At 50.8% G+C, this 137,788-nt stretch overlaps 8 protein-coding genes and 1 long non-coding RNA gene across 24 annotated transcripts in view; 3 read left to right on the top strand and 6 right to left on the bottom strand.

The window, feature by feature from the left end:
- Positions 1 to 13,773, bottom strand: part of ADGRG5 (adhesion G protein-coupled receptor G5) — a 27,244-nt gene extending 13,471 nt beyond the window's left edge. For 4 of the 6 annotated variants that reach the window (XM_042231699.1, XM_042231698.1, XM_042231697.1 and 1 more), the window contains exons 1-2: positions 13,731 to 13,773; positions 11,729 to 11,817 (exon numbers count right to left, since the gene is read on the bottom strand). The gene's annotated coding sequence lies outside the window, so the exon portion shown is untranslated. The remainder of the gene's footprint in view (positions 1 to 11,728; positions 11,818 to 13,730) is intronic. The other 2 variants (XM_060397976.1, XM_042231700.1) reach the window with 1 other exon arrangement.
- A 5,602-nt stretch (positions 13,774 to 19,375) lies between these two features.
- Positions 19,376 to 41,652, top strand: CCDC102A (coiled-coil domain containing 102A). Of its 4 annotated transcripts, none has more exons than XM_042231694.1 (9): positions 19,376 to 19,539; positions 27,414 to 28,177; positions 30,766 to 30,989; positions 32,695 to 32,803; positions 35,153 to 35,269; positions 35,572 to 35,781; positions 37,373 to 37,543; positions 38,531 to 38,634; positions 41,028 to 41,652. In XM_042231694.1, exons 2-9 carry the CDS (start codon positions 27,575 to 27,577, stop codon positions 41,155 to 41,157), a joined length of 1,668 nt encoding a protein of 555 aa, XP_042087628.1. In that variant the 5' UTR covers positions 19,376 to 19,539; positions 27,414 to 27,574; the 3' UTR covers positions 41,158 to 41,652. The 4 variants fall into 4 exon arrangements, with proteins under 4 accessions (XP_042087628.1, XP_027833674.1, XP_042087629.1 ...); XM_027977873.2 differs by lacking the exon at positions 19,376 to 19,539 and adding an exon at positions 19,978 to 20,038; XM_042231695.2 differs by lacking the exon at positions 19,376 to 19,539 and adding an exon at positions 19,978 to 23,236.
- A 20,106-nt stretch (positions 41,653 to 61,758) lies between these two features.
- DOK4 (docking protein 4) lies at positions 61,759 to 74,363 on the top strand. 7 transcript variants are annotated; one of them, XM_060397974.1, is made up of 11 exons: positions 61,759 to 61,935; positions 65,467 to 66,273; positions 66,316 to 66,959; positions 67,486 to 67,738; positions 71,088 to 71,195; positions 71,353 to 71,467; positions 71,721 to 71,840; positions 71,929 to 72,118; positions 72,784 to 72,922; positions 73,083 to 73,206; positions 73,324 to 74,363. In XM_060397974.1, exons 4-11 carry the CDS (start codon positions 67,673 to 67,675, stop codon positions 73,440 to 73,442), a joined length of 981 nt encoding a protein of 326 aa, XP_060253957.1. In that variant the 5' UTR covers positions 61,759 to 61,935; positions 65,467 to 66,273; positions 66,316 to 66,959; positions 67,486 to 67,672; the 3' UTR covers positions 73,443 to 74,363. The 7 variants fall into 7 exon arrangements, with proteins under 7 accessions (XP_060253957.1, XP_042087626.1, XP_042087624.1 ...); XM_042231692.1 differs by lacking the exon at positions 66,316 to 66,959 and having other exon boundaries at positions 65,467 to 65,616; positions 67,489 to 67,738; positions 73,083 to 74,363; XM_042231690.1 differs by lacking the exon at positions 66,316 to 66,959 and having other exon boundaries at positions 65,467 to 65,616; positions 73,083 to 74,363.
- LOC114117882 (uncharacterized) lies at positions 67,457 to 69,545 on the bottom strand. The gene is made up of 2 exons (XR_006056107.2): positions 69,412 to 69,545; positions 67,457 to 69,214 (listed from the first exon to the last, which is right to left on the bottom strand). It is a non-coding gene; the product is annotated as an uncharacterized LOC114117882 (long non-coding RNA).
- Positions 74,364 to 74,714: 351 nt separating the features above from the next.
- On the bottom strand, positions 74,715 to 83,037 carry POLR2C (RNA polymerase II subunit C). Its single transcript, XM_004015026.4, has 9 exons — positions 82,914 to 83,037; positions 82,701 to 82,750; positions 80,217 to 80,285; positions 80,021 to 80,073; positions 77,282 to 77,410; positions 76,862 to 76,913; positions 76,563 to 76,731; positions 76,332 to 76,406; positions 74,715 to 75,741 (listed from the first exon to the last, which is right to left on the bottom strand). The coding sequence occupies exons 1-9, from the start codon at positions 82,997 to 82,999 to the stop codon at positions 75,597 to 75,599; spliced, it is 828 nt and encodes a 275-aa protein (XP_004015075.1). The 5' UTR covers positions 83,000 to 83,037; the 3' UTR covers positions 74,715 to 75,596.
- Positions 83,038 to 84,959: 1,922 nt separating this feature from the next.
- COQ9 (coenzyme Q9) lies at positions 84,960 to 97,433 on the bottom strand. Its single transcript, XM_004015024.4, has 9 exons — positions 97,349 to 97,433; positions 94,941 to 95,106; positions 93,656 to 93,791; positions 90,015 to 90,157; positions 89,671 to 89,755; positions 88,160 to 88,264; positions 86,329 to 86,484; positions 85,939 to 85,992; positions 84,960 to 85,618 (listed from the first exon to the last, which is right to left on the bottom strand). Exons 1-9 carry the CDS (start codon positions 97,422 to 97,424, stop codon positions 85,583 to 85,585), a joined length of 957 nt encoding a protein of 318 aa, XP_004015073.2. The 5' UTR covers positions 97,425 to 97,433; the 3' UTR covers positions 84,960 to 85,582.
- Positions 97,434 to 97,525: 92 nt separating this feature from the next.
- On the top strand, positions 97,526 to 110,242 carry CIAPIN1 (cytokine induced apoptosis inhibitor 1). 2 transcript variants are annotated; one of them, XM_004015023.6, is made up of 9 exons: positions 97,526 to 97,580; positions 101,586 to 101,760; positions 102,421 to 102,573; positions 104,009 to 104,085; positions 105,546 to 105,708; positions 107,136 to 107,209; positions 108,334 to 108,449; positions 108,945 to 109,026; positions 109,538 to 110,242. In XM_004015023.6, the coding sequence occupies exons 2-9, from the start codon at positions 101,604 to 101,606 to the stop codon at positions 109,646 to 109,648; spliced, it is 933 nt and encodes a 310-aa protein (XP_004015072.3). In that variant the 5' UTR covers positions 97,526 to 97,580; positions 101,586 to 101,603; the 3' UTR covers positions 109,649 to 110,242. The 2 variants fall into 2 exon arrangements, with proteins under 2 accessions (XP_004015072.3, XP_012045214.3); XM_012189824.5 differs by having other exon boundaries at positions 104,006 to 104,085.
- Positions 110,243 to 117,827: 7,585 nt separating this feature from the next.
- LOC101120186 (C-C motif chemokine 17) lies at positions 117,828 to 122,296 on the bottom strand. Its single transcript, XM_027977550.2, has 3 exons — positions 122,165 to 122,296; positions 118,687 to 118,804; positions 117,828 to 118,082 (listed from the first exon to the last, which is right to left on the bottom strand). The coding sequence occupies exons 1-3, from the start codon at positions 122,232 to 122,234 to the stop codon at positions 117,962 to 117,964; spliced, it is 309 nt and encodes a 102-aa protein (XP_027833351.1). The 5' UTR covers positions 122,235 to 122,296; the 3' UTR covers positions 117,828 to 117,961.
- A 5,254-nt stretch (positions 122,297 to 127,550) lies between these two features.
- On the bottom strand, positions 127,551 to 130,433 carry LOC114117787 (C-C motif chemokine 17-like). The gene is made up of 3 exons (XM_027977549.2): positions 130,302 to 130,433; positions 128,410 to 128,527; positions 127,551 to 127,805 (listed from the first exon to the last, which is right to left on the bottom strand). Exons 1-3 carry the CDS (start codon positions 130,369 to 130,371, stop codon positions 127,685 to 127,687), a joined length of 309 nt encoding a protein of 102 aa, XP_027833350.1. The 5' UTR covers positions 130,372 to 130,433; the 3' UTR covers positions 127,551 to 127,684.
- Positions 130,434 to 137,788: the final 7,355 nt, after the last annotated feature.

Here is a 137,788-nt window from a genome sequence, read left to right as displayed (position 1 = left end):
AAATTTAAAAAATAAAAAACTAAAAAAAATAAAAATAAAAAAAATAAAATGAATGGGCCAATTTCTGCTTAAACATAGCAAATTTATGTCTGCCCCTGAAGCTCCACTAAAATGAGACTGAATGGGACATCCCTGGCGGTCCAGTGGTTGAGGCTCTGTGCTTCCAATGCAGGGGACATGAGTTCAATCCCTGGTTGGGAACTAAGATCCCACATGTTGTATAGTGAGGCCAAATATTTGTTTTAATTAAGAAAAAAAAGAAAACAAATTTCTAAAAACTAAAAAAAAAAAATGAGAGAGAATGAATAAAACAGACACAAAGCCACGAAACACAGGACAATGGGAAAGAAGACAGCAGCAGATGAGAGATCTCACTAAGACTTTGGCAGTCACGAAGCAGGTGGCTGTCTGGTTTTAAAAGAACAAAAGCAGGCCATGAAATGTTGAACCCAAGTGCTTGCGTCAGGGAGGAGTACAGGCGGTGTGGGATCAGTGAGGGACAGGGAGAAGGCAGCGAAGTCAGCTACGGGGGAACTTAGGAACTAGAGGCTTTGGAATCTCTGAAGGTGGGATGGAGGGTGAGGTTAAATGGGGTGGGAGGGGGTGTGGGGTGGGGGTTGTTGGTTGTGAATCTTTAAAATGACCAGCTGGGTCTCCATATCTCCTCTGTCACCTGGAACATCCTCACCACCTTCCCCTCCCCAACCCTGTCCCAACTCAAAGTACGTTCCCTGGAGACAATGCACCAGAGAGAATCGGAAGGGTCCCATTCTGTGGAGTGCCATCCTGGTACGGGAAAATGAAGCCATACGCCCTCTCCACCGCCTCCTCCAATCAGCCTCCGGAAGACTGCAGCAGCCAAGTAATGATGCTCCAAGGCAGGAGAACATTCTTCTCTGAAGAACCAGTCATGCCAAGAAAATTATCCTCTAGTTACTGACATTTTGGTGCTCCTTAATATAACAGCCTAGACCAAACTTAAGGTGAAGCTTCACCAGTCACCAAGCCCTACCAGGAAATTAAGTTCTTAGTGCTCAACCAAGGATCCCTCAGTTCAGTTAAGTTCAATTCAGTCACTCAGTCATGTCGGACTGTTTGTGACCCCATGAATTGCAGCACACCAGGCTTCCCCGTCCATCACCAACTTCCAGAGTTTGCTCAAATTCATGTCCATCAAGTCGGTGATGCCATCCAGCCATCTCATCCTATGTCGTCCCCTTCTCCTCCTGCCCCCAATCCCTCCCAGCACCAAAGTCTTTTCCAATGAGTCAACTCTTTGCACGAGGTGGCCAAAGTACTGGAGTTTCAGCTTTAGCATCATTCCTTCCAATGAACACCCAGGACTGATCTCCTTTAGGATGAATTGGTTGGATCTCCTTGCAGCCCAAGGGATTCTCAAGAGTCTTCTCCAGCACCACAGTTCAAAAGCATCAATTCTTCGGCGCTCAGCTTTCTTCACAGTCCAACTCTCACATCCATACATGACCACTGGAAAAACCATAGCCTTGACTGTATGGACCTCTGCTGGCAAAGTAATGTCTCTGCTTTTGAATATGCTATCTAGGTTGGTCATAACTTTCCTTCCAAGGAGTAAGCGTCTTTTAATTTCATGGCTGCAGTCACCATCTGCAGTGATTTTGGAGACCAAAAAAATAAAGTCAGCCACGGTTTCCACTGTTTCCGCATCTATTTGCCATGAAGTGATGGGACCAGATGCCATGATTTTAAGCCAACTTTTTCACTCTCCTCTTTCACTTTCAACAATAGGTTTTTTAGTTCCTCTTCACTTTCTGCCATAAGAGTGGTGTCATCTGCATGTCTGAGGTTATTGATATTTCTCCAGGATTTTTAAACATACACCTTTCTCAGGAAGCTGCTGGAGGATGTGTTCCACAAAATGAGAGAGTAAATCATGAAAGAACACATAGGGTACAGGAAAACCTGCCAGAAGAGACGTGAAGCTACTCCCCAGAAAATGCATGATGAGAAGGCCCAGGCTGATGGCTGGACAGCAGGCCTAGGGCGCATGCCATCCAGATGGAAGCAGAAGACAGAAAGTTTCCAGGAGGGAGGTCTCAATGGGTAAAAGAAAGAGGCAAATATACAGATTGTCTGACAGGTCTGAAGACATAGGAAAATTATTTTGAGAAATATCTTACAGAAAGCTTGCAAATGAAAAGTAAAAAAGAAGCAATTAACTTCAGGAAAATCAAGTTGTACAGGAGAGAAAACGTAATCTTGCTACACAAATGGACATAAAGTATAAGATGTTTATAGCATTATAAAATCTGTTTTTTATTTGGCTGTGTCACTCTGCATGCCAGATCTTAGTTCCTTGACCAGGGATTGAACCCCAGGCCCTAGCAGGGAAAGGGCAAAGTCTTAAGCCCTGAACTGCCAGGGAATTCACTATATTTTTTAAATTGTATAAAAACCACATAAAAATGATTTTGACTTCCATTTATGATGTAGAGAGCCACAAGAGAACATCACTCCCATCTTGACCATGGAAAAAGCCAAATGATGTACAAAACTGGTTTTTTGAGTCTGTTCGAGAACTGAAGTCACAAAATAATCAGATAAACTGGTTTCCAATGGTTGATAAGCCCTTCAAGGATGAGGTGTTTCACCTCAGTGGTTGCCAAAAAAAGCAGATGAGAACAACTGATACCGTAATGGATTCTTTTTTTAACTTTTTATTTTATATTGGAGTATCGCCAATTAACAGTGTTGTGATAGATTCAGGTGGACAGCAAAGGGACTCAGCTATACATAGACATGTATCCATTCTCCCCTAAACTTCTCTTCCATCCAGGCTGCCACATAACACTGAGCAGAGTTCCCTGTGCTATATCTGCTGAGCTAAGTCACTTCAGTTGTGTTCGGCTCTGTGCGACCCCATAGACAGCAGCCCACTAGGCTCCCCCGTCCCTGGGATTCTCCAGGCAAGAATGCTGGAGTGGGTTGCCGTTTCCTTCTCCAATGCATGAAAGTGAAAAGTGAAAGTGAGGTCGCTCAGTCGTGTCTGACTCTTAGCGACCCCATGGACTGCAGCCTACCAGGCTCCTCTGTCCATGGGATTTTCCAGGCAAGAATATTGGAGTGGGGTGCCATTGCCTTCTCCCCTGTGCTATATGGTAGGTCCATACTGGTTATCCATTTTATTTTTTCAATCATTCAGAAACATTGTTTAATAATATTCTTATCAAAATAAAGCTTACAGAAAAGTTCACAAATCATGCATCTTGGTGAATTATCACTTGGGTTTCCTGGTGGCTCAGGCAGTAAAGGATCTGTCTGCAATGCAGGAAACCTAGGCTCGATCTTTGGGTCAGGAAGATCCCCTGGAAAAGGGAATGGCAACCCACTCCAGTATTCTCGCCTAGAAAACTCCATGGACAGAGGAGCCTGGTGGGCTACAGTCCATGGGGCCGCAAAGAGTTGGACACGACTGAGCAGTTAACACACTTTATCCATTTCAAGTATAGCAGTGTGTACGTGTCCATCTCAAACTCCCTAACTAGCCCTTCTCCCTTTCCTTCCCCTCTGGTAACCACAAGTTCATTCCCTAACCTGTGAGTCTCTTTCTGGTTTTCAAGTAAGTTCATTTGTATAATTTCTTTTTAGATTCTGAATATGAGGGGTGGCATATGATCTTAGTGAATTCTTAAAGGCTGAGTATGCATGAGAATGCCAGTTTAAAACCACTGAGAGCCCCAGACACAAGGGGAGTCTATATCCGCTTGACCATTTCTTCCCACAGTCCTCTGCTGGTGCTCGTGAGAATGACTGGGGGTGGGGCAGGGACCTGAGAGAGCCCCTGTGGTGACATGGGCGTGCTGAGGTTTGAGGGTGAAGCCTATACGAGCCCCAGGCCATGCGTGAGTATGTGATGGTGACTGGCTGCTGCGACAGACAGACATCTGTGCCCTGGCCTTGCCGTGATGAGACCCTCATCCATAGGTCCTGACTTGTTATAAGGAGAAGGTCTGCTGCCTCACAGAGAAGTGAAAAAACCCAACAAGAGTTTTCTCTGGCAGTCCAGTGGTTAAGACTCCACACTTCCAATGCAGGGGCACAAATGTGACCCCTGGTCAGGAAACTAAGATTCCACATGCAGCACAGTGCAGCCAAATAAAAACCACCTACCCCAGACCCTGCACAGACACTAAGCAAAAACTGCCACTGGTACGGAGTAGCCAAACCCACTAGTGCCCAGGACTCTGCACTGTTATAAAACAAGGGGCTGCTCCTGCTATGAGAAAGGCAGGACCTTCATTCACACCTAGGACGCCTCCACCAATACATGGCAGGGTTTGGGCTCCATGAGGGTGAAGGAGAAGAAGTCAGCCAGCACTGAAGAAGAGGCAGAAGTAGCCAGTCACTGAATGAGAAACAGGAAAGCTAAGAAAGCCCCAGTCGTGGGGCTCAGGCACAAGGCTATCTAAGACTGAAACTTAGAGCAAGAGAACCAGAAATCTACTGCTTCCATCAAAAATTTTGCACCAAGTAATAAGCAACAGCTGTCTACCACTGGCAAAGGGGCCAGAACACAAAGAAAGATTCCCTCTGTGTTGCATGCATGCAAGGATGAAAGTGGAGTAGGATTACCGAGAAAATCCATGTGGGACTCAAGGGCTCACACTAAGCACAGAGTAATGGAGAAATATGATGCTTATGCTGCAGAGAGGTACCTGCAGCAACAAAACTGTAACCCAGATCGACCTCAGACTGCACTGACTCAGTGAATGCCTCTACTTAAGCCATGACACAGGAAAGACGCCCACTTCTAGGCATAATTACCATTTTCCTCACTACTGTGCTTTCACACAATGCCTTGGTATTCAGTCAAAGCTTATAAATCAAGAAGAAAGAAACTACTCATTGTCAAAAGATAAAAGAGACAAGAGAAGCAGAGCCAGAGATGACCAAAATGTTAAAACTATTAGATAGCGACTTAAAGATACATGAGTATGGAAAAGCAGGGGGTGGAAAGGTATGCTCCTAAGGACAGATGGGAAATTTCAGGAGAGCAATGGAAACTATTAAGGAGAGTCAGGTAGAAATGAAATACTCAATATCATTGATAAAGAATTTCTTCAATTGTGAAGTGAAAAAAAGTAAAAGTGTTAGCTGCTCAGTTGTGTCCAACTCTTTGAGACCTCATGGACTGTAGCCTGCCAGGCTCTTCTGTCCATGGAATTCTCCAGGCAAGAATTCTTGAGTGGATTGCCATTCCCTTTTGCAGGGGATCTTCCCGACCCAGGGGTGGAACCCAGGTCTCCTGCATTGCAGGAAGATTCTTTGCCATCTGAGCCATTGAAGGCCTATTAATCAGCAAACCAGATACAGCAAAGTAATCAGTGAATTTGAAGATAGAACAATATAAATAATCTGAACTGAAACACAAAGAGTAAGAAGAGCCAAAATAAAACTCAAAACAGTAGGACAAGAGCAGATGGTCTAATAAACATGTAATTTGAGTCCCAAAAGGAAGAGAAAGAACATAGAAGAAATATTTGAAGAGATAATGGCTGAAATTTTTTCCAAAATTAGTGAAAGACAACATACTACAGACTAAAGAAACTCTACAAAACTCAGAATAAATATAAAGAAACCATACCTAGACACATCATAGTCAAACTGATGCAAAACCAAAGATTAAAAAAATCTTGAAGGCAGAGAGAAAATGAAACAATAGATACAGAAGATAAGAAATAAGAACAACAAGAGAGTTCTCAAGAAACTATACAAACCAGGAGATAACACAACTACATATTTCAAGAAAAACGTGTCAGCCTAGAATTTGATGTCCAGTGGAAATATGTTTCAAAAATGAAAACCAAATAAGAACTATTTCAGATGACCAATGGCTTAAAAAATTCATTTCCAGCAGCTGTGCTGGGCTTAGTTGCTCAGTCATGTCTGACTCTTTGCAACCCCATGGACTGTAGCCCACCAGCCTCCTCTGTCCATGGGGATTCTCCAGGCAAGAGTACTGGACTGGAATGCCATACCCTCCTCCAGGAGATCTTCCCAACCCAGGGATTAAATTCAGGTCTCCTGCATTGCCGGTGGATTCTTTACCATCTGAGCCACCAGGGAAGCTTAAGAATACTGGAGTTGGTAGCCTCTCCCTTCTCCAGGGGACCTTCCCAACCCAGAAACTGAACCAGGGTCTCCTGCATTGCAGGCAGATTCTTAACCAGGTGAGCTATCAAAAAGCCCCATTTCCAGCAGACCTGCACTAAAAGAGATATTAAAGGAAATTCTTTTGGCAGAAGAAAATTTATACCAAATGAAAACATGGACCTACACAGAGAAATAGAGTGTTGAAACTGACAAAAATATGTCAAATACAGAATGAATTTTCTCAATTTTAACATCTGTCTAATGTAAAAATGGCGACACTATATTGTGAGGGCTCATAATACATGCCGAAATTTTAATGCACCACAAAAAAATAGCACTATGGGCAGAAACAACACCAAAAAATCACCTATATAAGGAAAAAGTGGATAGCTTGAATTTCATCAAAAATTAAAACTTCTAATCTTTGAAGATCATTGCTTAGAGAGTGAGAATAAAAATCATAGACTGAGAAGAAATATTTGAAAACACAAACTTGAAAAAAAAGTGCATCTGGACTATACTGAGAATTCATAAAACTAAACAAGAAGACAAATAACCCAATAAAAAATGGCCAAAGATTTAAACAGTCCCTCAGCCGAAGAAGATACACAGATGGCAAACAAGCACATGAAAAGATATTCAGTATCACTAGTCATTGCTGCTGTTGCTGCTAAGTTGCTTCAGTCGTGCCCAACTCTGTGCGACCCCATAGACGGCAGCCCACCAGGCTCCCCCATCCCTGGGATTCTCCAGGCAAGAACACTGGAATGGGTTGCCATTTCCTTCTCCAATGCATGAAAGTGAAAATCAAAAGTGAAGTCTCTCAGTCGTGTCTGACTCTTTGCGACCCCGTGGACTGCAGCCTACCAGGCTCCTCCATCCATGGGATTTTCCAGGCAAGAGTACCGGAGTGGGGTGCCATTGCCTTCTCCACGGAAAGGGAAATAAAACCATAAAGAGAAGTCACTACACACCTTCTGGTGTAGCTAAAATCAAAACGACCGGTAATATCTTGTGTTACCGAGAATATACAACAGCTGAATTCTTATGCATTGATGGAAGGAATGTAGAATGGGACAGCTACTTTGAAAAGGGGCTTTCCTGGTGGCTCAGCAGTAAAGAATCTGCCTGCAATGTAGGAGTCTCAGGAGACATGGGTTCAGTCCCTGGTTTGGAAAGATCCCCTGGAGGAGGGCATGGCAACCCACTCCAGTATTCTTGCTAGAAAATCCTATGGACAGAGGAGCTTGGTGGGCTACAGTCCATGGGGTCACAAAGGGTTGCACATGACTGAAGCAACTTAGCATGCACGCAGGCAGGCAGTTTGAAAAATCTGAAAACAATACCAACTTCTATCAAGAGAATTCCCTGGTGGTCCAGTGGTTAGGACTTGGTGCTTTCACTGTCAAGGGCATGGGTTCAATCCTGGTTGGGAAACTAAGATCCTACAAGCTGCACAGCACAGCCAAAAAAAATTGCATCCAATGGTGAAAGATAAACAAACTGTGGTATATCCATGCTGTGGAATATTATTCAACAATAGAAAAGAGTGAGCTGCTGACATAGGCAACAAATGGCTGAGTCTCAAAATCATTATGATAAGTGAAAGAAGCCAGACAAAAAGGATTATGTATTTTATGATTCCACTTATATGATCTTCCAGAAAAGTAAAAACTTCCTGTTAGAGAACACATCCATAGTTTCCATGGGGTGGGAAAAAGGTAACTGACTATAAAAGAAGCCAAAGCAACTTTTCAGGGGGATGTGCTCCACTCAATGGCTCAGTCGTGTCCAACTCTTTGTGACCCCATGGACTAAAACTCACCAGGCTCTTCTGTCTCTGGAATTCTCTAGGCAAGAATACTGGAGTGGGCAGCCATTCCCTTCTCCAGAGGATATTCCCGACGCAGGGATTGAACCCGAGTCTCCTGCGTCTCCTGCCTTGGCAAGCAGGTTCTTCACCACTGAGCTACCTGGAGAGTGGGGATGGAAATACTCTATATCTGGATTGGGATAGACATGTATGTAGGACTCTATGTATTTGTCAAAACTCATCAAACTACTCTCCAAAAGTGTGAGTTTAGAAAACTAGTAGGTGAAGCATCCATAAACCAAATTTTTGAGAGTCAAGCCAAAAATATAGTGAGAATATAGGGGAGAGGAAGTAGAAAGGTGTGGAGAGGATAAGAAAGCTAACCTTCCTCCTTCACGGAGGGAGAAAGTCACCAGAAAGGCCCCACAGAGTTCCAGGAAGGGAGAACCACAGAACTCAAACACAGAACTTCTAGACCTGTTTGATGGTAACGGCAGAGAGAAGTAGTGAAGAGCATGACCTTTAATTTTGTTTTCTTTCTTTTTTTAAATCTTTTGGCCGTACCACTTGGCCTGTGGGATCCTAGTTCCCCAGGGCTCAAACTTGTGCACCCTGATGGAAGTGCAGTCTCAACCACTGGACCACCAGGGACATCCCCATGACCTTTAATTTTTCCACCATTGGATTTGCAAATACCGTATTACCCAGTGAGAGACAAGCACGCCCCACTCCCCATGAGAGTGTCAAGAGTTCAGCCTTTTCAAGAGAATCATTTGACAACACATACTTTTCATTCTGAATAGCCTCTGATCCAGGAAACTCATTTTTGTGAATTTATCCCATGTAAATAAGAGGGCAAGCCAGGTAAAATACATAGAAAAGTATTTATGATACCATTGTTAATCATAAAAAAGCAAAAACTATGTAAATGTTATTCCTCAATAGAGGAAACGTTACAAAAATTACAATCCAGTGCCACTCTGGAAAAGTTTGGTAATATCTTATAAAACTAAACATGTACCATATGACCCAGCGATCACACTTTTGGGCATTTAACCCAGAGAAATCAAAACTCATGTTCGCACCAAAACTTGCATAGGAGGGCTTATTTGCCATAGCCTCAAACTGGAAGCAACCCCAATGTGCCTTCAATGAGTGAATGGTTAAAAAAGCTCAGGTACATTTGTACCATGAACAACAACTCAGCAATTGGAAAAATATATTGACACACAACTTGGATGGGTCTCTAAGGAATCATGCTGGGGTGCGGGGGGCAGGGGCGGGAAGCCAGTCTAAAAATGCTGCATATTCTATAATTTGATTTATTTGACATCCTTGAAATAAAAAAATTACAGAGATGGAGAACAGATCAGTAGTTGCCAGTGGTTTAGGGACTGGCGATGTTTCTGTAAAGAGGGAGCACTAAGAAGCCTTGTGGTGATGGGAAGTTTTGTATCTTCATTGTTATACAAGAATCTACACTTCATAAAATTGCATAGAATTAAACACACACACACACACACACGTCAGTGTATAAAAACTGATGAAATCTGAATAAAGGTTGTGAATTGTACCAAAATCTATTTCCTGCCTCTGGTGTTGTACCTTAGGTATGAACAATGTTACCATTGAAGCAGATTGGGTGAAATGCACACAAAAATTTGTGTGCACATTTTTTGCAACTTCTTGCTAATTTATCATTTTTTCAAAATTAAAAGTTAAATATAGTACAATGGATTGCCATTTCATACTAAGAATTGTGATGTAAACAGCCACATAGACGAGGAGCACAGAATATCATTGAGTGGGATGCCATGCCTGCTGCTCAGCTGTATTCGACTCATTTGCAATCCCATGGACTGTAGCCCACCAGGCTCCTCTGTTCATGGAATTCCCCAGGCAAGAATACTGGAGAGGGTTGCCATTTCCCTCTCCTGGGGATCTTCCCAACCCAAGGATTGAACCCTCAACTCCTGTGTCTCCTGCACTGGCAGGCGGATTCTTTACCACTGTGCCACCTGGAGAGCCCATCGAATGGAAAGGGCAAGTTAAAAATAGCTCGTGTAACATAATCACTGTGGTATTTGAACTTCTTCACTGAGGTATTTGAACTGTGGTGTTGGAGAAGACTCTTGAGAGTCCCTTGGACAGCAAGGAGATCCAACCAGTCCATCCTAAAGGAAATCAGTCCTGAATATTCATTGGAAGGACTGATGCTGATGCTGAAACTCCAATACCTCCAGATGTTGTTAACACCTGCCTTACTTGCTGCATGTGCAACTTCATTATCCGCCCATTTTTGTATAGGGTTAGACTCTTCCTTATCAACCTCTAGAAACTCTTTATATAATAGGGAAACTAGCTCTTTGTCTATTATATGAGTTGCAAATATCTTTCCTCATTCATCATTTGCCTTTTGACATTATATATGGTCTCTGTTTTTTTTTTTTTTGCCAGGTATCTTTCTTTATTTAATATAAAAATTTTCTATAATAAAAATTACCAGTGTTTTCTCCTTGGGCTTCTGGATTTTGAGTTTTAGGTAGAAAGACCTTCCTCATTCCAACATCATAAAGGAATTTGCCTAAGATTCTTCTAATACTTTTAAGGTTTCATTTTTTTATACTGGAATCCCCAGTCCATTTGTGTTGATCCTAGAGTATGCAATATAGATTCAAATTTTTTCCTGGTGGTTACCCATTTGTCTTAACACTATTTTTTTTTGCTGCATCACGTGGCTTGACTTGTATGATCTTAATTCCCCAACCTATGCCCCTGCAGTGGAAGCACAGAGTCCTAACCACTGGACCCCTGGGGAATTCCCTTAATGCTATATATTAATATGTATGTTTATTTTTGTTTTAAAAGAGAATAAAGACTATGGAGTCAGAGCGTTGGGTTCTTATTTGTTTGGCTATTAGGTTAATATTTGAGTTTTAGGTAAAAAGACCTTCCCCATTCCAATATTATAAAGGAATTCTCCTAAGTTCCTGCTAATACTAATACTTTTAATGTTTCATTTTTTAATTTTCTTTTGGGCAATTCACTTACCCTCGCAGAACCTCAGAGATGGAAAGAAATGATTTAGGGGGACAAAGGAAATCACTGAATAAGATCATCTGGAATATTTCTGGTGAGAAAACTGAGAACCCAAGAATGCAGAAAAGATTCCCTTGGAGTACAGATGGGGAAACAGGCTCAGCCAGTGATGTGGACTTGACCTCCAGGGTCTGGACCCTAAGACTGGGTCCCCAGGCCCTTGGTCATGCTGCTGCCAGACAAACAGAGGGAAGAGGAGTTTAAGGAAATTAAGGCCAAAGCAGAAGCAATCCCTCCCCCAAGCACCCAAACAGCAGCTGTGGTTTCCATCCCCTTTCCCAGGAGCAAACCACAATCTTCACTTCTGCTTGCGACCTCCAACATTCCCCTCCCCATCCTTTCAGAGAGACCACCACTCACCATTACCCCACACCCTCAGCCATCTCATTCTCATTCAGCCATCTCAAATAGCACAATTCACCATTTGAGGCCTTATAGGAAATAAGAGGGGGCTTCCCACATGGCGCCAGAGGTAAAGAACCCACCTGCCAAAGCAGGAGACTCAGGTTCGATCCCTGGGAGGGGAAGATACCCTAGAGGAAGGCATGGCAACCCACTCCAGTATCCTTGCCTGGAGAACCCCATGGACAGAGGAGCCTGCTGGGCTACAGTCTATAAGTTTGAACAGAGTTAAACACGACTGAAGCGACTTAGCACACAGCACAGGAAATAGGACTCCCTTACCTGAGTCCCAGGAAGGTTCCGCTTGACAGTGGCAAAACTGAATACCACACAAGCATTTGCCTGGTGTTCTTCTGCGGCCAGTGGGCAAGCTGAAACACAAACCCAGACTCCAAGTCAAGTGCTCTCCCCTGAGATATGATGCAGCTTCTAAAAACTGGCTGGGGGGCTGAGTTGCTACCAGGAAGAACAAAACCCTAATCAGGTCAACAGAACATGAGGGGACAAGTGGTGCCAGAACAGAGCCTTTGGGAGATGTAAATTCTATAACCAGTTCCGGTATTCAGCGCCTGAGCTGTGAGGTTAGGCAAGGAACTTGACCTTTCTGTGCTGCACGTTTTCTCAACTGTAAAATGAGGCCAAGGTCATCTATTTCCTAGGGCACGCGTGCTAAGTTGCTTCAGTCGTGTCTGACTCTTTGAGACCCTGTGGACTGTAGCCTACCAGGTTTCTCTGTCCATGGGATTCTCCAGGCAAGAATATTGGATTGCCTATGCCCTCCTCCAGGGGATCTTCCCGACCCAGGGGTTGAATCCACATCTCTTATGTCTCTTGCATTGGGAGGCAAGTTCTTTACTTCTGGCACCACCTGAGAAGCACGTTTCCCAGGGAGAGAGACTCAAACGACCATATCCATGATCCACACTCCTGGGAATCTGAGGCTCTGACCCAGATTCCCAGCCAGAAATACACTTAGCAAGAGAACCCCTGCCTTCCTCTCCCTCTCCTGAGCTGGCTGTGTACCCCAAAGCCCACCCTCTCCCCAACAGTACCAGAGCCCACTGAGCCAGTGTGCTCCTGGGTAGGGCCCCACGTGCTCCTCCCAACAGCTGCTCCTGCCAACCACAGACTGGAATTCCCACCTCCGCATCCCCCACGGCCTGGGTGAAAGTGAACCTGTGGTCTCTGCAGGGAAGTCCTGACAGCTGCTATTATTTCCCAACAGGAGGTCCCACAAGGGCCCAACAGGGGGGTCTATGACCCAATCAGATCCAGAGCCTTTGCCTGAGACACACTGTCCCCAGGCTCCAGTCCAGGTCACTCAGAGGAACTGCGCCTGCTCTGATCTGCCCAACATCAACTCTGTGCCAGCCCCTCACCCCTGTCACCTGAGATGCAGTCTACTGGACTAGCCCCATTTTACAGATGAGAAAACTGAGGTCGAGAAAAGCAAAGTTCAATGACTTGCCCTAGGCCACAAAGCGGGTAAGGGGAGGAAAGGTTTGAACCCAGAGCCTAACTACTCCTTAATTGAATCATCTATTTTTCAAAAACATAGATCTCAACAACAGATACTCATTTATAACACAGGGAACTATATTCAAAATCCTATGATAAACCATCTTGGGAACTTCCCTGATGTCTGCTGGTTAAGAATCTGCCTGCCAATGTAGGGGACACAGGTTTGATTCCTGGCCCAGGAGGATCCCGCATGCCTGGGGGTCAACTAAGCTGGTGTACCGCAACTATTGAGGCTCATGCGTCCCAGAGCCCATGCTCTCCAACAAGGGAAGCCACCGCAATGAGAAACTCGCGTACCACAACCAGAGTAGCCCCTGCTCACTTCAACTAGAGAAAGCCCACGCGCAGCCAAAAACGAACTGATTAATTAACTTTAAAAAACCATAATGGAAAAGAATACTTGAAAAATAATGCATATATAGCTGTAACAGAATCACTTTGCTGTATAACAAAAGTTAACATGACATTGTAAATCAAATATACTTCAAGTTAAAAAAAAAAAAAGAAATATGTCCCCACCACCACTGGAAAACAAAAGAAAGCCAAAAACATAGATGGCTACAGTCCTGAGATTAGGAGTTGCCATCAGAGGCCCAGGAACCGGTGAAGGGAAGGCAGGTGAGCCCCACCTTGCTGCTCCGGCGATGTCACCAGCCCAACAACCACCCAGGGAGGGGTGCGCCCAGTGCCCGCTGGGGACCCAAGGGTCAGGACAGAGTCTAGGAAGAGCGGGTCATGGAGAGACACAGACAGAGGGGCTGACCTGTGTGGCTGCTGCCGTCTCGATGCAACGCCCGCGGCCTTCTGCAGGAAGAAGGGGAAGTCGGGAACCTTTGCACTGCGGGCAGGCGGCCTCTGCTCGTTCACCCGACTCCAGCACAGCACATGCTCCCTGCACTTCTTCTTTCACTAGAAGAGGCCCGTTTGTTTCATCCGAGCTGACAGCCACGCCCAGCTCACCCTTTGATAGCAAACCCCCCCCCCAGAACCTGCAGCACTTCCCGGAGGCAGTGGCACATTTGCAGAGATACTGGGTGTCAGTGGAGAGAGAGGGAGGAGGCGAATGTCAGGGCCACCCGTCAGGGTTCAAGACCCACTCAGCTCTGTACCCTTGGGCCATAGATGAGGGCTCTCTGGGTCTCAGTTTCCCCAGGAGTAGGAAAAGGAGAATGATCCCTGCCTGAGCCAAGGATCGATGAGGCGGATGATGGTAAAGACCTCAGGCAGGCACAGGGTCACACTGCCTGGGTTCCAACCCTGGGCCCACCATTTCCTGGCTGAGTAACTTGGCGCAAGTGATGGAAACTCTCTGAGCATCAGTTTCCCCTCTGCACAATGGAGACAGCGACAGTACCACTTCATGGGGTCATGTGGGGCTTATCAAGGGTAGTGCTGCAGAGTCCCTGGAAGTGTTCGTGAAGCCCTCTGGTTTCATAGAGGAGGGGTGCCTGGGGCCTGGGGGTGTGGGGGGAGGACAAAGGCCTGACCCAGAATTACCCAGTCCAGAGCCCTCTGGAGAAAGGCCTCACTGAGAGTACAGATCAGAAGATGTGGCCAGCTGCTCCTTGAGCCAGGGGTCTGGACAAGCCTATCTGACATCTGCCGCTTCCTCCGCAGAACCCTGAGCAACAGGAAGGAGTGTCAGTGTGTGTCGGAGAGAAGACAGGGTGCTCTCTCTTGCCATGGGCCCAGCCGGACTCCCTGGGAAAATTCTGACTCAGAAACAAGCTTTTCTACCCCCAGGGATGAGACAGGGATGCAGCAACAGAGAGAAACAGGCAGGTCCCAACACGGTCTCCCTCCTCCCTGCCCCCACGCTGGGGCCCCTGCGGCCTCCACCAAGCACAGCTCATAGGGAGTTCAGGTGGCCTTGGTGAGAGGAAGGAAGGGAGCTGCTCCTTGCAGGACAGGGAGACTTCAAGGAGGCGCAGGCCATCATGCAGGCTCCCACCCCAGCTGCAGTGCAGTGACTTTGCAGGGACACCTGTATGCTTGACCCCTTGCCCGCATTCCTGCTGGGTGACTCGGACAAATTCTCACCCTCCTCTGCACTTTGGTTTTCTGTGCCCATAACCCAGCCCTTGACCTCTAGGCTCTTCCTTCCTTTCTGAGTTCTCCTGGCCACCTCTAGGGTTGCATCACCAGCAGCTGCTCTCAGGGCCTAGGAGGAAGCTCTGTTCACCCCAAAAGCCCATTTTTCATTTTGAATCTGGGCCTGCCTCACTACGCCCTGCCTTTTGGGGGTGCTGGTTACATAGCCCTGCACTCCAGATTCTGGAACTCACTGCCAAGACACAACCCCAGCTCAAGGAGCCAGCAGTGGCTCCCATTACCTTTGTTGTCTAGCCCCATCCAGTCACTACTTCCACCCAGTTCAGGATGTGTTTGCCATTGTTGTTTAATCGCTCAGTCGTGTCTGACTCTTTTCAACCCCATGGACTACATCACACCAGGTTTCCCCGTCCTTGCCATCTCCCGGAGTTTGCTCGAACCCATGTCCAATGAGTCGGTGATGACATCCAACCATCTCATCCTCTGCTGCCGGCTTCTCCTGCTCTCAATCTTTCCCAGCATCAGGGTCTTTTCCAGTGAGTTGGCTCCTCGTATCAGGTGGCCAAAGTATTGGAGCTTCAGCTTATTCATCCCAGTCTCCCTGCTCTTATCCTGCTATGACACACACATACCTGGGCACACCAGCTCCTCTCCTTCCATTAGGGCCCATCTCAAGTCTTGCCTACTCTAGGAAGCCTTCCCTGCTTCCGGTTCCCCTATGGAACATTCCAGATGCTTCTACTTTGGGAAGCATGCCTGGCCCTTGTTCAGTCTCCCAGGCAGGGAGGAAGTCAAGCCACCTCTCACTCCCCACCCTGAGAGAGCCATCCCCAGCCCTAGTGATGCCTCTCACTATGGGGGCTGCTCCCCCTGGTGATCTGCAGGAGGGCAGTAAATGGCACCCCTGACAGGACATTAGATAAATTGAGTCACACCAGGAAAAAGTAATTTACTGTTCAGTCTCTCTCAATCCCAGTGACATCCAGGAGAAGTGTCTATTCAGAACTAAACTCTCTCTAACCCCTTTCTACCACCGCCTTCGGCCCTTTTGATTTTCATTCTTCAAACTTATATTGGACATAGAAAACAGGATATCTGATTTTCAGTGATTCTTTTATTGTGGCAAAAATATACATGAAGTTTACCATATTAGCCATTTTTAAGAGTACAGTTCAGTGGCATTCAGTACCTTTATAATTACCATCACCACCCTCAAAGCTTTTCCGTCTCTGGAAACTGAAACTTTGCACCCATTAAACACTAATTCCCCGTTCCCCACCCCCTACAGCCCCGAGTAACCACTGGTCTACTCTGTCTCTGTTTGACTACTCCGGGAACCTCCTCTCAGTGGAATCATACGATATGTTTCCTTTTGTGTGTAGCTTGTTAACTTAACATGATGTCTTTATGGTCAAGCTATGCTGTTAAACATATGTCAGAATTTCCTTTAGCCTCCTCTCAAGGCTGAATAATATTCTTTTGAATGTATAGACCACATTGTTTATCCATTCATCCACCAACAGACACTTAGGTTGCTTCTGTCTTTTGGGTATTGTGAATATGCTGCTACAAACGCGGGTGTACAAGTTGTATTCCTTTCTTAACACAGTGAGGGTTTCTAGCTTGATTGAGGATGTTGCTTATTTACATGACATTTATTTTTATGACTTTCTTCTATTTACAGCAACTGATAACATTTCCTATTTAGCCTAAAATATACATCTGTTCTAAAACAAAGAAAAAAAGTGAAATGGTTTAAGGCAAAATGCCAAGTAAATAATAGCACAAGAGTTATGTGTTGATGGCAAAAAGTGGTGGCAGAGACACAGGACAGAGAAGTGCTGATGTGTGGGAAATACTAACACAAGCCTCAATGGAAAACCCTAAATTGGGGAAAGAAACCCTTAGCGGGGGCACTGGGAAACTAAACCAGATTAGTGCTGCATCCAGTAGGCTGCCAGGAGGTGCGGTTTTAGCAACAGGAATGAAATGGTAAAGTTGCAAGTCAGATCTGGGCTTTAAGACCTCCCAGCGTGTGACTGGAGCCTGTCACTTGGCTTCTAATCCCCACTTTTCTCACGATGAGATGATGGTAACACCACCAGCTCATAGGATGGCTATGTGTGCACGCTCGCTCAGTCAGTCCTGTCCTACTCTTTGCAACCCCATGGACTGTAGCCTACCAGGCTCCCTTGCCCTGGAATTTTCCAGGCAAGAATACTGGAGTGGGTTGTCCCTTCCCACTCTAGGCAATCTTCCCCACCCAGGGATCGAACCCACATCTCTTGCCTCCCCTGCTTTGGCAGGTGGATTCTTACCACTAGCACCACCTGGGAAGCCCTGGCTATAACACTGAGCTAATTCATGTGAACTCCCAAGCCTATGGTCAGGACACAGCTTGGTTCTATGAGTGGGTAGCTCTCCCTCCCTCAACCCCTGCAACAGACATGCCTGGGACAATATTTTTGGTTCTTCTCTTTGAGACAGATAGCTCTATCATGATGATTTTATAATAGGAGTTTAGGGGACTTAGCTGGTGGTCCAGTGGTTAAGACTCCGGGCTCCCAAATGCAGGGGGCATGGCTTCAATCCCCTGTCGGTGTACCAAGATCCCCTATACCACATGATGTGGCCAATAATAATAATAAAATAAGCTGTAAAATAACAATTGGAGGTTAGGTTCACCATCAACTCAGCCTCCTCCGTCTTCTTAATGCATATCCCCACCTTTAGAAACTCTAGGAAAGAACTCTGGGATCTTGGTCCACCACTGTCCTTACTGGTTGTGAAACTCTGGGTAAGTCTCAGCCAAGAGCCTCAGTGAGCATTTCCCCAAGTTTAAAATCGGGGTGTTCCAGCTGTCTGAGTACTCAATATCTGAATCTCACAGGTCCAAAGTACACAGTAAGCAAAAGTCAGCCACTACAATATTCACAGGTCAGTTCCCTCTCAAACCCCACCTAGTGCCAGCAAAATCTGTCCCGAGTTGATTGTCAGATGCTATCAACATTCAACCATGCCAAGACAAAGTACATGGTTACGAGTGAAACTACAAATCCTGCAAAAAAGCGTGGGATTTCATGAAGTGGGTGTTAAGTGATGCTGTGGAAAAGGAGCAGCCACTGACCACAGAGGAAGAGAGCTTCTGTAAAAGAACGGACCAAGAACTTGCAGAGAGAACTGTTTGACTGTCACAGGATTGAGTGAACCCAGGTGTGAAACTCTCAAATATGTTTGCAAAAATGATCCTCTTGCTGCAAAGAGCCAATTCTTCATTGATGCTACTGCATGCATGATAGTAACCATAATCTAAATACAGGTTCTTTACCATCTTTACCATCTGAGCCACCAGGGAAGCCCCCAAATACAGGCATACCTCGGAGATATTTCCAGTTCAGTTCGAAGCCACCACAGTAAATCAAAGCTCACAATGTATTGAGTTACATGAATTTTTTTGGTTTCCCAGTGCAGGTAAAGGTTATGTTTACACTATATTAGTATAGTAAGTGTGCCAACAGCATATGTCTTTTAAGAAGTACATAAACCTTAATTTAAAAATCTTTATTGCTAAAAAGGGCCTTCCCAGGTAGTGCTAGAGGTAAAGAACCTGCCTGTCAGTGCAGGAGACAGAAGAGATGGGGTTTGATCCCTGGGTGGGGAAGATCCCCTGGAAGAGGGCATGGCAACCCACTTCAGTATCCTTGCCTGGAGAATCCCATGGACAGAGGAGTCTGGCAGGCTACAGTCCATTGGGTTCCAAAGAGTGACTGAAGTGACTTAACACGCATGCACATTGCTAAAATAATGTTATCACTTGCACCTTCAGCAACTGGTAATCTTTTTGCCAGTGAAATATTTTTAGGGTTATCAGAATGTGACACTGAGACACAAAGTGAGCAAATGCTGTCGGTGCCAACAGACTCGCTTTCCACATGAGAGCTGTACAAACCTTCAATTTGTACAAAACAAAAACAGAAACACAGCATCTTTCGAAGGGCAATAAACAGACATATGCCTCTATTGTTAATTATCAATTCAAACTAATTTATCTTCTTTATTTTTAGTTTCTTCCACGTAAAGACTCAATACAGCAAGGTTCCCTCCACCACAACTCTGAACTTCTGGTCCTCCTTTAACACGAATTCACCTCATCGGCCTTCCAGGGGACAGGATGTGGTAAGAAGGACTGTACGGCGACCGCTTCCCCCTCTCTCGAAGTAACCACAGACACTCACTCTCAAGGGAGGAAGCCCCAAAGTGACAGGGCGCACGCAAGTACCCCTCAAGGTAACTGCGTGGGACCGCCCCACCCCTCCCCTAGCCAGTCGAGGCCGGCTCTGCGCAGGAAGCACCCTGGCACATCTGAGAAAACCTCCACCCGGCTCCACCACGCTTCTCAACATGCGCGAGGATACTGTGGTCCATCCTTCTGCTGCACAAAGGGGAAACTGAGGCCCGATGGGGTGCAGGGACTTGCTGCTCCGCATCCACTCGGTGGCAGAGCTAGCACTGGGAAGAATGTAGGTAACAAAAGTATATAAGCTTGGTATACAAGCTGCACGTGCAGAGCCCGGGACAGACGGTGCCCACTTCGGCTGCTGGGCGCCTAGTACGTCATTGCCGCTCAGGGAAACATGAGGCAGGAAAGCCGACCCCACGGGGCCCCCAGACCCGGCCTTCCTTCCCCCTTCTCTAGGCCCAACGCCGCGGTGGGGCCTCCGTCGGGGTCCGGCCCGTTCGGTGGCGATCCCACCAACTCAGCCCGCGCCCCTCTCCCCAAAGTTAGGCACGGGTCCCCCACCCAACCAACTCTTCGGGCCAGGGTCAGAGTGGGGCCGCATCCCGCCCGGGCCCCGCCGCCCCCGCCCCGCCGATTCCTCTCTCCCCTCCCCCCGGGAGGGAGGAGGAGACTCCGCGGCCCTCCCTCGGCCCTCCCGGCGGCGGCCGCAGCAAGCCCCGTGCCCGCTCCGCCCAGCCGCGGCGGATCGGACGTCCGGAGCCCGCTGGTCGCCGGCCGAGGTGAGCGGGGGCGGTAGTGCAGGGGGCCGAAAGCCACGGCGTCCCGGGGAACTCCCTCCAGGCCAGGAACCTTCAGCGGGAGGGAAGGGGTTAAGTTGCGGGGCGTGCTGGAAGAGGAGCAGCGGGAGCTCCCGCGTCCGCAGCAACCCCCAAACTCCGAGCAGAACTTCCTAGCCCCCTCCGCAGGCTCCCCTACCTCCGGAGCCCCAGCCTCAGGAGTGGAAGGGGCTTCAGGAGTTGGGGGAGGGGGGAGAGCAGGGCCGCCCTTGAAAAGCAGCGGGCTGGGGCCAGACCCCAGGGGGGCGGCGGCGGCGGCGGGTGGGGGCGGAATTTGGACCTCTCCCGGGGGACCCAACGTGGTCACCATGGCGAATGCGGGACGGACGGGCGGCGCGGGCCAATCGGAGCACGGCGCCCCTGGTGGCTGCCAATGGGGGGCCGCGCGGCGGGGTGGGCGGGACCGCGTCTTGCTGGGCCGGGAGACCCTCCTCCCTCATCCCGCCGCGGCTGTGCTGGGGAGGGGGAGAGGAAGTGAGGATTTAGGCGACTAGTGGTCATGGGAGGGCAGAAAGGGAATTTCTGGAAGGAGTTGGGACAGGTGGAGCGACGGCTTAGTGTCAGGAGAAGGGAGTGGGCCTCCGTTGTCCCACTATTAACGATTGTGAGAACTGGTGATGTCCTGCAAGCCTCCTTCCCCACCGTGGCTTCAGTTTCTCTGTCTTAAGTGTGGGTTATGTAGGGCTGTTGGGGAGGTAGGATAACTTCGTGTCGGCACAGATTCTGCCCACTGGTTGGACAAAGCTTTTAGGTATCTTGTTAGTGCCTCTCTCCATCTTACAAGTAAGAAAACAGCATCAGTGAGGGCGTGGCCTTGCAGGTATCAAACAGCGTCACAGAGGTACAGATGGGGCTCCTGAGAAGTCCACTGTACTAGAGTGTATAGTTCAAGGAGTTGCTCAGAGCCCCGGGGCTGGGGTCCACCCCATGAAAACCTCCCATCCTCTCCCAGCTTTGCTTGGCCTGATGACTGAGGACCCCATGGTGTAGGTGGTCCCAGGGGCACCTTGCCCCTCAGGTAATCAGGATCCAGAAGGGGAGGCATCCAATCCTAGCAATCCAGCGCCCCCCCCCCTCACCCCCCGCCAAAACACACCCAATTTTGCTGCTGGTCCTTGATGGGGACCAATAGCTGTACCTCTGGATCTCAGGTGGCCCATTTGTAAAAAAACGAGTTATGGTTAGTGGTCCAGGATATCTTTGGCTTCTCTGAGATGGAGGTACCTGGGAACGGATTAGGGGTGCCTACCCCCCAGGGCTCAGGTTCAGCCTACAGGCTCAGCTTGCCTCCCTCTCCTCTCCTGGAGGTCCAGTGACGGGAACACGGGTGACAGGTCAGAGGGACAAGTGCCCAGTTTGTGGGCAGACCAGCCTTGGGCCCTGCACTTATCCAATCAGGCTGTCCTCTGTGGTTTCCTGCTGGGCTCTGCTCCCTGCCCACAGCCAGGCCTGTGGCCACAGGCCAGCCCCACAGCCCCACCTGAAAGGTTCTGGGAGGTTATAGAGGGTTTCTGAGCTGGAGGGAGGAGTTGGGCCATCCCATCCCATCCCACACCCACCCCAGCCCCCTAAGCTGGGCCCCATCTAGGCCTCAGCACTGCTTACTCTTTTCACTAGATATGAGCCATCAAAACACAGTAAGGACAAAATAAACTTGTCCCCCTGCGAGTCAGACCCCCTCAGGTAAGAGGCCTGATCCTTGACCTGGCCATGAGATGACCTCTGACTTTGACCTTGGCCACAGGCTCTGACACCCCTGTCTCAGAGCCTGACCCTAAAGTGACTCCTGATCCTTAGAATGGTGCAACCCTCCCTGATTACGGGGAACCCCTAGCTGTCCATCTTCCACCCATCAGCCTGGGAAGCATTAATGCAGCATCTGTTGTATGGTGGGCCCTGTGCTGACAGCCAGTGAGTCCAGGATGCCCTTGTGGTTTCTCAGTGTGGCCACTGCTGAAGAACAGGAGGTGCCATTTTGGGAGCACTAACATACTCTGTGTATGAGGTTGGGGAAGGCTACCCAGGGGATCGTTACCCAGGGGTAGGTCCTAAAGGATGTGTAGGAGGTACTGCTAGAGAAAGGAGAAAGAACATTCCAAACAGGTCCACTAGAAGCAAGAGCCACCAGTCACTTTGCCTAGACAAGGCTGATGAAGGCCTTGCCTGAGGCAAATATCCAATCAAAACATTCTCCTGTCCTGGCCAGCAGCTGCCTGGAGGAGTGAGGATGACTGTGGGGCTGGGGTTCAGGAGCCCTTGAGTCCCATGCGGACCTGTGCATGCTTGCTAAGTCACTTCAGTGGTGTTCTACTCTTTGCAACGCTATGGGCCATACAAAGCCCACCGTGCTCCTCTGTCCATGGGATTCTCCAGGCATGAATACTGGAGTGGGTTGCCATTCCCTCCTCCAGGGGATCTTCCCAACCCAGAGATCAAACCCACATCTTTTACATCTCCTGCACTGGCAGGTGGGTTCTTTACCACTAGTGCCACATGGGAAGCCTTCCCAGGTGGCTCTGCTACCCAGTTAAGGGGATGTGAAGCCATGGTTCTGCTTTCTGCTCTCCACCCCACCAGCCAACTTTGAGCACCTCCTGTGTGCAGGGCCTGCGCTAGTGGCTCCGGGTGGCACAGGTGTCCTGCCTGGGTTGGGGGAGGACTGAACTGCAAGAGGAGAGAGGGCAGCTGGCCAGGTCTGGTTCTGGAAGGCTGTGGGGATATACTCCCCTGGCAGAGTGGGGCTGGGGAGACCAAGGCATTTCCGGGAGGTGGTGGAACTGAGCCTGAAGGATGGGTGGGGTTTCAGAGTCTGAGCTGGGCATCCTGAGTAGGGGATCAGGCTGAGCAGAGATCTTGAGGGTTTGAGCAGGAATAGACCCGTCTGGCTGGTGCTGGGGGTGGGGGGTGGGCACAGGAGAGGGGAGGGTGAGTGGGAAGGACTTTCTGGGCCTGTGGAGGCTGGTACCTCCTCCACCTGCTCCATGGGGAGTGGTGACACACTGCAGGAATCAGGAGGCCACCCCACACACATACGCACACCCCAGGGAAGACACTGAGCCTGGCGAGGAAGGGCAGGCGGGGTAGGCAGTGGGAGGCAGTCTCTACAACTGCCAGCTGAACCTCCATGCTGCATCTCTCTTGGTGAGTGTGTATGTTACCAGGGCTTGGTGTGTGTGCGTCTGCCCCTAAGGCTGTGTTATGTCAGTGGGGTGGGGGTAGAGGTGAGGGGAAGCATTGCTAGGCTGCCTTTGAGTGTGAGGCAGGGTTCCTGGTGTGTCCAGGGGTGGGCTTCTCCAGAAAACCAACCTTGGGACCCCCCACCCCCATCCATTTACACATGTGTGCACACACACCCTTCAGGGGACCTGGGCCTGCAGGAAGAAAGGCAGGAGGCCTGTCCAGAGCCTCTCTGACCCCCCTCCTCCCCCAGTCCCCCCCACCCCTCCCTTAAGCGTGGGTGCCTGGAAGCCATTAGGGGCCTGGGTGGCGCCCGCCCTGGCCCTGCACGACAGGCTTGGGATTCCTGGAAGGAGCGGGCCACCCCTCCCCAAGCCCCATTCACGCCTGGCAGCTCCCAGAGGCGGAGAGGATGTGGCAGCAGTCCCCTCCCTGCCGCCCTCTGGGTTTAGGGGCTGCAGGAAGGGCCCAGGAGACAGGGGCCTGGCCCCAGGGACCCCCGCCTCACCACCCCCCATTCCCAGCACAGCTCTGGCCTCTAGCGAGGCCACCGGACTGGCACTCAGATTTCCTGCCTCCTTCCCCTCCCCCGCAGGCTCTCACATTGTTTTTCTTTTCCAAGAGCTTCTCCATGTGGAGCTGGGCCAGGAAACTGGGGCGAAGAGGACTGCGAGTGTCTGTGTATGCGTTCGTGTGTTTGTGTATATGCGTGTGTGCATTTGCCTGTCTCAGGGATGAGTATGTATTTTTGCGTGTCTCTGTGTGTATCCGTGTGGGCATATGTATGTCTTCAGGTGTGTCTGTGACTCTGTATCTACAAGGAAGCATCTCTCTGAACATATACATAGTTGTTGTGTGTGCCTATGGGGCCACCTCCCTGTATGTGTGTGCCTGCCCATGACTTTATATTTACGTGTATGGGATTGCTTATGTGTCTGAGTGTGCACATTTCTGTGAATGCACGTGGGATCTAGGCCAGTCACCTCATTGCACAGGTGCAAAGATAGTCACAGTGGGTACTCAGCCTTCCAGGGATCCCTTGGGGAGTTGGGTGTACAGGGAACTGAAACCTAAGCCCAGAGGGCTGTGTCTGGGGGTGTAACCTAGTCTGTGCAGGTGTTGGGGTGGAGATAGACATGTTTGTACATATGGAACTATGGGTGGTGACACAGCATCACCAGTTACTCAAAATATCCCACGCTTGGATGGTTAAAATGCAAATCCCTACTGAACATGATTCTCTGAGGAGTGAGGTCCAGGAACTGCATTTTAAGCTAATGTCCAGGTGAATCTGAAGGACTTCTTGCTCTAGAAGCCCTGGCCTCCCTTACCCCTCTACCAGGGGGGAAACTGAGGCCCCATATGGGGCAGTGGTTTACATGAGATTGATGACAGAGCAGAGACTAGAGCTGCTGCCTGGTGAAGGAAGACAGACGATAAACTAAGGGCAAGCGCACTGGAGAAATATATTGGAATGGCCAAAAGTTTTGTTCTGGTTTTTCCATAACATCTTAGGGGAAAAAACTGAAGTAAACTTTTTGGCCAGGCCAATAGTAGGATCACTGAACCATGCTAAGGAACTGTGACTGCAATAGTCATTAATTTAAATGAACACTGGTCCACAGTGGTGGAAAACCTGTGATGCCTGGTTATACGGGTGAAGGCAAGAGCAGGCAGAGCAGTGAAAGCAACCAGAGACGGCTCTGCCTGGAGAGACAAGAACGAGTGCGGTAGCTGGAAACCTGAGGGCGTTTGGGTGGGTGTAGCAAGGAGAGAAGAGACAGGGTGGGCAGTGGGGACAGTGAACAAGCGGGGGAATCGATGCGTTTTTGGTGTTGGAGCCTTTGAGAGAGAGTTTGGAATTGACTGTAGGGAGGGGAGGGGTCACAGCTACTGGTAATGACAAAGGTGGTGGCCACTGGCACGATCCGGTTTGTGTTTTTAAAACCTCACTCTGGCTGCTGCTCTTGAGGATGGATTTGAAGGAGGCAAAAGGGGACAGGGGGATGGGACAGGGAGAGTGGTGGCTGCCGTCTCCCCAGTGGGAAGTGATGGTGGCCTTGACAGGTTGAGGAGGAAGGTAGGTGGATCCCTGTGGTGTGTGGCAGACAGACTGGCAGGACTTGGAGGTGGAGAGAAAGCCAATTCCAGGATATTCCCCACAAGGTGAAGAAGTAAAGAAGCACCCTTCTCCCAGAGAGGGCATCCAGAAGGAGGCTCCAGTTGGGGGGGAATGGAGACAGGGAGTCCCATTCAACCAAGCTGAGTCTGAGTTGTCTGAGGGACATGTGAGTGGTTCTGGAGAGCAGCCCAGGCTGGGAGAGAGACTGGGGGTTACTGCGGACGTGGAGAGATGGCTTAGGCAGGGGCAGCCAGAAAGAAGGAGGCCGGGACTGGGGTGATGCCAGCACTGCAGGGATGAGCCCAGGTTGCCAACTAGGGAGGCTAATGGGGGACTGCTGGAGAATAGGAGGAAAACCCAGAGAACATCCTGGGAAGGATGAGGTGCAAGAAAGGAGGGCTGGAAGGTGCCCAGAGCTAGAGAGGGCATACCTGCAAGAGTTGAGACATGCCCAGAGGGTAGGGCAGGGGGGCTGGAGGCCAGGCTGGTAAGGCTTGATGAGAGAGGGTGAAGGAGGTGCACGGAGGGGGAGACAGCAAGTGTGGCCCACTCTGGATGGGCCTGGAAAGGGAGGAGACAGAGAAGGGAGGTGAAAGTGCCAGGAGAGACTTCAGCAGGGAGCAGGCTCCTTGGAGGGGGATCATTGGTTGGGGTGGGAGAAGCTGGATGGGGGGGCCTTTGACCCAAGGAGGGGAGAGCCCCCCATCCTCTTCAGGGCAGAGAGGAGGGAGCTGTGGGGCTAAAGGCAGGACAAGGAGGGAGTGCCAGCCTGACAGCTCCTCTTTTTACCATAAACTGTGACATTAGATGTGCTGCCAAGTGGGGGGCTTAGAGGCTGGAAAAGACTGATGAAGGGACACAGCCAGACAGTACTGGGACACTTTTCCAGGATGCTGAGAGTCCCACCAGCAGTACCCTGATGGGTCACCTGGAAAAAGAAGGAATAACGATCAGGGCAGGTCTTAGGGGCTGCAGTGAGGCTCTGAGGGTTAGGCCCAGCTGAATGGGGAAGGAAGTATGAGATAGCCCAAGGAGCTGTCGGTGGTCAGCATGAAGCCACTCTGAGGGAGAGTGTGGCAGGCTGGGGACAGAGCGGGGCATGTGTCTCACTTATTTTAAAAAAGATGTGGCCAATGAACAGCAGAGCTCAGTAGTCGGCATGGGGGGACACCTCACCACACTGCATAGCTCCACCATCTAAACCCCAGCTTACTTCCATCATACCACCAGTGCGTGCATGTATTCACCAGACCCACGCCAGTGTTTGGACTTCTGGATGGTGTATCTGGATCAACTCCAGGGCTTACTTTTGCTGAGTCTCCCTTCTTCAGTAAATGTCTATAGCTGCCCTCGAGTCTGTTGAGAGGATAGCTCACATAGGCATGGCCTGTAGTTGGCCCTCCATAAATGTCATTATTATTGTCATCATGTGCTGGGACAAAGACCAAGAGCCAGCCATCCCCTGCCCTCAGCAAACTCACAGCCTGGGGTGAAGATGGGCTGCTCACAGAGACACAGAAAAATAGTACAGTGAGGCTGGCTGGTGGAGACTTGGGCAGGGGCTGACCACCTGGCCTGAAGGGTCCCGGAAAACCTCTTGGAGAAGACACTATTTCACCTAAGTTTTAAGGATGGGAAGAGTCAGCCCAGCACAGGAAGAGGCTGGGAGGGGACTCCTGGCAGCAGGGCATTCCAGGTGGAGAGCAGTATAAGCTATTCAATGCGAGAGATGGGACCTGAAGGTCAGGGACAGCAGATTAAGGTTTCAGATCAGCGGTGGCTGCTCCAGGGTGAAGGGACTCAAGGGGGTTATCTGGAGGCCAGTGAGGAAGCAGCTGCAGGCCCTGGCTCACCATTCCAGCCTCCCTGGGGCTCCTGGAGGCGACCAGTTGCACTCCTTCCACCTTTGCCATGCTGTTCCTTCTACCGGTGATGCCGTTCCCTTTGCTTCCCGTGGCTGAGCTTAAGGATATGGGCAGTTGGTGGCGACCTCCAAATAATGGTTGTGTTCTCCCACAGGTCGGAGGGAGCGTCCCCCTCCCCGTAGCCCGGGGAGCACCCAGTAGCAGTGGCCATCATGCACAGTGATATCGCGTCTGCCACGTGTCCCCCACGCCGCCTCTGAGTCCGGGACTTCCAGCCCAGCACCCACGAGCCTGCCCGCCCCCCGCGGCCACGCCATGAGCCACGGGCCAAGCCCCCGGCTGGCCGAGTCCCCGCAGCTGTCCAAGGGCAGCCTCCTGACCATCCTGGGCAGCCCGTCGCCCGAGCGCATGGGGCCAGCCGACTCGCTTCCACCCACTCCTCCCAGCGGCACGCCCTCGCCAGGGCCACCGCCTGCGCTGCCCATGCCGCCGGCGCCCGCGCTGCTGGCCGACGGGGACTGGGAGAGCCGCGAGGAGCTGCGGCTGCGGGAGCTGGAGGAGGCGCGCGCGCGGGCGGCGCAGATGGAGAAGACCATGCGCTGGTGGTCGGACTGCACCGCCAACTGGCGCGAGAAGTGGAGCAAGGTGCGCGCCGAGCGCAACCGGGCGCGCGAGGAGGTGCGCCAGCTGCGCCAGCGCCTCGACGCGCTCACCAAGGAGCTGGCGGGCGCTCGGCGTGAGCGCCAAGAAGCGCAGGGCGAGTGCGAGGCGCGGGGTCGCGAGCTGGCGCGGCTGCGGGGCGCCCGGGGGACCGCGGACAGGACTCCCGATGGGCCCGAGACGGAGCCAGAAAGGGAACAGGAGCCGGTGCCGGTGCGGGACGTCGGATCCGGTTGCGAGAGACCGCAGGGCAGCCAGGTGCGCGGCGAGGGGCGGGGCTTCCGGGCGGGGCCTTCGCGCTGGGATCCGGAAGTGGGAGGGGCTGATTGACCCGGGCGGGAGCGGTAGCTGTAGGGCTCAGAAAGGGAAGTAAGGGCCCCTGGCACGTGGGTAGGTATCACACCTTCTGGGATTCAGGCTCTGCCCTGCAGGGCCCCAGGTTACCTTCCTCCCACAGACCCCAAGGGCAGAGTGTCCCTGATTATGGTGGTCCCGCCGCTCCCATACCTGCCGCTGCTGCTAAGTCACTTCAGTCGTGTCCGACTCTGTGCGACCCCATAGACGGGCAGTCCACCAGGCTCCCCCGTCCCTGGGATTCTCCAGGCAAGAACACTGGAGTGGGTTGCCATTTCCTAATCCAATGCATGAAAGTGAAAAGTGAAAGGGAAGTCACTCAGTCTTGTCCGACTTCTAGCGACCCCATGAACTGCAGCCTACCAGGCTCCTCCATCCATGGGATTTCCCAGGCAAGAGTACTGGAGTGGGGTGCCGTTGCCTTCTCCGTCCCATACCTGAGTAATCAACAAAACCAACAAATCATCCTCTCTGAGCAGGAGTAGGTTGTAAGAACTTACCTCCAAGGCATCCATTAGTCCCAGAGCTGAATCCGTTCATTTAGTCAGTTTAGAGAAAGGAGTAAACATTTTAACAGGTGTCTATCAAAGCTGAGGGAGGGGCGGGTGTCAGGGCAATGGAAGCACAGAAGGAGGTCCCTGAGCCAGGCTCTGAGGAGGGAGCTTCACTGCAGCTTTTCTAGAAGCCGTCCTATTTGAGCTGAGATAGGAGAAATTGATGGTGAAAAGTGCAGGAATGCATTACAGGTGATGGAAATTCTGTGCAAATAGCGAGAGGCTGGGAGTGCTTGGTAAATCTGGGCAAAGCCTCCGTCGTTCCATGGGCACCCTTACAAAATGCTAGACTCTGCATACACACTACCTAGTTAATTCTCAGGGCAACCCAGGAAATACTGGCTTTACAAATGAAAACACTGAGGCGCTGAGAGGTTAATTACCAGTGGCTCCCAGCTGGTGACTGGAGTCGCTGGGAGTTGACCCCAGATGAGCTTCTCAGCCCATGGTGATAATAATTAGGCTATCTGGAACATTAATCATATGTGAGGAGGGCAGCCTCCCCTGAACAAGCAAGACTCACCTGAAGGCCGTCTAAGGACCGAATCCAGGCTCAGGTTGCTCCCAGCTCCATCCCCAGTCACGCCAGCTCCTAAGATTCTTCAATGCCCCCTCCCCTCTCCTACCTGTGGGCTAGAGTGGGCACTGCTGCCTCCTGGTGGCTGAAGCCCTCTTCCCCAGGGCCTGACTGGTGCTTGCAGGTGACATTTCTTGCTCTTCTTTGGGGCAGAGGATGAGCCTCTGTATATCAGCCAGCCTCAGACACTTCCTGTCCTCTCCGTGTTCGGTTATGGAGGTGGCAGGTACCGCAGCAGGAGCTCGAAGGATGCAGCCTGAGTTTGTTCTCCAGCCCAGCCATGTCTGTGCTCTGTGACCCTCCAGCAATCCCCTTCTTCCCTCCCTGGTTCCTCAGTTGGGAGTTGGAGCTTTGGACCAGATGGCCTCAGAGGCCCCCACCCAGACAGTCTGAGATATAAGAGGAATAAAATTTCACCCCTCAGGCCCACTGTCCTAGTCTGGATAGGGAAACTGAAGGTCAGTCGAGGAAGGGACCAGCCCAAACTCATCTGGAATGACTGTGGGAGAAGCCAGGCTGGGACAGAGGCCATGGGCATCTTGGGTCTGTGGTCAGAGGCAGGCTAGGGGGCAGACAAGGGCAGCAGGGAAGAGGAGGCTGGCAGGGAGGAAGAGGGCTCAGGGCTGAGTTAACCGACCCTCACCGCTTTCTGTCTGGGAGCTGGTTCTGCGCCAGAGGCCGCCTTCCTGTGTATCTTTCACTGTTGTGGCATAGTCGCTCAGTGGTGTCTGACTCTTTCGTGACCCCATGGCCTGTAGCCCGCCAGGCTCCTTGTCCATGGGATTTCCTAGGCAAGAATACTGGAGTTGGTTGCCATTGCCTTTTCCAGGGCATCTTCCCAGTCCAGGGATTGAACCTGAGTCTCCTGCACTGGCAGGCAAATTCTTTACCACTGAGCCACCAGGGAAGTCCATGCATCTTTTACCACGTCACTTATCATGTTTCAGGTGATCCCACTGAAAAGTGGGATCTTTGAGCAGGAATCCCTTTTGAGGGAATCTAGTCCTTATTCCTTGTAGGAATCCCTGCTTCTGCATTCATCAGTGTCCCACCAAATATTTGCATACTTCCAGCAGCAGAGAGCTTACCACCTCTTCTGGGGGATCTTCCAGGATTCAGGGAATCTGAGTGGCTGACTCTGTGCAGTTCTAAGCAGCGAAGGGGGAGGGTGTGGCCCTCCCTCTCCAGGGGTGGAGAGGCAGGCAGCAGAAGAGGAAACGGGGGTCCAGAGGACTGTGTGACTTGCCCACAGTTACCCACCAAGCTGATGCCAGACCCTGGACCTGGGAGAGGCTATGATGAAGGCCAAGAGGGTGAGGGCTCAGCGATCATTAGTCCAACCTCTGCCTGGGTCCCCGCAGGAGCTGGAGCTGGTGGAGAGCCTGCTGAAGAGCAGACCAGAGGAGCCTGAGGGCTGCTGGGAGGTGCGCAGTGCAGGGGCTGGGGCCCCACGGGGCAGCTCAGGCCGCCAGGAGCGCAGCCGCCTGCCCTGGGAGGACACCACCGTCGAGGAAGATGCCTCCAAGCTGACCGCCCTGCGGCTACGGCTGGATGAGTCCCAGAAGGTGCTGCTCAAGGAACGAGAGTGAGTCCCGGGAGGCAGGCAGGGGCTAGGGGGTGGGCCAGGCCATACCAGGGCCTCCTCGGAATCACAGAATCAAAGTCCGTGTCACAGAAGTTGAGACTCAATGAAAGGGAATGGGACTTCCCCTTTGAGTCCCATTGATTCTCGGGACTTGAGAACAGTGGTACTGTACCCAAGGACCCAACATGAGGGCTTTTTAAAATTAATGCAATTAATATGTGTCAGGGATCTGGGTCAGGCACTGTGCTCGGTGAGGATACAGTTATCCATGAGACCAGCAATCCCTGCCTTCGTGCAGGGAGAGTGCCATGGGCAAAAAATCTTAGCAGGGAAGGAGGGATACAGGGACTGAGGGTGGAAGCTGGGAGTTTGGTTTTGGACATGTTGAGCTTGATTCAGCAGGAAGGCATTTGGGGACGTGAATGAGTCTATAGAGTTCACAAGACAGGTCTGGGCTGGAAGTAGAAATTCAGGAGTCATCAGCGAATAGATGATGCTGAAAACCATGAGCTGGGGTGAGAGTGGATAGGGCAGAGGTCAAAGGATGGGGCCCTGGAGCCCACCAGCTATAGAATCAGAGGAAGAAGGAGGCAGCAAAGGATACAGGAGAAGGGAGCCAGTGAGGGGGAAGAGGAAGCAGGAGGAGCCATTTCGTGGATGAGGGAGCAGTCAGCTGGTCAAGTCGGAAGACTGAGCTCTGACCAGTGGGTTTAGGACTCGGAGGTCACCAGTGACCTTGATTGGTCATTTTTGCCTGATCATGGAGAATATTTAGTAACACCCCCTTTTCCATCTGGAAATTAAACACAAAGATGGCATAAGATAACTACACACAGAAATCTTTTAAAAATCAACGCAGTGCCCTTGTGAAGGTAGAAGCAGAGATCACGGCCATGCTCCTGCAAGCCAAGGAGCGCCAGATATTGCCACCAGAAGCCAGGGAAGAGGTATAGAACAGATGCCCTCTCACAGCCCTCCCGTGGAACCAACACCTCGGTCTTGGACTTGGAGCCTCCAGAACTGAGACGCTGCATTTCTGTTTAAGCACAGTGAACAAAAATCAACCTGTTGTACTAACTGAAATGTAAAGTAATGCTAAACTCTCAGAATGGGAGGCCAGCGTGGTGTGGGGGTTGGTCATGAAACACTGCATGTGGCCAAATAGCCACGGCGCCTCCTGCACACTCAGGGCAGAGTGAAGGGTGAGGGGGCGTGAGAGCAGTTTATGGGGCTCCCACCCAGTGATGGTGACAAGAAGGGACTCCTCCTTCAGAGAGTCCCAGAAAGTGCTTTCCAGCTTTTCTGACTGCAGAGCTGTGTGTTCACACCAGTCAGCATAAAACAGATAGAGGGGAGTGGGGATATTATTTGATGGATGAGCCCAGGGCCCGGTGCCCTGGAGAACCAGACACTCTCCACAGCAGGGGCTGGACTCCCGCAGTTGTGTGGAGGGTGCAGCTCCAGGAGATTGCACAACCAGGTTTCCTGCCACAGAGTGGGGTGCCAAGGCCTGGGGTATGCAGCAAACCACCGGAAGCCAGGGGAGAGGGGTGCCAAGGCCTGGGGTATGCAGCAAACCACCGGGAGCCAGGGGAGCGGCATAGAACAGATTACCTCTCACGACACCTTGGCCTTGGACTTAGAAGGGACTGGAGGACTCAGCAGAGGGCCCCAGTGGGCTCACCCCCACGTCTCCCCTCCCCAGGGATAAAATGGCACTGAGCAGGAACATCGAGAAGCTGGAGGGAGAGCTCAGCCAGTGGAAGATCAAGTACGAGGAACTGAGCAAGACCAAGCAGGAGATGCTCAAGCAAGTGAGTCTCGGAGACCAGGGTGGGCTTCCTGGAGAAAGCAGTACTGTTGTCATTGAATTTCAGCAGTGGGAATGGGAGAAAGAGGGGAATTCAATCATTCACTGTCAAGCACCAGCCCTATGCCATGTGGTGATCTGTGAACTGGGGCAGGAGGTGGACGAGGGGTTGTGGGGAGAACACCAACAGTAACCAGGTAGATAAATTCAGAAACTGTGAAATTCAAAACACAATCAGAGAGATGAGGTGGTGGGTCATAGAAAGATCTCTCTAAGAGGGTTACATTCAAGGCAAGACCTAAAGTGATTAGAAGAAGCCACCGTTGAGAAGAGATGGAGGCAGAGTTCCTGGCAGAGGGCACAGCAAATGCAAAGGTCCTGAGGCCAGGACAAGCCTAGTGGGTTCAAGAAATAGAGGCCAGTGTGGCTGGAGGGTAGTTAGTGAGAGATGAGATTGCAAGGGGATCCCACCAGCCTTGTAGACCAAGACAAAGGGAAGGAGTCTGGATGTTCACTGGGCACATAGTGGGTACGAGATCTTGCTAGAGCCTCACAGCAGTCAAGGAAACACACTTGGTGTCCCCATCTTACAGATGAGGAAACTGAGACTCTAGGTGGCAGAGAAGAAATTCCACCCCTGCAGTTTGGGAACTCCTGCATGCTGGGGTCCGGAGAAGGCAGTGGCACCCCACTCCAGTACTCTTGCCTGGAAAATCCCATGGATGGAGGAGCCTGGTGGGCTATACAGTCCATGGGGTCACTGAGTCGGACGCGACTGAGTTATTTCACTTTCACTTTTCACTTTCATGCATTGGAGAAGGAAATGGCAACCCACTCCAGCGTTCTTGCCTGGAGAATCCCAGGGACAGAGAAGCCTGGTGGGCTGCTGTCTATGGGGTCCCACAGAGTTGGACACGACTGAAGCGACTTAGCAGCAGCAGCAGCAACAGCAGCAGCAGCAGCAGCATGCTGGGGTCAGACTGGGCTTCCCTTACTGCTTCCCTGGGCTGACCCTGATGGCCACCAGGGGGCGCAGCCACCCTGCTTTTCCCAAAGGTGGGCAGCTCACAGACCTGAGCCTGAAACTGCCCTGGAAAATTGGTCTTTAAGTAGAATCTCTTTAAGGAATCTCCTAAAAAAAAGCTTCCCAGACCCTGCCCTCACTCTCCTGAATCAGCATCTTTGGGGCTTAGGTCCAGGAATCTTTTTAATCTTTTCAAATCGTGTAATCATTTGAAGAAATGTGAGACCCAACTGTGCAATTTTACAGATGCATAACTATAAAGATTCTCATTGGTATCTGGGTTTTTCTTTTCCATCAACATTGCATATTTAAGGTTCATTCATGCCATTGCAATGAGCATTCCTCTGACAATTTTCTCTGCTCTACAACAGGGACTCTGTACTATTTCAGATCACCCCAGGCAATTCTGATGTGACCAGCCCCACACCCACAGGCAGACCTGCATTCAGATCCCCTGGGTGTGTTCAGCCAGTGTTCGCTGAGGGTGCCCAGGCCATACACGGAAACAAAGGCGGGCAGACAGACATGCTGTCTCCCAGGCGCACGTTCTTGGGGAGGTGGGGGGATGGAGAAGCACCCCTTCTAGGCAGGGAGGACAGAAGAGGCCTCCCTGAGGAGAGGGCATTTAGGCCAAGGCCTGAGAGTGAGAAAAGTCAGCCCTTCAAGATACCTCGGAAAGAGGGCAGCGAGCAGAGGGAAGCACAAGTGTGAAGCCTGCAATGGACAGGAGCTTGCGAATTGGAGGACTAGAGAGGAGGCTCAGAGAGCTCTGGGGGGGTGGGGGGGGGATGGGCGATGCGGTTGAGCGGAGATGGCTTTGTGGGACCATAGGGAAAGGTCGGTTCTTAGGGAACCTGGGGTTGGGATATGATTGGCTGTGTCTTTTTAAAATTAATCAGTATATTTTTTGGCCACACAGACTGGCTACTTACAGGATCTTAGTTCCCCAACCAGGGATGGAACGTGTGTCCCCTGCAGTGGAAGCTCAGAGTCCTAACCACTGCACCACCAGGGAATTCCCCTGGGTTTATTTTATTTATTTATTTATTTTAAGATAAAAGGGCTACTGTTGTGGAAAATGGGTTGACGAGAGAAAGTCAGGGGGCAGGAGGAGGGCACCCAAGAATGGACACTGGGAGGCTGAATGATAATCAGGGAGGTGAGAGATGTCGGGGGAGGCAGATGCGTTCAGATTCAGAGTCTGTTCTGAATACCCTGTGGCCCATTTGGGCACCACTTGAGGCTCCTTGCTGAGCCCTCTGGCACCAGCACCCACCCCTCCCTGGAGCTGGTGGTCCTCACCTAACCAGCCTGTGCTGTATCACACAGCTCAGCATACTGAAGGAGGCCCACCAGGACGAGCTGGGCCGCATGTCCGAAGACTTGGAGGATGAGCTGGGTGCGCGTTCCAGCATGGACAGGAAGATGGCGGAGCTGAGGGGCGAGGTGAGGCCACCGGCAGGGCCCAGGGTCTGGGGGCGCCCGGGGGGCCCTGCCTCCATCAGTCACTCACTCACAGGAGGACAGGAACCAGCCACAGCCCTGGGTGCTCCAGTCTGCAAGGGGTGGGCCTCTGTGGCTCACACCCTGTGCGTGTCAAATAAGCCCGGGTTAATTATAGCTGCTGCAGCTGGACTTGCTTCCTGGAGCCAAAACAACTGCTGGAGGAGGTGGTGAGGGGGAACCTCCCACTCGGCCGTGCCGGGGCCCTCCCTGTGGACCCCTCCTGCTGTCCCACCCTGTTGCAGATGGAGCGGCTGCAGGCGGAGAACGCCGCTGAGTGGGGTCGCCGGGAGCGGCTGGAGACGGAGAAACTGGGCCTGGAGCGGGAGAACAAGAAGCTGCGGGCGCAGGTTGGGGACCTGGAGGAGGCGCTGGCCCGGCGACGGCGGCAGACGGCCAGCGCGCTAGACTGCGACCTGCGGGCCAGCCAGGCTGCGCTCTTCGAGAAGAACAAGGTGGGGTAGTGAGGCGGCTGCAGCCAGGGCTGGGGCAGACCACCTCCTGGGCATCCAGCTCCAGACCGCAGGGGGCCAGAGACCCTTGAGGTAACAACTACAGACCAAGGAGGTGATTGCCTGGCGGCAGCACCTGCCATAGGCCAGGCTCAGTGATAACCACCATTATAGCTGGGTTTGTGGGGTACCACTGTAGGCCAGGCTCCAGGCTGGTGCTTTTTGCCCGTGTTATGGAGAATACTTGGCGACGTAGTGGTAAAGAATCCACCTGCCAACCAGGAGATGCAGGTTCGATCCTTGGGTCAGGAAGATCCCCTGGAAAAAGGAAAGGCAACCCACTCCTGTATTCTTGCCTAGGAAATCCCACGGACAGAGGAGCCTGGCAGGGTACAGTCCATGGGATCACAAAGAGTCAGACACAGCTGAGCAACTAAACACAACAACAGCAGTTAATCCTTTCAACAGCCCTTTCATTGGTCCAGCAAATGTTTATTGAGCTCCAGCTGCGCGTAGGCCTTGTTCTAGGTGGTGGGGACACAGCTGTGAACAGACAGGAGGGACGTGGCCTCCCCTTGTAGAGCTGATAGCTGAGGGGGATATAGACGTTGCTCACTCCGTCACACGCTTATGCTGGTCACACAGCTCCGTGGCTCTGGCAGGGAGAGAGGAAAGGGGATGCCCGGCCACCTGGCTGAGGCCCAGGTCCTGGGGAGGCTTTCCTGAGGCAGTGGCATTTAAGCCCAGGTCTCCAGGGAGAGCAGACATTGACAGTGGGCTGATTCCAGGAGATTTGGAAAATGATGTGAATGAATGTCCCATGGTGACAGGGACCTGGAGCTTTGGAGGAACAAGGGAGGCTGGTGTGGCTGGAGGGGAGCAGACAAGAGGGATGTGGTAGGTGAGGCAGGAGGCCTGAGCCACCTTTGAAAAGTGAGAGGTAGGTGCAAGCAAGTTGTGGCTCTGAGCGCTCACTGGCTGCTAAGTAGAAGATGGATGAGAAGGCAAGCGGATGGGGGCGTCTGGGCCATTTCCTGGGGGCAGCAGGAAACGATAGAGGCCAGGACCAGGCTGAGGTTGGTGGAAATGGAACAGAGAATGGATTCAAGAGGCCATTTCACAGATGTGAAGACTGAGGGCTCAGAGAGCTCCCAGAGCTCAGGTGTGGACAGCTCCTCTCCTGGCTGCTCATCTTCTTCCCAGCCACTCTGGCTTCAGATCTCTTTGCTTCCGAAACGCACTCCTCAGCTGACCCAGAGCTTTAATGCCATTTATACATCAAAGAGCCCTGACTTTGTCCCTCCCCAGAAAATGAGACTCAGCTCAAGTAGCCTACTGCACAGCTCACGTCGTCTCCAGCAGGCACCCCAGAGTTCCATGTCCAGAACGGAGCCAGCACTCCACCCACCTCCCCCTCATCACCCCCAGGCCTTCTCACCTCACTAGATGGCACCTCTAGCCTCCAGCTCCTCCCCCAACTCTACTGCTGGCATTTCAGAGAGGTTCCAGGGAGAAGGGACTCCAGTACCCCCAGAACCACTTGACCTCGTGGACTTCCCATCATGAGCCCTCCTCCATCTCCGCTCTCCTGCAGGAGCTGGCCGACCTGAAGCACATGCACGGCAAACTGAAGAAGCAGTTCCAGGAGAAGGTGGCGGAGCTGGCTCATGCCAACCGGCGGGTGGAGCAGCACGAGGCCGAGGTGAAGAAGCTGCGGCTGCGGGTGGAAGAGCTCAAGAAGGAGCTGGCCCAGGCTGAGGACGAGGTGAGCACCTGCAGGGCCCAGCGTGCAGCCTGCAGACCTCAGCTGGGCTCGGTGGGGGTGGAGCTGCAGGGCCCTCCTGTGTTGCTCCGTGCTGGGTCCCCAGTGCCTGGTACAAGCCTGACTCTCGGGAGGCACTCAGGAGAGAGTGGGTGGGTGACAGGTGGTGTGTGGGTAGGAAGATGGGAAGAGAAATGGACAGATAACGTAGATGAGTGGTTGAGTAGATTAATGAATGGATGAGTGGGTGGATGTGGAGTTGGTTAAATGGACAGAAGGATAAATCCATGGATGGATGAACAGATGGATGAGGGGCTAGATGGACAGATGGTTGGGAGAGAGGTAACAACAGATGTCTGATGGGTGGTTGGATGGATGGATGGATGAAGGGGTAGGTAGATAGATGGGTGGATGAATGGATATGTGGAAAGGTGGATGACTGAGTGGATAGTGGAAAGGTAGACAGCTGACTGTCAGTGGGTGGAGGAGTGAATGGACCGAAGGAAAGAAGGGCAGAAGGATGGGTAGATGGGAAGACGGGTTTGGAAGAGTGGAAGGACACAAGGGTAGTATGAATGGGTGGCTGAATAGATCAATGGATGGTAAGTGGGTTGGTGGATGTCTCCATAGGCAGATGGATATTTCCATGGATGAATGGTCAGATGGACCGATTCATGGGAATATACGGGTAGGTGGGTTGATGGATGGATCAGTAGCTTGGGGCGTTGGAGGATGGGTAGATTTGGAAGGGAGAGGCAACAGGATGCCTCTTCTTTTGCCACAAGAAGAGGCAAAAAAAGGATGTTCTCCTGGAGGAGCTGGGCCTCAGATGATAGCATTTGAAAGGCCTCGAAGGAGAGACAGGAATTGCTTTCGAGGAGGATCATTCTCACAGAGGAACGGCAGGAGTGGCTGGTCCTCAGCAGATGGCGGGGCAGGCTGGCCCAACCCAAGGTGACTCCTATGCTCTCGGCCCCGTTCACCCTACAGTTGGACGAGGCCCATAACCAGGCGCGGAAGCTGCAGCGGTCGCTGGATGAGCAGACGGAGCAGAGTGAGAACCTGCAAGTGCAGCTGGAACATGTGCAGTCCAGGTGGGCCCAGCGTGCCGCCCCCGGGGCGAGGACTCCCAGCCGGGATGCACAAACAGGGCAGGGGCGCTTCTAGCACAGGGAGGCCCAGGGTCGGGGTCGGGGCTCCAGCCGAATGGGCCTAGAGGGGAAGACAGGGAAGGAAGAGATCCGGATGTCCTGGGGCCAGAATCCTGTCCCCTTCAAGCAGGAAGGGCCAGGGCTCGGAAACCAGGGAAGGGAGTGCAGGAAGTAAGACCAGCTGGGAGCCTTGGAGTTGTGTCCTGCAGCCAGCGGATATAGAGAGAGCAGCCAAAGAGGTCAGGCCCAACGTGGGGCAGCAGGGAGGGCGGGTGGATCTGGGCAGTCTCTGATGAGAAGGACAAGCAGCCCGCAAGGTCCTCCGGCTGGGGTGACTCTGGACCAGCTGGGGTCTGTGGGATCTCTGCCCTGATGGTAGCCCGGACCCCTCAGCTGCAGACAGGACCCATCTGCCTCAGTGAGGGAGGACCAGGAGGTCTGGGGGCCCACCCAGCATGCTCTGCCTCCCACTCCATCCCAACACCCCGAGAGTGGCTCTCTCCCCCGGACTCCCCTTAGAGCTGGGGTATGTCAGAGAATGTCTAGTCCAAGCCCCGCCCCATTTCACAAGCTTCCACCTGAGACTGATTTCCTGTGCCAGGCCAGGCCCTTACTTCCATCCTCTTATTTCATGGAATAGACAGCGCCCAGTCTCTGCTGCTAAGATTGGGTGGTGGGAACTCTGGCTCGACACTAAGTAGCTGTGTTATTTTGGGCCACTTACTTAACCTCTTTTTTTTTTTCAGAGTTTCGTCATCTGTAACATGGGGTTGATAACAGTTTTTATTACTTCTTGATTGTGGGAATTAAATGAGCCGATCTGTGCTTATAAAAGGACCAGGCCCGTGATAAATGCCAAATAGTAGTAGAGCTTTAGTATTGGGGTCAGATATTGTGCCATGGTTGGATGGCATCACCAACTAAATGGATATGAGTTTGAGCAAACTCTGATAGAGAGTGAAGGACTGGGAAGGCTGGCGTGCTGCAGTCCATGGGGTTGCAGAGTCAGAAATGACTTAGCGACTGGTCAACAACATTGTGCTTTAAGAACCACGCTCCTAGGAGAGACAGGAAGGAAAATTTTTTTCTACCCCCAGGGGGCTGGCAAACAGGAAACTAAGGCACAAGAGGGTTAAGTCCTTTCACCACCGCACAGGTGGTGGGTGATCAGGTCAGATTGCCTCCCTGGCTATCTGCCACCGGAGCCCTTATTTACAGAGCGTGTACTGTTATATATGTGCTGAGTGTCTGTGGCTGAGAGCACAGACTGTGGAGCCAGACCTGATAGCTGTGTGACCTGGGGAGCCAAGGCTCAGTTTCCCCAGATGCTTGGGATGTTGCCTATGAAGTGTCGTCAAGGAGCCCAGTCATGAGTGCAAGTCAGGCTCAGTGTCTGGCCAGTTCTGCCCACTCCACCCCCCACCCCACCCCGTCCCCGTCTCCCCCCACCCCGCCCCCCCCACTCCAGCACATGGGCCCCTCACAAGGCCGCCTAGCCTCAGGGCCTTCCCGCAGTCTTGGCCACATTCTTTGGGAGCCATAAACTCCCAAAATGGGCAGGCAGGCTGGCTCTGCCCAGGCTCTCAAGTGCTTCCACGGGGAGGGCTGGGCTGCCCAGGACCGCTGCCTCATCTTATTTCCCAACTTTTTGTGCTTTAATGTTCCGGGGACAGCTCACTAAATCACCATGCAGTAATGGAGGCCCCCACCCGCGCCCCTCCCCGCCGTGTTAATAATTCATGCCTTCCAGTAAGATGCAGCCAGGCGGCTACTCTGCTGGGGGTGGGCGCGGGGAGCCAGGGAGGAGGGGGGATGGGCATTTCCTCCACTGGCTCTTCTTAGAGGCAAGTCTGCCTCGTAAATTTTGGCTTTAGGAATTTTAATGTGGGGAAGAACAAGAGTGGAGGGCTTTCTCACTGACATTAGGGATGTAGGGGACTCAAAACCCCCACCCCTGGACTCTCTTCCTATGGGCTTTGGAGCCTGGCTTGGGTTCAAATCCCAGCCGCTTTACCTTGAGCCGGCTGCTTCACCTCTTCAAGCCATCCCCCCCTACCCCTGTACCTACTCCAGAGCCAGCCATCCAGTTCAGAGCCCAGCCCCTGCTCGCTGCTGTCTGTGGGACTTAGTGCCTCAGTTTCCCTATCTGTAAAATGGGAGTGACAGGAGCACCTCCCTCACTTCGGGGGCTTCTGGAAGGATGAAGTGAGACGAGGTAATGTTTGTGGAAGGCTCAGTCTGGTGCCTGGCAGCGGGAAGCTCTAGGGGAGGCTTAGCTGCTGTCAGCACCAGCGGATCAGGCTTGTCTCTGACCCGCCTGTCACCCCACCCCACAGGCTCCGCCGACAGCAGCAGAATGCCCCCCTCTTTGGGAAGATCCGCAGCGCTCGCTTTGGTGCCGAGGAGGCGGGGGACGGAGCCAGTGACCTGGACGAGGACGAGGACCTGCAGATCCAGGTGGCTTAGAGCTGCCAGGGCTAGGCAGGACTGGGCGCCACCCCCCAACCCTGGGTGCCCAGGCTGACCAGCCACTCGAACTGATGCAGCTGTGTGTGCTGACTCTGGGAGCAGACCCCAGTCCCTGCCACAGACAACTTCCTTCTCTCCCACCGTGGGCGTTGGTGGTCCCACCTTAGCGACACTCCATGGAAGGGAAGCCGTGGCCTACATTTTATATATATATATTTTTATATATATATATATGTCATATATATATTAGTATATATGCCTGGGGTCCTTGGACTTATTTGGTTTTATAGACACAGGACCACTCCAAGGCCCAGTCAAGTGCCCCCACCCACCCAGAACTTTCTTGCTGGGGGAGGGGGTGTCAAAGGAGAGCTGTTAGGGGCCTCCATCCAGGCTGCCTCTCTGGACCTTGGAGGTCTGGCAGGGGCTGTGGCTGTTGATAGTACAATGTGATAACCCTATCTTTTGTAATAAATGGAGTTCATGTTCTCAGGTGGAGTCCTGTGTGTGGCAGATCAGGCACGCGTGTGGGGGACAGATAGGATCAGCTTGCCCTGCACCTAGCCTGAGCTCGGGAATATCAATATGAAGTCACTTGAGTGACTTAATGAATGAGTGAACATGAGAAAGAATGAATGAATGAACAGTGGGACTGATGAATGGTCTGGAATCCAGCTGCTGTGAGGGGAACGAGAAGAGATGGTGCATGTTTAATCTGCAGGAGACTTCAGTTCTGACTCCAGATGAATTCAGATATCTGCTCCGGCCCTTACTGGCTGTACAACCTTGGGGAAGTTACTTGTCCTCTCTGAGCCTCAGTTTCTCCATCTGTAAACTGTCTCATAGAGTCATCAGGAGAATTAGATGAGTTCACCTGGAGCTCAGTAAAGGTGAATTATAATTGAAATACTTGAAGGTATGCCCTGGAGAGGAGGGATTTGCCAGCTGGGTTCGGCCGTAGGGGATGACATTCAGGCAACTGACTGGTGGGCGTTTACCCAGAGCTGGATATGAACACAACCAATAACCCTTTCATCATTCTCCTAGCCCTGCTCTAGGTAGTGACGTTATAGATTTTATCTTTTGATTCTTAATTCCTAAACCTATAACCAGCCAGTGTATATTAAATCTGGTAGGAAAGGTTATTCAAAGCATGGTAGCTTACGTTGTTGAATCTTCGCAAGTTGAGGTGGCGTTTGAGTCACCTGCCCTTGATGAGAATTTGACATGAACTCCTGGCATCAGGGCCTGCTTTCTGCAGGAGCAGGCACTCAGAACTGTCCTAGCCCAGAGGCCATGGCGAGTTCCCTGTGTTCAGAGGTGAGCACGGAGAGGCTGGGCTCAGAGCAAGGGCCTGGCACCTAAGAGAAGTTAGATTCAATTGATCGAGCTGGTGGGGCTCCCTGCCTTGGGGTGAGCAGCTGCAGTTAAGGACTTCTCTCTTGTGGCCCAGTCTAGAGGACCCTTGGGGCTATGGTGCTAGGACCCACGGCTGCCACAGGCCCTGGGGGCTGATAGGAGGCGCCAAGCAGGCCAGGAGCCCCGCAGGGGATAATAAATAGGTCCCCTGTTGCCAAGACAGAACTGACCATGCTGGCAAGGTGGGGTTTGCTGTCGTGCCCCAGGTCCCCTCCTGGGCTCCAAGGGGGAGAGAGAGGAGTGTGAGAAACCCCACATGGATCCCGCTACATGGGCCTTTCCCCACAAGCCAGAGCCAGCAGAAACGAGAAAAGGCTCTGCAGGAAGAGGAACATTTCTTGTGGGGGGTCTTGCTGTTTTCTCTCCCAAACAGGAAGTGGGCCCCAGAAAAGGCTGAAAGCGCAGCCTTTTGACCCCCGGGAGCCGGGAGCCAGGTGCTCACAGACAGCAGCCCTGAGAGCCGCCCCCCCAGGCACCCAGGCGGACCTGCCATTCCCAGACACAGAGCAGACCGTCCAGTCCGACGGGCTCCCCCAGACTGCCCGGCACCTCTGGAGAGATAGCGTGGAGCAGGGGCCCCATTACAGCCCCTGTCCGCAGGCGGGGCCGCTCCTGAGAACCTCAGAAAGGAGAGGGTCTGGCCTCCCGCCTCCCACCTCCCATGTACAAGGGAGCCGGGAAGTCTTGGGAGGGAAGCGCAGCCACAGACACAGGGCTGGAAGGTTCTCTGGCCCTGGAACTCGCGCTGCCTCTAAGCAAGGGGTTGCTCAGAGCCCTTGCATCCTGGAGGTCGTGGCAGCAACATTTGCCAAACAGAAGCATCAACTTGTCTCACATCGTGCTTAAAAAATGATTTTTAATGCATTGCTGATATTAACAATGGGAAGTTTCCTCATAAATAGTGGGTTTCCCCATCTTGAGACCTCAGCACATCAGACCACACTGGGCTCACACTCCTGCATGGCTGCAGCTGTGGAGGTGAGAGGTAGGTGCTCCCTGGAGGGGCGCACAGGCACCCGCGAACCACAGTCCCCACCACTCCTTGCAGCTTCACCTGCACCCTCCTTGCCTCTATCACCGCCTGGTCCCCAGAAGCAGGCACATGTCCCGCCCCTGGCCTAGTCTAGTATTTCTTTGAACAAGTGAGGAAAGTGAGTGACCGAGCGGGGATGGTGGCTGAAGACTGTGAGGCACAGCCAGGCCACGTTCACATGTCACTCTCCCTCTCAGAACTCCTGCAGGCTCCTTGTCACCATGGCAGGAGTGCCAAGAGCAGTTAACGTGTATTGAGCCACACCGTGTGATTCACGACCCTGTGAGGCAGGGCGTCCCAGTGTCATCTCACTTTACACCAAGGATGCAGGGACTCAGAGGGAGCAAGTAACAATCGCAAAGTGGGGGGGCTTCCCTAGTGGCTCAGTGGTAAAGCATCCACCTGGCAATGCAGTAGACACAAGTTCGATCCCTGGTCTGGGAAGATTCCACATGCCGCTGAGCAACTAAACCCATGCACCACAACCATGAGCCCACACTGCAGAGCCCAGGAACTGCAACTACTGCACCCACATGTCGCAACTACTGAAGCTCGTGTGCCCTGGAGCCCGTGCTCTGCAACAAGAGAAGCCCCAGCAATGAGAAGCCTGTGCAGCAACAAAGAGCAGCCCTCGCTCGCTGCAGCCAGAGAAAACCTCATGCAGCAATGAAGACCCAGGACAGCCAAAAAATAAAAAATTTTAGAAATTATTTTTAAAAAAGAAATAGGAATTATCCCAAAGCCATACAGCTACTTAGTGGTGACCCTGGCACTCCAGGTCAGGCAGTCTGAGGCAAGAGCCCACACTCCTGATGATGACCCCCTTCCCCCACCCCTCCAAGGCCAGGCCCCACGTGGTACAGGCCCTGCTCTCTGCAGCCCCACCCCATTCCACAGACCCTGCAGCTCAAGCCATGTTGAACCCCCTTCCCCATCAAAGTCCCTCCAGCCTTTCAAAGCTCAGTCTACTTGGTTCATTTGGGCTGTGTATTTGTCTGCTTCCGCCCCACCAGATGCTCGTGGAGGGCAGAGAAACCTTCCAGCAGTGAGCACAGTGCCCTGGGCCTAGTGAGCATCTTTAAAAGAGGGAAAGAAGGAAGGATTGATGGCTGGATGAATGAGATGGTAGAAGGTTGAAGCCAGAGCCACCACCACCGCTCCCCACCCTCGACTCTGACTCCAGCTTCATTGCGATACTTGCAGGACTGGTCCTAGATGACTTTCTACTGGTCAGCTGAGAAGTCTCCCCCATCGCTGAAAGCTGCAGCAACCTGGGAGCAGCAGTGCCAGGGCCTCTTCTCACAGACCTGGAGTGCCCGGACAGGCTGCAGAACCTGATGGGCCAGACAGTCCCGCCCGGCCCCTCCTCCCCCTGCAGCTTAAGGCTGAGGGCCCTGGCGTCTGTCCTCCCCTTGCTCTCCAGTCAAGTTCGTGTTGCTCCAACCAGGCAGCCTTTAGGGGTCCCTGCCTTGAGATTTATGCCCAGGAGTGAGTCCCCACATCCCGGCCCTCCAGGTGAGCTTGAGTTCTGGATCCAGCTGCTTTCTGTTTGGCTGTGTGTCTTCTGGCCAGCTCCTGCCCCTCTGGGCTTTCGTTTCCTTTTCTGTGAAAGGCAGACAGTAGCAGCTGGATTCTCCCAACAGAAGATGGCTTCACTGTTGGTGTTATTTTTCTGGCTTTCCTTATGCTCTCCATCCCCTCCCGAGACCCTAGCTCCCGGTCAGCCTGGGGGCCCACCAGCCACCCTGGGCACCCCTCTGGGACAGTGGGTGCTGAACCGGAGACAGAGGCAGAGCCCAGGAACCAGCTGCAGCTCTCAGCCCGCTCCCCACCTCCCCCACCACCACTCAGCTCCTCTGTCTACTAATTGTAGGGTTGCAAGCAGCCAGCTGCCTCCCAGGCCCCAGGCGGGTGCCTCCCAATGGATCAAGGGCTCCCTGGAAAACCTCCCAGCTCTCTACCAGCCCCACAGGCCCAGCTGCGCAGGGGTGGTCTCCATGGTGCTCAGACTCCCCTCTCCTGCTCCGGGAGGGGGCCAGGAGAGGTGTAAATGTGAAGCCTGTCTCAGCCTTTCTCATTTCCCAGGCTCCCCCCATGTCAGAGAGGCACATCCTGGGTCCCCTGTCCTCACTAAAGAACTAGCCATGGGTTCAGTGAGTGGGAGGGAATTTGCCTGCCAATGCAGGAGGCGGGGGTTCAATCCCTGACCTGGGAAGATCCCACACGCCGCGGAGCAGCTACGCCCCTGCTCTACAACTGCTGAGCCTGTGCTCCAGAGCCCAGGAGCCACAACTTCTAAGCCCACAACTAGAGCAAAGCCGGAGCAGCAATGAAGACCCAGCACAGCCAAAAATAAATAAATAAAATTATTTTTTTAAAAAAAGAACTAGCCATGGCTCTCCACTGCTGGACAGATAAAGTCTCCCTCCACATCCTGACCCATGGGTCAGGGAGGCTCAGACATGCCCTTAAGCACATTCCCCAGCAGCCTTGGTCTCACGGCCCTGTTGCTCCAGGATAAAGTCCTGACAGGCCCCTCTTTTCTGCCCCCACTGGCTTCCACAGTATCCCCCCCATATCTGCCCCACGGCTGGAGTGCCGATGGCGCAGTCAGACAGGTTGACAGCTCCTCAGTGACTGCAGAGGTCTGCTTGCACTAGGACCTCAAGCTCTGAAGGCTGGGGCCCCGCCCATGGAAATCTGCATCTCCCATCTGCCTCCCCCAGGAAAGGAGGGTGAGTATCATTCAAAGCACAAGCATCACCTCCAGAAGTGGATAATGGCAAGATGAGGAAACCGAGGCCCAGAGAAGGAAGGAACCAGCCAGTAAATCACAGAGCCAGGATTCGAATCCAGGCAGCTCCAAAGACCAGGTATTCTCGGCTAACTGCCCTCAGCCCAGATCTGGGCCCAGTTCAAAGCAGAGGCTCTGTGCATGCTCAGGGGACAGAGGGCAGGGGTGGGAGGGGGGCGCAGTGTAAGATAATAATGGTGTGACCACTGTCACCAAGCCCTTTTCCCTTTCCATCACTCAAGACTCTTTCCCCTCCAGCACCTGATTTGATGACTTGATGCTCTAACTTAGGCCAGTCAGATTTGGGGACCTCTTTACACAGTTGGAGAAGGAAATGGCAATCCACTCCAGTATTCTTGCCTGGAGAATCCCATGGACGGAGGAGCTTGGTGGGCTACAGTCTACGGGCCGCAAAGAGTCAGACACGACTGAGCGACTTCACTTCACTTTACACAGATGAGTTAAACTGAGGTCCAGAGAGCCAAGTGGTGTATGCAAGGGCACCCAGCAACTGTGTCCTGGGAATCTCCAGGTTATTGTGATAGGGTCATAATCCTTCCCTGGTGGCTCATCTGGTAAAGAATCCGCCTGCAATGTCGGAGACCTCGGTTCGATCCCTGAGTTGGGAAGATCCCCTGGAGAAGGGAAAGGCTACCCACTCCAGTATGCTGGCCTGGAGAACTCCATGGACTATACAGTCCACAGGGTTGCAAAGAGTCTGACGTGACTGAGTGACTTGCACACATTAACCTCCGTTGTAATAAGAAAGTAGTCAAGGGGCTTCCTTGGTGGCTCAGTGGTAAAGAGTCCACCTGCTAATGTGGAAGACACGGGTTCAGTCCCTGGTCTGGGAAGATCCCACACATGGGGCAACTAAGCCCATGCATCGCAACTACTGAGCCCTCGCATCTAGAACCTGTGTTCCGCAAGAGAAGCCACCACAGTGAGAAGCCTGAGCACCACAATAAAGAGTCGCCCTTACTCCCAACACATACAGAAGAGGCTACTCAGCAACGAAGACCCAGCACAGCAAAAATGAACAAATAAAATGATTTTTTAAAAAAAGAAAGCAGTCAGTGAGATGTGGATTCACCTACACCACTAACCAAGCACCACCTACCTGAGCCTCAGTTTCCACGTATGTCATACGAGGTGCTGTAGGGGTTGGAAAGGACACTTGACAAGCCCCAGCATGGGCTTTGGGATCCAGCGGTATTGCTGTTTGTCCACCTTTGTCCAAGGACTCCCACCACCGTATCTGTGCGGGAGACCAGTTGTCCGGGCAGGAAGAGAGAGCGCACACTGGGGTGGGAATCTTTGTCCAAGACCCATCCCTGCCTTTCTGCACCACCCCACCCAGCCACACTCGGTGGTCTCTGCTCTCCATCGCATCTCAGAAACCTCCACCTGCTCACCCACCCAGTTGCCCTGTTTGCCCAAGGTATCTTTAATTCCAGGATGGAATGGGTTTTGAGCAGTAGCGCTGAGAGAACAAAGGCACCTTTGTCTGTTCTTGGACCACCACCCACTCCCCACCAACCCACTCCCTGGGTCGATAAGCTGGAGTTAGGAATGTAACAAAATTCCTTGGGAATTTGGTGGGAGTCCCTTATCAGATAAAATTAATCTGATCGCCCAATCCCCAAGGGGTAAACTGAGGATGCTATCAAGCTAAGGGGAAGAGTTAGAAAAAAGAGAAGCCACACCAGGCATCCTGCCTCTATTACTTCTTTCGATGCTCATGACAGCCCAGTGAGGGACCACAAGTATCATCCCACCTTGCAGGTGAGAAAACCGAGGTTGAGACCCCTGGCAGCTTCCTGAATCCAGGCCACCGCTGCCTAGCAAGGATGCCACTTACACTGTGCCAGCGGCTCCTGGTGTACTTTAAATATAGCTCAGGCCCCTTCCCTGGCTTCCAGGGCCTCTGCAAGTCAGGATGGTATCTGTCTGCCCAGCTTCCTCTACCACCCTCTCCCCCTCACTCGCCATCTGAGCCCACACCAGCCTCCTTTCTACCCCTCCAAAACCCCAAGTTCGTGCCTGCCCCAGGGTCTCCAGGCGTGCTCTTCCTTCCGCCTTCACATCCTCCCCTGGCTTCACCAGCTCCACAGATAGTCCCTCTCCTGTGCCCATTGACCTCCTTCTCAGTCCCATGACATTGATTTTTCCAGATGGCTTCTCCTTCTGTAATTACCGATTTACTTACCTGGCTGGTGCTGACTTGCTAGCCTGTGAGTTCCCTAAGGGCTAGGATCTGGTTCTTATGACTCACTTTGGTTCCCCCCAGCACCTATGCCTGCCACAGAGCAGGAGCTCACTGAGCCTTTGGTGAATGAATGAAGGAGTGAATGGGTGAACAAATGAATGAATGACCATCTATGCTCCCTCCCAGGCCTCTGCTCTGGGCTCCCCAAGGCCAGTCCCAGAGGCTCAGGTCAGTCAAAAGCAGCAAAGAGATGAAGTTATAAACCAGGGCTGGCAAATGAGCTGCACAAAGTTTTTTTAGAGGAAACTCAGAGATGCAGTGCTATTAAAAATTGATATTTCAATGAGATAATCGCTCTCTTAGGCTTTTAATTGATTGTCTAAAAAGCCTTCCTCTGTTGTTGTGCTTCTTTATTTGCAGGGACCATTAATTTTTTTATGGACGATCAAACCCGGATACAGTGGAAGGGCCACCACATGGCTGATTCAGAAACAGTAACCAAGGTACCAGGGACACACATCTGGAGGTCAACCAGGAGAGGCGACATGGCCATGGAGCTGGCCTTGGTTCTGGATTTGTGGCGGGGGTAGGGGGGAGAGGAAACTCCTGCATGTCTAGGACACAGAAACACACACCCACACATCTGCCCAGGTCCCCAGACCCAGTAGACAGGCTAAGTGGAGGGAGGTGGAACTGGAGGTGAGGACCCCAAGGGCAGAGACAACGGCTATGAGGGGAAGCCTTGCTCTGGGAGTTGGGACCCTTAGTGGGTGGCCAGCTCCCCACCATTCCAGGCCTCTGTTTCCCCATCTGTCCCTTGCAGGACAAGTAAGAGCCAGTGAGTGGAAGTTGGAACCTCTCACTTGTGCTACTTAATGTCTCTGGGCCTCTGTTTCCTCATCTGTCCAGTACAGGTGTTGCTGGCACCCAGTTTGAGGTAGGGACACTGAGGAAGGGCCACTGGTGCTCACATTATTGCTAATATCACTCTCTTAAAAAAACTTTTTTTTAATGATTTTTATTATACCAGGTCTTAGTTGCTGCACACAGAGTCTTTAGTTGCAGCATGTGGGATTGAGTTCCCTCACCAGGGATCAAACCTGGAATCCCTGCACTGGGAGCACAGAGTCTTAGCCGCTGGACCACCAGGAAGTCCCTGTTGTTAATCTCAGCATCCTTCTCCTGGTCCTCAAATCCGTGCCCTTCATCCCTGAGGGTGACCTTGCCCACCTCCTTCCTCCTCCCCCTGGGATGGCTTTGAATCAGCCTCCCCGCTCTGCTGCGAGGCTTGAGGCTGCAGAGGTGTTCTGTGCATGCCTGTCTACCAGGCCTCTGGCTGCATCTGCTTCTCTCCGGACCCCATCCATCCACTCCCTCAGCCTGACAGGCAACCTCAGTGAGGTCCCAGGGGATCCCCGGCTGGAGCGGCCACAAGCCAAGGCTGGGCTGGGCTGGGCTGACCCCTGGCCCTTTCTTTACTGCCCTGCCCACAAGATGGCCTCCCTCACTTCCTCTCTGCTGCTCCATTCCCCTGGCACCTCTTCTGGAAAAGAGAGGCTGGCCACGTAGGGTCAGATTCCTGGGCATGTGGCCTGTGCAGTCACACAGGGCTCTGCACTTTGAAGGACCCTGTGTTTGGTTTAATGTTTTGTTGTCACTGTCTTGAAATTACTCATAATTTTACAAAGAGTCCCACATTTTCATTTTGCACCAGACCCCAAAGTTTTGTAGCCAGCATTGCTGTCAAGGCTCAGATCTGCTTCAGGAAATAGCCAGAGGGTGTGTCCTCAGGGACCCTAGAGCCCCTGCCTCTAGCCATCCCCAGCACCCCCACATCTTCCTCTCCCCACTTTCCCTGGATCCTCCAGCTCAGCGGCTCCCATCTCCTCACCGCAGGGGTTCTGAGTAGGGAATGACTTCTCCAGCCATCTCTCTGGGTGAGGACTCTTGGGAGGGGTCTTGGCAGAAAGCAAAGTCTTCCTCAAATCCTTATGTCCCCTCACCCCCAGCCAGACAGGTACCCCTTTTAAGTGGAAACGCAGAGGCCACAGGACAGATGAGATACAAATTCATTTCAACGATCTGTGGAATTCATAATAGCCTTCACTCGATATGGTCTTCTTTTTTTCCCCAGGCAGCGGATATTAAAGGTACAACTGCTTTGACCTTCTAGGCGTCGGTGAGGTTTCCTCCGGCAATGTGCATCCTCAGATGGTCAAAGGGTAGAAATCCCCACAGAGCAAATGCTGGCCAAATGCTGCTAAAACAAAGACAGGTCATTTTTTAGAAACCTCGCCTAAGGAAGGCTGTAAGTATGTGTCATATAGAGAAGCATGGGTACAAATTTTAGCCACAGAGCACTCATTGTGGCATTGTTTACAAAAGCGAAAAGAAAGACAACTGAACAGCCGGATGGTCAGGGGCTGGGGAAGTAACTGATAGTCCTTTTCTCCAGGGGCATGCTAGACAGTCAGCCAGGTGAAGCTTGTTAAAGAAGAGGGAGTGAGTAAAAAATCAGATTTAAAGACCCTGATGCTGGGAAAGATTGAGGGCAGGAGGAGAAGAGGACGACAGAGGTTGAGCTGGTTAGGTAGCATCATGGACTCAGTGGGCATGAATCTGAGCAGACTCTGGGAGATGATGAAGGACAGGAAAGCCTGGCGTGCTGCAGTGCATGGGGTCGAAAAGTCAGACACGATTGAGCGACTGAACAACAAGAGCAAAATACACTGCGGTCTTGATTTCCTCTCTGTTTGTGTAGAAGAATCAAACCCACAAAGTTAGTGCTGTTGATTCTCCTGGCTCCTGGTGGTCAGTCACCAAGGAACCAGATTATCCCGACTTTCGGAGGATGTCTTGGGTTGGTCCCTTGCCACCACTTCCCTTACTACCCAAGCTAGACCACCTTTCTCCTGCACAACTTGCCTTCACTTTCTGTCCTGCTCCCCACAATTCCTTTGACTCGCCTCCATAGCTTCTCCATAGGGCAATCAGGACTTTTCCAAAATGCAAATTGGATCCTTTCCTGTTCTGTGTTTAACACTTTTGACTGTCTTCTCATTACTGTTATTTTTGAGGAACCTCAATACTGTTTTCCAGATGTGTGTGTACTAAGTCACTTCAGTGTGTCTCACTCTTTTCGACCCCATGGACTATATAGCCTGCCAGGTGCCTCTGTCCATGGAATTTTCCAGGCAAGAGTACTGGAGAGAGTTACCATGCCCTCCTTCAGGGGATCTTCCCAACCCAGGGATCAAACCCAGGTCTGCTGCACTGCAGGCAGATTCTCTACCACTAGAGCCACCTGGGAAGCCCCATTTTCCGTAGTAACTACGGAATCTTACACTCCCGCCAATGACGTACACGGGTTTTTTTTTCCTTCACATTCTTGCCGACACTTGTTTTCTTTTGACTTTTAATAACGGTTGTTCTTTTTTTTTAAATTAATTTTTGACTGCACCCTGTAGCCTGTGGGACCTTAGTTCTCCCACCAGGGATCGAACCACACCCCTGGCACTGAAAGGCAGAGTCTTAACCACTGGACCATCAGGGAAGTCTTTCCCCGCTACTCTTAAAATGGAGACCAAACCCTTGAACTGGCTATCAAGACTCTGCACATAGCCAGCCTCATTGAGCAGCACGTGTCCCCATCTCCCTGGGCATTCCAGCCAGGGTAGGCTGTCTTCTGCCACAGGGCCTTTGTACATGCTATGCCCCCAGCTCAGAACACTCTGCCATCCCTCTCCACCTAGAGAACTCACCCTTCTGCTTTCACCTTAAGAATTGCTTCATCTGTTAAAAGCCTCCCCAGGCAGGTCAGGAGCTCACCATAGATTTTCCAGCACCCTATAGTCCCTTTCTCTCCCACTCTCTCCTCATAACTTGCACCTGCAACTGTGGAATTCTTAGATCAATGCCTACCACTTAAAAAAAAAAACCAATTCATTTGGTTGCACCTGGTCTCAGTTGTGACATGTGGGATTCTTTAGTTGCAGCACATAACTCTTAGTTGCAGAGTGCAAGCTCTAGTTCTCCAAGCAGGGATTGCACTCAGGCCCCCTGCATTGTGAGTGCAGAGTCTTAGCCACTGGACCACCAAGGAAGTCCCATCTCCTGTCACTTTTCCTAGACTATGAACTCCTCAGAGGCAGGCTGTTCTTATTGACCACGGTGTCCCCGTTGCCCAGCGCCTGGCACAGAGTTAAGTGCTCAGATGGTTGTTGAATGAATCAGTGAATCAGTGAGGGAGGGGAAGCTGGGCTGAACCTGCAGCCTCCTTTTACTGCTGGCTGGCATGCCTGTCCGGGGTATAGCATGTCAGTCCTGATAGTAGCATATGACCTGTGTGCTCAGGAAGGCAGCCCAGAGAGAGAGCTGTCTTGGAGAGGGCCTTGCATTGGGAGGTGGGGCTGGAATGTCATCTTCCTAAAAGCGGCTCTCCACATCCATCGGAAATGGCCCCTGGTGCAGTCTCCTTGGGAGGAAGCAGAGGGAGCAGGGGGGTCCCATCTCCTTCCTCTCCACCCCTCCTGGCTTTTCCCCTTTGATGTGAGGTTCCTGGGGAGGCTGGTTTGTGTCACTGACCAGCGAGGGGAGGGAGACTATTCAGGGAGACAATTCAGGGCCTTGTCTTGAGTGGCAAACTGGCCAGACCTCAGTGTTCCAGCCAGTGGAGGGGCCCGGGACTCTTACAAGCGCCAGCCACTCACCAACAACATCTGAAAAGAACTCACCAATCTGATGGCTGCCGTGAGGTTGCCTGAGGTTCTGGGGCCTCCTCCCAGCTCCAGATTCCTTCTCCTCTGGCTCTGCCTTTGGCTCTGTCAAACCCGCCCTTTTCCCAGGAGCAGAACTAGGGGTGTGGGAGGAGTGAAGATTTTGCTAGAGGTTCCCCGGGAAACCAGCATGGACAAGGATCCCCATCCTTCTATGTTATGTTAAGGCCCCAAGACACAGAGATTACATGGTCTCTCGTTCAAGTCCTTCCATGGCCGTGTCATCTTAGACAAATTCATTTGGGTCTCAGTTTTTCTACCTGTGAAATGGGGACTGCGATATATACTCAGGATTGTTGCAGTGAGGTTCAACAAGCTCCTGGTGGGGACTCACACCACCATGGCAGGTAGAATGATGGCAATGACACCCCACAAAACACCCCTAATCACCCTGGGATCATGCTACACAGAAACGATTCTCAGTTCTTTTTTGTTTTTATCCTCTGCCAGTTTCAAGAAGGAGGTTTCAGACAGGCGGTAGCATGGGTTAGCACTTCTCTCACACTTGCTAAACTCCTTTAACAAAAGGAGGTGAGGTTAGCCAGCACACGTTGAATGCATTTGTTTTATTTTCCAGGTATTTCATTTATGTACTTTGCTCTTGAAGCAAAGAGAAAATTGTGAGGTAATTGAAAGAAAGGCATTGAGCAAATAATAGCACAGGAGACACTTGAATCTGGGAAAAACCACAAAGTGGCTGGAGTGGCTGCGGTTTGGGAAATACTGTTCTAGCAGGGTGAGAGCACTTTAGGTGAAAACGCTTCAAACACTCTCAAGTGATATACAAACAAGGGGTGTGGGCGAGGGACCAGAGGAGTCAACACCGGAGAAGGGCTTTGAGTTTCCTGGGAGTAAATCTCAGGCCTGAGTATATTATTACTGATTCAGAAACAGGAGTGTATGGCCCTCCTCCACTCTGTACACCAAGCACTGAGGAAGATGTTTCCACTGATGTGATTTTATCTAGCTCTCATTATTCACATTTCCGGGGGAGGAAATTGAGGCTCCAAATCATGAAGGGTCTTGCAGCACAGCTAGGAGCTCCCATGCTTCCCAGTCTCTGTCCTGAGTGAGGATTTTCAAGTACCAGCTCCCAGCGGCAGGCTTGGGTGAGGTCCTGAAGTCTGGGCTGCACCCAAGAAGCAATATATACCTGGTGTGTGTTTAGTCATATCCCACTCTTTCGCAGGTCCATGGACTGTAGCCCACCAGACTCCTCTGCCCATGGGGTTCTCCAGGCAAGAATACTGGAATGGGTTTCCATTTCCTGCTCCAGGGGATCTTCCCAACCCGGGGATCTAACTGCATCTCCTGTGTGGTTGTCCTGAGGCAGCCTGAGGGTGCCAGGCCGTGCCCTTGCTGTCTTCTTTCCTGGGGAAGCGGGCCCCCGCCCCTGGCCCAGCTGGCCAGCTCTCCCTGGCTGCTCTCTTCCAGCTACAGCGACCCCCTGGGGCAGAGGAAGATGCGCCCTCCCCGTGCACTGTCTCTGTTTCTGAGCCTCACCTGCTCCTCCTGCTTCACTCTTGATTCAGTAAGTGGCCTGCATGCCTGGCCCTCATTCCCACCCCTGTGTGTGTCCAGCGTGGGGTCACATAGCTTTGGATCAACCTCTTGGGGCTTCAAATAACCCTCTTCTCTTCAAATGTTGGGAGATTCAGGGAAATGCAAAATTCAGTCTATGGCTCAAAATCGGGCTTTCTTGCGGCCAAAAATTTGGGCCCTATAGAAAATTTAGGAAAAAATTTCTACCCCTGTATAAAATTTAGGAAACACGCAAAAAGAAAGAAAGAAATGCTGTGGATTACTAACCAGCCCATTTGGGGTACACCCCACAGGCAGGGTCCTCTTCCAGGAAGTCCAAATATATTTCCTCACAGCTCATCGCCCCCACTTTACAGATGATAAAACAGAGGCACAGAGAGGCTAGGTAAGTTGCCCAACTGGTGAAACCAGGGCTTGAACCAGGTGGTTTGGTTCTAGAGCCTACGTGCTTGAGACACTGCCCTTGTCTGCCTGGAGCGCTCCTGTCATTAGGAGGACAGCTTCTCGGATGGGCCAGAGGGAAGTGGAGGAACAAAGCTGAATTCACACAGCCGACTCCTTGTCCCTTATTCATGGTCTCAGTTTCCAGACACCACATCCTTACTTGAGGTACTGACTGCTGGTCTCCATCACTTACTCATTCCCTCCCAGCTGAGACGTCTGGGAGGGAGCTGGGGCAGGGGTGTAGGGGTAGGGTGTGTTAAGGAAGGCAACAGGAATGCTGGTGCCTGTGCTTGGACCCTGGGCACACAGGCGTTGCTATCACAACTCTTGGACTTAACCATTTGCTGCCCAGAGAATGCCCAGCTTTTACCCCATCACACTCCACTGCCACTGTTTGGGATCACATCCCTCCCCCTAGACAAATCAGTCATGAGCCTGTGCCCAGAGCAACTGAAAGCCTGGAGTGTGCTCAAGTGAGAAGCAAAGCCAGTCTACCCACCTACAAAGTGTGTTGGCTATAGAAAGAAAATGTAAGAAAATAAAATCGGCCTGCCCAGTGGGGCTGAGTGGTGCCACTGCTCAGCAGGCTTGAGCCTCAAGGACTTGATAAAGCAAATACAGCCGGAGACCAGGAGACTCCCCCAACCCCGTCTTGGGCCTCTCGGGCCCAGCATCAATGCTGGACTAAAACTGGGGCTGGGAACCCCGGCCATGAGCTGGAGAGCCAAACCCACTTGGCACCATCCTCATTTAACCTCCAATGGCACCCCACTCCAGTACTCTTGCCTGGAAAATCCCATGGACGGAGGAGCCTGGAAGGCTGCAGTCCATGGTGTCGCTGAGGGTCGGACACGACTGAGCGAATTTACTTTCACTTTTCACTTTCCTGCATTGGAGAAGGAAATGGCAACCCACTCCAGTATTCTTGCCTGGAGAATCCCAAGGACGGGGGAGGCTGGTGGGCTGCCATCTATGGGGTCGCACAGAGTCGGACACGACTGAAGCGACTTAGCAGCAGCAGCCAGGGCTGGAAGATGCAGGGGCCATTCACCTATAAATCGGGGGGCATTCCTTGTCTCACCCTTGATTTGAAAAGGAGAGTGGTGGGATTTCTCTGGTGGTCCAGTGGCTAAGACTCTGTGCTCCCAATGCAGGGGGCCCAGGTTCAATCCCCCATAGGGGAATTAGATCCCACATGCTGCAACTAAGACCTGGTGCAGCCAAACAGATAAATAAAATGCGGGTGCTGAGGTTCTGGGAGGGGAAATGATTTGCCGGTGGCCTCACCTGCAGGCATCTCCAGTCTCCACTGAAGGCTTTCCTGGTCATCCCCAGCACCGTAACTTCCCCTGTGCTGTGCTGTTCTTAGTCACTCAGTCGTGTCTGACTCTATCCAACCCTGTGGACTGTAACCCACCAGGCTCCTCTGTCCATGGGATTCTCCAGGCAAGAATACTGGAGTGGGTTGCCCTGCCCTCCTCCAGGGGATCTTCCCAACCCAGGGATCAAGCCCAGGTCTCCCGAATTGCAAGTGGATTCTTTCCCATCTGAGCCACAACGGAAGCCCAAGAATACTAGAGTAGGTAGCCTACCCCTTCTCCAGAGGAGCTTCCCGACCCAGGAATTGAACCAGGGTCTCCTGCATTGCAGGTGAATTCTTTGCCAGCTAAGCTACCAGGAAAGCCCCAACTTTCCCTATCCCCAGTTATACCCGGGAGTTGAATGAAGACATACTGCGGGCAACCTCTGAGTTCAAATTTGGAAACTGGCTCTTAGGAAGACTTTTCAGAGTAGTGTTTTATGCATACTTGATTTTCGGTAGCATATGAGTGAAATAGTTCCATGCTTTAAGATATAGTGTATATGTATGTATAAAATATGTTATATTGTGGGGGGAGGGTATGTGTATGAAATCACATAATATGTACTCCTTAATTCTGGTTTCATTTATTTTCACTCAGTGTAATTATTTTGCGATTCATCCATGTTGTTGCATATAGAATATTTCTTTGTTTTAATTGTTGTTGTATTTCACTGTATGTATTTATCTGGTACAATTAGTAAAAAATGCAAACTAATATATAGTAAAAGAAATCAAAGCAGTGATTGTCCATGGACTGACATGGTCGGGGAGGGGACTGACATGGTTGGTAAAGGAGACGTGAGAGGGAAGGAGGAAACTAGGGATGAGGATGTTCACTATCAGGGTTGTTCTGATAGGTGTAGCTACATAAACCCTGTCACACTACATTTGTAAACTAATGGCATTATTTATTTATTTTGGGCTGTGCTGGGTCTTCTTTGCTGCACGGGCTTTTTTCTCCTTGTGGCAAACAGGCCTACTATCCAGTTGTCATGCGTGGGCTTTATACCGCAGTGGCTTCTCTTGTTGCAGAGCATGGGCTCTAGGGCACAGGCTCAGTAGTTGTGGCACAGGGCTTAGTTGCTCCGTGTGGCATGTGGGATCTTCCCCAACCAGGAATCTAAGCTGTGTCTTCCTGCATTGGGAGACAGACTCCTATCCACTGAACCACCAAGGAAGCTCCACACTCTACATTTTAAACATGGATTGGAAGACCCAACATAGTAAAAATGTCAGTTCTCCCCAAACTGATCAAGTTTGAAGGTAATTTCTATCAGAGTCCTAGCAAGATTTTCCGTAGCTATAGACAAGACTGAGCTTCCCTGGTGGCTCAGATAGTAAAGAATCTGCCTGCCAGTGCAGGAGACCCAGGTTCAATCTCTGGGTTGGGAAGATTCCCTGGAGAAGGGAATAACTACCCACTCCAGTATTCTTGCCTGGGAAATCCCGTGAACAGAGGAGCCTACGGGGCTACAGTCCATGGGGTCATAAAGAGTCGGACATGACTGAGCAACTAACGCGCTCACTTTCATAGATAAGATTATTCTAAAATGTATATATGTAAAGGCAAAGGAGATAAAATAGCTAAAACAGTTTTCAAAAAGAATAAAGTGAGAGGACGCAGTTTACCTGATTCTCAAGACTTATTGTGTAGCTTCAGTAATCAAGCCTGTGTGCTATCAGCCAAGAAATAGACACATAAATCAACAGAACAGAGCAGAGAACTCACAGTGGATCCAACTGATTTTTTATAAAGTTGTAAAAAGAACTCAATGGCATAAAGAGAAGGCGACTTTTCAACAAATGGTACTGGAACAACTGGACATCCATGGGTCAAAGTGGGTGGGGAAACACCACATCAACCCCAGTCTCATATGTTCTACAAAATTTAACTCAAAATGGGTCACAGACTTAAAGGTAAAACATAAAATGATCTAACTTTTAGAGTAAAACATAGGAAAACATCTTTATGATCAAGGGCTAAGTGAAAAGTTCTTAGACTTGGCACTGAAAGCACAATTTATAAAAGGGAAAACTGATAATTTGGACATCATTGAAATTAAATCTTACTTTGTGAAAGACCGTTTTAAGTGGATGAAAAGACAAGCTACAGACTGGGAGAAAATGCTTGTAGACCACATATTTACAAATACGTGGACAAGGACTAGTATCTAGAATATATAAAGAACTCTCAGAACTCAACATTAAAAAAGCAAACCTTCAAATTAGAACATGGGCGAAAGACATGAAGGAAGATTTCACTGAAGAAGATACACAGATGGCAAATAAGCACATAAAAATATTTCCAACATTAGTCAGTAGAGAAGTGCACATTAAAACCACAACGAGATATCCCTATACACTTGTCAGAATGACTTGAAGAGAAAAAAAGTGATAACAACAAATGTTGGCAAGGATGTGAAGAGATGAGGTCATCAAATTATACATTGCCAGTGGGGATGCAAAATGGTACAGCCGCTCTGGAAAACAACGCAGCAAAAACTAAACATTCAATTGCCATAAGACCCAGAAGTTGCGCTCCTAGGCATTTGTCCCAGAGCAGTAAAGATTTATATTCACACAAAAACCTATACACGAATGATTATAGCAGCTTTATTCATCACAGTCAAAAACTGGACCAGACATCCTTCAATGGGTGTTCAAACAAACGAACTGCAACACATCCATGCCATGGAATATTATTTGGCAATGAAAAAGACAAAGTATTAATACAGGAAACAGCTTGGATGGTTCCCCAAAGAATTACACTGAGTTTAAAAAAAAAAAGCCAGTCCCCAAAGATGACATACTTACAATTCTGATTTTACAACATTCTGGAAAGGACCAAAGTATAGAAACAGAGAACAGATTAGTGGTTGCCAGGGTTAAAGGAGGTAAGGTGGGAAGGGAAGTGGGTTTGGCTGTAAAAGCCCAACAGAGGGGGGATCTTATGTGATGGAAATGTTCTGTACCTTGAGCATGCTAGTTGTGATACTGTTCTCAGTTTTGCAAGATATCATGAAACTAGGTAAAGGCACATGGATTCTCTCCATAACTTATAACCGCATGTGAATCTTCAAATATCTCAAAATAAAAAGTTTAATTAAAAAAAAATTAGGTGACAGTACTGCAGACAGAGAGTGCATTGGGGAAAAATTAAGAGAATGAGAGAAGGAAGAAGTTTGAGAATACCCTACTCTAGAAAAGATGCTTTTTTATTATGAAAACTCTCTTGGTGGTTATTGTTGGCCAAAACTCCTCCAAAGGTTTTTTGTTGTCTAGTTGCTCAGTTGTGTTTGACTCTTGTGACCCCATGGACTCCTCCAGTCTCCTCTATCCATGGGATTTCCCAGGCAAGAATACTGGAGTGGGTTGCCATTTCCTTCTCCAGGGGATCTTCCCAACCCAGGGGTCAAACCCACATCTCTTGCATCGGCAGGTTCTTAACCACTGAGCCACCAGGGAAGGCCCCTTCAAAGGTTGCTGCTGCTAAGTCACTTCAGTCGTGTCCGACTCTGTGCGTTACTGGTGGTAAAAAGAGTTTGCTGTGACGAATCAAGTGCTGGAAGCTTTACGAGCTGTGGTTTGAAGCAAAGCAGGTGCGGTCAAGTTTGAAAGATGCATAGGGAGGTCAGGAGGTCGAGACCCAGGCCCGCTTAGCCGGCAAGGACAAGATGAGCGTGGTCCCCTCCTCCCCCTGGCAGCGTGGGACTGGTTAGCTCAGGCCAGGGTGGGGGCTGCTAGGAGCCCTTGGGGCTCCCTTGGTGGCCACTGGCATGAGAGTGACCACCCTAGGAAGGTATTCAGGGGAAGGGAAGCAGCCCCCTAAGAGGTCCCGTGGACCAGATTTAGACTGAGGCCCAGTGATTAGAAGGCAGGGGCATGGGATCCATGAGTGAGTGCTGTGGTTCTTGGACCCTCAGTGTCTTGGGCTTTTGGCTCAGAGAAAACCTGGTCAAGGGTTAGACTGGGAAGCATTTTCATGTTTAAGGATTTCAGCTGTTCAGGTGTGGCCTCTTGTTTTGTTTTGTGTACTTGGTGTAAAGCAGTGTTTAACGTGCATCAGAGTCACCTAGGGGCTTGTTAAAACGCAGATTTCTGGGCACTAAGCCTAGAGATCCTGATTTCACAGGTCTGGGCTGGGGTAGGGAATTTGCTTTTCTAACAAGTTTCAAAGTGATGCTGATGCTGACCCTTCACTCTGCAAACCACTGGTGTTAAAGGATGCAGACCAGAAAACCAGAGGGGTGACAGAGTCCCACCCGTGGGGAGGCCCTAGGCGACCTCCGCATGCTTGCCTGGTACAGCTTATGGAGGTCTGCGGTTTGTGATTCCAACAGCGCAGTGATAAGACTGACGAGCTGTGAGGTGAGTGCTGGGGGGTGATGGTGGGCCATGGGATTTAGAAAAGTCTCAGGGGGTGCAGGATGGGAGTACAGGGTGATTTGAGGGTGGTGAGGAGGCTGGGGAGGAAGGAGAGGCTGGCCGACTGCTAGGGGAGCTGACAATCCGAGAGAGCGGCGCCGATGCAGCTACTCGATTGTGCGGGGTGCGGCGAGGGGTGCTGGAGAGGGGCGATAGGGGGTCCCTGGGGGTGGGGGTCCTCCGGAAGGCTAGACTGAGAAGGGCCCAAGGAGTCCTCTAGGGGATAGGGGAGCAAGGAATGTGTGTATGATTCCCATAGAAATGGAGAGAGGGTGGTAGGAATCTGGGGACTGGGACCTGATGGTGGAGTTCAGATTTCGGGGGCTGAGAGGCGATGTGAGACTGCAACTGGGGGCCCAGGAAGGGAAGGTGAGGCTGAGCCGGGGTTGAGGAGGGCCACCTGATGGGGCCCGCGGAGGCAAGCAGGGAATGGCGGCGGGGGTGGAGGTGGGAGGAGGCGGGGAGGGCAGGGAAGCCGGGGCAGAACTTGGTGTCCCTCAGCTCGGAGGAATACGGCGGGGGCGGGCCGCCAGGGGGGACGGGGCGGGGCGGAGCGGGGCGGCGAGGGTGAGCCTGGCGGCTGGGTGGCTCCGCGGAGTCCCAGCCGGAGCCAAGCTGGACGGCCGCGCCTCCCTCGCCGTCCCCGCCCGGAGCCCGGCGCCGCCGCTGCCCGGCCGCCCCGCCGCCCCCGCCGGCCGCGCCGTGACGCGGGCATGAGCCTGGCCCTCCGCCCGCTGAGCCAGCGCCCCCGGCAGGGGCCGCGGCGCCCAGGTAACTAGTGGGGCGCGAGGCGGGGAGGGGGGCCTCAGGTCGCGCAGGAGCCCTCCAGACCCTCGGCGACTCCTCCTTGAGGACTCTCCAAGCCCATGGGACCTTCCTACCCTGTGGGGGTCCTCAGGGGTCCACTTCCAAAAGCCAATCCCTGCCACCGGAACTACCCCTTGAGCCCCACCTTCCCCCAGCTCTCTTCTCCAGGGGAGCCCAGGTCAGGGCTTGACCTCACACCTTCCCCGCACCTACCCCACACCTACCCATCGAAAGAGCCCAGGCCCTCGTGCTCCCTGGCCCTGCCATCTCGAAGGGGCACAGCTCCGCTCCTCATAGCTTGCCTCCTCGCACCCTATCTGCTTTCATGCCTCCTACACTCTCAGTACCACCCCCCCACCCCCGCACCGCCCCGCCCGCCCCTAAATTCCTAGAGACTCTCCAACTGCCCCACCGTCCACCCCACCTACAGATGATTCCTGCCGTACAACTTAAACTCGCAGCCAGCTGCCCGCTTTTGTTGATTGTTTCTGCCTGTTCCTGGGGTCCTGTTCACTCTCTCCCCCAGAACTCCCGAAGTCCGGCTTCCCGTTAAATGCTTGCTGTCACTGCAGAGGGGTATGAGCGGAGGCTGGCACCTGGGCCGTGTCCCAAGCTGTGGCTCCGTGGCTGTTGCCAGGAGACTCAGATGGAGGGTTTCGGGTGTAGGGGTCTGAGAGTCAAGGGCAGTGACAGGCGGGCAGGATCCACAGCAGCGGTTTGAGGCTGGGCTTATTTAGTGCAAAGTCCTTTCTTGCCCCTTTCAAAAGATGTGGCTCCAGTGCAGGCCAGTCCTATCCCCCAGCTGGGTTGGGTCTCAGGAGCTGTGCCCCCAGTTGCTTGTCCTTCTGAGCCTGGGCAATGGTTACTTCTAGCTCTTCTCTCCCAGGGAGGGCAGCAGAGCTGGGCATGATCTCACCCAACAACCAGGGCCAAGGTGGGGCCACCCAGCCAGGCCTGGACATGGGGTCAGCCGTGCTGTCTCCCCCCGGGTCAGCTCTGAACCAAACTGTGGGTCCGGGGCCCAGGGAAATGGGAACCCACCACTGCCCCACATGTCTTTGGAAGCTGAGCTGGGTCTGACCAGGTGGATATTGGTGGTGGGAGAAAGGATGAAGAGGACAAAACAAATCCTGGAGATAATTACGTTTTCAGCCCCCATGTACTGAGTACCTACTCTGCACTCAGCAGTAAAGAATCCACCTGCAATGCAGGAGATGTGGGTTTGATCCCTAGGTTGGGAAGATTCCCTGGAGAAGGGAATGGCTACCCACTCCAGTATTCTTGCCTGGGAAATCCCATGGACAAAGGAGCCCAGCGGGCTACAGTCCATGGGGTCGCAAGAGTCGGACACATCTGAGTGACTAAACAACACTGCACTGGGCACCATTCTAGGTGGTAGGACGGAGCTGTTAATTAGAGGAGGCTTAGCCACCAGGGAGCTGACATTCTAGGATGTTGTTGGAGACAGTGGCCAAGCAAACCAGCAGATGAAGAGGCGAAACCTATAGGGATATGTGGGGACAGTGGAAGCCAGGTGTGGTGGTAGAGGCTGACTGGGGGCTCCCTTTGGCCAGGATGGTCAGGGAAGGACTCTCTAAACTGATGGTCTTTAAACTGATGCGGTAGAATGAACCTTGGACCATCTGAGGGAACAGTGTTGTATAGGCAGGGAACAGCAAGTGTAGTGATCCCACGTGGGTAAGAATTACGCATGTTGAGGAACATCCCCCGCACCATCCCCTGGCAGTGGGGAGATGAGGCCAGAAGAGTGGGGGGAGGACGGGAGGCAGACCAGCGGCAGTGGTCTGGAGACATAGCACCACCGTCCTGGCTGGAGGGCCCAGAAGACAGTGACAGTGACTGTTCTGATGTCTCTTTCTTCCAGTCTTCTCTTCCCAATTGGTTTTGGATCTGACTTTGCCACCCACTTTCAGACCTGCGGTGTTTCAGGTGGTGGTTGCTTGTGAGGATTTGCAGGGGTGGAGGAGGTCAGGGATGGGACCCTCCGGGGAAGGGAGGACCTCCTCCTGGCCCCTGATAGCCATCACACGGGAGTAGAGAGGACCAGGTGGGGGTGGGGTGGGGGATGGGAAATGTCCCTGGTGCTGGAGACAATCCGGTTGATAGGATCTTTGCCAGCGGGTGGAGACACCGAGCAGTCAGTGAGCCGGGGTCCAGGCAGGGCTGTCCCCAAGCCCTGATAAGATCCGATCTGTCGCGGGGTTGGGAGGCCCAGCCAGGCCGACAGCCACTCCGGCTCAGCCATTGGTTGCCAGCAGCAGCAAGTAGCATTTGTTCTGGAGCCAAGCCTCCAGGCAGAATCTGGGTGCAGGGAGGGAGTGCTTAGACAGCCGTCCCACAGGGCAGGTAGGCAGTGGCCCTGCTCCACCCCTCTGCTGGGCACCAGGGAGTGTCCTACCCTTTCTGCACAAGATGCCTGCTCTTCCTGGGAGAGGGGGTACATTTCAGAGTCCAGCTCTCTGGAGGAGCCAGTGGTGTCCTGGTCAGGGCAGGTACCATTTGTGGCTGAGCAACCACATTGATGCTAGGCTGGGAGCAGGAATGAGGCTCCTTACTCCTTCCCCGTTGAGGAGCTGTGTTGAGGGGGTGCTGGACACCCTGCTTAGCCTCTCAGAGTGCTCAGAGCTGACCTGACAGACCTGAGACCACAGTTAGCGGGGTGTCTTTCCCTGCTGCAGGCTTGTGATTGCCAGAGCTGCTGGGGGTTCAGTAGTGATGGGGAAAGTGGCCCCAGGTGTGGTAAGGGGAGGAGGGCTGCAGGGGGAGCCTTCCTGGTTCCTGCCTACTGTGCTCAGCCGACTGCCATCTCTTGATGCCTGATTGGGTCTGCACAGGCTCAGCCAGGGGTCCACGTCCTTTGAGGGATTGGTTGGTTCTGGGTACCCCCCCCCCAGATCCCATTGCCCATCAAATGTGTAAGTCTACCCATTGACCCTTCCCCCTCTCTCCCCGCCTCCCCAGCTCTCCTGTGCTGTATCACTCTGGGCACCAGCTTGGGTCTTGCTCTTGCATATTTATTTGGAACCAAGTAAGGTCAGCACCACCTGTGACTCCAGGCCAGCGTGAGCTGCCGGGCGCCCTGCCACCCATGCTCTCCCTGGAAGGTTACTCTTCCCGCTGGTTTATTTCTAGGGCCTGGGGCCTAGGGTGGGGTGTGGACCTGTGGACAGATGTGCCAGGGGTACTCCTGAGAGCTTGGCGGCTGCAGTCGCTCAAGGGGTACGGCGGGGAAGGTAACACGGAGAGGCAGGTAGGAGCAGGCCTGTGTCGGGCAGGTGAAAGGCTGGGTTAGGGTGATCTCACAGCCCTTGGCTGGGCAGCAGCTCTCGAAATACAAACATCCCTTTGGGTTTTCAAGGCAGATGCTCTTGGTCCAGCGTGGGCAGGCAGGTGCCTCAGGGATTCATTTCCTCATTTTAAATGGGCTGATTTATCTTCTTCTTTTTTTTTTTTTTTTTAATTTTATTTTACTAGTGGGGAAATTGAGGCACTGAGATGTTAAGCGGCTTGCCCAGGACCTCTTGCCTGATATGCATGTTCCTGGTTATGCATGCTTGAATGCATGTTCCTGGCTGGACCACATCCCGAGCTGCCTTGGATGAACCGGGGGCCCCGTGCATGCTGGTCAGTGTGTTCTGAAAGAGGCCTCCCTTGCATGGCCCCTCAGCCAGTGGCCGGCTGGCCATCATCTCAGAGGGGACTTTTACAGAGCCAGTCCTTGCTGGGGGTGGTCAAGGAAGCCCCAGATGGTGGAGACAGAGCTGGGAAAGCTTGTTCATCTCTGAGTGCCAGCACCTGGGTCTAGCAAGGCTGTTGGAGAGGTCAGTACCAGGGAGAGACCCCACAGCCGACCTTACAGGAGGAAAACAGATCACTTGGGTGTGGCAGGGTCTTGGCCCCCAGGGAGCTGGGAGAGAGGGCGTGGATGGGCATGGAGGCTGCTGAGGGGTGCTGAAGGGGCTCTCGGGGTACACGGGGCATAGAGAGCACTACCCTCTGTGTCCCTTCGCCTATTTGCATGTGCACACTGGGGTAGTCACATCTGTTCCTTGTTAGGCACTCGACAGACAGGCCTCCAGAAGATTAATTAATGCCAAGCTGCTGGCAGCTCCAGCAGGATGCTTGCCCCAGGGTCCTGTCCTGGCAGCACAGATGCCCAGCTGACCCCAGCGTGCTACCACATTCTCATCCAGAGACGCAGGGGGCCATGTTGCAGGCACAGCCCTGCCCCGAGCCTGGGTGGCAGAGAAGGCTAAGGCTGTGGTGAGTGGCCAGAGCCGGGTGGCAGAGAAGGCTAAGGCTCTGGTGAGTGGCCAGAGCCAGGTGGCAGAGCATCCCATCCCTAGGCCCGCCTCCATCACCCGCTCCGAAACTTATTTGTCCCTGACTGAAGCCTGGACTTGCTCTGTGACCCTGGCCACGCCGCCTCTCCTCTCTGGGCAGCTTGCTTTTCCCCAACCATAAAATGATCTGAAATGGATGTTGGGCTGGGTCATCACTGAGGCACCCGCCTCCGCCAAGTCTGAGTCTTTGTTATCTGCCGACCTGCCTGATTCCAAGAGCCCCTGGTGGCACCCCTTTTCCAGCTGCATATGGACTTCCCGTTAGTCCCCCTCAATGTGGTCCAGCTGTGTCCTTTGCTCCCACCCCAGGTGTTTGCTAGTTCTCCGTGCAATTAACTCCTGCCTGGGTCCAGGACACAGGACACCGAGAGTCCTGTCCAGACCCGGTGCCCTCACAGACCAACCTGGCCTTCCCAGTGCCAGGGCAAGGCAACCGCTTCGACAGTGGCCACTGCCAGCCTGCCCAGCACATTCTTCAGGCTTATCTGCAGGCCCGTCCCATTGGACTCTGCCCTCCCACCCAGGAAGCAGCACCCAGACAGGCTGCTGAAGAGTTCCAGGGGGCAGGGAGAGCAGGGTTTGAGGGGACGGTTCTGACTCTTGCCTGGAGCTGGGGAGATCCAGGTATAGAACAGAGTGGGACAGAGGGCCTGGGGTAGTGGGGGTGCTGTCTGCTGAGACCATGGGGTGGATCATCTGACCTCGGGGAGCATGGTCCCAGAATCTGTGCCATCTCCCAGGAGCCCGTCTCTTGGAAGGCTTCCCGCAGGGAGGTGCCCGTGCAGGAGGGGGGCTTTCTGGAAGCCTGCCCCTCAGCTGCAGCAGGAGCTAGGGCCCCGCCGGCAGCTCCCCGGCCACCTTTTCCTCTGCCCCCACCTCCACAGCAGGAGCCGGAGCCCGTCCTCCCAGGAAGGGGTTAACCGTGTGAGGGAGGGGACTGGGCTAGACCATTTTCCTCGTAGAGGCCTCCACCTCGGGTTTTCCTGAATGGTTCTGCCATCCTGGGGTGGGGAGGGAAGGGAAGGAAGAAGGGCGGGCTGAGGGAGGAAGGGAGGGGACGAGTGTGGGTAGAGGAAGGAAAAAAAGATCGAGACAGCCAGGGGAAGAGAAAGATGTCACTGTCTAATCTCCCTGTCATTTTTATTTCCAGCAGGCGCCGGGCGAAGGGGCTGCTAGAACAATGCTGAGGCGGGCGAGGTGAGGAGCAGCTCCGCGCAGCAGCCCCGTCGGAGGATCTCGAACAGGTGATCGGAGGAGCCGGGGAAACCGAGGCCACCTGGGCATCCCTCCCCTCGGCGCCCGAGAGAGACGAGCCTCAAAGACACAGTGGAGAAACCATGGCGACCAATTTCAACGACATCGTCAAGCAAGGCTACGTGAAGATGAAGAGCAGGAAGCTCGGGGTGAGCCACCTTCCAAGGGGCCCTCGGTCTGGCATCTGGGATGTCGGGGGGTGCGCGGCCACCTGCCGGTTCCTGGCCGGCCATCGCGCATTGCTGGTCTCTCGAGGTTTCTGGCCGGCGGGCTGCCTGGCATGTGCCTGTGCCCGGCTCTGCCCACTGCGGCCCCCGCCCCAGCCCGGCTGGCTGGAGTCCCTGTGGCTGGGCCAGTGGTGGTGGCCGATGGGCAGGCGGCTCCCCTGCTATTGTTGAAGTTGTCGCCTGGGCAGCGGCTGGAAATGCCGGGCTCTATCTGAGCTGAGACCAGCTTGTCACTTCCCCTTGCCATCACCTCCTCGTCTCCCCCTCCCCTCCCCTGGCCTCTTTTCTTTAAAGTACCTCATCTCTCCTGCTTCCCGTGGCTTGCTGTGTACCGGCATTTATTTATCTTTGGTTGTTGCTTCTACGGTTGAAGTATTGGCCAAGGAGAGTGGTTGGTTGTTGGGGGTAGGGCGGCGGTACGAGGGGCACAGAAGCTGGCATTTATGTGGTTTATGAATGAGAACCTGGGCGGGATGGCCCGTGGCATTGGGCCCGGCTGCTTTCCTCCCAGGTTTTGGGGGCTTGGAGGGCCTATGGAGATGAGGCCTCAGATGTACCTTTGCAGGGTGTGCACCCTCGCCCACCCCCTACTGGTGAAACCCCCCCAAAAGGCATGAGCAGGGGCCCCAGGGACCAACTTAATAATCTTGGTGAGGTTGTCCCAAGAGCTGCCTTTATTCCCTGACCCTCCCCGCTCTCTCCATTGAGGGGCCTCCTTAATAAGACGGAAACCCTGGCCCCTGAGATGGCCCAAGTCTTGTGTTTACCTGGGCCTCCTGCCCGCCCTCCCCCACCTCCCCCATGGCCTTGGTGGGAGTGGGGGTGCGATCTGACTTTCAAGGCTTCCTGGCTCAGCAGAGTGGGCTGGCGGAGAAGGCGGGCTCTGATACTCAGGGGCCCTTGTGTGGGTGACCAGACAGAACAGGACTGGCCTTGGAGCAGGGTGGTTCTTGTGCCCCCTTCCACTCCTGTGGCCCCCACCCCCAGGGCCCCTGCTGGGGGCTCCTCTGTCCAGGCAGCCAGTTAGCTGGTGGGCACTGGGGGCTCTTCTGCCCAGGCAGGGGGCAGCCACTTAGCTGGTGGGCACGTTGGGGTCTTACCTGGATTTGGACTGTGTCCCAGCCTGGGCCCTGGTGGCCATCAGCCACTGTGTTCTTGCCCCAAGAGAAGGATGGAGCCCACTTGGGGCACAGAATGAGGGGAAAAGCTAAGGCTGCGGTGGGGAGGCAGGGGGCAGGGGCCCAGCTTCTAGTGTGGCTCCTTCCTCAGGGCCTTCAGGCCCCCAGGGGCCAGCTGGGCTGAGGGCCAGTCCAGAGCAGAGTTTCCCAGGAAGCCGAGGCACTTGATGTGGCCACTTGGGCTCAGAACCCGGCCTGTTTCAGGGGGAGGCCCGGGAACCTACGGTGGACACAGTCAAAGGCAGGGTTTGGGAGCTGGGCTCTGGCCAGGCCCCGTCTGGAGTCACCCCCACTCAGGGAACTCGACTTCCCCCTGCAGATCTGCTGTGAGGGGCTGGGGCCACCCGGCCATTCTTGTCTCAGCCCACAGAGGTGAGGGGGGAAGGGCTGAAAGAGATCAGGAGCGGGCCCTCCTACCTGCCAGGGCTTTCCTCCCAAGGCAGAGCTGTGGCAGAGTGTTTCTGAAGCGCTGATCAAAGACCTGTGAGAAGTGGGGAAGGAGGGCTCTTGAGCGCAGTGGCTCCCTGGGGCTCTGTGTTCGTGCGGAGTGTGTGTGCGTGTGTGCGTGTGCATGTGTGTGTGTGTGTATCTTGTAACCAGGCAACCAGAGCGCTCAGGCCCCCAGGCCTTCTGCCCCTGCAGGCTGCACAGAGCCCAGCCTGGCAGGGCACGTCTGAGTTGGCAGCATTCATTCATCCATCCATCCATTCACGGTCCCTACACATGATCATTCACTTGTTCAGCAGGCTCTGTTCACGAGGCTACTGGCATGTGAGGATTCTGAGAATAAAATACAGTCTCTGCCCTAAAAGAGCTGCTCAGCTTAGAGCTGAGGTCTGCTGGGGTTTATGTGGACAGGCCGAGGGCTGAGCCAAGGTCAGGGGGGCAGAGACAGACATGTCTCCTAGAGTCTCCGGAGCCTGAAATAGCCTGGTGTGAGCAGCTTCTCAGGATGGAGACTGCCTCGACCCACTGCACCCTGGGAACCTGACTGCCGAGGACCTGGTGCCCACATAGCAGGGCAAAGAGGAGGGTCCCTCAGTCTCCACACTGCCAGTGAGAGGAGCGCTGGAGATTCCGGGGAATGGCTCTGCCAGCCTTCTGGAATGCTTGCTGAAAGAGTGGGTACACCCCAGCTGGACTTTGGGCTGGAAAAGAGCCGTAGAAGGAAGAGTCAGAGGCCCAGGCAAGTGGCTAGGGCCAACAGTGTGGCAGCTCCCCGCTCCCTGGCTCCCTTGCCTTTCGGATGGAGTCCAGGAAGCTATAGAGAATTTAGGTGGATTTAGGCAAGGGTCACTGGCGGTGGTTGGGACAAGGAGTGATGAACCTTGCTGGGAAGACTCTGTGCTCTGGGGGTGATTCCAGGTTCCTGGCTCTGCTCCTTGACCTCTGAGAGCACCTGGTTTCCCAGCTGGAGCAGGAAACTAACCCTGGTTCCCTTCATTCCCAGGATGGTCAGTGAATGAAGAGGTCCTAGAGACAAGAGGGGGTGTTACCTACATCAAGAGCTGTCCCCTGGCTCTAAGAACAAGGGCTGTGGTGATGTGCGGGCTGGGAGCGGGCTCAGGCCTGATTCCTGTCCGCACGACATTGCTTCTGTCCTGGCCGGTGCTCTTGGGCAGAGCCTTAGCGCAGTGGTTTCCCAGTACGGCCTTGGCTCCAGGCAGCTGGTTTTAAATACCAGTTCTACCATTCATAAGCTGTTACTCAACTCTTGGGTGCCTCAGATTCCATCTGTAAAGTGGAGATGATAATAGAACTGACCTCAAGAGTGACCCTGAGATTAAATGTGAGGAGTGCTAATAACAAAAAGCACAAATAAATGTTGGCTACTTAGGTTAAACCCAGAGCTGAACTCATAGTAAACAGTAACTCAGGAGCACCTTTTATGGAGCCAGCCAAGAAATGATTGCCTTTTCAATCTGGGGAGGGGTCTCTTCCCCAGGGTGGGATGTCACAGTGGTCTTTTGGGCCTGAGCCCCCTAGAAGGCTATGTGGCACTGCCCCTCGTGGTAGGCAGGGAAAACTGCAGGGTCACTTTGGCTGCGCTGGGAGTGGTCCAGGGTCCATCCCCCTGCCATCTCGCCCCACAGATCTACCGGAGGTGCTGGCTGGTGTTCCGAAAGTCCTCCAGCAAGGGGCCCCAGCGGCTGGAGAAGTATCCAGACGAGAAGTCCGTGTGCCTCCGAGGCTGCCCCAAGGTTAGGGGGCCTGGGCCCTAGCTCCCCAACCTGTAAGCAGTGATGATCTGTTCAGAGTCCTGAGGGCCAAGAGGACCCTCCTGGGGGTGGCAGAGCTGTGGGGGATGTAGCGGGAGGTGCTTCACCCTGGCTGAGTCCCCTGTGGATGCCGTGCCAGGTGACAGAGATCAGCAACGTCAAGTGTGTCACACGGCTCCCCAAGGAGACCAAGAGGCAGGCAGTGGCCATCATATTCACTGACGACTCAGCACGGACCTTCACCTGCGACTCAGGTGAGGGGATGGGGCTGCAGGCGGTGTGCTGGTCAAGGTCCAATTGGTAGGGGTCAGAGCCAGGCTAGCTCTCCTGATGGGGTGTGAGGTGTGGGGGAGGAGGGCGCCCCCCAGGATGAGGTGGGCAGGCAGGCAGAGTCCACTGGCCTCGCCCTCTCTGCTTTGCATGCGGGGACTACTCCGGCTGAAGCAGGTGGGATGGGCTGCCGAGGGACCCTGAGTTGGCAGCATGATGAGATACTGTTTTCTCCAGAGCTGGAGGCAGAGGAGTGGTACAAGACACTCTCTGTGGAGTGTCTGGGGTCGAGGCTCAACGACATCAGTCTGGGAGAGCCAGACCTCCTGGCCCCGGGAGTGCAGTGTGAGCAGACAGGTGAGGCCTGGTGCTGGCACAGGGTGGGGTGGGGGGACCTCCCCTCACCCCCCGAAAGCGCCAGGCCCTCTTGTTCTCTCCCCTCCAGATCGCTTCAATGTCTTCCTGCTGCCCTGCCCCAACCTGGACGTGTATGGCGAGTGCAAGCTGCAGATCACCCACGAGAACATCTACCTCTGGGACATACACAACCCCCGCGTGAAGCTCGTCTCGTGGCCCCTCTGCTCACTGCGCCGCTACGGCCGGGATGCCACCCGCTTCACCTTTGAGGCTGGCCGGTAGGACCCGCTCGCCTCCCCACCCTCCAGCCATGGTCTTGATGGTGGCTGTCATTCACTTGTGTTGGGCCCTGTGCTGAAAGCTCATGTATCAGCATAGCATGCTGAAGGGGAACATAATATTCCCATTTTACTGAAGAAATCGAGGCTCCCAGCAAGTACGTCAAAAGCTCAAGTCAGATGCTGGCACTGGTACTGACCTGCTCTGTGATGGCAGACCTTTGTCTCAGTTTTCTTATCTGTCATATGGGATAATAAAAGTACCTAGCCTCATACACTGGGTGATGATGGTGAGGACTGGGTGTAGCTTGCACTCTGGAGCAGCCTGCCTAGACTCCAATTCTGTATACTCCACCATGTAACTTTGGTTGTTACTTAGCTTCTGAATGCCTCAGTTTTCTCATCTATAAGATAGTTTGAGAAGAACTGTAGTAATTAGGAAACCAATTGCACACAGACCCGGTGGTGGAGAAAACAGGATGGATTAATTCTTGTAAAGCATTTAGACCACCACCTGGCCCATGGAAAATGTTCAGCACGTTTGAGCTCGGTGGTCAGGCCCTCAGGTAACAGCCCTGCCTGTTCCCAAAGGAGAGCCTGACTAAGCATGTCACATACGTGGGACGTGCCCACCACCGTGCTCTCTGTGCTCCCTGTGTCCCCAGGATGTGTGACGCTGGAGAAGGGCTCTACACCTTCCAGACACAGGAAGGGGAACAGATTTACCAGCGGGTCCACAGTGCCACCCTGGCCATCGCCGAGCAGCACAAACGAGTCCTGCTGGAGATGGAGAAGAATGTGAGGGTGAGGCCACGCGTGTCAGTCCAGGGTAGGGGGCGGCGGGTGGGCAGTCAGAGGACCGGGAGAGTGCCAGCCGACTCCAGCTCGTGAGTATGGCAAAGGCAGGCAGGGTCTTGGGCTGGCCACCCCTGGGCTTAGCCGCTGACCCTTCTCTGCCCCACAGCTGCTGAGCAAGGGCACAGAACATTACTCATACCCCTGCACGCCCACTACCATGCTGCCCCGCAGTGCCTACTGGCACCACATCACAGGTTCCCAGAACATCGCTGAGGCCTCCAGCTTCGCCGGTGAGTCACTGCTGTGCGTCACCCCCACCAGCCAGGAGGCTCTGTGGAGGACAAGGTGTGCTGGGCAGGGGTCTTCTGTCCTGGGCCCAAGTCCTCAGCCTGCGTCTGTGTCCACAGGTGAGGGGTATGCGGCAGCCCAGGCCAGCTCAGAAACGGACCTCCTCAACAGATTCATCCTGCTAAAGCCAAAGCCCAGCCAGGGGGACAGCAATGAGGCCAGGGCCCCTTCCCAGTGACGGCAGAGCTAGCGTGCCTGGATGACCGCTGGGGCTGCCTGCAGGGGCTGTGGGCCAGAAGCTCAGAGAAAGGGAGCAAGCTGTCCCTTCTCTGCCCCCAAGGGTGAGACTGGACCAAGGCAAAGGGCTGGCCACGCCACCTGAGCATGTGTGAGGGGCTGGAGCTACCATAGGACTATATACGGTTAATGATTTTAATATATATGGCTTATGACATTATTCTATATTAATAAGATTTCCCCCTCTGTCCCTCCCTGCCACCACATACACATCTTTTATCCCCATGACCAGGCCACAGTCAGGGCTGTTTCTGAATGTGAGGGCGGTGGTTTTTCCTGTTCCCCAAGGGGTACCAGCCCTCCTGCTTTGGGCCCGAGGAGGGAGACAGTCCGCACTCCTGGCGCCTGCTCTTGCTGCTGGCTTTCCCACGCAGCCCAGGGGTGGAGACGGCAGGTGGCTCCTTGGTCCCTCTGGGCTTGGTGGCACAGGAAGGATCCGCGCTTACACTGTGCCACTCGGCAGCCTTGCACTTGGGAGTTTTACGCAGAGGTGACATCTGGCTGACACCTCAAGTGAAAATCTGGTTTTAAAGTGGTTTCTGCCCAGGCTCTTCCTGCTTCGTAGGCTGAGAAGACATCCTGGGGGCAGGGTGCTGATTACCTCAGCCCAGGGAGGGTGGCCTCCCGAGCTCTTTCCTGCTCCAGGGCCAGGCCGGCCCCCAGGAGGACTGCGGGGTCGGGGTGAGCACCCTGCTGCCCCCTCACTGACCAGGTGGGCAGTGCTCCCGTGGAGGGTGCCCCCCTGCCCTGTGTGGCCTCCCTCTGGCCAAAAGGACTCAAAAACCGAGACCACCCCATTTCCTCCTCCCCACATGGTGCTGAGGCTCCCTGCTGAAACGCAATTAAAGCAATTGATTTTCTAGTGCTGGTATTTATTGACTACCGTGCAGAAGGGCTATCTTTCTACTCACATCAAACCTTTGGTTGTGTGTGTGTTGGGTTTTTTGTTTTTAATATTTTAGGGTTCTAATCTGTGGGAACAGACCCTGTTGTAAATAACCACTATTCGAGTCGTGGCAGGATGGTAAAGCAAGAGGCCCCTCCAGACAGAGCCCTGGAGCCAGGGAGGGGCCACGGCCCGCTCAGCTCTGAACCTGACCCAGGGAATGACCACCCCAGGAGTAAGCTAGCCTGAAGGAGGGCACCCAGAGGCCACGGGGAGGGAGGCAGAGCTGGCTGGCTCGGTTCGTGGCTTGATGACGCATGAAGGAGATTACGTACGTTGTGCTCTTTATTGCCAAAAATAAAAACTTTCAAAAGACAACTACTGTTAATAAATAACCCTTCCTTTCTGTACTAGATTTCCGGTTTTCTCCAGGCTTCTCCTGCCAGGCTGCCTAATTAACTGCGTTGGGTGTGTGCCTACCAACAGGGCTAAGGGGTCAAGGCCAGATCTTCATTAAGGTCCTTGTCCTCTTCCCCGGCCTCCCACCACACCCACAAATTAAATCATCTGGCCATTGTTGGTGAAGATTGAAACTGATGGGTAGAGAACAAAATACAAGTTTACTGGCGGGAAGAGGGGGATAGCCTGGGACTAACACTACTCTTAAGAGGTTCTCAGATTCAAGACACTTGAGAATCTGAGTGAAAGACCAATAGGATGGCGGAGGCAGGGACTGCAAGGGCGCTTGGGCAGCCCGAGTGAGGATTCCAGAGTCAGTCCCTACATACAAGCCTACAATGGTGAGCACTCCAACTTGTGAACAGAAAGGGTTTGAAGTAAAGAGCTGGAATGACCCAAAGATGAGAGTCCAGTTCAGTGGTTGTCAACAGGGGAGCCCTATGGCCCCCGAGGCACGCTGGGAGACCGGGTGGAAGGAGTGTTTCAGGGAGCACTGCTGCCGACCCACAGGCAGGCCCAGGGACGCTAAATGAAGGGGGAAACTGCCCTGCCAGCAACGGCAGTGGCGGTCCCGGTATCTGTAACCGAGCAAGGCTGGGACGGACCTACCCCTCCCCACTGCTGCCTTGCTAACTGGTACTGAAGGCTTGCCAAGAAACTTGAGCAGCAGCTGTCCAGTCCCCAGGAGCCAAAAAGAGTCTCAGAAGAGACCTGAAATCCAACTGTTTTGCTCAGACAGGTGAGCTGCAGCTAGTTTATGGTGAGGACGTCACTCTGGATCTCGTGGCTTAACTGGGTCTGTAAATCACTCAGCTTCTTCTTTAATCCAGAGAGGGCTGAAAGGACGATGGTCTCGGGGCGCAGAGAGCCACAAGATTCCACATTGTAGTAAAACCTGAGAGGCAAGAGTCCAGTGAGAGCCCTCCACAAAGCATTCAGGCCAGCGGGCCCCAGCTTTGGCCAAGGGCCTCCTTCCCTTCTAGGTCCTGACTCCTTTCTCCCCATGAATTTGACCTTGTCCCAGGGTTGACCTCCATCCAGCTGCTTAAAAACAGTGATCCCAGTGTACTCTGTAGGACCTCAAGAGGGCCATAGCTGCCTCAGAAAGATGTTGTGTGAAAAATCTCAGGACACTCGTGCAGACCCACTCCACACTGAGGGGAAGGAGGATGAATAAGCAGCGCCTCCTGCTCCAGCGTTTTCATGTCTGTCACTAAACGCGTTGGACAATTTGGGGCCCTAGGTTTGATCTTAGATTGACCTTTCTTTGGGGGCTGAATAATCACAACAGGAATAGTCTGGATAACTGGAGGGCCCCCTTCTCCCAGTAACCAAAAGGGGGACTTAAGGGGGGTTTAGCAGTTACCTGCCCTTTCTCAGCTGAGGGGAACTGGACAGGAGGGAAAGGGCTCCCTAACTCAGAGGCTGCACCAGACCTGTATGTTCTTACACACGTGACCTTCGAGTGCCAAACCAGGGTCTTACCTCTCTGGCTTGCCGTTGGGGTCGTAGGGGGCCTGTGACTCATCCTCATCCAGCTCTGAGTACTCACTCTTTGGCCTGAGGTCAAACAGAGGTCAGCACAGGGTTGCTGGGGCCAGCACATGGCCGCTTTTGGGACCCGTGTCTCACAGTCAGGCTGCCCCATCTGGGTCACTAGGAGCCACTTCCACACCTGCCCACCCAGCCGGCCCTCAGCTCCCACCAGGAACACACCATTCCTCCGGCTTGGGGTACACCGTGTGCCTGAGGGCATTGTCAGGGTCATACTCAAACGCCACTCCTGCAGTTGGGTTCCACTTGGCGTGCTCCTTGCCAAAGCCTTTTTTGGCATAGGCTCGCAGTCTCAGCTCCTGGCCCTTTCTCAGCTTGACGATGAGAATGTCTGTGGGGACAGGTGAGAGTCAGTCGAGGGCCGGCAGGGGCACAGTCCTCTGGGTCTGACCTGCAGCCCCTGGAAGACCAGACAACATGAGAGGCTGGGTCTAGTCCCTGCCTCTCTCGGGGCGCCTTACCATCCTGCTCCACGTAGTCGTTGGGGTCATTATCTCGGTTCCTAGATGTCACCTGCAGGGAGTCCAAACAGAGGCATTTATTAGCAGCTGCTCATCTCACCCGGAAATCTTCCAGCACCTCCAGGGATCCCGTCTGTGCTGGTGACTGGCCTCTAACCCCTATCTCATGGCTGTGACAACCTCCTCAGTCAAAACAGTAGCATGGTCTTCAAAAGGGTCCTAAAGCGGCAGAGGGCCCACAGCACCAATGTTTCTGCCCATTCTGGCGAGGGTCCAGAATCATTAGTACTTCTAAGCATCAGGCTCACATTAAGGCAGAGGGTAACACAGGGAAGTTGGCATCTTCTAAGAATCCACCCCAATCTGGCCCACTGGAGCCAGGAGAACAGCAAAGGTCCCAACAGGGAGGGCCTTCCTGACCGGAATGACCCGGGGACTGTTGGAGATGAGGTCTCGAGATGTGACGTGACGCGTCTGGTCTTCGTTGCACCGCACGTCCAGAGTGAACTCCACCGAGCACTCGGGGCAGAACTCTTCACATGTGCAGTCCTGAGGCGGGAGAGAGATAGCAGTGAGTCTGTGGAGAGACGGTGAAGTCTGGCTTGGCTCCCCCCTTCTAATGCCCTGTCCCTGAAGGTTCTTCATCTGATGAAAGGGTGGCCGCAGCCGCCAGTCTCTCGTCAGCTGTATCCATCTACACACCACTCTTGGGCTGCTAAACTGCTCTTCCTCAGAGAACCAAGGCACTAACAGAGGAGGCTTTCATCCCGCACAGTTCAGGATCCATGAGCTGGAACTAGCTTGGGAATGCAATTACCACTTAAAACAATCTAGGGGACAATAGAAAAAAGTACCTTTTAAGCTCCAGACTACTGACCTTTTCTAAAAAAGTTTCACACATTCACAAAAGCAGAGAAGGGTATAACAGACTGCCACCATGTAAGTATCACTCAGCTTTAATAATTCTCAAGTTTGCCATTCTTTAAACTGATTCTAGAAACACTCCCGTCTTAAGAGACTAGCTGCTACCATTTAACGTCAGGCAAGAAGAGAGGTACCAGAATGTAGTCAAGCAAACTGTTCTCCCCTCATATCAGTGAGGAAAATCCAAGCTACTTTTGACGTTTTCAAGATGATGAAGGAAATCTATGGGCCACCCCTGGCCAGCCTGTAATCACACACAGGTGGGACAGGAAGGCAACCTGGACCCCTGAGATGGAATCACTCTTAGAAATATGAAATTAAGGAATCAAAATGTAATGGAAGACAAAAATATAAAAAGGTACTCAACCTAAAAAAAAGAGAGAGAAGAGTCTGTTCAAGAGATCAAGAGACTAAAGAGGTGTAACAACCAAATGCAACGCGTGCATCACAGATCCACAAACAAAAAGCTAATGAGGGGGAATTCCTCGGCAGTCCAGCGGTTCAGACTCTGTCCTTTCTCTGTCAAGAGTGTGGGGTTCAAACCCTGGTCGGGGAACTAAGACCTGGTAAGCCAAGCAGTTCAGCCAAACCGAAAAACAATTATGGACATTTCGAAGATAACTAGGAAAAGCTGAATTTAGACTGTATATAGATAGTACAAATCCACACTAATTTTCTTAGGCTCCATACTGTGGTTAGGTAAGAAAATATCCTTATTTTTAGGACACACATGCTGATGTAGTTAGGGGAGAAGTATCATGGTTTCTGTAACGTTCTTTCAGATGGTTTAGCAAAAATCACAACATCTATATGAAACATAGAGCAAATATAGCGAAGTATCAACAACTGCAAATTAAAAGTGAAATGAAAATGAGTATGTATTCTATTTTTAACTTTTCTGCAAATTTTAAGAAAACACAAACGGAAAATCCACACCATCTTTATTCAGTAAATGCAATACTAGAAAAAAATTTAATGGAAGGAACTGTTTAGTCACAGGGCATGGACTAACTGCTCTTCAATTGGTGGTACAACTGTCTTTATCAATATATGTGATGTTTTATTTCTTAAAAACAGACTCTGGGGACATGAAGCAAAAATGATGAAATGTCAAAATGTGACAAGTGGTTTGGCGGCAGCATGCCTATTTGTTTTATTAGCTCCACACTTTGCTGGTGCTTGAATATTTAAAAAAAAAAACACACACATATATGGACTTCCCTGGAGGCGCAGTGGATAAGAATCCACCTGTCAATGCAGGGGACACAGGTTCAATCCCTGGTCCAGGAAGATCCCACATGCTATGGAGCAACTAAGCCCGTGCACCACAACCACTACTGAGCCAGCAAGCAGCAACCACCGAACCTGTGTGCCACAGCTACTGCCGCCCTTGAGCCTGAGGCCAGTGCCCGCAACAAGAAGCCACCACAGTGGAGGTCTGCACACTGCAACCAGGAGTATCCCCGCTCAATGCAACTAGAAATAGCTCGAGCAGCAACAAAGACCCAGCAGAGCCAAAAATAAACAATTAATAAAACAAACAGCAACACACATATACATTTACAAAATATATCAAATTAAGCCATTAGCACACCAAAATGATGTGCCCCTGGGAATACCAGAAAAGGGGTTGATTCAGGACCACATAAAGCCATCAAGAAGGAATACTCTCAAGCTGTCAACTAATGCAGCTCTGGTGAAAGGATGCAGGTAACCTAATCCTATCCTACACGTTCCCTAGTTCTGAGCCCATTAATGTATCGTGGAAGCGGCAAACATCACCCCAGGGGAATGGAGCCATGTTTCAGTAAGACAACCTATAGGGTGAGGCATAAAGCTGGCAGACAGCTGCTGCTCTGCAGGACAGTTCTCACTCCCTCTGCTCCTTGTCCTCACCCACTAGCCTTCTGTTGACGCTCTTTAGCCTCCTAGGCCCCTGTCCCTGGGAAGAGATGCTCTGGAGAACACTGCACACCAGATGCTGAAGAGAAACAGCTCCACCCATTCGGTATAAATGAGTATCCAGGTCTATGTCCCCTATGGCTAATGAGACTCTCTGATGCCCCTTGAGCCTCATCGATCTGTGGTCCCATCAGAACCAAAGACCGATGCCTGCCCTGGGCTCCAGACATCTCCATACTGTCTTTCTAAAAGCCGAAATCGAGATGGCTGGAAAAAATCTCCCTGGGAACTGAGTTCCCTGCCTCCCCCGAGCTCCCCAAGCACACAGCATACCCGGGAGTACTGCAACTTGTCCACAATGTCGTCACTGGTGAGAGGGATTAATCCTGGGAGACAGAGAAAAGCACACTGAAGAAGGCAGGGGCCAAGCTGGAAAGGAGAGTCCAGAAGTCCCCTTGGGGGTGAGGATGCTTCTTCCTCTGACACTGGCACAGCCCCCTCCCTGTAACTCTCCAAACCCAGCACTCACCAAGTCTGTGAGCAATGAACTCGTCATGAAGGACGGAGGAATTGGCATCAATCTGAACCCAGTCAATTGCTAAAGAATGAAGGAAGCAGAAAAAGCAGACAGGCAGATTAGCCACCAAATTTTCCAGATTTAAAAATCATCTGAAAGTGTTTGTTGCTCAGTCATGTCTGACTCTTTGCAATCCCATGCACTGCAGCCTGCCAGGCTCCTCTGTCCATGGGATTCTCCAGGCAAGAATTCTGGAGTGGATTACCATGCTCTTCTCAGAGAATCTTCCCGATCCAGGGATTGAACCCTAGGGGCTTCCTGCACTGAGGCAGATTCTTTAGCATCTGAGCCCCTCCAAATCATCTAGTGCTTACTAAATTGCAGAGGCCGAGTCAGGCTGCCAGAGACTGATTCCACAGCTCTGGAGTGGGGCCCAGAAGCTGCATTTTAATAAGAACCACACACACTGCACCGCACTTCCCTGCTCAGGCAGTTATGATGCAGACAGTTCCCTGTATTACCCCAAAAACACTGACCTAAAGATACCACGAGAATGGGAGCGTGTTTCTCAGAGCGGAGTATTTCTGTGGGAAGCACTTAAATCTGCTACTCATGCCAACACCAGTAAGAACACAAGCTATTTGGGCACTTGAAAGTTGGACAAACCTCAGAGAAGTAACATAGACTTATGGCCCACATCTCCTTTTGTGATATAATGACTAGATTACCCAAATTAATACTTTATTATCATTCAACCAAATCATGTTTACCCAATTCCTTTAATGGGTAGGGCATACTAATCCCTACCAGCCATGAGCGAGGAGGAGAACTGCAGTGTCACACATAGTTGATTTAAACACATTTACTCATTCATTCATAAATATGTGTACATAAACAATTAAATTCAGAAGTCAAAAGGCAGTGAGACCAACTGTTCAATGAGGGGCACAGACACTAGGAACAGAGGACCAGACACGACCAGACCCCCACCTGCTTGTCCTTCTGCTTCCTAAACCTGAGCCAAGCAAGGACTAAGAGCCAAGCTTTTCTGTCTCTGCCTTTCCTCCCACTGGCGTGCCTTTAACCTCTCCTGTGCAGGATTTAAAATCCTGTGAGCTTCCTATAAACCAGGCCTTGCCCACCCTCTGTGATACAGAGATGAATACTCTCTCCCGGGAGGAAGCTACTCTCTCCTGGAACTCTGTCCACACTTCTCTTAAGACACTTGTCAAATTGCGTTATATCTGTGTGCATCTTGCTTCCACCTCAAGCTTCAAAATTTCTTTGGGTCTTCAGATGTCTTAATTTCTGTATTCCTAGCTGGGGTCTGGATTGCAAGAGGTGCTTCATGCTACATGGGAAAAGTGGCGCTTGAATGTCAGGGCTGCACCCTAAAGCACAACTGCCTCACTTTACTCATGATGAAACTAAGGTCCTGAGACCCCACGGGGTGATTAGGCAGAGAAGGAGAACCAGCACTCCAAGCTCTGAGTTGAAAAAGTCTCCGGGGGGTGGTAATGGTGGAAAAACTACAATGTCCTCTGCTTACCAACCAACTGGCCCGTTCATCTCCTTAGGAATTTGCACACTTGATGCGGTAACTATGGCTTACATCTCTTTTTCCTAAACCAAACTCAGAGTTAACACTCGGAAAATATTTGTAGTATATCTGTAGACAGGCAGAACACCCAGTGAAGAGTGGCTGGAACAAAAGCAGAAACAGATCCTTTCTCCTTGAAGCGTCAAACCCACTGCAGCTACGGTTCTCCTTAAACCCTAGAAGAATCTGCCTGCAAATGCAGGAGAAGCGGGTCTGATCCCTGGATTGGGAAGATCCCCTAGAGAAGGAAATGGCTGCCCACTCCAGTATTCTTGCCTGGAGAATCCCATGGACAGAGGAGCCTACAGCCAATGGGGTCGCAAAGAGTCGAACACAACTGAGCAACTGAAGATGAACTCCTAGAGAACCCTGTACTTCACAGCTCTGCGTTTCCAGTGCCTAGCACCACTGCCTGGAGCTTATATGCTCCCGAGATGCAGCTGACGGAACAGATTCACATTACCGGGCAATGGAGACTCACTGAACACAAGGCACAGAGATTATTCCCCTTAATCGTTAACGTCGCCCTGACAACTGCTATTAGCGTCCGAACATTAGAGAGGGGACTGCAACAGAGTTTAATAGCTTGCCCAAGTTTCGCAGCGATAGTAAGTGAAAACAGTTTGAGTCCCAGTCCACAGACTCCTGAGCCCATGAGCGTCACCAACGCACGGAAAAGAATGGAACTAAATAGCCCGTGGGAGCCAGAGAGGTGGCCAGAGTGGGCCTGGGCCAAGGGCAAAGGGCCCGATCAAGTCTCCAGCACGACTGTCCTCTTAGCGCCCCCAATCCCTCGCCCAAACCAAGGCTGGGGGCAGGAGCTGCAAGGCAAGGGGAGGAGTGGGGTGGGGGGAGAGAGGCCTGGTAGCCCTGGCAACGAGACTGGGGTCGCTTACCTATTATGGGCACCTCAGCGATGAAGACCCTCCGGATAGAATTTGCCACCCTGAGGAATGAAAACCAAGCGGCGTGTGGGCACCGCAACCTCGACAGGCCGGGCTCGCGCCCCACCGCGCCCAAAGCGGAAGCCAGTTTTGAAAAGACACGACGTCCCGCAGGCTGGGACCCCGGCTCTCCAGAACCGCCAACCTCTCCCCCAGCAGTCTTACGCCAGGTCCGTGTTCTCGATGATGAACTTGACATTCTCGTCGGTGAGCTCCGTGATCCGCACTGTGGGCTGGTTGGCGTACGGCATCGCGCCCCACCGCTCGCTCGACCTCTGTTGTCAGCTCTGCCGGGCCTGCGCCAACTCCTCCAGCGGAAGTCCGTCAGCGGGGCCTCGCCACTGGCGCGGACGGGCGCTCACAGCGCCGCCTGCTGCTCGGAGGCCTGAAGTTTTCCACCCACCCCTCCCACCTTCTTGAAGAGGCACCACGTTCAACCATTCAGAGGGCGATTTGGCAAAGCATGCACACGCCCTTGATTCCACAGTAACACTTCTAAGAATCCATACTGCAGAAACATTTGCAGGTGTAAGCAAACATGTACAGGGACGTTCACTGCAGCTGCTGCTGCTGCTAAGTCGCTTCAGCCGTGTCCGACTCTGTGCGACCCCATAGACTAGGCAGCCCACCAGGCTCCGCCGCCCCTGGGATTCTCAGGCAAGAACACTGGAGTGGGTTGCCATTTCCTTCTCCAGTTCACTGCAGCAGTTTCTGGCAAAAGATAAATAAAAGATGCCCATTGACAGAGACCTGGTTAAATATACAAACACAGGAATACTGTAACGTTTTTTAAAAGAATGAAGTGTGTAAATTTATGGAAGAAGAAAAGTACAGTTGGTCCTCCATATGCAAGGGTTTTTGAATCCAACCAATTGAAGATAAAATTCCATAAAGTTCCAAAAATAAAACAAATTTGCTGCACTATTTATATAGCATTTACAACTATTTACCATAGCATTAAACATTGTGTTAGGTACTATAAGAAACCTACAGATAATTTAAATTCTATGGGAAGGGCACATGTAGGTGCATAGTAGGCAGTGTCTTAAACAGCCTGCAAAGAGGTCTGATGGGTCTTTTTTTTGCTTTTGGTTGTGCCACATCCATGTCCCCTGAAATGAAGTAAAGTCCTAATCATTGGACTGCCAGGGAATTCCCAGGTGGCAGCAGATTATACAGAGAAGTCCTAAAATAGAACTTGGCAGGGAACAACATGTAGGGGGCAGAGAAAGAATCATCAGAGGGGACAGAGGCGTTTGCTTTAGCAAGGAGTGACATCTGAGACAGAGAAGAGCATTAAGGGGGCCCTTGCACTAAAGCCTGTATCATCTCAGTAAATTAAGAAGGTTGTCTGTTGAGTGTGAGATGGATGCTATATAGGATAAAAGAGGGAATGGAACAAAATATGATAGCTACTGCAGGCAACTTGACAGGATGTCAAGATAAAAGAATCAGGTGCAGAAAGGGCCCAGAGGAACGTGCGTGAGACAGGAAATTCCCACTAGCCGTTACTCCCATCGTCATTCAGTCCACTCAGGTAGGAGACCGCAGCGCAGAAGACAGATGGCTGTTGGATGCTGCATGCACCAAAATGGTGAAGCCCCAACTTCTCACGTGAGGATACTTGGAAAGGGGGTCTTTACGAGGCCCTGAGGATAGAACTCTCAGGAGATTAGTGCTCTAACAAAACCAGGAAGAGCGCAGAGCACACTGGCATGCTCTCTCTGTTGTGCGAGAATGCAGGGAGAAGGTGGCCGTGTGTGTCAGGAAGAAAGCGCCAAGAATCAAGTCAGCTGGCACCTTGACCTTGGACTTCCCGCTTCTAGAACTGTGAGACATATCACCACAGCAGCCTGAACAGACTTACACAACAGAGCTAACCGGACTTAAATAGGGGGCTTGGCCAGCACAGAGGCTGAGAGAATCTGTAAAGCTAAAAACTGTGTCAAGGAAATAGTCAGTGATGGGCAGGAGGAGCCGAAGAAGCTAACCAGGAGGGGGAAAGACCCCGTCACCCCCATTTTACTGAGGCCCAGGCCCAGGCCCACAGGTGCAGAGCTGTCACAGCTGCCCAGCAACGTCACACGGCACCGGGGCCCTCACTCAGGTCTCCTGGCTGCCAGCTGCAAGCCTTCTCCGAAACCCTGCTCTCTGCTCCTGGGGTCTTGGACAGCTGCCATGGGCTGTATGGAAATTCCCTACACAACAGGAAACTGCTTCAAAGATATTTATTATAATATTTTACAGACTAAGTTCACTAATAATCCTGCAATGAGTGCTGTTTTAACATGACACAGGGCCTGGGACCACATCTCTGGCCAGGCTGAGCACCAGCAGGCACCTGTCTCAGGTGAGGCAGCCTGCCCAGGGGGTTTCCAGGTGCAATGACTCAGGACACTGGAGCATGAAAGGGCAGCATGGAACCCACAGGCCTGTGCTGTGCTGTGGGGGAGCTGCCACCTGGGGTGGCCTCAGATCCGGACTCTGACTTGGGAGCCCCAGAGGCAGGTTAAGACATGGTCAAAGTGATGTGTTGGGTTTCCATGATTTGAATGCTTGAGTGAGTGTTGCGTTTTTCAGTCCCACAGCTATGGTGCCAAAAGGCATCAGGAGGCCTGGCCTGGCATTAGGAACTGAAGAAGTGGCCCAACCCTGGGCTACACCTGTGTTGCCCAGTGCCCTGTGGTTCCCAGGTGGCTGTGGTAGTGTTGCAGAGTCCTTTGGCGCTTTCTCGTTGACACCCTGTTCCATGGATGGCACCTTGTACGTTTCAAAGCCCTTTAAATATATCCATGGGTTTTCTTCCAGGTACTGTAGCTTACAGCTCTTCTTGCTCACCGGCGCTGGTTTAGACCTGTCAGGTTCTTGAGCTGACAAGAGGATGGAAACACAGAGTGATGAGACCTGGCCCTGCCCCCAGGACTCCAATGGCAAAGACAGATTTCCGAGGCAGCCTGTGTGGCTATGATGCGGAGATCTGATGTACCAGGGTCCCAGGCATAAGTTTTGTCTTCATACCAGTAACAAACAGAGGTGAGATATTTGGAATCTAGAGATTGGGACTGAACCACTGCCAGTCCTAAGATTAGCTTCCCCAGTTTAAGGCTACAAAACTACTTGGGGTGAGTGACATGCGTGAGGATCATGGGGCTAGAGCCAGCTGGGCAGGGACAAGCTGGGCGGTACTCACCGTCACTGCTGCGCCCATGAGTCCTTGCACCAGGGCCTCTCCGGTGGACTTGACCTAGAAGGAGTCAGAGTCAGGTTTTCTCAGGCCCCACCACTGCTCAGACGTGAGACAGGGAGGTCTGACCTGTAGGCTCACTAGCCCCTACAGGTCGAATCAAGAGGGCCCTGTGTCCTGGAAGAAGGGTCTACAGATAACACAGTAACAAAGGGACCACATGCGGCTCTTAGGGAAGGGCTGGGGTGAGGAAGAACCAGTCAGGCTCCCTGTGAAGGCCCCTGGGACTGTCAGCTGAGGCCCAAGGGGACCAAGAGAGCAGACAGGTGACAAGTTTGGCCCAAGAGGACAGAGCGCTTAGTGAGGAAGCTTCCCAGATGCTGAGCCCCGAGCTACCTGCTTGGCAGTGTGGCCCATGTTCATTGCATCGCTGATTCGGTTTTCCAGAAAGCGCCAGGTATCTTCGAAGTCTGGGGAGGAGTCCTGCATCATCACCAGCTCAGTGGTGTTGTAGATGCCAGCCAACACCGCTCGGCGGGTGTACCAGTTAAACTGCAAAGGAACCCATCCAGGGGGATAGGTCACCACTGTTGCTGCAGGCTGGGGGAAGTCTGAGTGATTCCTACCCAAAGCCCCTGGCACTCCTGGGCTCCTTCCTAATTTCCTCTTTCCCTCACAGATACACGTGGCCCTCTGGACAATGTGGCTGTTCCCAAACTAGGCTGGGTGTCAGAATCACCTGGGAGATTGAAAATGCAGGCTCCTGGGCCCAACCTCTTAGAGCTCAGTCAGCAGGTCTGAAGTTAAGTGCCAGGATCTAGATGTTTATTAAACATCCCATGTAATTTTGCTACGTCCACTCAGCTTTGAACCCACCAGTGAAAAGCCCAAGTCTCCGGACATCTAGGTATTTCCCTGGTGGCTCAGATAGTAAAGAACCTGCCTGCAGTACAGGAGACCCAGGTTCAATTCTTAGGTTGGGAAGATCCCCTGGAGAAGGGTATGGCTACCCACTTCAGTATTCTTGCTTGGAGAATTCTGTGGACACAGGGAGCCTGGAGGGCTACAGTCCACGGGCTTACAAAGATCTCATGTAATTTTCAGGCTTCCCTGGTGGCTCAGATGGTAAAGAATCTGCCTGCAATGCTGGAGACCCAGATTTGATCCCTGGTTAGGGAAGATTCCCTGAAGAAAGGAATGGCTATCCACTCCAGTATTCTTGCCTAGAGAACTCCATGGACAGAGGACCCTGGCATGCTACAGTCCTTGGGGTCTAAGTTCCAGAGAGGCTCTGTGATCAGGCAGTTGTGACCAAACCTTGTGTCATCCATCAGCGATGTGAGGGCTTGAGGTAGCGTCAGGGACAGACTGGAACACCTGGGAGGAGCTGAGAGTTCAGGTCCTTCAGCAACTGCTGGCTGTGGCTATCCTGGCCAATCGCTCTTCAGAGCACTAGCTTGGCTGCTTCCTGTTTTACCTCCCTGATTTCTGGGCTTTCTAATTTCATTTTCCAACCATCTCTGTTGGTGGTATATTCCCATATGAGAGAAGTTTATTAAAGCACTTTGTTAGAACTGTGGTGGAAGCATCTCTCTGCCTCCCATCCTGGATCTCACCAAGTACCATCGCATATTAACTTCTTTTATGAAGGTGGATATATATACATGTGTATATACATTTTAAATTTTCTACCAGAAATATGATAGTATTAACAAGTCAGATTCTTTCCGGCTGCGTGTTTAGAGGCTTATTGATCTCTGAGCAAAGCAGGCCAAGATGGGGTGTAGGGAGGGAGTTTCTTTTTAAAGCAATGTCTTAAAAAAAAACGTCTTAGAGAACGTCTCTACAGCATCTTTTAAAAAAAAAAAATCAGTCTCATAAAAGACATACACTGAGGAAGTCTGCCACAGAATGTAAATTTTAGGAGACTGAGGGGGAAATGATTATAAAACGGCAGCCCAATCAGCCCTCTGATGCCGTGTGTCACACTCTGGGGGGAAGGAGCACTGATGTGTGGATATAGCACTGGTCCCTGAATGAAGATGACCTAGAGGCTACTGTGGCTTGTTGAGGGACCCTCCTCACACATTAAACTCTCCTTCCTAAGATGAGAATGACTCTGGAGTCCCCCTGAAGGGATGTGTGATCAAAGAAATTTCACAAACTTCTGGAGGAAATGCTTCATGCAGCCGTCCCCACCCTCTGCGGGCCTGAGGAGAGCACTCACGTCAGTGGACTGGTCCCCAGCGTAATGCCACATGTCATCCACCATGCTGGTCAGGAGGTTCAGGCTGGGTGGGATGTTGTGAGGGAGCATGAGGATGCTGAGGGCCTGGGGAGAGATGACACAGGAAGGGGCACTTGCACACTGGTAATGACAGCACCTCACTGTTCAGTAGAGATAGTAAGGGGCCTGCCCAGCCCTCCTGAGACACACCATCTCCAACCACAGCTGTGAGCTCCTGGCATCTAAGGCTCCCTCCCAACTACAGCTTATGGGAGCCGGGGCAGAGTACCCTCTGCTGCCCAGTCAGATCCTCAATCCCTGGCATGTGAACTTGGGAATGCAGCCAGCCAGGTCTAGCCTGGTATCTTTGAGTAAGGATGGAGGAGGGCACCCCCATTCTGTAACATGGAGAAAGAGGCAAGGCTAGGAGTGGAGTCTGGGGGAGGTTGCTAAGCCCCGATTCTAGGCCATCCTGGAGCCCAGGAGCATTCCTGCCCTTCATGCCCTGCTCATGATAAACTCCTTCCAGTTTTTTTTTTCCCCTAACTCAAACTGATTTCTGTTACCTGAGACCTCAAAATTCTTTCATATAAGCAGTGGCACAGCCCAGAGATGCCTCCATTAGCAGATATCAACACCGGACAGTCCAAGGGTTGTCACTTTACCAACTCTGAAACCCACTGGCTGCGGCCTTGAGAGATGTCCCCGATTGGCTGGAAAGTTATCTTTAAATAGCCCAGGAGGAAACATGCTTAATAAGAAGGCAACCAGGACCTACTTCATGCACTTGTGCGGCTTCAAATGCAAGGTGGAATGAGTCAGTCCACGAAATCGAGCATGGGAGCACGGGCACGGGGCGGGCCTTGACTCTGGGCTAAACTCCCTCACACTCGGCCCAAAGCTGAAATTAAGTGCCCAACCATCTCCCAGCTGGGCAGCGGATACCAGCTGATCTGTGGGTTCTCTCAGTTCTGATATATATTGACTTTCTTAACCGAGAATGGCCCACATTGTGACACGCTTTGAAAAGAGGAGGAGGAAAAATGGAGCTTTAGAAAACTTGGGGAAAGCCCTTAGAATGAACACTCCAATTCTCTAAGTGTCACACTGACAAACTGAAAAGAAGTCCCACTCCCCTGAGATCTAGAATTCGAAAGGCCTGCTGCTGATGACGGTCAGTAAAATCTTCTGACTTTTCTAATCTCCTTCATGGAGCCCTCCTCACCAAAAACCCAGTGATACACTCGGGCCACTAGCAGCCCACCAGGACATGATCTAGGACCAGGCCACTCACATCTCCAGGAACTGAGACACAGGCGGCTCAGAAGGCCCTCTCTTTGGCTCTCCTCAATCTGACACCTAGTGTACCAGTACACTGCGCATCCCTGGGTCTGCGGAGACTAGCAAGCTAACTTCTGAACATCATGCCAGACCTTCCGCGTGAAGGTGCTTAGAATCATATACATGAACACACTGTCACCCTGGGGCCTGGATGTGGGTGGACCGTGTACCCGGGGCCAATGCTGAATGTACGGGATCAACATTCTCAGTCTGGTTTCCACAGCATCCCTCAGGAACTTGTCTGTCTTCTTTTTCCTGGAAGAGAGAAAAGAAAAGAGAGTACCTCCGGGTCGAAGGCATGGGCTCAGTGCTACCCCATCTACTCGGTTCTAGCAGGGATGGTTCCACCAGCTAGAACGAGACAGGCAGCTCCATTTCCGTCCCATCGGAGCATCTGGGCTGCTCAGCGCTACTCAGCAGGCTCTGCTTGGACTGGCCTCCTGGGGACAGCTGGTGGGGCCCGAGTCCTCCCATCCTTAGCTGCTACCCCGAGCAATGATGCTGTGGGACTTACTCTGCCTGGCCCAGCTGTACCAGCTTCTGCTCCTCCTCCAGGACACGGGTGAGCCGAGCATTGCACTGGGTCATGAAATGCAGGATCAGCTCACTGCCGTCATTCCCAAACATGCTGGCGGCTGCACTGGAGAGACCCAGGGACTACAGAGGGGGAGAGGGAAAACAGGGAAGTGGCGGGCTGGTGCAGTGGCCACTGGCTGCCTGTCCATCACTAGCACCTCTTCTCCTGGCACCAGCAGCTTGGCTTTCAGTGGGACACCCCCACTCCTCATTCTTGGTCCATGTGATCTGGGAGAAGCTGAGCACTCGTCCCTCGATACTCCATCAGGCCCCCAGGTGTGATGCAAAGCAGGGGATCCAGGCCTGCACGTGTGGAGTTCACAGCACCTAATTCTAGGACATGCACATGACCAAATCTAGTCCTACAAGGCCGCCTCTGGAATTCTGCTAGTACCGACAGGGAAGAGGGACTCTCTCTCCTCTGGGGTTGCTGACTCTCTCAACTCAAGGGAAGCCCCTGCTGAGAATGAAGCTCACGGAGGGGAAAGCAAAGCAGATACACCATGGAGACAGCTCCCAGCAGCACAAGATAAGAACGCTGAGCCAGAGCCACTTTCAGACTTTTCTGTTATTAAATGAGCTGAAACACTCTACGTCTTGCTTGAGCCAGTTCAGAGTTGAGTTCTAACACTTGTAACCTAGAATTGCAACTGCTGTGAAAAGGGCCTTGGAAAAAGTGCTATCTTTCTAGCTCACTTAACCTAAATCTCTTGGAAAGTAGGTCTCTCAGTTATTTAAAAAAAAAAAACAACACAAACTTTTATTACTGAGTTGTTAGGGAGTTATTTAACAAAGTCACAGAGACCTTTTATTACTCCTGATAAACAACAGTCACTGAGAGGCTACGGTAGGAAGAACCCTGATGACAGCAGGGACAGAGGACAGAAAGAAACAAAGAGACTTAAAAAATCCCCACCGTTGGGAGTCGGGAAGGAATTCTCCCCTGGCGGAAGTGCCCAGACTTTCTGGGCTTCATTGGCAGGACAATGGTAAAGAATCTGCCTGCCAGTGCAGGAGAACAGGGTGAGAGCTATTCTCTGTAGGTGCCACCTTGAGGATACCTTAATGTTCTCTTTATCCTTCTGGCTACCTGGTTACCAACGTCACATCTAGTTAACAATGCTTCGTGTTAAATTCTCTCTATTCGAGTGATTTCTTCTGACTGACACACTCCCTGAAAGACCAACTCCGCTTCTCAGAATCTGTCCTGAAGAAACCAACCAGAAATATACTTAATTATGTCATACACATAGGTTTATAATACTAAAAAAAAAAATTAGAAACAACCCAAATGTTTATCAATTGAGTTCAAGTAAATACAACAGGTATTATGCAGCCGTATGAACAGAGATATGCAGAGTACTGGGGTTGGGGGGGGGGGGGAAGCCAGGTAACCATAGAATAATCAGTTGAATCAGATTTTCCCAAACAGTCCTGTTCCATTTCTGTTCTCTACAGGTGCTACATCTTTCTCTAATGATTCTCTCAAACTTCCCCTGCCACCTCCAAATCTTTGTCTCTTACCACTTTTTCCTAACTTCAGGTTCATGAGACAACCACGCCTACTTCAGAGAAAACAGAAGCCATTCCCTGGGAACCCAAAAGATTCTTCTAGAAATGAAATCTGCAGCTGTCTTCTCCAGCTTTGCCCCTAATACATCGAAGGCCAGTCTTTCCACCTGTTTTTTGGACTTCATAAGTCTTGCCTTCAAGGAACCTCACATTTTTAATTTTGCCATTTCTCCTGTATCTTTACCATCACCCGTGTTTCTGCATCCTCCGGCTCTAACTTCCATCCCATGTCCCCCGCTCGTACACCAGCTCCCCTCTACCCCTCCCAGCCACACGCCTCTCCATTTCCTTACCCTCCGCTCACTCCTCAACCCACCCCGTTACTGCTGACCTGCACTCCCCTCCAACGGCTGCTACTGCAGTCACCGATGTCTAGTAGCTCCGTCCACATGTTGCTGCTTGACCTCCAGAGCCAGGCTCCTCCACCTCAGTCTCCTTTGCCACTCTACCCCACTAGTCAAGGCTATGGTTTTTCCAGTGGTCAGGTATGGATGTGAGAGTTGGACTGTGAAGAAGGCTGAGCGCCGAAGAATTGATGCTTTTGAACTGTGGTGTTGGAGAAGACTCTTGAAAGTCCCTTGGACTGCAAGGAGATCCAACCAGTCCATTCTGAAGGAGATCAACCCTAGGATTTCTTTGGAGGGAATGATGCTGAAGCTGAAACTCCAGTACTTTGGCCACCTCATGCGAAGAGTTGACTCATTGGAAAAGACTCTGATGCTGGGAGGGATGGGGGCAGGAGGAGAAGGGGACGACAGAGGATGAGATGGCTGGATGGCATCACTGACTCGATGGACATGAGTCTGGGGGAACTCCAGGAGTTGGTGATGGACAGGGAGGCCTGGCGTGCTGCGATTCATGGGGTAGCAAAGAGTCGGACACAACTGAGTGACTGAACTGAACTGAACTGCTTCACCCACCCTTCAATGTCAGCAGTCCCCAAGAACCTAGACTCCTCTCTCTTTTCACATGACACTCCTGGCACACTCACACTCGTGCCACCCGAGGCAATCTCACTCACGCCCCCGGTTTACCGATCGCATCCATATACTCTAGTCCAGGCAACTCCTCCAGTTTCAGGCCTGTATGCTCGAGGTTTCCCACTGGCTGACCCAAAGATCCCTCAGACACAATAAAGCTCAGGACTGTACCCACGATCCTTCCCTAAACTTGGGTTTCTTCAGGGGCCCTAATCTTAGAAAACGGCACGGCCACGTACCCACACATGCAAACCGACAGGCAATTCCGTCACTCCCTCCTATGTCATTCTACCACCCGTCTCCGTGTTTACTGCACTGCTCTAGGTCAGAAAGCCCTCCTCTCTCCCGCATGACTGGCAGCAGGCCCCAGTGACTTGCTCTGCCTCTTTCTTTCATCCAGCAGCCAAAATGATGATTTTTGAAATGTTAAATTTAATCCCGTATCTTCTGTATCTCCAGGTGGGGCTAGTGGAAAATAATCCACCTGCCAATGCAGGAGATGCAGGTTTGATCTCTGGGTTGGGAAGAGCCCCTGGAGCAGGAAATGGCAACCCATTCCAGAATTCTTGCCTAGAAAATTCCAGGGACAGAAAAGCCTGGTGGCTACAGTTCATGGGGTCGCAAAGAGTCAGACACGACTGAGCACATATCTCCAATTATTCTTAGGACAAAAGACATTGTAACTCTTCAACGTGACCTTTGGATCTTATCTGACTTGGCCTCAACTGACCCTTCCCCAGCCTCACTCAGCTCAGATCTCTTCCATCACACTATCTATGATCTGCCTTTAGAACCTAACTCCCAAGATCCAAATACATGGTATATTCTTTTTATATTAAAAAATAATCTAAAAATAAAGCCATTTCTACTCTACAGAAGGAAAATAAGCAAAACCAGAATATCTGATAGCAGTGAGGGGTTCCTGGACTCTGAGCTGGGCTGGAAGAGTGTGAGGCCCTCTGCTCTGGCCAGTATGACTCCCTCCAGCTGATCCTGGCCAGGCTGCCCTGCCCACACCCATACACACCTGGGCTCCTTCTGCAATGGCCTCTGCCGTCCAGCCGTGGGCGGGCACGAACTCCAGGGCTGCGGTCAGGATGCGGTGCTGCAGCTGCTCCTCACTCTCGTAGTCCTCCTCCTCCTCCCCGCCCTGGTCGGTGTACCTGAGACAGACAGGAGGACAGAGTCCTCACCCTCCTCTCACCGCCTCCTGCCGAGCAACGCAAAATGTGCCCGGCCAGAAACCACAGGCGCTGTGCCTCCTCTCAGCGCATGTTGGGAGGACATTTACTTACGTGTCAGTATCAGTGTGTGAGTGCCAACAGAGCAAAAATCACATCATCCCTCACCTCCCAAAGAGTCACCGAGAGAAAGGAACCAGAGAGCAAGGAGGTCACGCGATAGGAAGGGACACGCTCTCGCAGAACCCTGGATATCCCAGTCTATAGCCTCACGGCACCGTTTCTTTATCTAGATTTGCACCAAACTGTAATCCACGAGGACAGGGGCAATGGTGACATTATTCACAGGGCCTGGCACAAAGACGACCCTCTGAACTGAAGTGAAGAGGACATTCACTGAGAAACCAGAAAACCGACTGGGAACACTCTCATTTCAGAGCTAGAGGAGCTTCTCAGGGGCAGGATTAAGTAAACAGAACATATCTAATGGAGACGGAAGTTATTATCTCCTTTCTGCCAGGCAATTTGGCCCCACAAATCTGAACAAAATTCATAAGGTGCATAACTTTGACTCAGTGCTCCCACTGCTGATAAAATCACACACTTGATCACACCATTTTTCGTGATGTAAATGAAATCTAAATATCCATCAATAAAAGGTCAAATAAATTTTGGTACTGCCATTTGGTGGAATATTAGACAACCATTAAAATCATACAATCTGTGAAAAGACATTAAAGATGTCCTGCTGAGTGAAAAAATAGGCTCTGGAACAACAGGTATAGTATACAGTGTAATTAATCATTTATAATATACACAGCCCTATATATGAAACTTGCTTAGAGAAATATCTAAAAGGATAATCACAAAAACGTTAAGAGTTATTCCTTGGTTTGTGATTTGTGGTAATTTTTTTGTTTTATTTTTGTGAACGTCTTTGTATTTATTCAGAACATTTTAGAATGTATGGGCACCATTTTCATACAATAAACAAATAAGTTCTTTCCAAAGATAGTTCTGAAAATGATGAAAGGTGTGAAGAGGGTGGAGAGGAGAAAGGAAGGAGAAACAGATTAAAGTACCAGGCGCTTAAAGTGGACAAAATGGGTGGACAGGTGTTCTGATGCCTACCTGGGGGGTGAACGCAGAGCCTCTGGATTGGGTTCCTCTGCGCCCTGCGCCTCAGACTGTTGCTGAGAAGAGGGCGGGGGTTGATTCTTCTGCTGATCCGAAGATCTTAGCTGCATAGCTGAAGCATGGAAGGCAGGTGGTGCCAGGGCTGGTCGGCAGCGGGACACTGAAACAGAACCTGAGCTGATCAGTCAAGGACGCTCTTTGACTCAAAAGCAGACCCTTTGAGACCGAGTGGTAGGAGGGATGGAAGAAAAGCAGAGGAAAGCCAGAACCAAGTGCTGGATCCTAGACAAAAATCTTAGGTAAATTGGGAGCCTTCTGACATGATGTGGTGGCAAAAGCATAAACCAGGAGAACACCTCTCTTCTAGGCATGTTTCCATCATTTGTTAGGTTAATGGACAAAGAGCATGACTTTAAAATATGCAAATTAAGAGAAATAATCTCTATTTACTCAATGAGAATGCTGTGAGGCTCAAACAAAAAATGAAAGTGACTTAAAAATGCTACATATTTGTATATCATAGCAAGAGCACTGGATTAGCAATTAGGTCTGAGTACCAATTCCCTAGTGTTTATGGGGTGTCTGTTTTCTCATCTGCAATACTGCAACAGCCCCATTTACTTTACTTTTAAAAGGTACAGTACTGTGTTCACTAAGGAAAGGCTAATACTACTTTCTTCTTTCCCAGCATTTATACAAAAAAGTTCAAACACACAGACAAGTGGAAAGAACTGTGGCATGAATGCCTGTATATCCACTACCTAAGTTCTACACAGCTATCCATCACACTCATCCTACATTAATCTATTTCTTGATGCATTTGTCGCAGACTTCAGCATTCTTTATTTCTAAACATTTCAGCACACACATCCTTAACTAGAGTTAAAATTTTTTATTTTCTTTTATTGAGGTGACATTTATATTCACCTGTTTCAAATTTTTCACTCTAGTCTTGCCTGTCCGAGAATTTCATCTATATAGAATCATACCGTAGGTTCTGTGTATGTATGACTTTTTTTTTTGCCCAGAGTATCTTTTAGATTGATTCATATTTTTGTGTAGGTCAGTAGGTTGTTACTTTTTTACTGCTCAGTATTCCATTAAGAAATAGTATTCTGTTGGGCTGTTTCCGTGTTGGCTATTATAAATAAAGGTGCTATGAACATACTTGTTCAAATCTTGTTGTGGACATATGCCTTCATTTCTGTTGGGTAAATATCTAGGAGATTTTCTGGGTCACAGGCATTATTTGTTCTTCTACTGAATATAGTTTGGAGTTATGTATAAAACAGCACTCACTAAAGAAAAAAAAAAAATCTATGGACCACCACAGAAAACAATGATTTTTAAAAGAAACACAGCATGGGATGGGTGAAAATATCAATTATTTTGGTATATGCACAGAAAAAAATGGAGCAAATATTCATAAAACTTTGAAAAGGGTCTGGGAGATCCCAAAGCAATATTGCAGAACCACTGCAGTCCAGGAGATTTCAGGTGGACTACAGGAGAATACCGGAGAAGACAATGGCACCCCACTCCAGTACTCTTGCCTGGAAAATCCCATGGATGGAGGAGCCTGGTAGGCTGCAGTCCATGGGGTCACTAGGAGTTGGACACAACTGAGGGACTTCATTTTCACTTTTCACTTTCATGCATTGGAGAAGGAAATGGCAACCCACTTCAGTGTTCTTGCCTGGAGAATCCCAGGGACGGGGGAGCCTGGTGAGCTGCCATCTGTGGGGTCGCACAGAGTCGGACACGACTGAAGTGAGTTAGCAACAGGAGAATACAAAAGAACATTATTTCATCAGTTATATACTTATATATGTTAATACATAATTTACTTATGGGAGGTGACATTTGTTTTCCATTTATGGTAGAGATATAAAGGTCAATATTTTTATAAAATCAGATGTATATAAACAAAACTACTGACTATATGGCGGCAAAGGTGATACGCAGATATTGAAGAATTACTGAAGTGGTGGGGAAATGACTGACTTAGGAAAAAGTATTAATAGACGAGGGGCTCTCTGTGGCTGTTTCCTGTGATCAGGGCCCAGGGATTTGACAACGGAGTCAAGAAACTTGGGCGAGTGTGCCAGTCTGCAACGGACGAGCTGTGTGATCTTGGGCACCCACAGCCCTCTCCGTCTACTCCGTGAAATGGGAATGACAGGCCCCTCCCTGATGCTCTTGCTCCTCACAGGTCGAGAACGTGGTCAGAAGCCAACCAGGCGACCACTTCAAGCCAGGGGCGCCCGCGCAAGCCGTTATGCCCTTCACCTCACCTTGCTCTCGAGCCGCCCCGAGGCTTCTTCAGCCCCTCACCCAGACCAGGTCGGTTCCCCCCACCCGACCCCTTCCCTCCCCTCTCCCGGGCTCGGCCGCCCCCTCACCGGGCAGGCACCGCAGCTGAAGGAGCCTCCAGCCCGCCCGGCGTAGGGCGCCAGAAAACGCCGCCGTCGCCGCCATCTTGGAATCGGGCACGCCGCCTACGGCAACGCGATGGCAGCGCTGAGTGGCCACTTCCGCCCGCCCCAGCGCAGCGGGAGTTTCCGCCTCTCGCGAGAGGCGCGAGGTGTGGAGCCGGTGGATGCGGAGAAGCCGGGAGCGAGCTCAGGGCGGCAGGTGAGCGCTCTTCTGGTGGTCCGTGAGCTCGATCTTCCCCAACAGTCCCCTCCCGACCCATTCTCTCCTCTACATCGGCTCTTTTCCCATTTCCAGCCCCGTCCTTCGGCGGAAACGTGGCCGTGGCCACCTCCCTGAGGACCACAGCTGGGTTTCGCCCGGAGGAAGCCGGTGTGAGGGGCCGGGCTGGCCCTGTCTCCCCCGGGGCCCTTGAAGTGGTGGCTTCGGCCCTTTCCGGGCTCCCTGTCTCCCGCGCAGCCGGACCCAGCCTGAGGCCCGGGGGACAGCGCTGCGCGCGGCTGAGACCCACTTCTGCTAGTAGCAAGCTGTTATGACCTTGAGTCTCCGTCCCTCTTTACAAACATCGGGGAAGCTGCAGTTTCCGTCTTGGGGGTTCCCTGGAGCCCCAGGTTGTAAATTTGAACCTGTGTCTTCCCCGAACCTCCAAGGTGTTGAGTTGGTATAATTGAGTATTCCTAAACTTGCCAGGTTGGAAAAGCCATCAGGATGCTTGTTAGTAAATTGGATCCGGAGATCTTTCTCCTGGAGAATCGATTCAATACCTCTGAATGTACCCCTGGAATCTTATTTTAACGTGCCTCCGGGTGGTTTCGATGATCTGCACGTTTGGGAAAGGCTGGTATTCTCACATTGAGTGCCAAGCTCTGCATGACTCAGGGAGGTCATGGACTAGGCACTGAACAGAAATGTAAATACGGAGGGCCTCACTGGGAAATTAATCAACAAGGAAGGCTTCATAATAGTCGAAAGAAGTAAATGATTTGGGGGACTAGAGATAACGGAGGGCAGGAGCTAAGCATGCCATTCTGTAAATTTTGTGCAGTTAGACCCTTTTCTCTTTTGCATCTTTGCAACTTTAATCTTTTCAGTTAGCTTATCAACTCTAGTCTTTTCAACTGCCTCTTCTCCCCTGTGTGAGTGTGGGGGAAGCCTCCCTTTAAGCCAGAACTACTCCCCAGGTGTTAAAATTTCAGATCCATATTTCCAGATTTTGGTAAAGCCCTACTGATCTCTCCATGAGGTTTTGTTTTCTGTCCACTCATCTTGGAGCGAATCTCTCTTGTGGAAAATCTAGCATTTGCCTGGAGACAAAGTTGTCCATTTCTTTTCCTTTGAGTTTACTACTTCCTTAGAGATTATCACCTTTTTTCTGTGTGTGTGTTTCAGTTTATTTGAATTAAAAATTTCCTGATAACTGTCAGTATTCTCAGAATTTTTTTAATACATATGACTTGAAAGGATTTGATCCTTGATTTGAACTGAAATTCACACTTCAATCTTTTTTTTTTCAATTCTTCCCCTCCCCCATCCTTAAAGGAAGCCAAATGCCTCAAGATTTGATGTTTACAGGTGTCTTAAAAATAAGTGAATCTCCAGAAGTTGTTCTCAGATAAATCCATTGACGCTACAGTGACTTCTACTCTACCATTTTAATGAAACTGGGACTCTGAGTCACACTTCCAAGTATGTTGACTTAGGTACCAGACATTTTTTCCTAATGTCTTTTTAGAAAAAACATTGACAACAACATAAATCTCTGATGATGAATAACATCACACTTTCGCTTTTAGATATTTAAAAGAACACTGTGTCCCATTTTATTCGGGAAATGCTGACCACAAATGGTGGCTGTGTCTTGTTTTTTGAGGGTTAATGTTTAATAAATGTATTTTATGAGCTCCTTGTTGCCATAGAAGATTAGTTTCGGGGGATATGGAACACAGAGCACTTTCCAGTCTTCTAATTTACAGACACAATCCCACTGGAGTACTGTATAAGATGTCATAAAGTATGGCTCTCATATTGTGTAATTTTAACAATGAAAAAGCAGCTTCACATCTCTCCTTGGGGAGTCCTCCCAGCTGGCAAGGCTGAGGAGGAACAAGATTTTATAGGACTGTTTGAAGCAAAGGCAAATAAACTGGCCCCGGAGAAGTGGAGGCTCAGAGTTCTCTGAGAACATTATTTTATTGAGCTTTATGTGCCAGGCCCTGCTGAGTGCTTTGCATATTTTTATCTTATTTACCTCTTGCCACCGCCCTGCAAAATTTAAGATCATTATTCCTACTTTATTAATGAGAAAAGAGAGAGGCTAATCACAGATCCATGGTTATGTAGCCAATGAATAGAAGATCTAGTGCTAGACAGAACCCCAGTTCATCTCTGTTGGAAACCTGTGCTCTATAAAACTCTACCTCCATTAAGATTGCTGAAAAGGTCTAGAGATCTGGCCTTCTGCGTTTCTCTTGCTAATGAGTAGCCTTTGGCCCCTCGGTTCTTGCATGAGGGTTTTTCTGTGAGTACAGTGCAAGGTTGTATAGTGGGAAGGGATCTTTTTCCATGGCCCCAAGGGAGAACTTGTTTCAGCATCATTCTAGAAACAGGTCGTTTATTTCTTATAACTTCATGCCCAGCAGTCCATATTCCTGTCTTTCGCAGTCAGTTCTTAAATGTGAGATCCCAAGTTGCTCACTTGAAAGACTTGTAGGGTTCTTTCTCAACATCATGTTACAGTTGAGAGCGTAAAGTTTCAGTTCTTGATTGTGTGCTTTTTAGGGATTAAAAAAACCACAGTGTAGTGAATAAGGAATCCTGTTTGTCTGATAACACTTGGCATCCTTTTACTGCACCTCGAAGGCAGGTTAGGATAATAAAGGTATTCCACAAGGAAAGAATCACATAAAAGGCATGATGGAGTGAAAAATGCCAGGATTTTCCATTGAACAAGGGGAGGCAGGAGATACAGGTAGAGCACCTGGAGATTACAGAGCACCTGGATCCAGGAGACTGAGGAGATTTGACTTTGCTCGAGAAAATAAAAGCCTTAGTAACTCCTTTAGAAGATGAACGACAAAATCAAAAGTACTACCATATTTAAGGATGCCTGGCTAACCTCAGCATGTTTTAATAGGCTGAAAGGCAAATCATTTGAAGGGAACATTTTGAAAGAAGGAAGAGTGTGTGTGCCTGGCTTAAGTTCGGTCCCGGAATGTTTGTGCTGACATAATTGTTACTGGGTTAGCCACCTCTCAGAAGACAGAAGTGTTCCGCTTAAGACTGATCCACGCATGACCTGTCTCCTACAGTTTCTGTTTTCATGTCATTTGATAGAGCTGTCTGCAGGCAGGGACTCAGCGTCATTAATGTTTAAGAAAGAAAGAGGGAACTAAGTAGACTGCTCTCTTGCTGGCCTGAGTGCATCGTGAGGACACTGTATACTCGTCTGAGTATCCAGTCAAAGAAAAAGTTGACTCTGATGGGAGGAAATTTCCATAGGTTGAAAGCATGGGTTTTACAGTCATACAGACTGGGATTCAAATCCCAGCTCTTTTTTTATCCACACAACAGTTAACCAGTTATGTGACCTGGGCAAAATCAACAGCTTGTGTCCTGACTAAAATGGAAGTATTACCTAGTTTAAGGTTATGCTTGGGTTCAGTTGAGATAACGTATATTAAATGCTTTGAAGAGTTTGGCTAATATTAATTGTTAAGGAAAGACATGGTAGATACCATTGATCACTGCAGAGTCAGTGGAATTGAATTTTCATATCTTGATGAATGGGGAAATATCATTATTCAATTTGCTAAATTTACATATGTTGTCTCTTTTTTAAAACATCTCAGCTTGTGGTTAGGATATGGCAGCCAACTTATTTGCCTCCCTTGCTGAGTCATACTTCTGCTTAATTAATGTCCTGTGTGTTTTATATTCTGTTCAAGCTGAGTTTTCATATCAAAGAGAAAATAATCGTTGTGCCTTCAACCTCCTTACTTGACTCCCCAGTCAGAATTCTCACCGAGGAAGCCACCTGCCATGTTCGGGAATGTTGGGGTTATGAAACCTTGGGTAATGGGTTTGTTCAATCACACTCTGCTATCTACAGTGAGATTTTCTAATGGGAGGTCAAAATTAGGTATAATTCTAATCATTCCATGTTTGTCTCTGCTCAGTCTTGACTCTTTTTTGGTCCATACCTTTTAGGTCCACAGCACTGCAGAAATGGCAGATTTTGGGATCTCGGCTGGCCAGTTTGTGGCAGTGATCTGGGATAAGTCATCCCCGGTGGAGGCTCTGAAAGATCTGGTGGATAAGCTTCAAGCCTTAACTGGCGATGAGGGCCGAGTGTCTGTGGAAAATATCAACCAGCTGCTGCAGTGTAAGTGCCTGCGCAGGTTGTCTTTCAGGGCAGACAGTTATGGTGGGGGTGATGCTTTCCTGTCGTTCCTTGATGGCTGGGTTTTTGTGTCAGGTGGCACATGCTAATAGTTGTTTCAGTTGAGGTATAGTGGACTTAGATACAGCTGATGATCTGTATAAGCAAGGTCTTATTTCTTATGACTTCATGCTTAGCCGTTCGGTTGTGTCCAACTCTTTGTGACCCTTTGGACTGTAGCCTACCAGGCTCCTCTGTCCATGGAATTCTCCAGGCAAGAATACTGGAGTGGGTTGCCCTTTCCTTGATCTTTGCCATTTCCAAGATTTCCAGGGGATCTTCCCGACCCAGGGATTGAACCCACGTCTCCTGCATTGCAGGCAGGTTCTTTACTCATTGAACCTGTTTCACATCTTTTTCTTTTAAAGCTTGTTTTTCATCCACCTTCTTTTTTTACTTTTTCTCCTGAGCATGTAAAAGAAGTTAGTATGACTGAGGGAGAGCAAGCGTCCTTGCCCCACTTGCTAGTAACGGTGGTATAATAGCATTTGCAGAACAGGTAGGTGTTTATTTTATGGGGCCACGCATGTAGCTTTTGTGGGGGCTTGGTCAACGGCTTCTGGGGCCCAAGTGACCACTAATTAGAGTCTTCCTTCTTTTCAGCTGCCCACAAAGAATCTAGCTTTGACATTGTTTTGTCGGGCGTAATTCCTGGAAGCACCACTCTGCACAGTGCTGAGATCTTGGCCGAGATGGCCCGGATTCTTCGGCCTGGTGGATGTCTTTTTCTGAAGGAACCAGTAGAGACAGCTGTAGGTAAGGAGATCTTCACTTAAAAGACCAGATCTTCACTTGAAAGACCCACTTAAACCCTAAGATTTAACAGGGTTGAATCTTAGGTATGTTCTCTGCATCTCTCTGAGTAGCAGGTATCATTTGGAAATCAATATTCCTATACAAAACCGTATCCTTAGGGATAAGTTATTGTAAAACTCTGAACCACACATCCGAATAAATTGTGGTCTTTGACCCGTTAGTTGTAAAATAGAAGGAACTGCTCATCTGAAAACGGCTGGATCCTTCAACAGGTGAATGGTTTAACCGGTAGTACATCCGCACAATGGAAAACTATGCAGCAGTGAAAAGGAACAAACGCTTGCCACATGCAGCAGTTTGGATGAGTCTCACGGGAATCGTGCTGCATGAAAGAAATCCAGTCTCCAAAGCTTACATGCTGTATGATTCCATTCACAGAACATTCTTGAAATAACAAAGTTATAGTGACAGGGAACAGGGTGGCCATTGTCAGCAGTTAGGATCAGGAGGGAAGGGTGTTCATGAGGCTATAAAGGGGGTAGTATGAGGGTTCCTTGTGGTGATGAAGACTATACACACACACACAAGTGTATGTAAAAGTGGTGAAATTGGGATAAGCTCTGTGGACTATATTATTACACAAGTGACAGTTTCCCAGCCTTCGTACTATATAATAACTGTATAAGATACTACCATGGGGAGGTGAGGGGAAGGGTCCTCTGAACTTCCCTGAACTTTTAAAAAATTTACTATACATCTATAGTATTTCAAACTCAAAAATTAAAATATAGTCCAAGAGTGATGAGGTAAGTATTGATTCATGTGAAACTAAAGACAGAATCCAAGAAATAAAAACCTTAAAAAATTTTTTTTGCTTAGTAGTAAAGCTGTCAGAGTCATTTTAGAGTTTTAGCATTTTAGACTTTCTATCAAAATGTGATGCATTATTTCATCAAATATGATAATAGAAATGAAAGTATTTTGAAGCATACAGAGGTGTTTATGTGGAAACACAAACTTGTGATGTTAGGAGCAGATATAGCCTTCTTTGTCAGGAGGTAAACCCTGAGTGGCTAAAAACAGTGTCTTACCAGAACCATACAAAGATACTTGTATACAGTTTCTAATCCTCTTTCTCAGTCATTATCCAGCAGCCTCTGTAAGGTTAAGTATTTCTCAGAAACAGAGAGTGATAAACAATAATAAAGGATTTATTGTATAGGAGCACTTTGAACAACCAAAAGGATTTCTCTAATTAAAATATTATCATTAAAATATATATATATACATATTTATATTATATATAAATATATTTATATTCTATTGAACAGAATAGGTTATTATTATTTTAATGCCCTGTTGACTAGGATAGAACCTTTATAATTTTTCTTGCATTGGCCTATAAAGCTACTAATTGGGGTTTTCCTCTTAGCAGTTAACAGTAGCAAAGTGAGGACGGCATCTAAGCTGTGTTCAGCTCTGACTCTTTCTGGTCTTGTGGAAATAAAAGAGGTATGTTTATAGATGACCTTCTTCGCTGGGAATTTAAGCCTTGGGTGACTAAACCCAATATATCTTTGTCAGATGATACACAGAGAATCTGGGAGAAATAACAACCCTGAAGGTGAGGTGAGCAGTGTCAGTTAGACTAGCAAACAAGTTGAGAAGATACCTGATGCCTTGAAGGACAAGACCTCTAAAATCAACCTCTTCTGGAGAGACTCAGCTTGGGCCCATGTGGGTTGGGCCATTTTCTGGTCTTAGTACTGGTGGTGACGCCTGAGGCAGAAAGGGAGCAACACATCCTTAATGGATGCAAGTCTTAGGCCCACGTGGAAGGCAGTCGCCTGTAATTATCACACAATTATTACACAACTCTTACACAGTTATTTTCCTCAGCTTTTTGGTGGAAAGCTGGAATAGGTTGGAGGGGAAATCCTTTTCTGACAATTCAGTAGAAATATTAACATTAAATAGAGGTATTCATGGTTCTGCATTCTTCTCCTATGCCGAAATGTTCTTGTGTGAGAGGTAGGTGTTATATCACAATAGTTGTTATGCTTGGATCTGTACATGGCCGCGGGCCTCAGTTTCTTTATACTTTCCCTTTTTTATTTTCCTTTTTAGTTAAAGTTCTTCCATTCTTTTACTCTAAATTACGTGATGTTCATAAAACTTCAGTTAAGACCAAAGAATTTAAAGTGACATCTCAGACCTTGCTTACGCTTCCCTCCCTAGAGGAAGCCACCAATACAGTTTTTGGTGTGGCTGTTCAGACACTTTATGTATTTACAAGAGTGTTGTGTGTGTGTCTACACATTGTTAATGTAAATCAAGTCATATCACACATTGTTCAGTCACTAGCTCTTTTCCCCACCTTCAGATACACTCTACATGTATCCATATCAGTGTGTTCCCCACTTGCTTATTAATGATGGAACAACATTCAGTGGTATAAATGGACTGTGATTTTTGTGGTCATTCATTCCTTAATTGTTGGACGCAGAGGTGGTACCCCCTTCTGTTTTTCCTACCTTTACTGCCTGCTGCTGCGTCTCAAGGAACATAAAAAGCATTTCCCCCTTGGTTCACTTTCTCTACTACATATTTCACTTCTAGCCTCTTTATCGTGGGCATGCTTACCCACTGTGGGCTTTGATCCTATTCAACACACCCAGTTCATCTTGATAATTATAATTATTATAGTCCCCACAAGGCCTTGCACAGCGCCTGTACCCAGTAGACAGCTACCTGATAAATACTTTCAAACTCTCCATGGAATGGGTTAACTGTAAACATGTAGACTAGTTAATGCTCTGGAGCACGTGAGGCATGAGCCCTTGTCTGTGATTTCCCACTGTCGTGTGCTTCCTCCAGACGCGAGCATTTGACATCCGTGGGGGGACGTGGTACCGTGTCACACTGTGGAAGGACTGTGATGTGCCCTGATCCTCTGATGTCTTGAATTCCAGCTACAGCGCGAGTCCTTGAGCCCTGAGGAGATTCAGTCTGTCCGAGAGCACCTGGGTTACCACAGCGACAGTCTGCTCTCTGTGCAGATCACAGGCAAAAAGCCCAACTTTGAAGTGGGCTCTTCTAGTCAACTTAACCTTTCTACTGCCAAGAAGTTTTCCGGTGAGATGGCCTAGGGACATGTCTATCTGAGTGGCTTAGGAGGTCCTATTAGAAACCGAGCCAGAGATCTGAGTGAGGTGGTGAGAACTTTATAGAATCAGCTCCTTCCTTAGTTTCTCTCATTTCCAAATAGAAGGATGCTTCATGTACTGCTGTCCTGGGCATATTCATAATCCGAAACTGAAGTGGCACGTAGATATTACCTAGTTCAGTCCCTCCTCCTGCACCAGAGGATGCTGAGGCCTCCAGGTTCCAGAGTTCTGAGTCCTGTAGCTTCATTAGCTAATGAAGTCTTTCCAGACCCCAGAATCATGACACTTACCCTCTGAAGACCTCCCAGGGGCAGTCATGGCAGATAAGTGCCCTGTTCCTCTTCCCGTGTGTCCTTTTCTCGGTGCCACTGAAGTCAGCTTTTCTTTCTTTGAGGATTTTAAGACACTTATAAAGATAGCTCTTCTGTTTAGAAAATTACACCCAGTTCTTTGTTATCATTGTCACCCTCCCTATCACTTTCTTTTAATGCCCAGGTTGAGAAAAATTGTCCCAGCTGTGAGGTAGACAGAAATGTGCAAGTACATTCACACTGCTGTGTTTTGGCTGTCCAGCCTGAATCTTCAGGAAATTCTTTGGCATCCTAACCTTTGGGTTCACAGTTCCAGAGCAGCTAGGGTCTGCTTAGATGGCCTGCCCTGTGGGGGTCTGAGCACCTAGTTGTGACAGTGATCACAGGGAGCACACTTTGCCCCCCAAGCCCCCTTCATGAGCCAGCCCACACTGAAGCCCCCGGAAAGGGAATCAGGAGGTGTAACTGTCACTGATTTGTTCTTGAACTACCACCATCAGCTCCAGAGCCTGTTTTCTTGTCTATAACAGGTTTACATGAGACCAAAGCTTTGCTATTCGTAATGCTTTTTGGCACACTTTCTCATTTAATCTGCAAATCTCCTGCTGTGGGTATAGGGAATACTATTAAGCCCCATGCTCTAGGGATTGAAACTAAGAGGAGGAGGAGAAAGCAAGCTGGAGTGGAAGTTTAAAGCGTTAGGCAGACTATGTCTGTATTTGTGTGTATTTGTGGCTGTATGGAACTGGCCCAAGTATGTAAATCTGTTTCCTTGTAAGATTAGGATGACAGATAACTTTCCTCATGAGGTGGTTAACAAGACTAAACCAGATAACATATGTAAAGTGTTTAATATGTAGTATTAATATCTGGCACAAAGCAAGTGCTTAACAAAGGATGACTTTTCTTACCATAAAGTGATGGGTCCTTTGTAAGGGGTTGAGCCGGGCTTTGAGCCCAAGTCTTTTGACTCCCAGTCCAGTGTGTTCCCTGCACAACCTTAAAGGAAAGCACTTAATATGTGTGTGGACCTTGTTTCCGGCTGCTTTTCTGGAGCTCATTTTCTATTATTGGTTGAACTCAGGGAAGCCTGCTGTGGACCCTGCAGCTGCCAAGCTCTGGACCCTCTCGGCCAATGATATGGAGGATGAGAGCGTGGTGAGTCAGCTCTGTGGTCACCTGATGGCTTTCTTTTAGGCTTCCCTCAGCTCAGTTGGTAAAGAATCTGCCTGCAATGCAAGAGACCCCAGTTTGACTCCTGGGTTGGGAAGATCTGCTAGAGAAGGAATAGGCTACCCACTCCAGTATTCTTGGGCTTCCCTTGTGGCTCAGCTGGTAAAGAATCTGACTGCAATGCAGGAGACCTGGGTTTGATCCCTGGGTTGGGAAGATCCCTTGGAGAAGGGAAAGGCTACACATTCCACTATTCTGTCCTGGAGAATTGCATGAACTGTGTAGCCCATGGGGTTGCAAATAGTCGGACACGACTGAGCGACATTCATGTTGGGTAGGAGTGGTCATAGTTTGGAATGGACCCTGAATTCGTAAGTGTGAAAGCATTTAAAGCCCAGCCTTGTGGTGGTGCCTGACACTGGTGTTTTTTTTGACTCGGAAACTCCACATTGATGGCCTATTACATTTCCTTTTCAGCATCTTTCCCCACAGATTTTCTTGTTCTCACTTCATGTGATATACTGAAGACTCTTGTAGGCATGTGTAAACCTAAAAAGAGTTTGTCAGCTAAAATATTTTTTGTCTTCTCCATCTGGGCAAGATACCAAATGCTCACTGTCTTAAAATCTCAGATCTGTGCTTTCTATAATAAAATGCTTCATTTCTACAACTATAGAGGTCAGTGGTAAGCAAAATAGATGATGGTTTGTGTCCTCATAGAACTTGCAGATTAATTGTCCTCACAAATTACCCAAGTGTATATATTATTATTGCCTTTGCCCTGAAATTATATGGAAAATAGTCCATCCCCTTTTCTCGTGTGACAGCCCTTATATTCCCTGTTCTTCCTGCTCCCTTCTTCCCACCCTCCACACACATACTCTCTTCATATCATAAATGAGTTCCCAGGCCCCTCACAACCCAGTACAGCTTCCATGCCCGCAGTTTACTTGCTGTGTGGGCGGCTTGGGTGCGATGATCAACCCTGGGTAGGACGGTGGACGCCTTCTGACACACAGGGGTGAACTGCTGCTGTGGCCCGTGACCACATCAGCTGTTCATCAGCAGAGACCACGACTGTGTCATTCATGGCCTCCAACATTCTCCAGGATCTTATCGACTCAGATGAACTGCTGGATGCGGAAGATCTGAAGAAGCCAGACCCAGCTTCCTTGCGGGCCCCTTCCTGTGGGGAAGGGAAAAAGAGGAAAGCCTGCAAGAACTGGTAAGCCTTGGGGTGCGCCGTGGCCACCTCACTGCTGCCAGCCGCTTCTGACTCTCAAAGAATCACTGTATTTTACAATTACTAAAACATACCTTATTGGAAAGTGTCAGATGTATAGAAGAGTGTACTAAACAGGTACGTTTTAAAGAATACTAAGAACGAACACCCAGGTACTGACCACCCAGGTTAAGAACTGGGAACCTTAGACCTTGCCTCCGCTGGCTTCCTCAGCCGCATCTCTCTCATCTCCTCCCAAGAGGCTACATTCTCCCAAGTTTGGGCTCCTTCTTCCTGACTTTTTTCATAGATTACTGTCTCCGTGTGAAATATCTCTGTGTGAAATCTCCAAACAATACCTTATTGAGTTGTGGAGCCCAAATCTGACTAGGCCAGGAAAGGTCCATGTTTGGATCTGTAAAGGCTCAAGGGGAAGAGAGGTCTGTCAAGGATTTGGGTGGCAGGAAATCTCACTCATCAGCTCCTGACTTCCCCCAGCACCTGTGGCCTCGCAGAAGAACTGGAAAAAGAGAAGTCAAGGGACCAGATAAGCTCCCAGCCCAAGTCAGCTTGTGGAAATGTGAGTATCTGGATGGTTACTCAGTATTCACAAAGGACTAAAGCATACACAGGCCAACTCCAGCTTTATAGAAGCTACTGCCCAAGTATTGTAACAATAGGGGGACATGCGAGACTGTCTCCAGGGAGTAGTGGGAAGACGGGTGATCGCCTGAGTGTGTAGCACGCTCAGGCCCATAGGGAGGCAGGTGCCTGTCATTTCTTTTATCTGGCCCCTTTCTTTCTGCTTCACACGGGGCCTGAAGCTACCTAACCATTTGGTATGTGTGGCTATCATTTGAACTGCTGAGAATCCAGAAGTACGTCCAGCTAAGGAACTTTCTCTAGACCTTTGTCTTTCATGAAATCAGAGCTCTTAAAGACTCTCAGTCTGCAGGTCTCAGCTGGACGTACAGACACTCCCGCTCATTCTCTCCACGCTGCTGTGGCCATATTATGGTATTATCTTCCAGCCCATATCTCCGGGAGGGCTGACACTCAGCTTCTCACTAATGGGGCTCTTCTTTCAACAGTGCTACCTGGGCGATGCTTTCCGCTGTGCCAGCTGCCCCTACCTCGGGATGCCAGCCTTCAAACCTGGGGAGAAGGTGCTCCTGAGTGACAGCAACCTCCACGACGCCTAGGAGGGCCTGGCCTGGGGCACACCTGCTCCTCCGCCAGCTCCCGCCCCTCACATCCCACCACATGGTTCCCCCCATCTCCTCTGACTTAGGTCCCTGGCGGGGAGGGTGATCAGGGGACAGAGTGGAGCTGGCCGGGGCGCAGTGGTGTGGAGTGCTGCCACAGGTCAAGACCAAGTTATCCTGGGGCCCTGCCACTTGAGTGGGGACCTCCTTCACCCAGTGTTAGGCGAACGGTGCTCATCTCCAATAGGCCCCTCTCCCTATGTCAGAGTGCTGACTGACACTCTCGGATCCCGCCACCCTTGAGTATTGACACTGACAGGGAGGGCCCTGTCTCATTCTAAGCTCTGCAGTGGCGCCCACAGCTTATCTCCCAGAGTTGGTGGTTTATTCACTACGCAGTTTTTGGTGATGTGAGGTGAGGGTCTTGTGACCTCAGAGCACCGAGGGAATCACTCATGGGGTTGCCGTGATCATGTCCACTGTCCTGCTCCCTCCACTCCTCTCCCCCCACCCATGTGTTAATGTGTTACATCTGTGTCCTATTTCATTTCTGTTCATCAGCAGGTATTAAAATTTATGTACTTATGCGTATTTGCTGTGAAGAGGGTCTATGTCTGTGTGTCTGTGACGTCTGAGCCACCTAACCTCACCTGGGACCACAACCATTTCTGGAGAGACTTGAGTCACCCCACGGGGAGCCATTCCTGCACTTAGAGATCAGGACCGACCTCCATCGCCTTTAGAAGAGTCCGTGCTGGTGAGCATCTAGAGAGAAGCAGGTCAGAAGCAGAACCAACAGTAAATCTCTGAGCAGGAGCTCCTCTGTTCTTGTTCCCCGCCTACACAAACATGAAATTGATCTTGCCAGATAGCAAGAGAGATGGTGTGGATATAAGAGACCCAGGTTTTTCTGTTTCAGCAATAAAGAAAAGTGCCCGTTGGTATTTGTCCATTCTGATGGATTTTAGTTATGGGTATGGCTTGACTCTGAAGCCCCGGTGGTGGACTGATCAGGACCTGTGAGTGTGACAGGACATCCCTGCTGTGGTTAGGTTATGTTGTGTGGTGGATGTGAGAATTCGCGGATAAAGTCCCTCACGGAACCCTCATACGCCGCTGGTGGGAATGTACAACATTGGTGCAGCCACTGTGAAAGACAGTATGGAGGTTTCTCAAAAACTAAAACTAGAACTGCCATGCGACCCAGCAAATCTACTCCTGGGTTTATATCCAAAAAAGCCAAAAGCTAATTTGAAAAGATACATGCACCCCAGTGTTCATAGCTGTACTATTTACAGTTGCCAAGAATGGAAGCAACCTAATGTCCATCAACAGATGAATAATAAACAACATTGAAGATGGTATATGCATAAAATGGAATGCTACTCGGCCATAAAAAATGAAATTTTGCCTTTTGCAACAACATGGATGGACTTGGGCATTAGGCTAAATGACATGAGAAACGATATCAGTTATATATGAAATCTAAAAAATATAACAAACTAGTGAATATAACAAAGCAGAAGTCAGAGATACAGAGAACAAGCTAGTTATGAGTTCAGCAGGTGGGGGCCAATATAGGAGTAGGGGAGTAAGTGGTGTAAGCTATTAGGTATAAAATAACTGCATAGATATGCTGTTGTACAACGTGGGGACTATAACCAAAATTTTATAATAACTAAATGGAGTATAACCTTGAAAAATCATGAATCACTATACTGTACACCTATAACATATACAGCAACTGTACTTCAATAAAAATAACAATAATCGGGAGAAAACGTCCTCCATGGACCTTCAGCCTTTTAAGAGGGTGATTATCCTTCATGGGCCTGACCTAGTCAGTTGATGCTTTATAAGAACTGGAGGGCAAGTTTCTCTTGCTGGCCTTGAGTTGCCGTGTTATGAGGGATCCACAGGCAAGGGACCACAAGCCACTTCTGGGACCAGGGAGCAGGACCCGATGACTATCAAAGAGAAAACGCCCTCAGCCCTGCGATCACACCTGAGAACAGAAATCTGAACTGAATAATCAGGAGAGTTCAGAAGAGGACCCGGGTTTCAGGTGAGACCCAGCTGGTGGGACTCTGATGGGAGCCCAGCCTCGTGGTGCCTGGACTTCCAAGCCACAGGACCAGAGATGACGAATGTGTGTGGTGTTAAGCCACTAGATTTGGGGTGGTTCATTATACACCCATCGTAGCCACTCCAGCCCCCAACTAGGCTTAAAGTGGACAGATATTTATCAAGTCAAGCCCCGGGACGGGATGCTGTTGGTGGCTCCCACTGCGGCTGCCAAAGTGAAGGAGAAAAATCTCTACCTGCAGGTTGAAGAGAGAAGATCCTGAGCCAAAGAGCTGGGCTGGGTTTAGCAGAACTCCAGGCAAGTGCCACCAGTTCTTGCTGACTTGATTCTTGTTCTGTGTCCCCGCCACTGCTGGCAAAGTGGGTGATGCCTCCTCCTGTCTGGCAGTTAAAGAGTCACAGGCCAGCGCTGCTGGGTCGCTCCACATGAGGGCTCAGAGTTGGGGCCAACATGCTGCTGAGCGGCCTGCCTCGGTGCCCAGCTGCCACTCAGCTCAGTGAGTCCACGGAAGGTACACGGGTCCTCACACCTGCGGACTTTAGAAGACAGCAGCTCTGAGGGGAGGTTTTGGAGCCAAAACAGTCTCAGATATCATTGAAAACCACAATTTACATTTGGAGACTGGGTGAGACCCAGAGAATGAGCTATGACCATCACCTGATGACCTTCAAAGGCACAGGTGACCCAGGTCCTTGGACATTTTGTCAGTGGGCCTGGGTGGGGCTGAGGAATCATTTTTCAGTGAACTCTTTCTAAGGTCATCTCCAAAATCTGACAGCAAACAGTTGGGACGTTCCCCTTTTCTTTGAAGTCACTTTAAAGCACCTAGTGGTATGGGTAGCCGAGCAAACCACACCTTCCCTGGGGTTAAGACACAGCCGAAACAGAACCACAAGAGGAACCACAAGAGAGCTGGAAGGGCGCTGAAAGCAGGGCCTTTGGAGCTGGAGAGTGGGAGGAAGAAAGCAAGTGAGAGCCCAGACCTGCTCCAAACTGAGCGGGCCCTTGAGTTACAACATCAAGCAGGGGGTTCCGTGTGCAGGCAAGCATCCCACGGAGCAACCCTGGCCAGCTCATTGTTGGCAGGAGATCAGAGAGCTAGCTTTGCGATCCACCCACAGCCACCCGCTTCCTGTGGGGGTGGGGGGGGGGGGCGGGCGGGGAAGCTACACATGGATCCGCTACCAAGTATGGGTGAGGGCTCGGCCAGGTGGGAACTTCTCACCAAGGGTGCTGGGGTTGGTTTAGGCCATTACCCCTAGAGTGTCAGTTTCAAGGTGTGTGCTCAGTTGCTCAGTCGTGTCCAACTCGTTGCGACCTCATGGACTATAGCCCTCCAGCCTCCTATTTCCTATTCCAGGGGATCTTCCTGACCCAGGGATTGAACCAGAGTCTCTTATGTCTCCTGCACTGGCAGGTGGATTCTTTACCACCTGGGAAGCCCTATTAGTTTTAATAATGGCCATATATTAGAATCACCTGGATAGCTTTCCACCTCCAAAAAACGACAAAAACACCATTGCCTGGAATCCTCCCTTTCCAAAGACTAATTCAGTTTTTCGGAATAGGACTGCAGGCGCTCCATTTTGGCCAAGCTTTCCCAGGTAAGTGTCCCCCAGAACCACTGCCCTAGAGAAATTCTCTGATACCTGTACCAGAAGACAGGCCAAAAAATGTTTAAAGCAGTACTATTTGTAATAGCAAGAACCTGGAAATAATCCAACTGTTTACCAAGCGGATGGGTGAAGGGTTGGTCATCATGTGGGAGAAAAAGATGAGTCACAGCTGTCCATGCAGATCAGCGGGAAAAGGACATGGAGCCACAGAAGCTCCATGAGCAAGTCACAGAGGAGCCCGTGTATGAGACGCGTTACATTCACACCAAGTGCAGAAGCTGAGAAACATACATGATACATCAATATATCATTAGGAATACACACACGTGCACGGGTATTATGTATACACACACATGTGACGAAACAAAATCAAGAACAATAAACACTAAACTCAGGAACAAACATGTCTCTGGAGGCTGATAGGAGGATGGGCATATACCTGGTTAAAACTAAAAATTCAAAAAGATACATGCACCCCTACGTTTATAGCAGCATTATTCACAAGAGCCAAGACATGGAAGGAACCTAAATGTCCATCAACAGAGGAATGAACAAAGATTATAAATGTACAGTGGAATGTTACTCAGCCATAAAAAAGAACAAAACAATGCCATTTGCAGCAACATGGATGCAATTAGCGATGATCAACATAAGTGAAGTCAGAAAGAGAAAGACAGACCATATGATATCACTTACATGTGGACTCTAAAATAGGACAAAAATAAATCTATCTGTGAAGCAGAAACGCACAGAGAACAGACTTGTGGTTGCCAAGGAGAAGAAGAGGTAGGAAAGGGCTGGGCTGGGAGTTTGGGGTTCAGTTCAGCTCAGTCACTCAGTCGTGTCCGACTCTTTGCAACCCCATGATTCGCAGCACACCAGGCCTCCCTGTCCATCACTAGCTCCCGGAGTTCACTCAGATTAGGAGATGCAAATTGTTACAAATGAAATAGATGGATAACAGGGTCCTACTGCACATCACGGGGAGCTATATTCATTGTCCTGGAATAAACCATAATGAAAAGAATAGAATAAAAAAAAGTATGTGTATATAATTATATATACAAATGTATAAATAACTGAGTCATTTTACTGAACAATGGAAATCAACTCAACATTATAAATCAACTATACTTCAATAAAAATAAATTAATAAAATGTACTCATGGGATTTAAATGTATGGAGGTGACTCAATGCCATTATTACTTACCTTTCCCAAGAGGAGGGGCCATGCCAGCCCAAACAGGGCAGAAGGAGAAGCCTGGGGAATGCCAAGGCCACAACCCTTATTGGGTTTCCATGGAAAAGGCAGGGCAGGGCGGGGGCAACGATTGAGGGCCGGCCGGTGGGAGTCATGATAGCGGGTTCTGGAGCGCAGGGCACTGTCCCTCATTGTCTGGTACCCAGCGCTTGGTGATTTGGGGAAATACTGGTTTGGGAAGTGAGTTATATAAAGGAGATGGCTGGCGGGGGGGGACTCAGGATTGGTTGAAGAGTTTGCAGTATGATTTTTGCGTCCCTTCGAGAGCCAGATCACAGGGGAGGTGTAACTTGTGACAAATGTATGCCAAATAGACAAATTCAGAATCTAAAAAACACGGTGGAAAAGCCCCTAGCTCAGTGCTCTCAGCGCTGCCTGCGCTGCATCTGGACTCAGTGGCCCTGCAATTCCTAGCAGTGGTTTCCCTTCTTCCTCTTCTCCTGTTAACCCCTGGCAGTGTTTCCCTGCCCAGCTCCCTCAGGAGAAGAGCTGGCCAGCCACAGACACGCTGACCCGAGGCCTTGAGCAGCTATAATCCGACGTGGGTGACCAGCCCCTGGGGACCCCGCTGAGGCCAGGGCCCCGGTGGTCAGGCGCATCCATCTTGATTGAGAGCTGGAGCGCCCTCTGATGGGCAACTGAAGGGCAGCGCAATTCTGAATTCCACATCAATGCCGAGACTGAAGCGCAGTTACTTATCCGGGCACCGCTCCTGCGGGAGCTTCTTTCTTGACGTGCTCCTCACGGGATTCACACGGGAGCTTGTTGATGAAAATATATCTCTCAAATGTTCACTATGCACAAAGGACTTCCCCCTTCTCATAAATGAATCCGGAAGTACCGGGTTGCCTGTCAGAAATACCTGCCCCAAGGAGCTCCTCGGGGAGTCAAACTTGCAAGTAACTGTGTTTACAGGGGACAATGTGGTAAAGCGAAGGCGCAAGCAGGGAGCTGGAGGAGGGCACAGAGTGGGCATCACTGCAACCAAGGACATCAGGGAGGGCTTCCTGAGGGAGGCTCAGGAAGGGGGCTGGATGAGCTGAGCTCAGAAGGGGGCTGGATGTCAGATGCGGAAGAGAGGAAGCCCCTTCCAGGTGGAAGGAGCAATGAGAGGCCAGTGCGCCTCCCCGCTGGTCTGTGTCCTCTGGCCCCTGCCCTGTCCTCTCGCTTCCTGCCTGCCTACTTTTGGGTGAGTCTCCCTGTCATGATTCCTTAAAATGGCTTCTTCCCAGGGGAACATGGTGGCTGGTTGCATCTCCTGCCTCTTTCCCCCAGCCACCTTGCACCTGACCCTGCTAGGAAGCACTTGGATTCCGAATCCTGCATGTTGTTGCCAGTCCTGGCTCCACCTGTCCTCCACTGAGGGACCTTTAAGCCACCCACCCCCTTGCTCTGTGACCCTCAGGCCCCCCTTACCTGTTCTTAGTCCTCTACTTATCCAAGTTCACAATAAGGGCCTCTAGGAAGATTCACTCGGAAAAAAAGTTCTTATTCTTTTAAGGCGAGTTTGCAATGCACTGGGATTACATGCATGATCTCTGAGTGTCTCTCTTCTTCTTCTTTTTGGCTGTGCTGCATGGCTTAGCAAGATCTTAGCTCCCTGACCAGGGATTGAACCCAGGGCCACAGCAGCAAACGTGCCAAGAGCTAGCCACGGACCATCAGGGGATTTCCTGAGTGTCTTTATTGCAGGGTGAGGAGGTCTAGGCTCCACCCTTGTTCTCCCTTGCTGTCGCAGGAGCTTCTCCTTGCCTGCCCTCATTTTGAGATCATCTTTGCCCCACTCCTTACACTGTGGATCCAGACAACATTTTCCCACAAAGGACTGAGACTGGGCTGCTCCCAAAGACTCTGGATCAGAGGTGGTTGTTCGAGGGATACTCCTTGAAACCAGGGGCAGAGAAAGAGCCCACCGGTGGCTGAGAAGACCCTGGGGTCACGGATAAGATAATTCACCACCATCATCGACCTTATTATTATCATCGCTTTTATTCGTTGGCTTGGCTCTGATGTCTGCCCGTCAATAAGACAATTGACCACAAGGCGGCAGCAGAGGGCATTAACTTTGCCTGAAAAGAACTCTGATTTGCAGCCCAGCCGAATAACACCGAATTCCATGAGAGAAGGACGCACTGCCCCTGTCCCTAGACTTCGCCCCAGAGAGAGAAGCCACAGGCCCACGGCTGGTGAGGAGAGTGAGACAGATCTAGAATCTGAAGATCCCAACTTCTGTCCATTCCCCATGACTCCAGTCCTCAGCTGGGCCTGGACAGAGGGGTTTAGGGATGGTCCTTCTCCATCCTTCTGAGCACTTGGGCTGTGGATTCTCTAGGGAGGCTCACGGAGCTCCCAATATGATGGAGGAATCAGGACTACAGACCCTCACAGAAGTCAACAGGAAAACAACCCCCATGGCTGCCCTACCGTCCCCCATCCCTAAGAGCAGGAGAGGCGGGAGGGGTGGCAGCCAGGATGGCTTCCCGCAGGCTGGCTTGGGCTCAGGCTGGGGGCGATGTCACCTGGTAGGGCGGGGCTCACACTTCAGGTTAGTAGGGATCATGGGACCATGTGGGAAGCAGCCTGATGGGAGTGGGAGATGAGGGCTGCAGGCCACGGGGTCGAGTGGGAGCAGGGGTGAGGCTGGGCCGGGGCACTCAGGACAAGGGGGAGTAACTCCAGCCTTAGGAGCGGGCCTGGAGTTGGAGCCAGGAGACGGGGGTGCAGCTGGGCTTACAAAGACCCTCTGGGGCTGGCTGGGCTACAGTGTGTGGTTGGGGGGCTGAGAGGTAGGCAAGATGGAGAAGGGGCTGCAGGAGTCCCTGGCACCAGGGAGCTCCCCAGTACTTGGCAGAACCCCAGCCTGCCTGGAAAGAATCCTGGAAACATTCATGGAATTGGGATCAGGTGTGAGAACGCCAGGAGCAGATTAGATGGGAGGCGAGCTGGAAGCCCCTTCCTGGGGCTTCTTCCTGCTCTCATGCAGCAGAGCAGGTGCAGGGGCAGTTGGCCTCTTGTCACCCCTGCCCTGCTCATCCCACATCCCTCAGCCCCACCCCTGCCCCCATTTCTCTCCCGGGGCCCCCTCTCCCTGAGGGTGGTCTGCACCCGAAGCTTCAGCTTCTCTCTCTAACGTGAACAGGGAGAGACTAGATGTTCTCTGAGGGCCCTTCCAGGGCGACAGGCCAGGGAGGACAGAATACGCAGAACCCAGATGGGGGAGAAAGACTTTAATCAGAAAAGGGGACAAGGGACCTCTTTATCCTTGCAGGGCCTCCTCTGGCTCCAGGAGCTGGTGATTGGGGTAATGAACATGGAGGCGGGAGGTCTACAAGAGGTCCAGGAGGGGTCAAGACTCCTGGAAGGCCAGATTAGGTGACTTCATGTGTTTCTGCAAGTACCTCACTGCCTTCATCACCTTTTTGTCCTTGGGGTTTGCGCAAATGTTTCTGCCAGAGCGAGTCACCAGCCTACATGGGAAGAGAACACCATGGTGGGGGATCAGGGCAGGGAGGCCTTCCGGAGTCCTGGCACAGCCTCACCCTGTGGTGACCAGGACCCAAGCCCCCAAGAGGGGCTGGAACTCGCCTGGAGTCACCTAGGGTGGCAGCAGCAGTTCTGGGACCCCAGGCTCTGTCCTCAGTGATCCCCGACCCTTCCAGGAAGCCAGGGCTGCACGGCTTTGCTCCCCACCTCAGACCCTCTGCATCCATGTAACCCTGGGGATGAGGGGTGCGCGGGAGGGGCTCAGGGCTCAGGCCCAGGCTGCAGAGGCAACCATGTGGGGCGCTGACTGCCCCTGTGCATGGGGCTGTCCCATGTCTCTCAGGGCCTCCCTTTCCTCATAAATGTATCAAGAGCTTAGACCTCACAGCCTGAGGTCCTTTGGGGGTTCACAGAGTGTGGAGTGGGAGCTGCCCTGAGGAGCAAGACCAAGGCGACAAGAGGTGACGGCCCCGGTCTGTCCTCTCCCCTCCACAGTGGCCCTTCCGGGAGCTCCGGGGTCCACCTTCTCCCACATTCAGCTCCCGGGGTAAGAAGGGGGGCAGAGGGGAGCAGCAGGGGCAGACTTACACAATGGCATTGTTGGGACAATCGCCCGAGGTCGGGTACCAATCCATGAGCGCCTTTTTGGGAATGGATCCTTTGTAGAACTGTAGGCAGCACTCCCGGCCCACGCTGCCTGCTCGAGCTGTGGGGAAGGCCAAGCAGGAACAGGTATGTGTGTGCATGTCTGCTTGGGGAGGGTCTGTGAGGGCCAGCACGTGTGTGTGTGTCTCTGTAGTGAGGAGTCTGTGTGTGTGTGCTATCGTGTGGGTCCTTGCGTGTGCATTTCTGCATGTGTGTGTCTGTGTGGTTGGGAGGGGTCTCCTCGGGGGGCTCCGTGATCGTGTTTCTGTGTGGGGGAGTATGTGAGGGGTCTGCACCTGTGTCTTTGTGTGTGAGCCTGTCAGTGTGCACGTTTGTGTGCATGAGGTCGTGTGCGTGCTTTGAGGGGCCCTGCGGTGTTTGTGTGTCTGTGCCCATGTCTATATGTGCTTGAGCGGATTTGTGTACACATGCCTGTGTGTGCGTCTTTGTGCGTGTGCACATTTGTGTGTGGAGATCTGTGTGCAGGTGTGGATCTGCATGTGCTTGGGAAGTCTGCGCATATATGTGTGTGTCTGCATGTGTGTGCATCCATGTGTGCTCACACTCAGACCAGCCCCGAATCACCAAACGTTGACTCTGGACCAGGCTCTGGGCTGACCCTTTGCTGCAGCCGCTCCTTCAGTCCTCAAGCACACCTGGAGACAGGTGCTGTCACTACCCCATTCTACAGATGAGAAAGTGGAGGCCCGGGTGTGAACACACTTTCCCAGGGCTTGGTGTCCTCATCTTAGCACGAGAAAAAATTATCCAGCATCTGCAAACTGGCAAACAGATGATCTGTGGCTTCAATTCAGACCATAGCAAGGTGCTTTCCGAGAAGCCTCGGAGTGTCCTCTCACCATCTTGGGGGTGGAGCTTGGTTTGACTGACACGGAGCCGGCCAGGCCCAGGCTTTTACAAAAGTGAGACGTGTGGCTAACTGTGAAGGTCACCCCATTAAGCTAGCCCCGAAGACTGCGACCCCATCACTGTGTCACCACACGGGCCTCTGACCAGCTTTGTTTCTCTAAAATAGCAACCTTAGCTCAGCCTTCCTTTCCCACCTGAGTATAAGAACTGCTCTTTTCCCACCTGCTCCGGGCCCGTGAGCTCCTGCCTGGATGCCAGCCCTCTCACTGTATATGCTGTGCTGTGCTTAGGTGCCTAGTCGTGTCCGACTCTTTGACACCGCATGGACTGTAGCCCTGCCAGGCTCCTCTGTCCGTGGGGCTTCTTCTCCTGGCAGGAATACTAGAGGGGGTTGCCATATCCTCCTCCAAGGGACCTTCCAAACCCAGGTCTCCCGCATTGCAGGAGGATCTTTACCGTCTGGGCCACCAGGAAAGCCCATGGAAACTGGAGTCTTCCTATTATTCCTTCTCCAGGGAATCTTCGCAACCCAGGAACTGAACCGGGGTCTCCTGCATTGCAGGTGGATTCTTTAGCAGCTGAGCTACCAGGGAAGCCCCTCATTGTATATAAAAACCCATTAAATAAACAGACTCTTAACAAATACTTGTGAGAATTATTCCTTGTCTGCCGGGGGCCTGCGTAAGGAACTCCGCCCATGGCAAAGGTCATGAGGAAGGAGGCTTGGCATACGCAAAGGCGTGATCAAGCCTCAGGAAACCCCCTGTTCCCGAGCATCTAATCACAAAACCAGAGTCTGTTTTATGCTCTCACCTCCACCTCTGACTTTACGGGGGGCTCTCCCGCATCACCATTTCTCTCGGAGAAGGAGTAAACGCACAGCTCCAAGTCAATATATATTCTTTGGCGTGACAAGAGTGTTTCAGCTTTCGGACTCCTCTGAAGGTTATCTAGCCTGCCTGTATAGGTTCGTCCAGCCACATGTGATTGTTTACAGCCTCCCAACGTGAGAGGCATGAGATGTTTTAGACTTACTAAAGGCAAATTCTTTTGGGGAGTTGGAAATTATTAGTATAGTGGGTTGGTTAGGAATTATATTGGTGAAGAGTTTTTCATTTGTTGTGCCAATATTTGCTGCTAATTCCCTGCCCTGGGTGTGATAAGGGTGTCTTAGGTCAAACCTCTCTGCTGACAGACTAGCTTGTGTGACAGGATTATCCATACTCCTGCCACTACGCACATGATTGTTTACTACCTCTTAACCATAAACAGCACAGAGAGTTTTGGAGTATTTTGAAAGTCTTAATTAGCATAGGGCTTTTCTTCTTGTTGAGTCAATGATTGCCGCCAGGCCTCCATATCCTTAGGCACCTGGGAATATATTAATCAATGTATTTGGAATATAGAAAAGGAAATATAGTAGTTTTTGATGTTAGCAATACTAGACTTTTTGAGTTAATGAATTTTCTCTTTTGTAATAGATCACTGTACTTTGTTATAAATCACTGTGTCCTTGCTATGTAAAAATGTAACTTTATCACTATCTTAAGACTAAATAGATTTTAAGGGAAGCACTGGTGAAAGGATTTTCATTTGTTGGGCTGATGTTTGCTGCTAAATCTCCATGTTCCCTGCCCTTATACTGAATATAACTAGCATATAGGAAGAAGTAAGTATTAACCTTTAAGCATATAGGAGAAATAAGCATTAACCTTTAAGATTAATCATGTTAACCTTGGGTTAAATAATTTCCTTTCTTGATTGTAACTCACTACACCCTCACCCTATAGGAATGTAAGTTTATTTGGAGGGTGGTGCCTGGTTTAAGAAAAAATACCTTTGGAAGAAATAAGTTTTTTGGTTATCAGAGAGAAAGGATCATAAAATCCCTAAGACCTTTTTATGTAAAGCACCTGATTTTGATAGAGGTCAGAACTGCTGACCCCCACATGACTCTGTATTCATCCCTATATGTAACAAAAAGTATATAAGCAAACCCCAAATAAACAAATCGGATCCATTTCCGGAAAGACTGATTCCCCCATGTCGCTTCCTTCTTGCTCCCGTTTCTTTGGCTAAATCCCCATCTGGATTCAGCCTCCTTTTCTCCACTACACTATCTGCCACTACACTATCCGTTTCTACTCTCTCTCTATATCTGTAATTAAATATGTTTTTTTCCAACGACGCCGACGCCGTCCCCACCTTCGAATCACCCTGGATCCACCGGGGCTGGACCCTGGCACTTGTCCACTGTCAAATCACAATCACAGCCACTGCCTCATGACGTTTGCAGGGGGAGATGTGCAAGCAATTTTTTCCCCAGAAGCTGAGCCCCAAGTCCTAGGACATTCATCTTCCTCCTCCGCCTCTTCATCATCATCATTTCCCTTTGAACGCCTCCCTCTAAATCCTACTGCTGCCAGCCTCTCACACCTTTGCAGGAGTAAGTGGGTGCAGGAATATGTGCCTGTGCAGCTGCTGAGGTCTTAGCGGCCCCACCCCTCCTTGCCCAGTGTCCCTTCCTCCTGTGTCTCTCCTCTGCTCTCACCTGCGTGGGCGTCCTGCAGGAGAGCCCCCAGGAGGAGGCCGACCAGGAGCAGCGTCTTCAGGGGGGCCATGGTGCCAGGAGCCGGGAGAAGGTCTCTGCGTGCGGGTCCCTCTGCTCAGGGGAGACCAGGGTGAACTCCCAGGGTGGAGGTGACCTATTTAACCCCTTTGGGGCTCTTGCCCCGCCTCTGATCACCTCACCCACATCCTTCCCTAGACCCGTGGAATTCAAAGAATTCGGGATGATTCAGCAGAAGTCCTGTCCTGGAATGTTTGCGGCTTTCCAGAGAAGGGCACTCCGTTGGGGACAGAGGTGGGGTATGTGTATCCGGGGGCCATGATACACTTCTCCTTTCACAGGGGACATTTCTTGGTTCCTCAAATAGAACTGAGACGCCTCCATCCTCAGCTGGCTGCATCCCTGCTCAGGCTGGGCAACATCCTTCATGTTTGGTGTGCCCTGGGCAAGGGGTAGGCCAGCCAGGCTGGGGCCAAGAGGGATTGCCCACCTGGAGGAGCTTTTGGGTGCTGGGAAGGCCTCCTCGGAGGGTCAGCAGGCTGCACGGGCATCTTTCTGCAGGGGTAGCTCCACTGCAACCTGAGAAAGGCCTGGGGCCCAGACAGCCTGGGTGTGGGTCCTTTACCAGGCTGGGCTTTGGACCACAGCAGGCCAGCCCTACAGGTTTCTGTTTTTATAGTTTCATTTATTGATTACTTTTTGGCAGGGCTTTGTCGCTAGGTGGGCTCTTCTCTAGCTGAAGTGAGCGGGGGCTACTCTCTAGGTGCCTCTCACGGCGGTGGCCGCTCTTGTTGGGGAGTACAGGCTCAACAGTGTTGGGACCAGCCCTACAACAAACTGACCTGAGGGAGTGGTGCCGCCGAAGAATAAAGGAAAATAAGACTCAGAAATAAAGTGGGAATCAGGGGACTGAAGCCAGTCAGGCAAAAGCCCAGATCCTAATCCTTGTGTGCTTTTATTGCTAAATTCTACTTCCTTGTACGTGCTCTAGAGATATCTGTTTTTTACAATCTCAGATTGGGGATAAGGATATACAATGCACAGTCCTCAATGTCAAAGCTTCAGGCCTTTCATGACTCTGTTTAGCCCATCAGCTAGTGACAACTTTTCTCAGCAACTCCCTCAAGGCTCTGGTCACGAGAACAGTCACTAATGCTTTTCCATCGGTCACATCAGTACTTCAGCATCTTGTTTTCAAGATGTTTTTCCACGTTGCACTTTTTACTGCTCCCAGCCCTTCACCTGGGAGTGATGAGAAAGTCATTCTTATTTTTCAAAGAAGCCCTGCTAATTATAGTACGGGCCTGCGCAGAGCATATTCCCTATATATCCCCCTTTTTTATTTTTAGAAGCTTATTTTTGATGATTGTTGTTGATCAATAGAAGCCAAAGCGATAGTCGCTAATTGCTATTGTTGTCTGTCGACTTTCTTGGTGATTTGTTGCCAGACTATGTAGAAACAGAAAAAAAGGCACATAAAAATTAACATAAAACCAGCCATTGATCCTCTGATAGTTTTCAAGGGAGGAGTGGGATTTAATTGAGAAATTCCACCTGCTGCTGCTTCCTGCAGGTTCAGTTCAGTTCAGTTCAGTCACTCAGTCGTGTCCGACTCTTCACAACCCCGTGAATCGCAGCACGCCAGGCCTCCCTGTCCATCACCATCTCCCGGAGTTCACTCAGACTCACGTCCATTGAGTCCGTGATACCATCCAGCCATCTCATTCATCCTCTGTCGTCCCCTTCTCCTCCTGCCTCCAATCCCTCCCAGCATCAGAGTCTTTTCCAATGAGTCAACTCTTCGCATGAGGTGGCCAGAGTACTGGGGTTGATGCAAATTGCTACAAATGAAATAGATGGATAACAGGGTCCTACTGCACATCACGGGGAGCTATATTCATTGTCCTGGAATAAACCATAATGGAAAAGAATAGAATAAAAAAGAATGTATGTGTATATAATTATATATACAAATGTATAAATAACTCAGTCATTTTACTGAACAATGGAAATCAACTCAACATTATAAATCAACTATACTTCAATAAAAATAAATTAATAAAATGTACTCATGGGATTTAAATGTATGGAGGTGACTCAATGCCATTATTACTTACCTTTCCCGAGAGGAGGGGCCATGCCAGCCCACACAGGGCAGAAGAAGAAGCCTGGGGAATGCCAAGGCCACAACCCTTATTGGGTTTCCATGGAAAAGGCAGGGCAGGGCGGGGGCAACGATTGAGGGCCTGCCGGTGGGAGTCATGATAGCGGGTTCTGGAGCGCAGGGCACTGTCCCTCATTGTCTGGTACCCAGCGCTTGGTGATTTGGGGAAATACTGGTTTGGGAAGTGAGTTATATAAAGGAGATGGCTGGCGGGGGGGACTCAGGATTGGTTGAAGAGTTTGCAGTATGATTTTTGCGTCCCTTCGAGAGCCAGATCACAGGGGAGGTGTAACTTGTGACAAATGTATGCCAAATAGACAAATTCAGAATCTAAAAAACACGGTGGAAAAGCCCCTAGCTCAGTGCTCTCAGCGCTGCCTGCGCTGCATCTGGACTCAGTGGCCCTGCAATTCCTAGCAGTGGTTTTCCTTCTTCCTCATCTCCTGTTAACCCCTGGCAGTGTTTCCCTGCCCAGCTCCCTCAGGAGAAGAGCTGGCCAGCCACAGACACGCTGACCCGAGGCCTTGAGCAGCTATAATCCGACATGGGTGACCAGCCCCTGGGGACCCCGCTGAGGCCAGGGCCCCGGTGGTCAGGCGCATCCATCTTGATTGAGAGCTGGAGCGCCCTCTGATGGGCAACTGAAGGGCAGCGCAATTCTGAATTCCACATCAATGCCGAGACTGAAGCGCAGTTACTTATCCGGGCACCGCTCCTGCGGGAGCTTCTTTCTTGACGTGCTCCTCACGGGATTCACACGGGAGCTTGTTGATGAAAATATATCTCTCAAATGTTCACTATGCACAAAGGACTTCCCCCTTCTCATAAATGAATCCGGAAGTACCGGGTTGCCTGTCAGAAATACCTGCCCCAAGGAGCTCCTCGGGGAGTCAAACTTGCAAGTAACTGTGTTTACAGGGGACAATGTGGTAAAGCGAAGGTGCAAGCAGGCAGCTGGAGGAGGGCACAGAGTGGGCATCACTGCAACCAAGGACATCAGGGAGGGCTTCCTGAGGGAGGCAGCGTTTGAGCTGAGCTCAGAAGGGGGCTGGATGTCAGATGCGGAAGAGAGGAAGCCCCTTCCAGGTGGAAGGAGCAATGAGAGGCCAGTGCGCCTCCCCGCTGGTCTGTGTCCTCTGGCCCCTGCCCTGTCCTCTCGCTTCCTGCCTGCCTACTTTTGGGTGAGTCTCCCTGTCATGATTCCTTAAAATGGCTTCTTCCCAGGGGAACATGGTGGCTGGTTGCATCTCCTGCCTCTTTCCCCCAGCCACCTTGCACCTGACCCTGCTAGGAAGCACTTGGATTCCGAATCCTGCATGTTGTTGCCAGTCCTGGCTCCACCTGTCCTCCACTGAGGGACCTTTAAGCCACCCACCCCCTTGCTCTGTGACCCTCAGGCCCCCCTTACCTGTTCTTAGTCCTCTACTTATCCAAGTTCACAATAAGGGCCTCTAGGAAGATTCACTCGGAAAAAAAGTTCTTATTCTTTTAAGGCGAGTTTGCAATGCACTGGGATTACATGCATGATCTCTGAGTGTCTCTCTTCTTCTTCTTTTTGGCTGTGCTGCATGGCTTAGCAAGATCTTAGCTCCCTGACCAGGGATTGAACCCAGGGCCACAGCAGCAAACGTGCCAAGAGCTAGCCACGGACCATCAGGGGATTTCCTGAGTGTCTTTATTGCAGGGTGAGGAGGTCTAGGCTCCACCCTTGTTCTCCCTTGCTGTCGCAGGGGCTCCTCCTTGCCTGCCCTCATTTTGAGATCATCTTTGCCCCACTCCTTACACTGTGGATCCAGACAACATTTTCCCACAAAGGACTGAGACTGGGCTGCTCCCAAAGACTCTGGGTCAGAGGTGGTTGTTCGAGGGATACTCCTTGAAACCAGGGGCAGAGAAAGAGCCCACCGGTGGCCTAGGAGACCCTGGGGTCACGGATAAGATAATTCACCACCATCATCGACCTTATTATTATCATCGCTTTTATTCGTTGGCTTGGCTCTGATGTCTGCCCGTCAATAAGACAATTGACCACAAGGCGGCAGCAGAGGGCATTAACTTTGCCTGAAAAGAACTCTGATTTGCAGCCCAGCCGAATAACACCGAATTCCATGAGAGAAGGACGCACTGCCCCTGTCCCTAGACTTCGCCCCAGAGAGAGAAGCCACAGGCCCACGGCTGGTGAGGAGAGTGAGACAGATCTAGAATCTGAAGATCCCAACTTCTGTCCATTCCCCATGACTCCAGTCCTCAGCTGGGCCTGGACAGAGGGGTTTAGGGATGGTCCTTCTCCATCCTTCTGAGCACTTGGGCTGTGGATTCTCTAGGGAGGCTCACGGAGCTCCCAATATGATGGAGGAATCAGGACTACAGACCCTCACAGAAGTCAACAGGAAAACAACCCCCATGGCTGCCCTACCGTCCCCCATCCCTAAGAGCAGGAGAGGCGGGAGGGGTGGCAGCCAGGATGGCTTCCCGCAGGCTGGCTTGGGCTCAGGCTGGGGGCGATGTCACCTGGTAGGGCGGGGCTAGCACTTCAGGTCAGTAGGGATCATGGGACCATGTGGGAAGCAGCCTGATGGGAGTGGGAGATGAGGGCTGCAGGCCACGGGGTCGAGTGGGAGCAGGGGTGAGGCTGGGCCGGGGCACTCAGGACAAGGGGGAGTAACTCCAGCCTTAGGAGCGGGCCTGGAGTTGGAGCCAGGAGACGGGGGTGCAGCTGGGCCTACAAAGACCCTCTGGGGCTGGCTGGGCTGCAGTGTGTGGTTGGGGAGCTGAGAGGTAGGCAAGATGGAGAAGGGGCTGCAGGAGTCCCTGGCACCAGGGAGCTCCCCAGTACTTGGCAGAACCCCAGCCTGCCTGGAAAGAATCCTGGAAACATTCATGGAATTGGGATCAGGTGTGAGGACGCCAGGAGCAGATTAGATGGGAGGCGAGCTGGAAGCCCCTTCCTGGGGCTTCTTCCTGCTCTCATGCAGCAGAGCGGGGGTGGGGGCAATTGGCCTCTTGTCACCCCTGCCCTGCTCATCCCACATCCCTCAGCCCCAGCCCTGCCCCCGTCTCTCTCCTGGGGCCCCCTCTCCCTGAGGGTGGTCTGCACCCGAAGCTTCAGCTTCTCTCTCTAACGTGAACAGGGAGAGACTAGATGTTCTCTGAGGGCCCTTCCAGGGCGACAGGCCAGGGAGGACAGAATACGCAGAACCCAGATGGGGGAGAAAGACTTTAATCAGAAAAGGGGACAAGGGACCTCTTTATCCTTGCAGGGCCTCCTCTGGCTCCAGGAGCTGGTGATTGGGGTAATGAACATGGAGGCGGGAGGTCTACAAGAGGTCCAGGAGGGGTCAAGACTCCTGGAAGGCCAGATTAGGTGACTTCATGTGTTTCTGCAAGTACCCCACTGCCATCTTCACCTTTCTGTCCTTGGGGTTTGCACAAAGGGTTCTGCCAGAGCGAGTCACCAGCCTACATGGAAAGAGAACACCATGGTGGGGGATCAGGGCAGGGAGGCCTTCCGGAGTCCTGGCACAGCCTCACCCTGTGGTGACCAGGACCCAAGCCCCCAAGAGGGGCTGGAACTCGCCTGGAGTCACCTAGGGTGGCAGCAGCAGTTCTGGGACCCCAGGCTCTGTCCTCAGTGATCCCTGACCCATCCAGGAAGCCAGGGCTGCACGGCTTTGCTCCCCACCTCAGACCCTCTGCATCCATGTAACCCTGGGGATGAGGGGTGCGCGGGAGGGGCTCAGGGCTCAGGCCCAGGCTGCAGAGGCAACCATGTGGGGCGCTGACTGCCCCTGTGCATGGGGCTGTCCCATGTCTCTCAGGGCCTCCCTTTCCTCATAAATGTATCAAGAGCTTAGACCTCACAGCCTGAGGTCCTTTGGGGGTTCACAGAGTGTGGAGTGGGAGCTGCCCTGAGGAGCAAGACCAAGGCGACAAGAGGTGACGGCCCCGGTCTGTCCTCTCCCCTCCACAGTGGCCCTTCCGGGAGCTCCGGGGTCCACCTTCTCCCACATTCAGCTCCCGGGGTAAGAAGGGGGGCAGAGGGGAGCAGCAGGGGCAGACTTACACAATGGCATTGTTGGGACAATTGCCCGATGTCCGGTACCAATCCACCAGCTCGTATTGGGAAATGGATCCTTTGTAGAACTGTAGGCAGCACTCCCGGCCCACGCTGCCTGCTCGAGCTGTGGGGAAGGCCAAGCAGGAACAGGTATGTGTGTGCATGTCTGCTTGGGGAGGGTCTGTGAGGGCCAGCACGTGTGTGTGTGTCTCTGTAGTGAGGAGTCTGTGTGTGTGTGCTATCGTGTGGGTCCTTGCGTGTGCATTTCTGCATGTGTGTGTCTGTGTGGTTGGGAGGGGTCTCCTCGGGGGGCTCCGTGATCGTGTTTCTGTGTGGGGGAGTATGTGAGGGGTCTGCACCTGTGTCTTTGTGTGTGAGTCTGTCAGAGTGTGCACGTTTGTGTGCATGAGGTCGTGTGCGTGCTTTGAGGGGCCCTGTGGTGTTTGTGTGTCTGTGCACATGTCTATATGTGCTTGAGCGGATTTGTGTACACATGCCTGTGTGTGCGTCTTTGTGCGTGTGCACATTTGTGTGTGGAGATCTGTGTGCAGGTGTGGATCTGCATGTGCTTGGGAAGTCTGCGCATATGTGTGTGTGTCTGCATGTGTGTGCATCCATGTGTGCTCACACTCAGACCAGCCCCGAATCACCAAACGTTGACTCTGGACCAGGCTCTGGGCTGACCCTTTGCTGCAGCCGCTCCTTCAGTCCTCAAGCACACCTGGAGACAGGTGCTGTCACTACCCCATTCTACAGATGAGAAAGTGGAGGCCCGGGTGCGAACACACTTTCCCAGGGCTTGGTGTCCTCATCTTAGCGTGAGAAAAAATTATCCAGCATCTGCAAACTGGCAAACAGATGATCTGTGGCTTCAATTCAGACCATAGCAAGGTGCTTTCCGAGAAGCCTCGGAGTGTCCTCTCACCATCTTGGGGGTGGAGCTTGGTTTGACTGACACGGAGCCGGCCAGGCCCAGGCTTTTACAAAAGTGAGACGTGTGGCTAACTGTGGTCACCCCATTAAGCTAGCCCCGAAGACTGCGACCCCGTCACTGTGTCACCACACGGGCCTCTGACCAGCTTTGTTTCTCTAAAATAGCAACCTTAGCTCAGCCTTCCTTTCCCACCTGAGTATAAGAACCGCTCTTTTCCCACCTGCTCCGGGCCCGTGAGCTCCTGCCTGGATGCCAGCCCTCTCACTGTATATGCTGTGCTGTGCTTAGGTGCCTGGTCGTGTCCGACTCTTTGACACCGCATGGACTGTAGCCCCACCAGGCTCCTCTGTCCGTGGGGCTTCTTCTCCTGGCAGGAATACTAGAGGGGGTTGCCATATCCTCCTCCAAGGGACCTTCCAAACCCAGGTCTCCCGCATTGCAGGAGGATCTTTACTGTCTGGGCCACCAGGAAAGCCCATGAAAACTGGAGTCTTCCTATTATTCCTTCTCCAGGGAATCTTCACAACCCAGGAACTGAACCGGGGTCTCCTGCATTGCAGGTGGATTCTTTAGCAGCTGAGCTACCAGGGAAGCCCCTCATTGTATATAAAAACCCATTAAATAAACAGACTCTTAACAAATACTTGTGAGGATTGCTCCTTGTCCACTGTCAAATCACAATCACAGCCACTGCCTCATGACATTTGCAGGGGGAGATGTGCAAGCAATTTTTTCCCCAGAAGCTGAGCCCCAAGTCCTAGGACATTCATCTTCCTCCTCTACCTCTTCATCATATCATTTCCCTTTGAACGCCTCCCTCTAAATCCTACTGCTGCCAGCCTCTCACACCTTTGCCGGAGTAAGTGGGTGCAGGAATATGTGCCTGTGCAGCTGCTGAGGTCTTAGCGGCCCCACCCCTCCTTGCCCAGTGTCCCTTCCTCCTGTGTCTCTCCTCTGCTCTCACCTGCGTGGGCGTCCTGCAGGAGAGCCCCCAGGAGGAGGCCGACCAGGAGCAGCGTCTTCAGGGGGGCCATGGTGCCAGGAGCCGGGAGAAGGTCTCTGCGTGTGGGTCCCTCTGCTCAGGGGAGACCAGGGTGAACTCCCAGGGTGGAGGTGACCTATTTAACCCCTTTGGGGCTCTTGCCCCGCCTCTGATCACCTCACCCACATCCTTCCCTAGACCCGTGGAAGTCAAAGAATTCGGAATGATTCAGCAGAAGTCCTGTCTTGGAATGTTTGCGGCTTTCCAGAGAAGGGCACTCCGTTGGGGACAGAGGTGGGGTATGGGTATCTGGGAGCCATGATACACTTCTCCTTTCACTGGGGACATTTATTTGTTCCTCAGATTAAAGAGACGCCTCCATCCTCAGCTGGCTGCATCCCTGCTCAGGCTGGGCAACATCCTTCATGTTTGGTGCGCCCTGAGCAAGGGGTAGGCCAGTGGGTGCTGGGAAGGCCTCCTCGGAGGGTCAGCAGGCTGCACGGGCATCTTTCTGCAGGGGTAGCTCCACTGCAACCTGAGAAAGGCCTGGGGCCCAGACAGCCTGGGTGTGGGTCCTTTACCAGGCTGGGCTTTGGACCACAGCAGGCCAGCCCTACAGGTTTCTGTTTTTATAGTTTCATTTATTGATTACTTTTTGGCAGGGCTTTGTCGCTAGGTGGGCTTTTCTCTAGCTGAAGTGAGCGGGGGCTACTCTCTAGGTGCCTCTCACGGCGGTGGCCGCTCTTGTTGGGGAGTACAGGCTCAACAGTGTTGGGACCAGCCCTACAACAAACTGACCTGAGGGAGTGGTGCCGCCGAAGAATAAAGGAAAATAAGACTCAGAAATAAAGTGGGAATCAGGGGGCTGAAGCCAGTCAGGCAAAAGCCCAGACCCTAATCCTTGTGTGCTTTTATTGCTAAATTCTACTTCCTTGTACGTGCTCTAGAGATATCTGTTTTTTACAATCTCAGATTGGGGATAAGGATATACAATGCACAGTCCTCAATGTCAAAGCTTCAGGCCTTTCATGACTCTGTTTAGCCCATCAGCCAGTGACAACTTTTCTCAGCAATTCCCTCAAGCCTCTGGTCACGAGAACAGTCACTAATGCTTTTCCATCGGTCACATCAGTACTTCAGCATCTTGTTTTCAAGATGTTTTTCCACGTTGCACTTTTTACTGCTCCCAGCCCTTTGCCTGGGAGTGATGAGAAAGTCATTCTTATTTTTCAAAGAAGCCCTGCTAATTATAGTACAGGCCTGTATAGACCATATTCCTTATGTATCCCCCTTTTTTATTTTTGGAAGCTTATTTTTGATGATTGTTGTTGATCACAGAAGCCAAAACGATAGTGGCTAATTGCTGTTGTTGTCTGTTGACTTTCTTGGTGATTTGTTGCCAGACTATGTAGAAACAGAAAAAAAGGCACATAAAAATTAACATAAAACCAGCCATTGATCCTCTGATAGTTTCCAAGGGAGGAGTGGGATTTAATTGAGAAATCCCATCTGCTGCTGCTTCCTGCAGGTCGATCTTTGCAAAAGGTGTAGTTTCTGAGAGAAAGTTTCCATGATCTTTTGCTGTAAACTATTACTACCCCGAGACAGTTTACCTTGATTTAAGAGGTGTTGTTTAACTTTGTTCCAATGAAACAAAGATTCATTATATTTGTGAGGAGTGACACAAAAAGAAGAAATATTCCAATCATACTTAAGACGAATCTGTTTTTGCAGACTGTTTACTTGATCACCTAGCAGTATAAAAACCTGTTGTAAATCAGCCATTGGTGCGGCTGATTTTCCATCTATTTGTCTTTGGATAGACCAAAGGCCATCAGAATCTTTCTGACATTCCTGCACAGCCTGGACACTCTGATGTAATGCTGCTCCTGCTACAGCTGCTATAGTAGCTATAGCAGTAATTCCTAACACGGTAGCAATTAACAGTCCAATTAACCATTTAGTGCGTTTTGACACTTTCTTAAGGATTTCTTCTACAGTACAGACTGTGGGGCTATCCTGCCATGGTCTATTCACTTTAACAGGAAGCCGAAATCCCCATCTGGTTTTTAGAATATATAGAGAATAGTCATTCTGAAATTGGAGAGAAGAATTGATACAAGTGTAAAAGGAACAGTTTTGACAAGTAAGTAACCCAGAAGAGGCAATATAACAAGTAGGTCCTATCAAGAATATGAAAGGTAAACAAATGCTTTAATCCAATGGGTTAAATTTTTATCAAAATGTAAGAAATGACTGGATACTGTTGAATTAAATTGCCCCTTCTATGCTGTTATGGCTTGGAAGACAGATGATATTTTCCACAATTCTGATTGTAAAGGCATATAAGGTAATTGAGGCAAGGGAGGGGAGAAACTCCCTCCATGCCACCATATAGAGCTATTAACAATGTTATTCATGGAGTCATAAGTATTGTTTAACAATATAGACAAATCCAAATATTTATTTTTATCCAAAAGATCTCCTTTGGGACTCCAATCAATAATTTCTCCATCAGAATTATTGGCCATAAAATGTCCAGTATTCAGTTCAGTTCAGTCACTCAGTCGTGTCCGACTCTTTGCGACCCCATGAATCGCAGCACGCCAGGCCTCCCTGTCCATCACCAACTCTTGGAGTTCCCTCAAACTCACATCCATCAAGTCGGTGATGCCATCCAGCCATCTCATCCTCTGTTGTCCCCTTCTCCTCCTGCCCCCAATCCCTCCCAGCATCAGAGTCTTTTCCAATGAGTCAAGTTTTCGCATGAGGTGGCCAAAGTACTGGAGTTTCAGCTTTAACATCAGTCCTTCCAAAGAACACCCAGGACTAATCTCCTTTAGAATGGACTGATTGGATCTCCTTGCAGTCCAAGGGACTCTCAAGAGTCTTCTCCAACACCACAGTTCAAAAGCATTGATTCTTTGGCACTCAGCTTTCTTCACAGTCCAACTTTCACATCCATACATGACCACTGGAAAAACCATAGCCTTGACTAGATGGACCTTAGTTGGCAAAGTAATGTCTCTGCTTTTGAATATGCTATCTAGGTTGGTCATAACTTTCCTGCCAAGGAGTAAGTATCTTTTAATTTTCTGGCTGCAATCACCATCTGCAGTGATTTTGGACCCCCCCCAAAAATAAAGTCTGACACTGTTTCCACTGTTTCCCCATCTATTTCCCATAAAGTGATGGGACCAGATGCCATGATCTTAGTTTTCTGAATGTTGAACTTTAGGCCAACTTTTTCACTCTCCACTTTCACTTTCATCAAGAGGCTTTTTAGTTCCTCTTCACTTTCTGCCATAAGGGTGGTGTCATCTGCATATCTGAGGTTATTGATATTTCTCCCGGCAATCTTGATTCCAGCTTGTGCTTCTTCCAGCCCAACGTTTCTCATGATGTACTCTGCATATAAGTTAAATAAGCAGGGTGACAATATACAGCCTTGACATACTCCTTTTCCTATTTGGAACCAGTAAATGGCAACCCACTCCAGTTTTCTTGCCTAGAGAATCCCAGGGACAGGGGAGCCTGGTGGGCTGCCGTCTATGGGGTTGCACAGAGTCGGACATGACTGAAGTGACTTAGCAGTAGTAGCACTTAGCAGTGTTGTTCCATGTCCAGTTCTAACTGTTGCTTCCTGACCTGCATATAGGTTTCTCAAGAGGCAGGTCAGGTGGTCTGTATTCCCATCTCTTTCAGAATTTTCCACAGTTTATTGTGATCCACACAGTCAAAGGCTTTGGCATAGTCAATAAAGCAGAAATACATGTTTTTCTGGAACTCTCTTGCTTTTCCATGATCCAGCGGATGTTGGCAACTTGATCTCTGGTTCCTCTGGCTTTGCTAAAACCAGCTTGAATATCTGGAAGTTCATGGTTCACGTATTGCTGAAGCTTGGCTTGGAGAATTTTGAGCATTACCTTACTAGCGTGTGAGATGAATGCGATTGTGCGGTAGTTTGAGCATTCTTTGGCATTGCCTTTCTTTGGGATTGGAATGAAAACTGACCTTTTCCAGTCCTGTGGCCACTGCTGAGTTTTCCAAATTTGCTGGCATATTGAGTGCAGCATGTCCAGTATTAGCATTACATAATTTCCATTGTACCCAATGTCCTAGTCCAGATTTTATAGAAATAACATAGTTAGGTAGATGGCACGGAAACATAGTAGTATTTTCTCCTGTGATATTAAAGGAAAATGCCTCTAATAAGAAAGAATTAATTTTTTTCCCTTGAGATTCTTTAACTATAAATAGCCAACTTTGTAATCCTCTTTTAAGACAATGAGTTTCTGCTCCCATACATATAGGGGTTAGATCTGTTCCCACAGTATAATTAACACTAACATTTGAAAGTTGTCGGCCCTCTTCTTCTGGTTTTAAAGGAAGGTGCGGGTCAAAAGGTCCGGGTAACCAAGAAGAATCATTTATGAAAACTGGAACAGAAGAATCCTCCCACATAATTGGTCTTAATAGAGAAGGATTGGGCACATATGCCCAATAAGTATGATTGGCACGTACAGTGGCAATTACCACAGATAACATAGCCAAGAACAAGGCAGCCGAGGTCAAAGGCTGTCCCTGTTCTTTGGCCAATTTTTCCCTTTCAGTGGTCAGTTTCTTCAATTGACCCCAAGTAAGCGGTTTGGCTTTGTTTGTCCTTGGAGCCGGTTCGGAGTAATTGCTGGTTGTCAGTCTTGTTATCCCCATCACTGGCAGCTCTCCGGGAGAATAGATGTCGAACCATCTCCTCTTCTTTCCTTACTTTGACATGCCTTCCTGGTATCCAGTGGTGTTGTCCATCGTCTGAAATGACAAGAGCATAACCTTGTCCTTTCTTAAGTCTAAGGCCCTTACACCAGTTGTTCACAGCATTCTCCCACCCTACCGGAGTATTATCTGCAATCATTTGACCAGGAGTATAATTTTCACTAAGAACAATGTTCTGAAAAATGCAGTGTTGCTCCTGGCATTTTATGATCCAATCGTAAATCCAAAAAATCTAAAATAAGTAAAGCTTGGGCTAATTCCTCTTTTGGTGTTATCTATATGCCATACTTTTCTCCCCCTTTCTGTTTAAATAACTAACTTATTTTTTAGAGTACAATGAGCGTGTTTAATAATAGCCTGGCCTTAAGAATTATATGGAATGCCTATAGAATGAGAAATATTTCAATCAGATAAAAATGTTGCAAAACCATGACTCACATATGTAGGGCCATTATTGGTTTTAACATGTTTTGGTAGGGCCCCGTAAGAAAAGGCTTCCAAAAAATGTGAGATAACATGAGCAGATGTTTCTCCAGAATGAGCAGAAGCAGAAATCATGCCCGAATAAGTATCCACGGAAACCTGAACAGCTCCCAAATGTCCAAAAGAAGGGACATGAGTAACATCAGTCTGTCAAATATCATTGGGATAACGGCCTCTGGGATTAACCCCTGTAGTTGTAGGAACGTGGTGAGTAAGAGTCCATGTAGGGCAGGCAGAAACAGTACTTCAAGCTCCTTGTCTGCATAACTGAAATTTATTCCTCAAGCCGGTGTATTTGAATGTGTGAGTTGATGAAATTTATAAGGAGTAAGAAATGCAATTAGCAAAGAGTCCGTGGGATCATTGCTCTTTGCCAATGGTCTGGGCAAATTAGAATGAGATCTGATATGTGTAATGTAAAAAGGGGCAGAACGAAGCCTTACTATATTTTGTAATTGAGATAATATGGTAATAATAGATGATTTAGAAGAAGCCTTTGGTAGAGATATGGTTTCAATAATTTGTGTTATCCGTACAGCATATTGAAAATCTGATAATATTTAATGCTGTAGAAACATCCTGTGATAAGATAGCAATAGCCTCTAATTCTGCTTGTTGAACAGAGGCTAGGCTAGATTGACAAACCTTTGTTGTGGGTCCAGTATAACCGACTTTGAGAGTTTTATTTGTGTCAGTAAAATACATGGGGGCGTTAGTAAGAGGAATTGTTTTACTAGTAATAGGAATTATCCATTTGTGCTTAGCAGCAATAGTACTCAAAGGTGACTTTGGAAAATGGTTATGAACCTCAACTATGAAATCAGCAATAGCAATTTGCCAATCCATACTGGCAACAAATAATCTATAGATTTGATCATTAGTGAAAGGAAGAACAATTTCATACTGATAATAACCAGAAAAGTTGTATACATCTGGATCTCATTTTTGAAATAAGAAAAGGAATAAGCATTATGTAAGTAGTCATTATTTTCTTAGGAGTGTGGGATAAAAATCCCCATTCAAGGATACCCTGTGGTTGCCATAATATTCCTGTAGGGGAATCTAAAGTAGGAAGAATAAGTAAAGAAATCGGCACAGTCAGGTTTACTTGTTTAAGTTGTCTTTGCTGGATAGCTTGATTTACAAGATCCAATTCCTGTTTAGCCTGTTCTGTTAGTACCAGGGGATTATTTAAATCAGAGTCTCCTTGTAGGATCTGAAATAGATGTGTTAAGGAATGACTGGGAATTCCTAAAGATGGTCACAACCAATTTATATTTCCTAAATGGCAACCCACCCCAGTAGTCTTGCGTAAAGAATCCCATAGACAGAGGAGCCTGGGAGACTACAGTCAATGAGGCCACAAGAGTTGGACACGACTTAGCGACTAAACCACCACCAGTAATTTCTGAAAACCATTTAAAGTTTTCAAGGAATCAGTTCAAATTTGTATTTTTTGTGGTTTAGTAATATTTCTTTGGAATATATATCCTAAATAGGTATAAGCTTCCTGCTCTTGTAATTTATCAACAGCAATATGTAAGCCATATTCTTTAATCTCTGTGTTTAAGAAAATACGTTGATGTTTCTCAGCAGAAGGAGAAGAATATCATCCATATAGTGGATAATAAAAGCATGAGGGAATTATTTTCTAATAAATTCAAGTGGTTGGGAGACATATAATTGACATAATGTAGGACTATTAAGCATTCCTTGTGGCAATACCTTCCAGTAATATCGAGGCACTGGTTTTTTATTATTAAGCATCAGATTCTTGTAGAGGAATAGTATAAAAACAATCTTTAAGATCAATGATTTTTATTTTCCAGTTTTGTGGTATCATAGAAGGTGATGGAATGGCTGGTTATAAAGCACCCATAGGTTTGATTATAGCATTCAGTTCAGTTCAGTCGCTCAGTCGTGTCCGACTCTTTGTGACCCCGTGAACTGCAGCACGCCAGGCCTCCCTGTTCATCACCAACTCCCAGAGTTCACTCAAACTCATGTCCATCGAGTTGGTGATGCCATCCAGCCATCTCATCCTCTGTTGTCCCCTTCTCCTGCCCCCAATCCCTCCCAGCATCAGTCTTTCCCAATGAGTCAATTCTTCGCATGAGGTGGCCAAAGTATTGGAGTTTCAGCCTTAGCATCAGTCCTTCCAAAGAATACCCAGGACTGATCTCTTTTAGAATGGACTGGTTGGATCTCCTTGA

The sequence above is a fragment of the Ovis aries genome, chromosome 14 (assembly GCF_016772045.2).
Source record: "Ovis aries strain OAR_USU_Benz2616 breed Rambouillet chromosome 14, ARS-UI_Ramb_v3.0, whole genome shotgun sequence".
NCBI classification, from domain to species: Eukaryota; Metazoa; Chordata; class Mammalia; order Artiodactyla; family Bovidae; genus Ovis; species Ovis aries.
Note: the sequence above shows the minus strand (reverse complement) of the source record. Positions and strands in the feature narration are given on the sequence as shown.

Coding starts and splice junctions, on each gene's coding strand:
- DOK4 (XM_042231689.1), top strand. CDS start 67,673: ATGGCGACCAATTTCAACGACATCGTCAAGCAAGGCTACGTGAAGATG. Junction 71,468..71,720: donor GACCTTCACCTGCGACTCAG/GTGAGGGGATGG, acceptor TGTTTTCTCCAG/AGCTGGAGGCAGAGGAGTGG. Junction 71,841..71,928: donor AGTGCAGTGTGAGCAGACAG/GTGAGGCCTGGT, acceptor TCTCCCCTCCAG/ATCGCTTCAATGTCTTCCTG.
- COQ9 (XM_004015024.4), bottom strand. CDS start 97,424: ATGGCGGCGACGGCGGCGTTTTCTGGCGCCCTACGCCGGGCGGGCTGG. Junction 90,158..93,655: donor CCATTGCAGAAGGAGCCCAG/GTGTGTATGGGT, acceptor CCCCCTCTGTAG/TCCCTGGGTCTCTCCAGTGC. Junction 89,756..90,014: donor GTACAGCTGGGCCAGGCAGA/GTAAGTCCCACA, acceptor TCTCTCTTCCAG/GAAAAAGAAGACAGACAAGT.
- LOC114117787 (XM_027977549.2), bottom strand. CDS start 130,371: ATGGCCCCCCTGAAGACGCTGCTCCTGGTCGGCCTCCTCCTGGGGGCT. Junction 128,528..130,301: donor CCTGCAGGACGCCCACGCAG/GTGAGAGCAGAG, acceptor CCTTCCCCACAG/CTCGAGCAGGCAGCGTGGGC. Junction 127,806..128,409: donor TGTCCCAACAATGCCATTGT/GTAAGTCTGCCC, acceptor CTTTCCATGTAG/GCTGGTGACTCGCTCTGGCA.
- CCDC102A (XM_042231694.1), top strand. CDS start 27,575: ATGAGCCACGGGCCAAGCCCCCGGCTGGCCGAGTCCCCGCAGCTGTCC. Junction 28,178..30,765: donor AGAGACCGCAGGGCAGCCAG/GTGCGCGGCGAG, acceptor GGGTCCCCGCAG/GAGCTGGAGCTGGTGGAGAG. Junction 35,782..37,372: donor CGCTCTTCGAGAAGAACAAG/GTGGGGTAGTGA, acceptor GCTCTCCTGCAG/GAGCTGGCCGACCTGAAGCA.
- LOC101120186 (XM_027977550.2), bottom strand. CDS start 122,234: ATGGCCCCCCTGAAGACGCTGCTCCTGGTCGGCCTCCTCCTGGGGGCT. Junction 118,805..122,164: donor CCTGCAGGACGCCCACGCAG/GTGAGAGCAGAG, acceptor CCTTCCCCACAG/CTCGAGCAGGCAGCGTGGGC. Junction 118,083..118,686: donor TGTCCCAACAATGCCATTGT/GTAAGTCTGCCC, acceptor CTTCCCATGTAG/GCTGGTGACTCGCTCTGGCA.
- POLR2C (XM_004015026.4), bottom strand. CDS start 82,999: ATGCCGTACGCCAACCAGCCCACAGTGCGGATCACGGAGCTCACCGAC. Junction 77,411..80,020: donor ACAAGTTGCAGTACTCCCGG/GTATGCTGTGTG, acceptor CTCCCGCCTCAG/GACTGCACATGTGAAGAGTT. Junction 76,914..77,281: donor ACAGTCCCCGGGTCATTCCG/GTCAGGAAGGCC, acceptor GACTCCCTGCAG/GTGACATCTAGGAACCGAGA.
- CIAPIN1 (XM_012189824.5), top strand. CDS start 101,604: ATGGCAGATTTTGGGATCTCGGCTGGCCAGTTTGTGGCAGTGATCTGG. Junction 107,210..108,333: donor ATATGGAGGATGAGAGCGTG/GTGAGTCAGCTC, acceptor AACATTCTCCAG/GATCTTATCGACTCAGATGA. Junction 108,450..108,944: donor AGGAAAGCCTGCAAGAACTG/GTAAGCCTTGGG, acceptor GACTTCCCCCAG/CACCTGTGGCCTCGCAGAAG.